This window comes from Podarcis raffonei, chromosome 13 (assembly GCF_027172205.1).
Source record: "Podarcis raffonei isolate rPodRaf1 chromosome 13, rPodRaf1.pri, whole genome shotgun sequence".
Taxonomy (NCBI): domain Eukaryota; kingdom Metazoa; phylum Chordata; class Lepidosauria; order Squamata; family Lacertidae; genus Podarcis; species Podarcis raffonei.
Window position 1 is genome coordinate 31,154,211 of NC_070614.1, and position 142,562 is coordinate 31,296,772.

A 142,562-nucleotide genomic window follows, 5' to 3' on the forward strand; every position below is an offset into this window, starting at 1 on the left:
TTTTTTCTCCAGATGCTCTTCTATATAAATAGCTGTAACAAACTGAAATAAACTGAGTTCTAGTAAGTTACCCAAAACAACTATGTGATGAAGTCTACCTCAGATTTTTTGAATTTCATATATAGGCATTTCAAAATATTTGATAGTTGAGTGAATAATGTATCCCAGTAAAGGTATATAGCAGCTAGCAGATATACCAAACAATAAATAGTGGTAACTATTGATCACAGAGTTCTAATATTTATTTATTTATTTATTTTATTTGTAAAAGCATTTATATACAGCTAAATCACAAAACATATCAAAGTGATTTACAACACGAGAAAGGTAAAAACAATAAGTATAATAAATGCATTTTTAATTAAAAGAAAATAGAGAGTCATGCAGTATTTGTAATCTAATCTGAAGTTTCCAGTAGTCTAAATTAGGTAGTGCAATAAATTCTCCCCCCTCTAAGTGAAGAAGTTACACATGACCCCCTAATTAATATAGACTATACCTGAAAAGTTGAAATCTTGTGGATTATCTAATAACAACAGACAATTGAAAGGAAACCCCCCCTTCATTTAATTTCACCTTCATGTTTTCTATTTAAAAACCATTATCCCAACTTTGGGTTATTCTTTGAGTAGACTGCATGCTTAATAAAAAGTGACTTGAGGGCAGCTTTCACCTGCTGATTTCTCAGACTGAAGATGAATGGACTCATCAGGGGTGTCAGCACTGTATTGATCAAAGATACCATCTTATTAATTGATGGGTTGCTGCCTGAGGGCCGTACATACATGAAGATGCAGCTGCCATAGCCAAGACTGACAATAATAAAGTGGGAGGAACAGGTGGAGAATGCCTTGTGGCGCCCAGAGGCAGACGGGATCTTGAGAATGGTTTTTATTATGTAAATGTAGGACACCACTGTGAAAATAAAGGATCCCACCACGGTGACTGAGGATGAGAAGAAACTCAGTAGCTCCACAAAACTAGTGTCAGCACAAGCCAGCTTCATCAAGGCCACACTGTCACAGAAAAAGTGATCAATATTATTGTTGTTACAGAAAGGTAGATTTATAACCAGGATGGTGGGAAAGATGGTAGCCAAAAAGGCAACAGTACAAGATCCGAGGACTAGCCATGGGCAGAGCTGAGTACTCATAATTGATGTGTAGCGCAATGGGTTGCAAATGGCCACATAGCGGTCATATGACATGACTGCTAATAGGACAAAGTCACTGCTTCCTAAGAAGAAGAAGAAATAGCACTGAGAAAGGCAAGCTGGGTACGAAATTGTTGTGAAGCCTAGCAGAAGACTAGCCAGCACCTTTGGCACCACAGTGGTTGTAATTAAAATCTCTAAGCAGGAAAGATTCCATAAGAAGAAGTACATGGGTGTGTGTAGGTGATGATCATGAATGATGATCATGATGATCATGAGGTTTCCAGATACGGTGAGCAGGTAGCATGCAAGGAGGATGACTCCCATGAGATGTTCCAGCCGATGCAGTTCTGGAAAGTTAAGGAAGATGAAGTCTGTAATAACAGTTTGATTCTCTGTCATGTTTTCAAGGATTCCTGAGAGAAAGAAGTAGAACTGGTGGGTGGGAGGGGGAATTATTTATTATAAGACCTCACAAAAGTAAAACGATACAAAAATACAAATAAAATAAAATACCACGGAGTGAAATACAATAACATATAATAACATAAAATGACAACTTGCAACTTATTTTTTTCGGGCACATAGATAATATAGCAAGGGATAAAAAAAAAGACAAAGAGAGGTAAGCCTGGTGACAGGACACACTCAAGGAAACACAACATAATTGTATGTTCATGTTTATGTTTGTTGTTAAAGAATCATATTTAAAATTAATATTCCTGGAAGGCAAAATGAATATGTATGTTTCTGTGTGCATGTGTGTGTGTGTGTGTTTCCTTTTTCTTCCAAGAGGGAAAAAAATGGAGCAGTAAAGCGAGGCAAATGGAGAAACAGAAGGTGAACTGAATAACAAAAAAGGGAAAAGCAGATGAACAGCTGAGAAGCATAAAGTTGCCTGCATGGAAAACAGTGTTGTATTGAACTACGAGGGTAGAGGTACAGCTCGGTGGTAGAGCAAATGTTTTGCATGCATTGGGTCCTAGATGCAATCCATGGAATCTTAAATAGATTTGAAAAGGGATCTGGCTGAAAAGCTGGAGAGACGTTATGTTCCAGTGTAAAGGTTGGTAGTGGGGTTAGTTTTTTTGTTTTTGTAAGAATATGCAAGTTACTGAATCAGTCACTGCGAGTTGATAAGATTTTGCTACCTGTAGTGGCACCCAAAGGCTCTCCTCCTGCGAGCCTTATTTTACCTTTGAGACCTATATCCCCACTGTAGAAGGACGTGTGGCCTCCACAGTCACTTATGGACACACTGTTAAGACTGTGTCCATGGAATACAATTTTACTTGGCTACGAGTGATTGCCAAAGAAGGAGGAGGAGGAGGAGGAGAAGACCTTTGAGATATTCATTGATGTCCTTAACTATCCATATCCTTTATTAATGCTGCCCTTATATTCATCCCTGCATTATGTTACTTTATCCTGCTGTATGGAGGCTGCATATGGGTCTTCCTGCGGGGGGATTAAAAAAAATTCTATTCAGATAAAAAAAACGAACACTAAACACCCAACCCACTTTGCTAAAAAATATTTTAAAAATAAATGTATTTGTAACTGACATAATATCACAGAAGATTTTAATTTTTATAAGGCATTTTGTGACTCACATAAATCATGCTCCATGCTTCACAGGTGTTCTTTTACCACTAAACCAAATCTTCAGCAAAAAAAATCAGCTGCATTTCCAGGCGATACATTCTAAAGATGTTTGGGGACACAGAGAGATCAGAGGAATATTCATTTGTGTTCCTGCCATTGCTGTTGTAGAATTGGATTTGATCTTTTTGGAACCTCACGCACTTCAGAGGTACTCCAGAATAAGCTGTTTTAATAGCTTATTCAGTCAATAGAAAACCACTTGTTCAGATGACCTCCCTGGTGCACATATGATAACTGACCTACAAAGGTTTAATATTCTTTCTAAGAGTAATTTCAGATGGTGCTAAATATTCTCTTGCTCTCACTCAGCTACTACGGCTCACCAAACGATCCTTTAACAACTATACCCTTCCAGCTGATTAAATAAAATTTGTTCATAAAATGATTCTCATGAGACTGTCAGAATCACCACAGGGACTAAATAAAATGTTATGCAATACACTAAGATCTGATGTGCAACATGTTCCATTAAATCCTATTAAAATTAATAGGATTAATAGGATTTTAACAGCATAGTCCTATGTATGTCTAGAGATAAGCCCATAGGAATGTGCATAGCAGGGATAGGGGGTATTTTTCAGTGTGAGGGCCACATTATCTTCTGAGCAACTTTCCAGAGGCTACATGCTGAATCAGTTGGTTCTGAATCAGCTGATTTCAGTTCAGGATTTGGGCTTTGGCTGATCCCAGTGCTCAACCCTACAATAAACAGGTCATCTGGAAGCAACCTTAGTCCTTTAAAATTCATTTAATTTTGACTTGGGTTTAACATTGCAATCTCACCACATTTTTTTTCTTGTCTTTTTCCTCTCTTGGAGTTTTTAAAATTAATATACTGTATTTAAAGTACTTCTCATATTTCCATGACTGCTAACACAATAAGATCCAACCAAGAATTTATTAATTGATTTATTGTGGCTAAAATATATTGTCTTCAACATTTCTACCCTTATTTTTTATTTTAAACAAAAATACAAGAGATGCTTTACAAATAATAGCATATCATCTTTTTGTTGGATGGTTCCATTATTACAGATTCTACAGAACATCTAAAAACAAATTTGAGAGAATATAGACATACAAATTTAGAACATTTTTAATAATAATTTTAAATATGTTTTGTTTGTCGTAAAGTCTAGGATGCTGTGATGAAGAAGAAACTTGGGTAAAATCCACGATCAGTCATAAAGCACATTGGGCAGCCTCAGGCCATTTACTTTTTCTCAACCTAAACTACACCACAAGGCTACCGGAGTGGGGGGATTAAAGTGAGAACCTTGTATCCTACAATTATCACCTTGAAGAAAATTAAGGGGTGTGGGTGGAATAAATGTAAATTTACAGCACTTTTCAATCTCCTTCTTTTCTTTTCTTTATGTACTTGTTAACCGAGTCCCTAAAAACTTCCTGGACTTTCTGGTTTCTAAATGTAAAGATAATGGGGTTGAGCAAGGGTGTCACTGCAGTTGTGACCAGAGAGGCAATTTTGTTGAAGCTCATAGAATTGGCTTGGGACGGCCTAACATAAATGAAGACAGAGGTGCCATAGCCAATTGTAACCACGGTGAAATGGGAGGCACAAGTTGAGAATGCCTTCTGCCTTCCTGTGGCAGAAGGAATCCTGAGAATGGTGTTTATAATATAAAAGTAAGAGATGAGTGTCAGTAAAAGAGAACCCAGAAGAATGGGAAGTGAGACAAGGAAGTCAATAAATTCCACAAGGCTGATGTCAGTACAGGCTAAATGGAGCAAAGGGGCACTGTCACAGAAAAAGTGATCGATCACATTAGGGCCACAGTAAGGCAAGCCTAACTTCATCACCGTGGGAACAAGTATGGAGAAGAATCCACTCATCCAGGAACCTACAACAAGATTGACACAAACCTTCCCACTCATGATTGTGCTGTAGCGAAGTGGGTAGCATATAGCTGCATATCGATCATAGGACATCATAGCCAGTAGAACATATTCAGAGGTGCCAAACAAGAAATAGAAATATGACTGACCCAGGCACCCATAGAAAGAGATGGATTTCTTTTCCAGTAGGAAGTTCTGCATCATTTTGGGCACCACTGTCAGAGTTGCAAAAATTTCAATGACAGACAAGTTACAGAGGAAGAAATACATAGGGGAATGTAGGCGGTAATCAATTATTATAAGAGTTATGATTATGGTGTTCCCAATCATTGTTGCCATCAGAATGATGAAGAATATAAGAAAGAGGAGGATCTCTATCTCCCAAGGATTTGGAAAACCAGTTAGGATGAATTCAGTTACATGTGTTGCATTCTTCCTTTCCATGTTTCATCATATTTATTTCTCCACCTAGATAAAGAGAAATCATCTTGTTACAAATAGTATCGGAACCACAGTGCTACATTTCAGATGTCTCCAGACTGCCACCATTTTGCAGGACAGCCAGCTTACTGATTTCCTGGACCTGATTTTTACTGGCTTTTTCCTGCTTTGCTGTATGAGGGAAAATAAATAGCTGAAGGATGGAGAACCTCTGGCTTTCCAGAAGTTTCACTCCAACATCCAATAGCCATGCCCATCATAACCAAAAGTCAGGGATAATGGGAACTGTAGTCCAACAACAATGGGGGGGGGGCAGTTGTTCCTCATCCCTACCTTATCTTATGCTTGGTTCCCAGAAGTATATTCCTCAGTTGCTTATAACATTTAGGAATGTCTTGAGTCACTCATAAGAGACATAATATCACAGAATGATCCTATTATTAAATGTATATTTTGACTTTTCTCCAAAGAGGTCAAGGTGATGAACATCCCCCCCCCCTTTATCTTCACAGTCACCTTTAGACATAGATTAGCCTGTAAAATGGTTACTTGCCTCAATGCCACCCAATATGCTTTGTGGCTGAACAGGAATTTAAATGCAGGTCTCCCTTGTCTAAGTCCAATACTAAACACCAAACTTCCAGATATTAGTTAGTGTATACATTCAGTTAATAGTCATAAATACCTTGTCAATACAAACATACACATTGCTTCATTGATCTACATTTAATTGCTGCTTAATTGATGACGAGTAGCTGGAAATGTCCTTTGGAAAACATTGCACTGGGGTGATGCTAGGGCATACAATTTTTTTTTTTCTGTGGCAAAATGTTTAAACATGAAAGCCACTCATTAGAGATGTGAATATTGGGTGGGGAGTTTATATGTGTGCTAGCTGGCCCCGATTGTACATTACTTGTATAAATGTACACGTGCACATTAAATCAAGATTAATTTGTAAACTAGTCATCAAATTTCTCTGTTTGTGCATTTGATCCTGGGTACTATTATTTCTCTATTTGTTGTGATATAGATAATGAAAGTGTCTGTACAACAAGTGCTTAATGCACACACAGTTCCAGTTTATAATGTTGCTCCAATACTAACTTACCTGCTGCATATGAAACAGTGTAACGTAATGTCCTAATGTATGTGTATATGCACTAGCAGCATTTGTACATATAAGGCTAGAGAGGGCAAATTTCATATATTTGTGCTATAAGTTTTTAATATCAGGGTTTGCTTGCTGTTAAGTGGGTATAAAATTACACACTAGGACACAGAACAGACTAGGATATACACTGCAGAGGTTCCCAAAATTTGAGAAAAGCATTAACTTCCTTTGGAAACCTTTTTACTTTTGCAGTGTGTTCTTCCAATCCAGATATCTCCCTAACCTCTAATAAACAGGCAGTAGTAACATGTGAGTTACATGAAGAAGGATGGGTAGCCACCATTTCGATCAACCAAACCTTTCCTTCTGATATCTATGTTAAGACATCAACCCCACACCTCAGGATGCTAGTGCCTCTTACATTTACTTAGTTAGGAGACAGGGAAGCCCAGTAATTTTGATGGGATTTACCTCCAACTACTTGTCTACATGATGGCAGTCTGCCAGAGATTGAATCTTAGAATATTTACATGGAAATCATTACATGAAAATGTGGTCTGCCATTGAGCTATATCACCTCATTTGCTGGTATGAACATCAGATAGAGAGATAGAGATAAATGATAGATTTTTGTAATTACTCACTTTCTTGTTGACTGAGTTGTCCATGCTTACATGTCCATCAAAGAAGAAAAATAAAATTGTTTGCAGTATGATGGCTACTGCCAGACCATTATGGACTAGTTCTTGTAAGGAAAAATCATACGTGTTAAGTTTTTCCTATAGGTTCTGTAATAACAGGTATATGAACAAGTTAAGCACACAATAAAAAGGACAATAAAATAAGTCTAGAATTTAGCATGTCTGCATTTCTTGTTAAAACATGGACAGTTAAGTGGCATAAATCCACGAGTTCTGTGTGGAAAGGAGCATTAAAGTTCATCTAGATTTAACATATTTTTTTATCCACTAGCAATCTAAAACCCCATGTGTCTAGCAATGAATCCTGCTAAGAGTAAAGTCTGTTCTGACCTCCATAAAGCACTAGAGCACCTTGCTAAAAAGACTGGTTCCAACACCAAGTGTTTTGAAAAACTAACCTATTTGACTTTAAAATTAGTTCCTGCAATGGCAAGGGAAATGGCAACCTCAGCCCTTCTTCCTGTCTCTCTATATGCATCAAAATATGTCTATTCAACCCCCACACAACCTGAATAAATAAACAAACTAATTAATTAAAAAAGTCTTTGGAGGCCCAGTTAGTATGGATATTACTCTTGGGGCGATGCTGGGGGGTACGATGCATACTTCAAAATATTCTAGACTAGAGTTATGAAGTGGGAAGCATAGCAAGGCCATCAATGCTGACCAAGGGTGACCAAGATAGGGAGCTAGTGGCAAGAATGTGGTCTCCTGAGTCTAAGGCATCACCAGCATTCAGAAGGTATCATTGCATGACCAGGTGCTGCAGCCCCCAGCCCCCAGGGATCATAAGAAAGGAATAAAGACTCTGACATTATGGAATTAAAAATTAGGCCACAGCTTTATTAAAATTCCGAATGTAGGAAGACCTTGGCTTAGGCCTTGGGCATGTATCCCTCCCAGCCCCCCAGCCAGGGAGAACTGGGGCTCGTCAGGGGAAATGGGATATGGGGGTGCTCTGTAAGATGTAAGTGTAGCCAAGTGTAGCCAAGCCAAGGCAGCCAAGCCCATATCCCCGCACGCAGGGTAGTTCACTGACGACCTTTCAGTGTATGGCCAGTGACACCCATTATATAACCCCTTTAAGAGTGGTCTCTGGAATCACTGCTGCAGGGGGGTGAATCACCACTTCACCCCCCCCCCATAAAGGGAAGAAAAGACTAAAGAATTCCACCCAAAGCCATAACGGCCAAAGTTGTGATGAATTGCTACGGTGAAGACAAAACCTGCCAATGCAAGAAAATTTCTTCCCGGACCTTCAACAGCAACCAGTCAAAGACTGTAGCAACGCGCGCTAAACAGGAAGAAAAAGTTAACTTGCAAACAAGAAAACATTAAACAAAGGGAGGGTAGGGAGGGTGAATCTCCTAAGCTGACTGCCTGGATACTGTCGGCTCCACCCCCTAATTATAAATGGGCTGGGTCCGCCTCCCAGCAAGAAACTTGATTACTGAGGCTGGGCATGAACCTCCAAATAATAACACTGAGAGGCAGGCTAGCCACCTCTCTACTAGATAGTTCCCTGGGAACTGTAGCACCGCGTGCGATCCTGTAAAGGGCTCCCACATTATAAAATGTGAATGTTCATTTCATCTGAGTTACACAGACCTCATGAAGGAGTTTTAGCTCTTTGCAAGCAGATTCTTTTGCATGCAAGGAAGCTCCTCTTGAAGGAGCAGCACCATTTAGAATTGGACAGCTGCTAAGTGATAGAATCAGATCCTGCAGAGTGTTGGTGGATTTCCTCCTGGCTTTTTTATATGGTTGTAAAAACAAAACAAAACAAACCTTTAACATAACCCAAATGGCTTTGGGGATGGATTTGGGGTGAGGTGGGTGGACTCCAGACTAGACCAAGGCAAATCAGCCCAATCTTGGAGGAGGAAGGGCATAGACAAGGGCTTCAGGGCAGATTGAAATTTTTGTGCACAGCTCTAGCATGCAGCACCCATTTGTTTGCAAAATTCCCTGTCCCAACACACAATCAGAAGTCTCTTTCTGCTTGCATGTAGTCCCTAGTTACTGTTAGGATTCTTGCCCCGTGTTGCAGTCATGGGATTGGTTTTTTATCATATGACAGTGTATGTTTTCATTCCACATAGTGGGAAGTGACAGAGACAGGATGTTTATATTACTGTGTTCCAGAATGTAGGACTATTGTCCTTTGTCTCTTTCTCTTTGCTGCCTGATGAGAAAGAGGAAGGAGCTAAGTCAGAATGCTCCGAGTGTATTATATGTAAATAAAGTAGTTTAGCAAATATTGCTGCACTACTGACTACAGAGGGCCTTCTCAATAGTGGTGCCCACCCTGTGGAACGCCCTCCCATCAGATGTCAAGGAAATAAACAGTTATCTGACTTTTAGAAGACATCTGAAGACAACCCTGTTTAGAGGCATTTTTAATGCTTGATATTCTGTTGGGAGCCAACCAGAGTGGCTGGGGAAACTCAGCCAGATGGGTGGGGTATAAAATAATAATAATAATAATAATAATAATAATAATAATAATAATAATAGTCTCCTTAATGCTTTACTGTGCTATATTTTTATAGAATAAAATCAGCAATGAAGAGATTAAACTGTTCAATATTATATTTAGAAATGTACTTTGTGTTGAAATTATTTTAGAATTATCCCACCCACTATAACTTTATGCAGGAAGCATTGTGTCAAAGTACCTTCCAAGTGGATTTATGTAGATTGAACAAAATACTAAATGCCTGCTTTGGCTAATCAGAAATGTCAACCAGAAAAATATATGTTGTTGATTAGTACAAGTTTACATGTGTAAGTATTAATGCCAAATGCCATCTATTGTAGATTAATACTGTTTAATTCCATAGATAAACATTTCTAACAACTTCTAAGAACTAATTAGCTGCAAAACTGTATTTCTTTCTTTGCCATCTTACCCAGGAGTGTCAATGCTTTCATTATTCCCAAGATATATTTTCTACCTAATTTCAAAATAATGAAAGGCAAAGAATTGTATCCCCCCCAAAACTTTTAAATAAATTCCAAGAAATGCTTAACCCACATTCCCTGACTCATTAGTTCCCTGTGGAAACACACAACTGAATTCTTATTTAAAATGTGGGTCGTATTAATTAGTCTCCTGATAATTAAGTTCTGCCGAAATTCTTACGTTCATGCCTACTGTAATATTTTCTATTAACACAAGAGGTGAATCATTTTTGTGAGGGTGGTGGTGGGAGCAGGGGTGGGGGGGGGGGGCAGTCCACCCTGGGTGTCACCACTGAAGGGGTGACAAAATGCTGGGTAGCACTCACCACAGGGCCTGCAGCGCGCCCGAGCCACACGTCTCTCCTGGAAGTGACGTGGTGGCTTGGCCACCCGCAAGCTCAACACTGCCCCAAAGGGTGCACCTGCTGCCTCCCCCTCAGCTGTAGGGCGGCTGAGTGGGAGGAGGCAGGCAGACTCCTCAGAGGCCCCGCAGAGCATTCTACCCCAGCTTGCCCCACCCCGCGGGCAGCTGGCCCTGCTCCCATGGGCGGTTGGCCCCAACCCTGGGCACAGGGCACCCAAACGGTTTGCTCCGCTGCTGGGTGGGAGATCTTGAGCCATGTCCTGAGGCTCCTTTAGGCTGTCATGCTCCACATGGCACAAGTAGTGGTCCCTCTCCTTGGGGTCTGTCTTGATGCCAAGCAAAGCGTAGTAGGTCCTTTCTGAGTTGGGTGTGACCACTCCACAGAAGGTGCCCTCCTGTCAGATCTTCCCATCCTCCACCCCGCTGGCATCAATCCCCTTGGTGTAGAAGCTGTGGGCTTGGCAAAGGAAGGTCTTCAAACCTTCATAGCCTTCCTGGTCACCTTCACCTCTGGCTGTCTTGCTATAGTCCATGAGTTTCTTAAATTACTCCATACATTCCTCCTCTAAGTAGCCTTTCCAGGTCAGCGTGGCATTGCGTTCACACTCCCACTCCCCCTTGGTCACCTGGGCTGGCACCTCGACTACTGTCCAGGTCAGGGTCTTCTTGTCCAGGCTGATGAAGTTCTTCACCTCATAGCCATACTTCATGAACCGTTCTCCAGGCCTATTTCCTCCCAGCTCACAGCCAAATTTGCATTGCCAGCTGTGAAGTCCCACACTCTGGTTAAAGTGATTCTGCAATGTTTGTTCACTTCTTTAAAGAAAACCAAAAAGTTTCTTTTTAGTCATGTGATGAAATGTTGTGGGCATCTTCTCCTCAAATTTATACGTGTCTTGGGTGCATATATACACAAATATTCTTCCATTCCCTTTTTCCCTGGGGATGTTGTCAGGGGTAGCAAGCAACATTCCCTAAGGAAAAGGTGAAACAGCATAAAGTTCGAAACAACAGAATCCAACCATCCTTATAATAGACTGGGGCAAGAAAACTATTTTATCTTCAGAAGGGCTGTGTTATTCTCTCTACTTTGTGTAGGGGTCAATTGTTTTGGGGTTTTATTATTAACAATTTGCATTTGCTTTCATTCTTTAAAATCTGCAGCCGGAAAACTTTGTTTTATTTTGATGTTGACCTTATATTTGATAAATGTGGAAGTGCAGTTACATTCAGAAACCACATGCAGTTTGCAGTAATAAAAAACAACAACTTTGCAGATGAGAGGCATTATTCTGGACACATTATCTGACGTTGACATACACCTAGAAATCTTACCAGTGATCTTTCCTATGCATACAGAAGAACACTTGAGCATTTGCAAGGTAAGATAATTGCGATACCTCGCTTTGCTCACTCTCACAATATACACATGTACCAACCATTTATCAACTGAATGCTTACAGACATTCTAAACTGGGATATTGTTTTCTAGAAAATGCAGATGATAATATAGATTTTATTTATTATTCATTTCACATATGTCTAAGTCACCTTTGCAGAATATAGGCTCCAATATAGCTCCAATATGCTTTAAACCATTGCATTGATATTTATTCATTGATGCATGAAACCATTCATTTGATGGTTTCATAGAATCAACTACTTTTTCATAGCTAATTTCACAATGCAGTTAAGATTGATTTTGTAGATGGGAGTAAAATGAAACTTGAGGAGTTCAACATTTTGAAACAAGAATTTTTGTATGATAGCAATAAATTTTGTAAATCACCTTGAGGTTTGTTTGTTTTTACATTCAAGTGATGTATAAATTCTATGAAATAAATAAATTGGATATAAACTAAATTGATTCTCAAGGAAACCTACCTGTTGCCAAACTGATACTTCTCTCTCTCTTTTTTTACTCTGATAATTTACTTATTACTAAAATATTGTGCAATAAAAGCTATTGCACTATAGTCTGGGATAGAAAACTTAATGTCATATGCAGAACAACTTTATCTATGATTACTTGTAGTATAACCTATTGTGACGCTTACTCATAAGGAAATTTACATTCACTTGCAACCCAGTATTTTAGACATATTTCAATCCTTTAATAGTATTTATATTGTAGCTTGTTAAAATCTTCTACATATATGATACGTTGCACACATACACACACAAACACTTTTGTTACCTGATCATCGGGTAATAAGGATGGCAAAATATGTTTCATCACTTCAGTCTTTACATTTACATGCTTCGCAGAAACAGAAAACATGATCCCATCCTTACAAAGCAAGATCAAGTAATATATACAATACAACTATCATTTGCTTTTCATTATGGTACTTGTTTATGTAATATAACTGTGTGGAATATGGGTCTTCTATTTATTCTTTGCAATGAAGTTTACAATGCTAGTACTGATGATCATCCCTTCCCCTCCTTCCTTCATTCAGGATGCCATAACATGGAAATAGAGAATGTGACAAATGTCAGTGAATTTCTTCTGCTTGGATTTATGTATGAACCAAATGTGGAGATTATCCTCTTCATAGTTTTCCTTCTCATTTACCTGGTGACAGTGCTGGGGAATGCACTCATCATTGTACTCATCTGCACTGATCATCGCCTTCACTCCCCTATGTATTTCTTCCTCAGCAACTTGTCCTTAATCGAGATACTCATGACAACGTGCGTCGTGCCTAAAATGTTAGCCAATCTCCTGGCTGAAAGAAAAACTATTTCATTTGGTGGTTGCTTTGCTCAGTCATACTTCTACTTCTTCATGGGTTCTACAGAGTTCATCCTTTTTGCTGCTATGTCCTTTGACCGCTACATGGCCATCTGCTACCCGCTTAGGTACCCCACTCTCATGACTGGGAAAGTTTGTGTCAATATGCTGATTGGCTCTTGGATCGGTGGGTTCTTGTCTGTGTTCTTGTCAACAGTGCTGAAAGTGAGGTTGCCTTATTGTGGACCTAATGTCATTAATCACTACTTCTGTGACAGTGCCCCTTTGCTACACCTCGCCTGTATTGACATCAGCTTTATCGAGTTCATAGATTTCATTGGGTCTTTGCTTCTACTGCTTGGCTCTCTCTCATTCACTGCTGTCTCTTACGTCTACATAATTAGTACCATCCTCAAAATCCCTTCTGCAAAGGGAAGGGAGAAGGCCTTTGCCACCTGTGCATCCCACTTCACTGTTGTCTCCATGGGCTATGGAATCTCCATCTTTGTTTATGTCAGGCCATCCCAGAGTGACACCATGAGCATGAACAAAGCATTAGCCATTTTCTCTGGCATCTTGACACCTTTATTGAACCCTTTCATCTTTAGTCTAAGGAATGAACAAATGAAAGAGGTGTTAAAAGATGTCCTAAAGAAGCTAACCTCCAGAATAAAATATAACTAATGTACTATATACACCTTCAGAATATACACCTTACATGAAAGTTCACATTTTCAATATAACAGCACAGATTGTATTGTCCATAGTGCATATTGACTGGGTTTTATGACTGTGGAGAATTGCCTTCTCCTACACTAATCTACAGAGAAACTTCTTCTCTAAAGATGTTCCCCACCATCTGAGGTTATGCGGGTTGTGAACAGAGAGTGAGAGTCTTTTCAGTTGTAGCACTACACCCTTATTCATGACCAAGCTCTTCAACCAGCTATGGTCCAGGGGAGACTGATATACTGCCAGGTCCTCCTGTTCCTGTTCCTCTGCTCCTTGCAGCTGGATCCTCCCCCTTCTTAAGTAGATCCTTCCCCCCAAGTGCCCCTTTGGTAATAGAGCAAAACAGGCAAACTGTTGTTTGTTAAAGGTGCTGGGAGTTGTAGTTCTGTGAGGAGTGACTTACAGCTCCCAGGATTCTTTGAGGGAAAGCAATTCACTTTAAATGTATGGTGTGAATATGAGGGGAAGGGGGAGACTTTGGTTTCACATGTTTTGCCCAACACTCCAAGAGCCTTCAAAATGTAACTTCTTCTAGAAGAACTGTGAGGGAAAAGAAACTGTGTTTTTCATCAGTGAATGGCTGTTTCTGCTTGCTTTTCCCCATACTCCAGCCATAAGAGTCTTTATAAGGGATCCATTTCCAGATTAAGTCTGAAGTTACTTTCTGGACTTTGTGGATCAGGAGTAAATGAAAGGTAGGAGGTTACTCGGCACTGATGCCATCAGTTTTGATGGTGCATTTGGATATGAAACTACTTGACTTGTTGAACTTTGCACTCTTAAATTTTCATGTGTGTTAAATGAACTGTTATTTTTATTTAATATTAATTATCATCATCATTATTATTTTGTGTCATGAGGTATTATTATGTTTTGTAAATGTGCTTCTTCCTCTACCCCAGCTACAACAAAACATATCTCTCCCATATTAGTCTATACAGCATATGTATTTTTCCATTGCCTCCTGAGACAGAAGGATGCCAGCAACAAAATCTGCTCCGATATTTAAATATTTTTGTGAACTGCTTCAAGCACAGATGTATTTGTAGAATATGTGGTTTATAAATAAATCAACTAGGACTATATTAATTACATGGAACTCTATGCTCTGGTTTCAGAGCTTCGTTCAGACACAGTAGGGATGTGTACCGAGGGGTGGTTGGATCAGTATATTTCTAGTCTGTATCACCATTGCATATATTAATACATTTCTGCATTAGAGTGTAATGATGCTTACATATATAAATAAATTCATGTCAAAATATTAAGTTTAGCACTTAACAAATGTATTTTTCTCACAAAATGTATCTTTCTAAAAATAGTTTAAAATGAACATTTGATAATACACTTACACATTTTACATGAGCTGAGAACACTGTCACAAAGTTGGGAGAAGTACAAAATCCACCTGATTCATTAATTTGGGAAGGGTGAATGGAGTCTTCTCATATTGAAATTCACAAAGTTCAAATTCTTCCAACATTCAGCATTGATCTTTGAGACTGTAAGACTGAATGTTGCCTCTGGGGTGGCCCTGCCTAATGTCAATACTAGAGGCATGGCCTTCTGTGGTTACTAACTCAACATGACCACACCTGCTGCAGTTTGGCACCTAGCATTTCCAGAAAAGATGCAGACCCAGGCCCCACCCTCCAGTTCCAACAACTCTCTACAGCAGGAATGGAGAACTCTCAGCCTGAGGACCTAATCTGGAAGACTGGGGCTTCCTATTTGTAAGGCCATTTCATTCAAGCCACACCCAGCTGTCCTGCATGTGAAGTCATATGTGACAACAGCTGAGGGGCAGCTATAGGTGGGACTTGGACAAAAAAGGCTTTGCAGGCACTGCTGATCAGTTGGTTGTAGGGCTGCCATATGTCCTGATTTTCCCAGACATTCCTGGATTTGAAAAGTGGAATTGAAATTGTCTGGGGGAATTTCCAAAATCAAAAAAGCTCAACAACTGACACCCAGCTGGCGAATGGTGCTTAGGAAGTACTGCACAGTAAGCTTTGCAAGCCTCCTTTGGAAATAAAATCATTCCCTGTTTTTAAAAGGAGCAGTTTTTCCCCTTTGCAAAGGAAGTAGTTTATATTCAAATTTCTTCCCTCAGCAAATATGTGGATTTTCAAATAATTATTTTTTTTTTAAAAAAAGACTTGAGGTACTACTGATTGATAGACTTAGTCATGAGTCTGTTTGAGTTTGCCTCATTGGGGGATATATTATCCTTGTGTCAACCCCATAAGCATGGCTGTGACCCTCACATCTAGAAATGATTTATTTATTTTTAAAGTCTGTGTGCCAACCCCTGCTCCAATCTCTGCCAAGTGGTAGCAAGATTCCAGGGAGTTCCATGTGCTCAAACAGGGTTGTATCTGGGAAATCAAGGCACAGTGGAGACTAATATCTTTAAGAAATATGGTTTATTGTAGAAATACTTACACCTGGGTTTGGAGAGAATTTACAACATTTACATTTCAGGTGGAGCCTTTCCTTCACTGTAGCCCAGCATTGGATTCCCAGGCATCTCCATGCCTCTCTCCCAACCTGCCTTCAGCCATCCCACCAAGATGGTTCTTGTCTTCCCAGCAGCTTGTGGGGTCCTCCCTCTTTTTCTCCAACCTCTATTTACTCACCCCACTTATCTAGACCTCTTTTATTTTTCCAGAAGGGCACATTTTTCCTGTGTGACATCATGCCTCCTGTAACCGTCCCTTCCCAACTCTTCTATTTAGCCAGAGCTAAGGCAGAAGGTCAATGGATGGTCATTGTCCAGTAATTATACCTTAATGGCACTTATTCCCATGTGATTTATTTATTTTTGTTTAGTCTGGCACCTTCCCTTTCATACTCCAGACATTAACTAAATTCTGCCACATACTAATTTCTAACATTCCCTAACTCTAGCAGTTATGGGATCCTTTGCTCCCCAAGTCTGCTTCTCCAGAACAATATAATATGGCCCTTGAGATTTTCTAACTGCTAATAAAGCCATCATATAGAAGATAAAAGTAAATATGTAAGTTTTTTTTTAAATTATCCTCTTCTGCATTCATGTAGCATGAACTGTATACAAGTTCATACTTATTCATACTTAATCATACTATTCAGCTTATCTCCTTAAGACCAAACACAATAGGAATTAAACACACTATGAGTTGGTTCCAGAAGAAGGTACTTATGGAATCAATGGGACAACTTATGTCTAATGTATTTCAATGAGACTACCTGTACTGTGCTTGGAGGTAGGTGGAACTGAAGGAATCTTCCTGGCTGGTTACCATTTTTTACAACTATTGAATCTCCAGAAGAGAGGGGAACTGTACTCTGGGAATGTAAATGTCAGACCCTCCAAGTGTCACTATTTTCCAGGGACATCCTTGATTTAGAAAAGCCGCTTCGGTTTCTGATGCAATCCCGGAATGTCCCACTTTTCCTTAGGATGTATCTATTTTCATTGGCGAAATGTTGCAGGGTATGGAGTTATTCAACTCCCAATCCATCTGAAGGTAATCCTTTATAGAGAAGTGTTTTTTAAATGTTTTATTATGTTTTTAAGTCTGATTCAGGAGGGCTCTTTCATTTTTTTATGCCCTTAAAAGACTTTGCTTGTTTGAGAACTCAGTTCTGGTTCATTTCCTACACCCTACTCCTATATTTCATCTCCATTCTTTATTATTAACATCACATCTCAATAGAAAATTTGCATGGCAGTAAGAGTGTCATTTATACACCTTCCAAGTACAGGTCACAATGCTTCCATTTGTCAGTGAATTTAAACACCAGCATTATTGTCAATGTAACATGGGTAATGAGCAATCGATGTACATATTAGGATTAAGGTAGGTTAAGGTATTATAAGGAGAGTGTTTCAATTAGCCTTTTCTCTCACCTGTCCCCTCCCCTAACTCCTGGAAATTACATTGAAATCCATGGGATTTCTTCTCAATAAAACTCTTAGAATTAAAAAAATAATAAAAAATGAGGTTACAAGTGAATGGAGCAAAAGTGGCATGGAGATAATGGAACGTATACTGGAAAGAAAGGAATATTAATATATTGGTATAAGCACATCTCTTCAAATGTGCTTTTTGTCTGTGTTGGAGAGGAACTTGTAGTTTTAAACAAATATGGTAAGCTTTGCTAGGCAAGAGAAACATGTAAACTGTAAGACGAGTGTGGTGGGCAAACATAAGCATCGACTGGCCAGCTTGATGCTGCTTTTACCAGTCATGTTGAATTGTGATAATTCTGCAGATTTTTGTAGATTTATTGGACTTCATTGGGTTAGTTATATGTTCATTTTTTATCATTTTATTTTACAGCTCCCAGCCTGTCTGCCCAGTCACCCACCTAACCTAGTCTGCATTGAGTATATGCAAAGAAAACTAGTTTAAGGATATAATCTGATATCTACCTCCATGGGAAGAAACCCCTGCTTCTGTTGACCTCTGCTAACTTCTCTTAATCAAGGAGGAAGGAAGAGAAGAAGGAATCCTATTTCTACACATATGGGGAAAAGTGAACATAATGAGATTTATTTCTATTGTTATGATTAGGATGCATGCAAGTAAGGAATAGAACAATATTTAAAATTATTATTAAGGCGTATAAGAAAAAACAATAAATAAGATTAGAAAAACTATTAAAATAAAATTTCTAAATAATAAATGAGTTGCCTTCCAGATATTGTTGGGCTACAGTGCCCACCAATCCTGACTATTTACTGGTGGGAAGTTTAATCCAACAATATCTGAAAGCCAACCTGTACTATCGTTGCTCAAAATAACTTGGTTTTTAAAAATGTAACTTTTTACATTTGTCTCTATTTCTTCCCAGCTCTGCTCTGCTTTTATATCTGCTAAATTTCTAGTACCTGTATGATCAAAGAACTGTTCCCCCCTATAATATATAGTAATTGTTGCATAGATCACAATTTTATAATTTTTTCATAAACAAGAAGTTACATCAGGAGGAAAACAACCTTACTGATCTTTTCCAGACATAGAATATGCAAAACATCATAAAACTGAAAACTAAAACTTGACTTGACAAATTGATGGAGATATGCCTAAAGAAGTTATGGAACAATATTGCATAAAGTTTATATTGCATTTAATGAATGATACTTTAGATGCAGGATTTAGGTTTAGGATATATTATGATACATCTATATTCTCACGTTCTAAAAGGTAGTTTTGTCTGCTCTTCTTCCAGGTTCCCCCCTCCCAATAGTTGGAATCAATGGGGCATTATGAGACCAACAAATGATACAGAAGGTTGGGAAATCATACTTTTGGGTTTTTCTAATCATCCAAAAATGGAACCTTTACTCTTTGCAATCTTCTTCTTTCTATATGCTGCAACCCTTCTTGGGAACATTAGTATAATTTGCTTGGCCACAGCAGATCCCCATCTGCATACTCCCATGTATTTTTTCCTTCAACACTTGGCATTTCTGAACCTTTGCTACACCACTGCTGTAGTCCCCAAAATGTTGGCCAACCTGATATCCACCAAGAAAACTATATCGTATCACTTGTGCATGCTGCAAACCCATATTTCCCTCCTTATGGGAGCCGCAGAATGTCTCCTTCTAGCAGTGATGGCATTTGACCGCTATGCAGCAGTGTGTCATCCCTTACGTTACACCACAATAATGAGCTACCGTGTTTGTGTGAAGACTGCAGCAGCATCTTGGACCATCAGCTTTCTAGTCTCTGTGGTTTCCCTCTCCATATTCTTGCCCCCTCTTTGTGGACCCTATGTTATTAATCATATTTTCTGTGAGCTCCCCGTTCTGCTGCACATGATCTGTACTGATACCTCTTTAGTGGAACTTCTGATGTTGATAGGGGGTTCAGGCACATTAATGCTGCCCTTTATCCTGGTTCTGGTGTCCTACGGCTACATCATTGCTGCTATCATCAGAATCCGTACTACTAGTGGTAGACACAAAGCTTTTTCCACATGCTCTTCCCATCTAACAGTAGTGACCATTTATTATGGCACAGGAATTTTCATGTACATGAGGCCAAAATCGTTTTACTCCCCTGAGAATGATAAACTGATTTCTGTATTTTATGCAGTAATCAATCCTATGCTAAATCCTATTATATATAGTTTCAGGAACAAGGAAGTCAAAGAGGCATTAATGAGAGCTTTGGGAAGGAATGTATTGACCAAGACATAATAGAAATGTATTGAAACAGTGTTCATCAATGGTACTGTATTTTAAAATATGCATTAAATTGCTTATAGTCCAAACAAGAATTTCATTATAAAGCATCTCGTGCTTTATAATGTACAGGGCCTGCAATAATGTAGAAACAATGAAGGATATGCTAAATTAATCAAGGCTAGTGGATTCCTAAATTCCTGGGCTCTGAGGTAGAGGATGGTTCAATCAACCCTAATATTAATTATCTGGTTCAATTATTATGGCTAAAATGTTACTTTAGACATCATTGGCTTTTGAAAATTGTATGCATGCATACAGGAGAAGACTTTTATGAGAAGACTTTTATGAGAAGTCTTTTAATAAGTTGAACTTTTATGCATATTTGTCTAAGTGACAATTTAGAGGTAATTGAGAGCATCAATAAAATGTGGACAGGAGTGATATAGTCCGCATTGCATAGCTGAACATTCAAAAACCTTTTGATACAGTCTTTGACCAAAGACTCCTGAGAATACTTAGCAGTCATGGGATAAAGAGAGGCTATCTTGAAAGGATGTATGAAGTGTGATTTTCCAAGGATCTGTACTGGGACGTATGCTTCTAAACTTGTTCATTAATAACCTGGAAGGAGGAATGAACAGTGAGGTGGTCATGTTTTCTGATGACATCAAATTATTCAGAATGATAAAAAAGCAAAGAAACACACACACACCCCACCTGTCTAATGCATGTTATATTCAGATCAATTGCCAACAAAACAGTGGGGAATATTAAGTTATTTCTTATTCCTTTCCCCCCAAACCCATGACTATATTTTGTGTTTTGCTCAGTCATACTTCTACTTCTTCATGGGTTCTACAGAGTTCATCCTTTTTGCTGCGATGTCCTTTGACTGCTACATGGCCATCTGCTACCCACTTAGGTACCCCACTCTCATGACTGGGAAAGTTTGTGTCAGTATGCTGATTGGCTCTTGGATCGGTGGGTTCTTGTCTGTGTTCTTGTCAACAGTGCTGAAAGTGAGGTTGCCTTACTGTGGAACTAATGTCATTAATCACTACTTCTGTGACAGTGCCCCTTTGCTACACCGCACCTGCATTGACATCAGCTTTATCGAGTTCATGGATTTCATTGGGTCTTTGCTTCTACTGCTTGGCACTCTACCTAGCTTAATGTAGAACCATGTGAGGGAAAAGAAACTGTGTTTTTCATCAGTGAATGGCTGTTTCTGCTTGCTTTTTCCCATACTCCAGCCATAAGAGTCTTTATAAGGGATCCATTTCCAGATTAAGTCTGAAGTTACTTTCTGGACTTTGAGGATCAGGCATAAATAAAAGGTAGGAGGTTACTCGGCACTGATGCCATCAGTTTTGATGGTGCATTTGGATGTGAAACTATTTGACTTGTTGAACTTTGCACTCTTAAATTTTCATGTATGTTAAATGAACTGTTATTTTTATTTAATATTAATTATCATCATCATTATTATTTTGTGTCATGAGGTATTATTATGTTTTGTAAATGTGCTTCTTCCTCTACCCCAGCTACAACGAAACATGTCTCTCCCATATTAGTCTCTACAGCATATGTATTTTTCCATTGTCTCCTGAGACAGAAGGATGCCAGCAACAAAATCTGCTCCGATATTTAAATATTTTTGTGAACTGCTTCAAGCACAGATGTATTTGTAGAATATGTGGTTTATAAATAAATCGACTATGACTATATTAATTACCTGGAACTCTATGCTCTAGTTTCAGAGCTTTGTTCAGACACAGTAGGGATGTGTAACGAGGGGTGGTTGGATCAGTATATTTCTAGTCTGTATCCCCATTGCATATATTAATTCAATTCTGCATTAAAGAGTGATGATGCATACATATATAAATAAATCCATGTCAAAATGTTAAGTTTAGCATTTAACAAATGTATTTTTCTCACAAAATGTATTTTTTCTAAATATAATTTAAAATGAACATTTGATAATGCATTTACACATTTTACATGAACTGAGAACACTGTCACAAAGTTGGGAGAAGTACAAAATCCACCTTATTCATTAATTTGGGAAGGGTGAATGGAGTCTTCTCATATTGAAATTCACAAAGTTCAAATTCTTCCAACATTCAGCATTGATCTTTGAGACTATAAAACTGAATGTTGCCTCTGGGGTGGCCCTGGCTAATGTCAGTAATAGGAGCATGGCCTTCTGTGACCACACCTGCTGCAGTGTCTACTAAGGCCTCTTGCACTGTGCTTCCCACATAACTGACACCCAGCTGACTATTGGTGCTTAGGAAGTACTGCACAAGAAGCTTTGCAAGCCTCCTTTGGAAAGAAAAGCATTCCCTGTTTTTAAAAGGTGCATTTTCTTCCCTTTGCATAAGAAGTATTTTCTATTCAAAGTTCTTCCCCCTGCAAATATGTGAATTTTCAAATAAATACTGCATTTTAAAAAAATAATGAGAGACTACTGATTGATAGACTTAGTCATGAGCCTGTTTGAGTTTGGCTCATTGGGAGATATCTGATCCTTGTGTCAACCCCATAAGCCTGCCTGTGACACTCACATCTAGATTGTGTGTGTGTGTGTGTGTTAAAGTTTGTGTGCCACCCCACCCCCAATCTCTGCTAAATGGTAGCAAGATTCTAGGGGGTTCCATGTGCTCACCCAGGGTTGTGTCTGGGAAATCAAGACATAGTAGAGACGAAGGTCTTTAAGAAATATAGTTTATTTTACAAATATTTACACATGGGCTTGGGGAGAATTTACAACATTACATCTCATGAGGAGGCTTTCCTTCACTGTAGCCCAGAATTAGATTCCCAGGCATCTCCATGCCTCTCTCCCAACCTGCCTTCAGCCAGTTCACCAAGACGGTTCGGTCTTCAAAACAGCTTGTCGAGTCCTCCCTCTTCTTTTCCAACCTCTATTTACTCACCCCACTTATCTAGACCTCTTTTATTTTTCCAAAAGGGCACATTTTACCCTGAGCTCAGGCAGAAGGTCAATGGCTGGGCATTGTCCAGTAATTACACCTTGATGGCCCTTCTTCCCAGGCGATTTTTTGGTTTAGTCTGTCACCTTCCCTTTCATACTCCAAACATAATCTAAATTCTGCCATGTAATAATTTCTAACATTTCCTAAATCAGAAACCTAAAACCCATGGGCCAGAAGCAGCCCATAGAGGTCGTTTGACCGGCCCACGAGCCACCCCTGAACCGAGCCGCCTGCTCTCGTGCTGCGCTAAACCAGTGCAGCGCGGTGCGGGAACTCACTTCCGTGGTGCCGGAAATTGCGTCTGCGCACATGCAGACACCAAAAAACACAGGCGCACACATGCTCGCGATCCAGCCCATGGAGGGATCTCCGCGGGACCGATTAGGCCCAGGCAAGATAAACCTTGTTGACCCCTGCTCCTAGCAGTTATGGGTGCCTTTGCCCACCCAACTCTGTTTCTCCAGATCTGTATTATAATATGGCCCTAAAGATCTCTTTAAATGTTGTCCATTTTAACCTTCCATTATCCTGTAAGTTTTTTGTTTTTTTTAAGGGAGTGGTAATTTCTGCTGAGTCCATTTCATAGTAAGACGTGCAAAGTTAATTGGAGCCTGGGGATTTTCTAACAACTAATAAAGCCATCCTATAGAAGATAGGAGTAAATATAGAAGTTTTTTTAATCATTCTCTTCTGCATTCATGTGGTATGAACGGTATACAAGTAGGTCATATTATTCAGTACTTTTCAGCTTATCTGCTTAAGACCAAACACAATAGGAATTAAACACACTATGGGTTGGATCCATAAGAAGATAGTTATGGAATCAGTGGGACAACTTAAGTCTAATTTATTTCAATGAGACTACCTGTACTGTGCTTGGATGAAGGTGGAGCTGAAGGGATCTTCTTGGCTGGTTCCCATTTTTTACAATTATTGCATCTCCAGAAGAGAGGGGTACTATACCCTGGGAATGTCAATGTCAGACCCTCCAAGTGTCCCTGTTTTCCAGGGACATCCCTGATTTAAAGAAGCTGCTCAGTTTTCTTATTTGATCCCGGAATGTCCCACTTTTCCTTAGGACTTCCATATTTTCATTGGAGAAATATTGGGAGGGGGGTATGGAGTTATTTGATTTCCAAGCCGTCTAAATGCAATTCTGTATAGAGAAGTGTGTTTTTTAAAAAAATGTTTAATGTTTTATTACATTTTTATATATGTTGAAAGCTGCCCAGAGTGGCTGGGGCAACCCACTAAGATGTGTGGGGTATAAATAGTAAAATTATCATTATGGAATGATAATTCCATTCTCCTATTTTCATTGGAGAAATGTTGGAGGGCATGCAATGTAGCGTCTCGTGCTGTTATCTTGGGTTTTTCCCCCAGGAACAAATAAACATATTGGATTGTCTGTAATTCTGTCCTTCAACTCACACAATGTTCTTTGATTCAGCAGAGGTTTTTGTGAAGATGGGCAGAGGGAAGGGAACTCTGCAAATCCATCCTTTCTCTGGCAACCTGCCATGATATTCTGTGGAGACTCTGAGCCCTTTGGAGTAGAGGTTGAATGGAACAGGGGCTGCAGAGGCAAAAGAGTGCCAGTGACAATTGCTTTCACCCTTACTATAAATTTCAGCTTGATCAGAGACTTAGGTGAACAAGACAAAACTAGGTACAATCCTTGATTTAAAAGAAAACAAAAAATGAAAGGAATGAAACATATTCTGATATTGCTATTAGTGTGAACTGAGAATGATAACTAGACTCTGCTTTCACAATTGAAGGCAGTGGCTCTCTGAATAACATTTACTGTACTGGTAAAATGGAGTAAATGCTCTTGTATTTAGATGCTGTCTCTGTGCCTGCTTCCTATTTTTATTTAGTTATTATTATTAAAATTACACTTCACCTTCCTTTCCAAAGTAGTCCAGATATCAGATAGACCAATGTGTGAATAGAATGCTGGACCAGATCCAGCAGGGCTCTTTCTGTTTTTATGCTCTTAAAAGACTTTACTTCTTTGAGAACTCAGTTCTGGTTTATTTCCTACACCCTACTCCTATATTTCATCTCCATTCTTTATTATTAATATCACATCTCAACAGAAAATCTGCATGGCAGTAAGAGTGTCATTTATGTACCTTCCAAGTATGGGTCACTAATGCTTCCATTTGTCAGTGAATTTAAACACCAGCATTATTGTCAATGTAACATCAAGGCCAAAGAGCAATGAATGTACATATTATGATTAAGATAGGTTAAGGAGAGGGTATCAATTAGACTTTTATCTCCCTCCCTCTCTCCCCCCGGAAATTAAATTGAAATCCATGGGATTTCTTCTCAATAAAACTCTTAGAATTCAAATAAAAATAATTGAGGTGCATGGAGCAAAAGTGTTATGGAGATAATGGAATGTATTCTAGAAAGAAAGGAATATTAATATATTTGTATAAGCACATCTCTTCAAATGTGCTTTTTGTCTGTGTTGGAGGGGAGCTTGTAGTATTAAACAAATATGGTAAGCTTCACTAGGCAAGAGAAATATGTAACCTTTAAGACGAGTGTGGTGGGCAAACATAAGTATAGACTGGCCAGCTTGATGCTGCTATTACCAGTCATGTTGAATTGTGATAATACTGCAGCTTTTTATAGTTTTATTGGACTTCATTGTGTTAGTTATATGTTCATGTTTTATCTTTTTATTTTACAGCTCCTAGCATGTCTGCCCACCTAACCTAGTCTGCATTGAGTATATACATAGAAAAGTAGTTTAACGATATAATCCTATATCTACCTCCATGGGAAGAAACCCCTGCTTCTGTTGACCTCGGTTAACTTCTGTTAATCAAGCAGGAAGGAAGGAAGGGAAGAAGGAATCCTATTTATACTCAGATGGGGAAAAGTGAACATAATGAGATTTATTTCTATTGTTATGATTAGGATGCATGCAAGTAAGGAATTGAACAATATTTAAAATTATTATTAAGGCATATAACAAAAAACAATAAATAATATTGGAAAAACTATTAAAATAAAATTTCTAAATCATAAATGAGTTGCCTTCCAGATATTGTTGGGCTACAATGCCCACCAATCCTGACTATTTGCTGGTGGGAAGTTTAATCCAACAATACCTGAAATCCATACAATACCTGTATGATCATTGCTCAAAATAACTTTTTTCATGTAACTTTTTTCATGTAACTTTTTACATTTGTCTCTATTTCTTCATAACTCTGCTCTGCTTTTATATCTATGAAATTTCTAGTGCCTGTATGATCAAAGAACTCTTTTTTCTTTCCTATATTGTTGCATAGTTCATAATTTTATAGTTATTGTTCCATAGATCACAAATTTATAATTTTATCATAAACAATAAGTTACATCAGGAGTAAAACAATCTTACTGATCTTTTCCAAACTTAGCATATGCAAAAGAGCATAAAACTGAAAACTAAAACTTGACTTGACAAACTGATGGAGCTATGCCTAGTGAAGTTATAGAACAACATTGCATTAATTGCATTTTGTGTTTGATGAATGATACTTTAGATGTAGGATTTAGGTTTAGGATATATGGTGATATATCTATATTCTCACGTTCTAAAAGGTAGTTTTGTGTGCTCTTCTCCCAGGTTCCCCCTTCCCAATAGTTGGAATCGATGGGGCATTATGAGACCAACAAATGAAACAGAAGTTTGGGAATTCATGCTTTTGGGTTTTTCTAATCATCCAGAAATGGAACCTTTACTCTTTGCAATCTTCTTCTTTCTATATGCTGCAACCCTTCTTGGGAACATTAGTATAATTTGCTTGGCCACAGCAGATCCCCATCTGCATACTCCCATGTATTTTTTCCTTCAACACTTGGCATTTCTGAACCTTTGCTACACCACTGCTGTGGTCCCCAAAATGTTGGCCAACCTGATATCCACCAAGAAAACTATATCATATCATCTGTGCATGCTGCAAACCTATATCTCCCTCTTTATGGGAGCAGCAGAATGTCTCCTTCTAGCAGTGATGGCATTTGACCGCTATGTAGCAGTGTGCCATCCCTTGCGTTACACCACAATAATGAGCTACCGTGTTTGTGTGAAGACTGCAGCAGCATCTTGGACCATCAGTTTTCTAGTCTCTGTGGTTCCACTCTACTTATCTTTGCCCCCTCTTTGTGGACCCTATGTTATTAATCATGTTTTCTGTGAGGCTCCCATTCTGCTGCACATGATCTGTACTGATACCACCTTAAATGAACTTCTGATGTTGATAGGGGGTGCAGGCACTTTAATGCTGCCCTTTATCCTGGTTCTGGTGTCCTACGGCTACATCATTGCTGCTATCATCAGAATCCGTACCACTAGTGGCAGACACAAAGCTTTTTCCACATGCTCTTCCCATCTAACAGTAGTGACCATCTATTATGGCACAGGAATGTTCATGTACATGAGGCCAAAATCATTTTACTCCCCTGAGAATGATAAAATGATTTCTATATTTTATGCAGTAATCAATCCTATGCTAAATCCCATTATATATAGTTTCAGGAACAAGGAAGTCAAAGAGGCATTAATGAGAGCTTTAGGAAGGAATGTATTGAACAAGACATAATAGCAATATGTATTGTTAACAATGGAAGAGTGTTCATCAGTGGTACTGTATTTTAAAATATGCATTAAATTGCTAATAAACCAAATAAGAATTTCATTATAAAGCATCTTGCGTACTGCCATAAAATGATCCAGGGCCAGCAATAAAGTAGATATAATGAAGGACATGCTAAATTAAGGAAGACTAATAGATTCTTAAATTCTTGGGCTCTGGGGTGGGGGATGGTGGCAGTCTTGTTTTTGGACCTGAAACCACTTATCCACAAAGCTTGTGATCTATCAGTGTTCAGCTTCAATTTATTGGCCCTCAGGAAGCCCATTAGGGCCTTCAGACACTGTTCTAGCACTTGCAAAGTCTCTTGAATCATATAATATGAAGAGATAGAATTGGGTGTCACCCACACATTAGGAATACTTCATACTAAGTATCCAGATGATGCCTGGGTTTCATATAGAATAGATAAAAGTAGCATGGGAAATAAAATTGAATGTTTGCTTGACACCACGGCATAAACACAAGAGTCCAAATAAAAGTCTTGCATGCCTATTCATTTGTAGCAGTCCAGCTGGTAGGAGTGGAACCCCTCCAAAAGTGTGTGTCCAACTTCCAACCCTTTGGACTACATCTAGCCAATACCTGGCTAGAACTGATGTGGGCTGGAGTCCAGCAGCCTTTGAAGGTTCACTAGTTCTACGCACTTGTAATACACAGATGTTTCAAAAGATATAACTTCTTATAGTAGGGAGCAGGTGTTACCAACATGGCTTTTCTTAATTACATAGACATACAGTTCTCACACCAGGAACTGCTCACGAACTCTATAATTAGTAAAATCACTATCATTTCCTCAACCCCCATTTCATGGAGAGAGAGTAACATCATCAACAAAAATTCAGATAAGAAACACTCCGTCCTGTGGTGTGTCATGAGAACTGGGTGTTGATCAATAAAAGAGATGGGGTAGTTAACCATAATTTGTTATATCTGCTTTGCTATTTAACAGAAGAATTTAGATTCTGTGGGTAAGTCTTAGAACAATTATAGTTGGGAGTCTTGTGAAGAATGCCAGTTTGCAGCTTTGGGATAGAGAGAGATGGGTTTTCAATCAGGTGGTTACTCATCCTGTTATTTTTGCTGCTGCTGCTCCCTTCTCTTGTGTCCAAGGATACCAAATGGAAGCCTAGTAATACTATTAGTGTCCAAGACAATTTGTATCAACCAGGAGAAGCCATAATTGGTGGGATATTCTCTTTGGTATATCCCCAGTATCCTGAGAGAAACTGGAATGAACCTCCTCGTAGAAGTCATGAAATATATACGTAAGTTCTTTGTAGCTTATTAGCAGGACGTGTATCTCAACAGAAGTGAATTCTGCTATCTTTAACTCAATGCCTTAAATGCTGGGGGAGGCGGGGCGAGATCCAGGCCAGAGTGGCTTCCAGAAGCCCCTGTTTAATGAATATTCATGATTTGTTCATCTTGAGAATCCATACATTCACATTTATTTGTTTGAGGCAAAGAGATGTTATCCTACACTTTTCAGTACATTTTCACATTCACTTCACTTATCACAAAAAGTCTGATCTTTTGGTGAAGTAGATCTGGATTGCAAAAGCTCCAAATTAACTCCAATTGCTCAGGTTTATTTTGCCAGGATGTTATTGAATCTCATCTGATATAGCGACAGTCTGGAAATGTCCTAAATTAGAAAATCTAACATGTCAGTTATTTCAATAGAGTTGGGTTAAGCAATGTTTAATTTTAATCAGTTAGATTTTGAAATTTTTCTTTAATGTCTCTTTCTGAGATCAGGAGGAAGGTGGGATTTATATTACTTCTGGAGTCTACCCATTCTGACCAATTTCAAACCACTGATGTTTGATGGGCAGTGGTACATCTTTTGAATTCACAGACATATGATATAAGTTAACCAATGCTGGTTGACTCATAATTTATGTCACAGATCTTCTTGTACTGTCAGAGGCCGCTTTTTTATTTCCTAGTTCATATTTCCCTGAGGCATTTCACCTCTCTTTCTCAATCCAGAAATGAATGTGCAGGAAACATATATTTGATAAAAGTAAGCTTGACTTTCTGTCAATCTCATTGTAGTTCAGTGCTGAGTAATTATCAGCATGCTCTCGGTTTGTTGTTTGCTGTTCATGAGATCAATAAGAACCCAAAGCTTTTGCCCAATATTACTCTGGGTTCCCATATGTATGACAACCTTTATGATGAAAAGATGACATATGATATCATGCTGGACCTATTATTCACACAACAAGAAAATGTGCAAAAGAATGGACCTAATAGGAAATATATGAATGAGGATGTGTTTGCTGTCATTGCTGGTCTCAATGCAAAAAATGCCTATGAGGTGGCAACAGTGTCAAGTGTCTTCAAGATTCCACAGGTATGTGTGTATTTTTCTTTGTGTGGCACCCATTTCTTCTTGGTTATCTACTGAGCTAATTGAATTCACCTCTGTAATCTCAGAACATGGAAATTTAATATAAAGAATTATTAAACATAGAATAAGAGTCTCATGCTCTACTGACTGAGCTATCACAACATGTAATTAAAATAAATTAAGGCTATACACTTTGTCTTGGTTTGGGAGGAGAAAGTTGAAATTACCCACCCACCCTCGATCCTGAAATGCAAACCCATGTCTTTATAAAAACAAGTCTTATTGAATTCAAGGGGGCTAACTCCCCAGTGAGTATGTGTGGGATTCCACACTTAATCCATTCATTTTGTTTAAAGCATTGAAACTTTTTAATATATTTTTTTGCAGAAATTTAAGTTTGCACCACTTCATGATTATGCTGGCTGGGAAGTATTATGCCAAAATTACTTGCTAACATTAGTTATGCAGTGGGAGGAAATTATGTATTTCATATATTGAAAGTTAATAGTATAATTAGATTCTAGGAGCTCCCAACAACAGCTCAGACATGTGCTATTTCTTTGCTCTCATCAGCACTGTTTTTTCTCCATCAGTTTAACTATGGTGCGTATGAGTCTACACTTAGAGGTACAACAAATTTCCCATTTTTGTATCGAATGTCACCAAGAGAAACTCTTCAACCGATTGGAATTACTCAGCTACTTTTGCATTTCAGATGGACATGGGTTGGGCTCATTGTTTCAAATGATGATGATGGAGAAAGCTTTGGTCAGATCCTGACATCTCTGCTTCTGCAGTATGGCATTTGTGTTGCCCACCAGTATAAAGTAGGAGAATCAAAATATGTGTGGCATGAAACTTATCGCAACTATATGTCAAAGTTATATACAGAACTTTTCTTAAGTGAGATAAATGTGGTAATAGTCAGTGGAGACTATAATTCGATGAGTGGATTACAAAACCTCATGGGACAAAATTGGGAGATCAATCCTGGGAAAGTTTGGATCATAACTGCTCGGTGGGATTTCAAACAGCATATTGGTTTATTTGTAACACCTCCAGAAACGTACAGTGGTGCTTTTTCTTTTTCAGTCCACAAAAAGCCTGTGCCAGGTTTCCATGAGTTTCTTGGGAGCTTTATGTCTGATAAGCCAGTGATTCGCTTTTTCATGGATTTCTGGTCAACTGCTTTCATTTGTTATTTTTATGAAGACAGCTTTTCACGTTGTTCACAAAGTAATATGTGCACAGGCAAAGAGAAACTGGAATATCTGTCTGAGTATACATTTGATATGGATATGACTGGTGAGACCTATGGTATCTACAATGCTGCCTATGCTGTAGCCCATGCTTTACATGCCATCTATGAGTCAAAACCAAGAAGAGACAGAATTGAACAGCTGAATATTCCATCATGGCAGGTAAATACATTGCCATAATAAAGTCTATGAGCTTGACATGATGTCTAATGAGGAAAACTATTTACTTAGAGAATCAAATACAAATAAACAAATATGTCAATGTTTTGTATGCTGGTGAGTTTATAAGAGAATTAGGGAAGTCTGCTATGCTGTATTCATGTGCACAGTAGACTTTGAAGAAAAAGAAGAAGAAGAGGAGGAGGAGTTTGGATTTGGTATCCTGCTTTATCACTACCCTATAAAGGTAAAGGGACCCCTGACCATTAGGTCCAGTCGTTACCGACTCTGGGGTTGCGGCACTCATCTCGCTTTATTGGCCGAGGAAGCCGGCCTACAGCTTCCGGGTCATGTGGCCAGCTTCTGGCGAATCAGAGGAGGAAACACCATTTACCTTCTCACCGGAGCGGTACCTATTTATCTACTTGCACTTTGACGTGCTTTCAAACTGCTAGGTTGGCAGGAGCAGGGACCAAGCAACGGGAGCTCACCCTGTCACGGGGATTCGAACCGCTGACCTTCTGATTGGCAAGTCCTAAGCTCTGTGGTTTAACCCATAGCGCCACCTGCATCCCTATCAGTATCCTAAGGAGTCTCAAAGCAGCTATCAATCTCCTTTCCCTTCCTCCCCCACAATAAACACTCTTTGAGGTGAGTGAGGCTGAGAGACTTCAGAGAAGTGTGACTAGCCCAAGGTCACCCAGCAGCTGCATGTGGAGGAGCAGGGAATCGAACCCGGTTCACCAGATTACGAGTCTACTGCTCTTAACCACTACACCACACTGGCTCTCTTAAGATGCCGTTTCCTGAAAAGGGAACAGAACTATTATGGCATAAAGGAATGAAGATTTATTCCTACTATGCATTGGATTTGGCTGATCCCTGAGCCAAATTGTGTCTATTTGGAGGCACTGGTTGAGTTGGTTTGTGACAGCCATAAACCACTGTAGATTAGGTTGGATGGGCCAGAAAGATCTAGGGCTGTCGGGGGGGGGTAGATTATCAAAAAGAAAGAAAGAAAGAGAGGGAGAGAGGGATGGAGGGATGGAGGGAATAAGTGGGAAAACCAGTGGAAAAGCCAAAACATACCTTACCACTGGCTGAATCTTCCCAAGAGAAGGTAGGAGCCCTGACTTTCCTTCCTGCCTGATACCACTTCCTTGAAGCAGCACCCTGCAGGATTGATGCCTTTGTGCAACAGCTGTTGAGCTAAGTCATAAATCCTGCAGGGTTCTGGTTGCTCTTTCAATATGTTCTATCTGTCTATGCAGATATAAGTCCTGTTGAGTTTAATGAGACTTGCTCCCAAGACAGAATTGCAAAATAAATAATGGACAATTTCAGAATTTGTTTCTTCTATTTTCTTCCAATTCAGCTGAATTCCATACTGAAAAACATCCATTTTAACAATGGTGCAGGGCATGAAGTATTGATTGAATATGGAGAAGTTTCGGCTGGCTATGATATCATCAACTGGATCATTTATCCCAATTTCTCTGTCATTAAACCCAAGTTTGCAAGCATTTCCCCAAACCATGAGTTCACCCTCACTGGGATAGACATTGTGTGGAACGACAGACTTAAACAGGTAGGATAATACTTAGCAGCTTATAGTCACAACTGAATAAAAATATGTTACTGTCCAGATGCTGCAGTACTGTTGCCCATGGATCTTAGAGGTAAGATTAATGTTCTTGGAAGTAGGGACAGAGCAGAAACCCACAGAACTTGGATTTCAAAGTGGACTCAGTTGATTCAATCTGGGTGGATCATGAACCAAAACAGATCATGAATCCTATAAATCTGCAGTCCCACAAGTCCCTTTATGAGCTAGTCCATGAGCTTCTTCACTTGCCTTGTACTTTTATTATGATTATGATTATGATTCTTTGTTTCTACCTGCTTGCTCATAGGAGCCATGAGTGAGCTGGGCTTCTTTCTTCTGTGTGCTTTAAATAGAGCAATGGGACTTGATGATGTCCTGTTGCTCTCAGAGTCAAGTGCAGTGTGAAAACATGACTGTGTACACAAACACTCTATTGTAGTTGAGACTGCAAGAAACCCCAAGATTTGCCCATCCTCCTGAAATTACTCTTCAATCATCATATAAATCCCTGAGCCATTGGTGGTTGTTTGTCCATCCCCACTGATATTTCCCCTGAAAATGTATTGTCAATGACTTTAAATAATTATTCAGCTGATTAGAGCAAGAAGTTCTGGGTTATCAGGTAGAATAGAAATATAGCTGTATTTGTATGAAAATTTGGATGTGACATAATATCCGTTTTCTAATCATTAGTTACCACCAAGTTCTAGGTGTGTTGAGAGCTGTCACCGTGGACAGCAAAGGATGGTTCAAGAAGGCAAACCAAGTTGTTGTTATGGCTGTAATCCATGCCCAGAAGACATGTTTTCTAATGAGACAGGTAGGTGATATACAGACTGAGAGGAGATACAATAGCCAACTTCAAATATCTAAAGGGCTGTAACATGGAAGCAGCAGCAAGGTTGTTTTCTCCTTTCCCCAGATGGTAGTACCCAAACCAATGTCTTCGAGTTACATGAAAAGAGATTCCAGCTAAACAATCTGTCTGACAGTGGAATGAACTCTCTTGGGAGGTGGTGGACTCTCGTTCCTTGGAGGTTTTTATGCAGAGATTGGTTGGTCATCTGTCATGGATGCTTGAGTTGAGATTCCTGCATTGCAGGGGGTTGGACTAGATGATCCTCATGGTTCTTTCTGTCTCTACAATACTATAAATTGAATTATATAATTACATGAGTTGAGTGCATTTAAATATGTACACAAAAGGGAAATATCTTCAAAGAAATTGACCGCACACATTTAGGTACACTTATGCCCACTAGTGACTAAAAGTTCTATCCTATCCATGGATATTCAGAGTTCTATCCTATCCATGGATATGTTTCAGGGACTTACCACTAGGCAAAGTTTGTATAATGTTGGTTGGGAGCATCTGCTTTCAGTTAGATGTGAAACAGGGAGTCATTATTATCTAGCATTAAATTGACATACCTTTAGCTTTATGCAAACTAATAGAGGCATAGCAATGACAACACTTACTGATACTTTCATGATCCCTTTCAGATGCAGTTCATTGTCTCAAATGCCCAGAAGATCAATATCCAAATAGGAACAAAAACAAATGTATTCAAAAGGTTCTGAGCTTCCTTGCCTATCACGAGCCCTTGGGCATTGTCTTGGTTGTCCTTGCTATCTTTTTTGCTGCATTAACAGTTTTGGTAATGCACATTTTCCTTAAAAACTGGACTACCCCTATTGTCAAAGCCAACAACCGGAACCTCACCTGTGTTCTGCTTGCCTCCATCTTGCTTTGCTACCTTTCTTCCCTTCTCTTCATTGGCAAGCCTGGGAAGCTGGGCTGCTTGCTCCGGCAAACAGCATTTGGCATCATTTTCTCTGTTGTAGTTTCTTGTGTGTTGGCAAAAACCATCATGGTGGTCCTGGCCTTCCTGGCCACAAAGCCAGGCAACAGCATGAGGAAATGGCTAGGGCAGAAAGTAGCCACCTCCATTGTTTTTTTCTGCTCACTCATTCAAGTGGGTATTTGCATTGTGTGGCTGTTAACTTCTCCTCCCTTCCCCAAAGCTGACATGCACTCACAGGCTGGACATATTATATTGGAATGTAATGAAGGTTCCATCACCATGTTCTACTGTGTCTTGGGCTACTTGGGCTTTCTGGCCATGATCAGCTTCACAGTAGCCTTCCTGGCCAGGAAACTGCCAGATACATTCAATGAAGCCAAGTTCATCACTTTCAGCATGCTGGTGTTTTGCAGTGTTTGGATCTCCTTCGTTCCGGGTTACCTGAGCACCAAGGGGAAATACATAGTGGCTGTGGAAGTTTTTGCCATCTTGGCCTCCAACACTGGCCTCTTCCTTTGCATATTTCTTCCAAAATGCTACATCATTGTTCTAAGATCTGATCTGAACACAAGAAAGGTCCTAATTGAAAAAAAGAGTTATTAATCCTAAGTGTAACCTCTTATTAGTTGACTTTCTGTTCATTGCAGGACTGATATCATATCACACAAAAAATCAGAGATTGGCTACTGTTTGAGACAAAAGTCAAATTTCAATGTTGTTGGAGTCAAACCTTATTTCCATTGGGCAGATTGCCATCATTTTCATTGGGATGATCATAATATATTTTCAAACATCTCCTTGGAATAGAGCAGAAAATGGCAACCACACTGGCTTGGTTTACAAAAATTTGCTTTCCCCCTTGAAGTGCAATAGAAGGGTATTGATTTGAAACTCTCATTCCAGCCAACCTATCAACCTCTTCTAATATTCAGGTCTGAACTTTCAGTTTCAAAAATTCAGTCCCCTACTGGTATATTTATCTGTTCACATTATAGTTAATGAAATCCATGTGATGTATTTGCAAATTTATATTGTACTTTGTGTGAGGTTGCCCATGGGCTTGTTCTGGAAGCTCCAGCTGGTGCTTAATGCAGCAGCTAGACTGCTGATTGGGACAGACACCTGGGGAAAACCACTTCTTAGTGCTCAAGCAGAGCAAACAGCATTTTGGAGTTTCTCCAGATTGAGGGTTGCTCCAGTTTAGAGCTAAATAATGGTTTTTTTGTGGAGCAAGGGGGAAACTACTCAGACCCATAATTCTAGGCACAGGTCGAGTGGAAGAGCCCTTAATCTTGATTCAATCCATAATAATTGTACATTTTGTACTTTAAAAAAAGAATATGAAATTCTTAATCTCTGGATAGCAGTTTTTTAATTGCTTCCCAGAGGTTCATTGCATGATTTTAGAAGATGGAATAATTAATACTTTGGATTTGTCAGTGATAATATAAGGAAACGTGCTATCTTTTCATTCTCTTTGCAGACTCAGAGTATCTTGAAATATGGGCCAATGTTGTCTTTCTATGGATGAAGTTGAATAGGAACAAGTAGGCATTGTGGTGTACATTTTTATCATCATGATTAGCATTAATTTGGCTTGAATCATTAAATAGTAGTATAACTTCTGAAATAATTAACACACTGAATATCAGTAATACACACACACACACACACACACACACACTTAAAGAAAACTTGATGAGAAATACAGAGAAGTTTCCAAATTATTGGGTATAGGGAGCATTTGGTTCCATTAATCTGATATTCTCCTTCTGTTAGAACTTCTGCAGGGACATATTTGGAATATCCAAAAATAAGACTCTCACTGTTTGTCCCTCCACTTTTTTCCTGCTGGGATTTGTAAAGGTAAGCATCATAAATCCTGCTATGGGAATATGATCTCTTTCTGTACCATCAGATGACTTTTAGAGATTTATGTGGAGTTATTAGGGGTAGGCTGATAATTGCTATGTTAGAAAAGAGGAGCCTGAGATTGGATACACAAGCTCTGCCCAAATGTAGTTTCATAGACCAATTTTGGTTTCCCTCACTTTCTCAGTTCTCCACGTTTCCGCATCAGTTTCTATTTAAAAAGATCTCATGAAATTTTATCACCACTTTAGTGTCCATTTCTCCTAATATAAACAATTTTATGTGAAACTTTGCACAATATGCTTCTTTTATAATGTATTTAATGCTATTTTCACTAATATATGCATTTTCATGCACTATTTACCTTAGTAAATACTTCTTTTTTTGCTAATGGTACTTGACTTATTAACTGCACTGTGAAATTCAAAAACATGTGAATTATCAAGGATGGCTGTGTTTCAGTTTTCATATAGTTTTGGAAATGTGAATTAGGTACATTTGCTTTGAACATGAACTGAATTATTCCCCCCACCACCACCACTGCCACTTTAACCATGAGGCTGGGGCAACATAGCTTTTGTATACATGTTTAGGTCTGGGTTGTAAAACATTTAGTACATAAATACTATTTCTTTGGCAAGTGGAGTTTTAGACTCCACTGGTCCTGGCTGTATTGCTCCATTCAATAACTCATCAGGAATTAAGCAGAATGTTGTAGGGAGAGGGAAGAGAAAATAATATTAATAGGGTGTTTCACAACTGAAGTAACATTCCTGATAATTTAATGAGGACCTCATAACAGCACTACATCCAGAATCTAAAATTACCACCTGGGTTTTCTCATACCCTTTAACTAACACATGTATCTCTTTGATGACCCAAATCATCAATTTGAAACATAAGAAAACTTTCTGTTCTTGAGTTAGAAATGCATTATAAATAAAACATGATTTTTTAAAAAAATGTTTCCTTAATTTTGTAATTTCCAAGAAATCCACCTGCTACAGATCCAATGTACAAGATCGTCCATCAACAGTTAAGAATTGGTTTCAAAAATATATCAGCTGACCCCCTCATAAGGACATGAGAAGGACATTGGTTCAAAAAATTTGGTTGTTTCATCAAATTTGGCATTGAGTTCCTGATTCGACATTCAATAATGACAACTTCATTTCTCTTCTGAGATACAAAGAAGCTGACTGAGAAAACACCCAGAAATCAAATGGGGAAGGGATGTTGAAGAGAGGGTAGGGGCTGATTCCTGGTGGGAGATTTTCCATTATACTCAATGGGAGCAAAACAGAGCTTCATATTTCATATAAGATTTTGTTCCAAATAACAAATCAAAGCAGAACACAGAATCAGAACAACTGTTTTGGATGCAGCACCAATCAGGCTGCTTCCAAATGCTATAAATATGGATTAAGAGTGAATCTTGTGGTTGCTGCACATGCCTAGTGAACAACTCTGTTTCTTTCTTTTCCTTTCTTTTCCTAATATATTGTTTCCTATAGAATAGAATGCATGAAAATATGGAGAAATATAATAAGACTATTGTGACTGAATTCATCCTTTTGGGATTTGAGACAATCCACTCTGTTGAGATTCTGATCTTCATTACCTTCCTGATTATATATGCATTGACCATTACCGGTAATGTTACATTAATTGCACTAGTCCTGGCCAATCACCAGCTTCAATTGCCTATGTATATTTTCTTGATTAACCTTTCATTCCTGGAACTCATAATCACATCAGCTGTCATGCCTAAAATGCTAATAAATTTTATCACGGGGAAGAAGACCATCTCCTTTGTAGGCTGCCTTACTCAGTCCTTCTTCTATTTCCTCATGGGCTCAACTGAATTCTTCATTCTGGCTGTAATGTCATTTGATCGCTACGTTGCAATATGCTACCCATTGCGCTATGCATCCATCATGAACAGAAATGCCTGTTTCCAGCTCCTTTTGGGATCATGGATTGGTGGCTTTCTGATTATTCTAGTTCCCAGCATTGTAACAGCTGGCCTTCCATTCTGTGGCCCAAATATAGTCAACCACTTCTTCTGTGACAGCGCCCCCTTGCTCAAGCTTGTCTGTGCTGACACATCATTGGCTGAAAAGGTTGATTTTGGGACATCTTGCATATTGCTTCTGGGTTCACTTCTTATAACAGTTGTGTCCTATATTTATATTATTGTTGCTGTATTGAAGATACCATCAACACAAGGTCGAAAGAAAGCTTTCTCAACCTGTGTTTCTCATATCACTGTGGTATCATTGTATTATGGGAGCTCAATAGTCATTTATGTCCGTCCGACCAAAGGGAACATTCTGGATTTCAACAAAATAGGCACAGTACTGAACACAATAGTGACACCCATGCTAAACCCTTTCATATATTGTCTCAGGAATGAGAAGGTGAAGGATTGCATGAAACTTTCATTCGGTAAAATCATAATGTTTCTTAAGAAATGAATGTTACAGGATATTCCATCAATTGGAGTTTTAGGATTCTTTTATTTAAATGGAAGAGAGTCAGTATAAGACAGCATGTAGTATGTTGGACATAGGTCATGAAGACCAGATTCAAATCTCCACCTAGACAGAGAACTAACTTGGGTTTCTTAATTTCTGTTACTCTTCTGAAGGTTGTTGCAAAGATGAAATGTAGTTAGCCATGTATGTGCGCATTCCCACTATGTGTGTAACCTGGAAGAAGTTTGAAAGTGGACATTTTTGTTCAAAAATGGAATAAATAAATAGGTGCTTTTATTCCTCTGCTTCAATGGAATTAAAGTGGCTAAATTTGACTGACTAATGTCTTTTGTGATTTAAAGGGGAGGATGGGGGGCATATTTTAATCTAAGTCTTTTTTATTTGCTAGAGTTATACACCAGATTTTCATTTTGGTGCTAACTATAAGTGTTTTAAATAAAACAGATGAGCAAACAAAATTGTATTTTGCACAGTTTTGTGGGTATAGTCTTATTTTCCCAACTCAGTATCCTTGTATATGTTGATGGACTCCAACTCTCTGTCCATTGGACATGCTGGCTACAGCTTACTGGAGTCGGTAACCAACAAGATCAGAAGGGTGCCAGGGGTAATGAAGGAAAGGTGTAATGATTTGTGGACTGAGCCAATAAATTAAATCGTGGCACTGATATTTTCTGTATAGGTGTGTAGCTGCCAAAGAAGTATCCCTAATTTTAGACGAGCATTATATTCTGTCAAAACTCATTGAGGTGCAACTGTGTGGATCTGCACATTCTCAGAGAAAGTTCCATTTTTCATATCAGCACACCTGAGAATTATCATAAAATACAATGGGAGAGGGAACCTTTAAAAATATATGCACTTGCTAATGAAATCCCTCGAGGTCCAAGGCAAAAATCCTGAAAGCAATAACTTGGGTATTTGGGGAAGCTCAGTGCTGCTCTCTAAAAAGGTAAGAGAATAAGAAAACCACAATGTGCTCATTGAGTGTTTCCCTACCCCCATAATGCCATTTGAAAACAGTTATTTGTTATCTCTCTATACACTGAAGGCAGCCTCTGCTAACTCCATTGTGTGAGGAAGCACTGTAGATTACTTTGATGGATGAACACTAGAACAGTGGAATAGAGAACGAGTGTATTGCATCATTGATCTAGGAAATGGGGACCTAGATAGGACGCTGGAAGCTCTCAGTTGTGTGCCTTGTTCACTTTCAAAGCTGCCTTTGAGAAGACTATTGTTATGAGGTTCTTTTTTTGGGGGTGGAGTGGATAGGCTGTATGCCTGAGTCTCTTCTAATTCCTGAATCCAACCAGGATCCCATTGCTGGAACAGCCAGACATGATGCCCCTAAGTATGGGTTGTTAAGGTAACAAAGGAAGTGGCTCTCACCAGGAGGCATCCTTCCTCAACTATCTAGTAGTTACAAAGACAAAAACCAGAGTTAAGGTGCGAGAGAGCTAGAAGCTAGAAGCAGGAGGCTGCAGGCTAGGCAGCTCAGGGACAGAGCCATGCCTGATTTCTGCTGGAATCCAAGGCTGTGGCTATGGGAGAAGCAATATCATACTGGAGTGTTAATGCTACATCATAGGCTCAGGTTGCATATATATGTAAAAAACAACCATATATCATAAAGACACCACAGTCTCCACTGTCCCTCATTCCAAGGAAGCCAAAACCTAGGTAAGCACCTAGAACCCCTGAATCTTGCACCACTCAGAGATTGGTGGTGCATACAACAATATAGCAGAATTCAAAATCTCTGCAAACAAATGTTTATCAGTTCATCTCTCTTCTCCTGCATTGGAAACTTAGAGAGTTTTCAGCTTGGCCTTGTTTACGAAATGCTGCTTCACTATACAGTTGAATGAAAATTGTATTCCAAAATGTAACTCTCAGCTAATGATTTCTATCCATAAGATTTTTGTCTTCAAAAGTTTGCTTTCTCTTCCTGCTTCTCACACATTTGTCAAGAAAATGCACAATGGAAACTGAAGTAAAAAGGTTTTATACTGGTATGGTCTCTAAAGCTGCTAAAGAAATATGGTGAGCCGAAGCAAACAATCTGAAGTCATAGCAAGAGAGATAATTTGTTGGAACCATGATAGAGGTGGATTTTAAACTCACCCACTGTGAAACCGCTTCTAAATCTTATGTGAAGTAGCTGAAACAGGTAAGACAACAGAACATCTCCTTTTTGCTAATTAGAAAATCATCTGAACCTCACTTTGTCAATTGGAAATTGTAATCTATGGCAAGGATGAGGAACCTGTGCTTTCCAGAACAGCTGTTGTTGGTCTGTAGCTGTACCATCCCTGACAAATAGTGAGGCAAGCTGAAGTTGATGAGAACTGGACTCCATCAATATCTGGGGGGTCACAGGACCTCTAATCCTGAGCTTGAGATACAAGCTAGGGATGATTCTGTATTTCTCATGTTTTGAATCCCAGAGAAAACTGAATCAACTCTCACAGTTTGCATTAAGATGAGCAAACCAAATTTTGTCGTGCACTGTTCTCTGTGTATGCCCACATTAGGCCAACTTGGTGTTCTCTGGATGTTGATAGACTCTTAACTCTCTAACCATCGGACATGCTGGGCTGATGGAAGTGGGAATCCAACATTGGAAGAACACCAGGTTGTGAAAGTCTGGAGTAAGGATTTGTGGACTGGACCACTAAATTAAGTGATGGCATAAGAACAGAGCTAGTATTAGGTTTCTCAGGTTTCTTCCAAATATGTATCTCTGTAGTTTCCATCATCAAGTGTGTCAATGCAGGATCTTCTCCTTTCCTGGAACATAGTACTGCTTCTCTAAATGTCCTGTGGCCCCTGGTCCTTCAAGTAGCCTAAGTTATAGTATCAAACAACTTGCCTAATATAGTCTATCAATATTGAGGAACTACTTACACACACAAAGGTGGATTCTGGAAAGGGCTAGAACTACATTTAGTTAGAATGAGATAGCTATCTTATGTGGCATATGCTGAGGGGCAGGGAGTGGTAGTGAGTGGTTGAAGTAAATAATTTCAAACCTGCCCTGTGCTTTCTAAACTAGTGTACTGTCCTGAGGTGTGGTGATGACCACAGCCCCATAACCGGATATGAAATTAGATTCAATGTTTGGCTTGTGATACTGGAATGTTGATCATCTTGTCCTTCACCACAGGCAAAAAAAAAATTATTGGGCTGGCCTAGATTTTAGGCAATTACTGGTGCTCTTGAAAATGGCATTCTTCAACATTTTAAGAGCCCAGATCCAACTTTATTTCATGTATTTGGGGATCTACATCTTTTTTGTTATATATTAATATGGTTGTAGTGCTGCTGCTGCTGCAACCTACCTTAGGTCCAGCTGTAGCCCAGTATAGTGGAACCTTGGTTCCCAAACAGCTTAGTTGCCGAACAAATCGGCTCCTGAACACCACAAACCCGGAAGTAAGTGTTCCAGTTTGTGAATGTTTTTCAGAAGCTGAATACCCGACACGGCTTTTGCTTGAGCGCAGGAAGCTCCAGCAGCCAAGTGGAACCCATGCCTTGGTTTCTGAATGGTTTCAGGAGACGAACAGACTCCTGGAACGGATTAAGCTCGAGAACCAAGGTACCACTGTAGTGGGTCCAGGCCCACTTCATAGATGCCAGTGCTTTAAATAATACTGGAAGGCCTTTTTTTTCACCGCTGTAACTAACACTGAATTTCCCATTCACAATGAATATTTGATAGAAATAAATCATGGACATAAAGAAACTTTCTTTTTCCAAATATTTTTGTTATTATTGAAAAAGTGAATGCTCTCACTATGATAACTTCCTTTGCAGCTATATTGTAAGGACACCAAATGGCTCTGAAGAAGTATAATACAACAGTGACAGAATTCATTCTCTTGGGTTTCTCTCAGAGTGCAAAGATTCAGTCCATTCTCTTCTTTATCTTTCTCACCATGTACATCATAACCTGGCTTGGGAACCTCACCATTATAATTACAGTGATTTACACACCCCATCTCCACACACCTATGTACTTTTTTTTATGCAACCTGGCTGTGATAGACATCAGTGATTGCACAGTAACTGCACTCAAAATGCTGTGGGACCTCATCTCTCATACAAATTCCATCTCCTACAACTGGTGCATCACCCAAATGTTCTTCTTCCATTGCACTGGAGGTGCTGTGGTATTCTTCCTAGTTGTTATGGCTGTTGACAGGTACATAGCTATCTATAAACCACTGCGATATTTACTTATTATGAACCAAGGAGCTTGCATAGGCTTGGTTATTGGAACATGGTTGGGTGGCTTTGTTCACTCTATTATCCAGGTAGCACTGGTACTTCAGTTACCATTCTGTGGGCCCAACATTTTGGACAACTTTTACTGTGATGTTCCGCAAGTAATCAAACTGGCTTGCACAGACACATACATTACAGAGATACTGATGGTTTGTAACAGTGGACTGCTACTCACACTGATCTTTTTTCTCTTACTTGTATCATATACTATGATTTTGGTGAAGATTAGAATGCATGTCACAGAAGGGAAGCACAAAGCCCTTTCTACATGTTCTGCACAGGTCATAGTAATGAGCTTACATTTTGTTCCAGCAATGTTCATTTATGACCGCCCTTTCCGGGTATCTCCAGTGGACAAAATAACCTCGGTCTTGTACACTGCAATCACTCCAGTGCTAAATCCAATAATCTTTACTCTGAGGAACACAGAAATGAAAAACAGCATTAGAAAATTGGTTGGGAATAATATGTTATTCAAAACAACTGGATCAAAATGACATCTTTCTCATAGAGACTGCTGTTCTCAGAACCCTAACCCACAAAAGTCAAATAACCCATTGTGGCCCCAAAAGATACACTTTTTTTGAACATAGGCCCAAAAAGTGCTTTTTGGGGGGAGGGGGATATTGCAGTGCCCAAAATAGTCTCGGTTTTACAGGGACTGTTGAAGATGTTATAGTATTATAGTTATATGGTGTTATAGTGTTATAGTGATCCAGTTTGAAAATTCACTGAGAATGGGTAATCTTAGATTTGCCACTCAATTTTACCTGAAGTAAACATGCATTATAGCTATATATTTTCCTCCTCAGAGGAAATATCTGAATAATTTCAAGACAAGTTGTTTTTGGCAAGAACCCACACTTTGTCACAGTGGGTGACTTTTTGACAGAGGTGCAGAAAGGAAGGTAGCCTTTGGGGATAGACTATCTACATGTGAGATTAAAATTACATTTTATTCTTGTACACATTTCAACAGCATGTTATATACATTCTTTGCCCTCCCTCAAATCTGTGTCTAAGTCCAATTTTGGACATTGGTATCTGCATATTATTATTTTTTGCTTTGTTTTTAGTATATTCTTTATAACAACATATACAGCTTTGTAATTAAAAAAATGGTTTGAAGTAACACTGTGTCACAACTTTTAATTTTTGGCATGGGAGAAGTATGGGCCATAATCCATAGCCAAATAAAGGAACCCTGATAAGGGGTCTTGGGTGGAGTCATGTACAGTCTCAGATTCAACTCAGGGTGGCTGAGAATGGTTGCCTCACACCAACGTCATGGGTTGGGCCCCGTCAAGCATAGCCTTTGCCCACTCCCTTCCTCTTTGAGTTCTGAGTCGACAGGCTAGGGTGTGTGAGAGGCATCAGGCAGCAGCAGATGCCAGGATCCCTGCCTGTATGCCATGCCAACACATAATATAATAACAACCGATAAAGTTGTTGCCTTGTTTTACCTCACTCTTGGCCTCTCTTTGTCCCATTCACTAGCAATCATGAAACAGTGACACGTGTATGAAATGACTTAATGACTTAATGTGGTGAGTTCATGCATTCCTAAGTTGCCACTGAGTTTTACCTAAAGCAATTTTTTTGAATCAAGTGTAGGATCTCGTGTTAGCATGGAACAGGGATCTGAAGAATTTTGAACAAAGACAAAATGGCTTTCAACAAAGCTATGTACTTTCTGTGTACTGCACACACACGTACCCTTTCCCTCTAAAAAGTGTAAACATGGTTCTCCTCCTTGCACCTATTCTCACAAGAATATTTAAAGCAAATTATTTCCTTGAAATAATCCTGTGAAGTATAGTTTGATAAGGGTTTTGAAAATGTAGCTCTGTGAGGAGTAAACTACAGTTCACAAGATTATTTCATGGAAATAATGGGCTTTAAATATATACTGTTCACACTGCCCCTGTAAGATGGTTTAGGCTGATATTGATTGACCCAAGTTCCTCTAGTTATCCACATATATGAGTATGGATTTGAATATGCATCTTCCAGGTCATAGTCCAAACATTCTGATTGGTTCTCTAACTGTTAAACTTCTTTTCCATACTGGCTTCGCTGTATTTTTAAAAATTATTTATTTAGGTAAATTATATGCCACTTTGTATTTCTATTAAAATCTCTACGTGGTTCAAAATACCCTAAAATATCACAAATGAAAGTCAAATAATAAAAATCCCCACTAAAATATCCACATTTTAGAGCAGAGCAGGTAACAAATTGAAAATATACCTTCTTAAACAGAAACAACTAATAAACGTGGACCAAGGTACCATAAGTACATAGCACAGAAATACTGTAGCTATGTATTACTTTTTTTCCCCTTCCAGTAGCACCTTAAAGACCAACTAAGTTAGTTCTTGGTATGAGCTTTCGTGTGCATGCACACTTCTTCAGATACACTAGTAATTTACTTGTAAGTTAAATTGTATGTGTATGTCTTGCTCACAAAAAAGAAGGAAAAGGAAAGAAACAATATCTGTTGCAATGTCTGTGCCAATATTTAGCTGATTGTAGCTTTGAAAATCTTTAATGATCCCCTTTGTGGTTTTGTTCCCAATTCACAGTGCAGATACCATTATTCTTCGAAGTCTGATAAAGCTTGAGTGCAGTGGCTGGAGTCTTCCATTGTTTATTTGATTAATAAGAATCCAGCTGGATTCACAGACAAGCCTTTTGGGGAATTATTTTGCATTATTATTACCTTGGCTGTACTAAGTAGCTTTAGGCACATAGTTCAATCAATAGTTTTGTTGTTGAGGTTGATGGTGATGGTTTTTTGTTTTAGGTATCACAGGATGTCCGGAGGTGTTAGTGATTTCTGTATAGGGAGAAGCCTACTTAACTTCACTCCCTCTGACATACTGAAAGTTTCATTTATTAAAGCTGGGACTATGAAATTATAGAGAATCAAGAACAGAACACTTTTTTGTAACTTCTGATCCTAGCGTACTTCTTGAAGAATCATGAGGTGCTTGGCTGAAAAGTAACATGAGGTTTTTTTGGGAAGTTCCCACTTCCAAAGAACTAGTCCACATTTCCTGGCTTTTACTACTACATAAGTTGTCTAATGACATTTAAAGGTATGTTGAAGATAAAGATGATTTATAGGACATATATTGAGGAATTCAATTCCATTGAATTACATTCTCAGTTTGCAGCAAGCTTCCTTTTCAAGGAGGGAAGGTCATAGCCAACACCACCAAGATGCACAAAATCCATTTTCTCATTTGTTATTCAGAGACAATGAGCCCCAGTTCCCTATTCAGGATATTGTAGAGCTATTCTCCACCTGGTCACCAAAGACAATAACTTTAAAGATCTCAGAGTAATATGTTGTGCATTCTAGCAACTGGGACCCATCTGCTTCTGGAAAGAAGAACAAAATAAATAGGACTTGGATCTTTTTCAGTTTCTGGATGCCTGGTCCTGATTATCTTAAAAGTTGGTGGTGAATGGTTTGACTGGCTATATGCACTGAATTGTGTGCTTTGAAGAGGTGTCCGCCAAATGAAAGAATCTGTGCTTCTAGAAAGAAAATGGAAGTATTCCTGTATCAGCTTGGTCTTTTCTAATTGTAATCAGAAAATGCTCTGCTAATGGGAATGTTGTGGTATCAAGAGCATATTGAAATTATGGTTGGTTCTGAAATATAGTTGTAGAAAATTAAATATTCTGGTCTAAAACTGTGCCCCTGAGGGGAAAAAAATTCAACAATATTTTTGTTTATTATTTGAAGATTAAACTTGCTATATAGAAATATAGGTTAGTGTATTCATATGAATACACTTTGCAGCATATTATCATTTTAGCATATTAGGCAGCATATTAAAAATATTTGATGGAGATGAGGAAGACCAACATAGGGAATGTAGTTTAAACTCATGTTTCCATTATCTTTACAATTCCCCAAAATGTAAACAATATAATAGCTACATAATGGAATATGTGTCGGCCAACTAACCATATGTTCTATCAGACACAGAACTGATACGACGTACAGCTCCCTTACATATATAAACATTGTTACAGATATTATAACAACAACAACAACATGCAAGAAAAACCCATGAGTACAGAATCCTGTTTATAAGAGTGTTCAAAAAAAATATAGTAACAAGAGTGCCAAGAGTTGTCATCCTATTAGGAGTAGAAGCAACAGTCATAGTAGCTCTACTCATGGCAGAGTTAGCAATATTTTCAGTACTAAAGGAATGGTAAAATATTATGATATTATAGTTAGTGTTTCGGTCTTTAGAATATAACATGATCTGTGCCTCTAACCTTCAAGCCACAATAGGAAACTATTGGTCACCTGATGACATGATCTAACAGAAGCCCAATTTTGAAACAGAACAGTGATCATAAATACTACCAATATAAAGGTATGGTTGAATTCACATGGACTTAAATTTTGTCCACCTAAGTTACCCAGTGTATTATATGACCTATATTATCATTAGAATCAGGAAGAGCTTCTAATATGTAACATTTTCTGGCAGGTGTACTTGATAAGTTGCTTTGGACAATATTTGGCGGCATGATTTTTATTGCCCCTTAGCGATCATTGCAAAAAAAACCCCCTTCTTTTTTACATCATTCAACAGGATGCTCACATGGAAAACAACAGCACAGCAGTGACAGAATTTATCCTCCTGGGGCTTTCTCAGAATCCAAGAGTACAGTCTGTTCTCTTCTTCCTTTTCCTCACTGTCTACAGCACAACATGGATTGGAAACCTCACCATTATAATCAGCGTTATCAGAACACCCAACCTTCACACACCCATGTATTTTCTATTAGCCAACTTGGCTGTCATAGACATCAGTGAGTCATCAGTCACATCACTGAAAATGTTGTGGGACCTATTCTTCCATACAAATACCATTTCTTACAATTGGTGCATTGCACAGATCTTCTTCATCCATTTAACTGGGGGTGCTGTGGTCTTCTTACTTGTGGCGATGGCAGTTGACCGGTACATAGCCATCTACAAGCCACTGCGATATTTAGTTATAATGAACAGAGAAGTTTGCATAGGTTTGGTAGCTGGGTCATGGTTGGGTGGCTTTGCTCACTCCATTGTCCAGATTGGAATTCTCATTCAGCTGCCTTTCTGCCAATCCAACATCCTGGATAATTTCTTCTGTGACATTCCACAGCTCATCAAACTGGCATGTGCTGATACGTATATCCCAGAGTTGCTGATGGTTTGCAACAGTGGATTGCTCCTCACGTTGATCTTCTTCATCTTGCTTGTGTCATACACTGTCATCTTGGTGAAGATTAGAGCACATGTCACAGAAGGGAAGAACAAAGCTCTTTCCACCTGTGCAGCACAAATCATGGTCATGAGCTTAAACTTTGTTCCTGGAATGTTTGTTTATGACCGGCCTTTCAAGGTATTTCCAGGAGACAAGGTTGCCTCAGTCCTCTACAGCCTTTTAACACCAATGCTGAACTCAATGATATTTACTCTGCGTAATACTGAGATGAAAAACACAATTAGAAAGCTCACAAGAAATTTTCTGCTTTCTGAAAGGACAAAACCATCACTGTGTGTTCATGAAAGAGAGACATAGAACTTAAGCATCTTTTGTTGATGTTTTTCTAAAAGTATATACTACATTTTTAAAATTTATTTCGCTTTCTATTCCAATGCATGTGAAGATGATTTCAATCCCCCCCAGGAGTGTGCTCTCTCTCTCTCTCTCTCCCTCTCCCTCTCTCTCTCTCTCTCTCTCTCTCTCTCTCCCTCTTTCCCTTCCCTTAAAGGCCTGTTCTACTGCGTATTCCACCTATGGGCAGTAAGCCATATTGGCAGCCTGTCCAGGCTGCTACAGCCTGTGTGATGCTCCTGCATCACTCACATGTTTTATGCTTGGGGCTGGGGCAGACATCCCTGTTTAAGAGCTGGGCATCCACACCTCTCCCTCTTCTCTTTGCAGCAGCACCTGCCTGTCTGAGCTATCAATGTGACTTGCTGGTTGCTTTGGGGCCAAGTAGGAATTGTTTTGCTGATCCACCTTGTTTGTGGGTTTTGTTGTTTTTCACCTACTCCATACTGAATAATTGGGTGGTGGGCATTAGATGATCTGGTGTGCTATTCATTTAGGGTTCCCATTGCAAAATCTTGGCTTTTAAAGGAAAATCATCCAAAAACCCACTCCCTATATGGGCTGCCATATGCCTGAGGCCTCCCAGATGTTTCAGCTGCTTTACCAAAATTCTGCCCCGACAATATTTTCAATGTTTGAATCCCAGCTATGTACAGGAAATTCTGAACATATGGCAGCCCTATATTGATTAGACTAACCAGGTCTTTAATTTAGTCACTTTGGGAAGTTCAGGTGTGGGAAGGGGAGTAGTTGTGTTTTAGCCTGGGGACAAGGCTGGATTACCTATTAAGCAAAATTAGCACCAAGGAGGTGGGGGGGGCACAAAAATTATGTAAGATTAGTTCTGAGGATCTGATCAAAAACTTTGCAGTTCTAAAAAGCAGAAGACTATACAAAACCAAATATCATTTTCCGTCATATGGTAGGTTTTGTTTCATTTCAAAAAATAAAATTTTATTTCGTGGTTTATTATTGTTTATATTTTGAATTAGATATATATGGAGGCACCAACATCTTTTAAGTGCTTAGGGCCTCTAAAGGTCTTAATGTGGCACTACCAGGGGACCCTCTTATATATGGAGTTCCAACTTGAGTAAAAAATTGTGGGGGCTCAGGCAAGCCCTGCCATGCATAATCGATCACATGATACAGTACACACACACTATTTGAATGGGAATGCCCATTAACTTTGTGGGGGCACAGCCCCCTCAAATATTTTATTGTGAGGGGTGAAGCCCCCATGGCCCTTAGCAGTTGGCTCCTATGACACACAGACACAAAAAATATCATAAGAGAAGGGGGGAAAGGAATGGGGGATCATTCAATACATCAATGTATCATCTAACATAACATTTATGGGGGGGACCAACACACTCGCCATATAAGTAGTAAATAATAATAAACAACATTAACTTCTTCACCTTCTTGGTGTGGCCTAGGAATGGGATGAAGGCTGGATAGTGAAGCCTCCAGTTCTTGCATCAGGGGTTTTGCTGCCCTAAGCTAAAGTTTCTTTCAGGTTCTGGTTTGGTCCTGAACCAATAGTGTTTCCTCTGCAGCGGTTTTTATGGTATAAATAAATAAAGTGACCCTAGTTTGACCTATATGTATTTCTTTATTAATGTGTTATTTACTATTTCTGTGATATAGCGTGTTCTCCTTCACGGAGAGCACGTGTTGCGGTGGGGGCCGCCAGGACACTCCAAAGTTGGGGGTGGGCTAATTGACCGTTGGCCACTGATGCGATTGGGGCTTCCCTTGTTGTTGGGAAGAAGTTAATGTTGCCATTTGTTGATTGACAGCCAGAAATGCTAAAACTCCTTGCACGAGGCTAGGGCTTCCTCTTTTCGCCCGTGCATCGGATTGCCCCTCCCCCCCTCCCTAGAATTAGGGGTGTTCGCTTTGACCTTGCTATGCCTGTCATGGGGTCGTCTGCTTTGGGGCAGGGGCCCGATAGGAATTTTGTCCATCTGACTGATTGGCTGGTGCCATTTGGTTTTTGCCTACTGCGTAGCAAATCGTCACAACTTGTAAGGTTCACGGTTAGGCAATGGTTTATGGTTTGGTTGGTTGAGGGGCATGGATTGGCTGTGCCTGCCCCTCTAATGCTGCTGCTGCAAGGGATTCTGTTAAAGAAATTGGGGGCTAACTATTGCTTGTCCACTCTGTCAAGGGGGCTCGGGCCATAGCAATGAGCTCCTAGTTGCATTTGGGGAGGGCTGAGGGCAGGTTCCCTGCTCCGATGCTACCCCCAAGTGTATTCCCCTATTCTGACTTTCGCATCGTGCGGAATGTCAGTCTGTCCCCCATGGTGGGGGCAGATAGTCGCAACCAATGCCTAAGCAACCACTCACAAATTTGTATTTTAATAAAGTTGTGGCCAAAATTATGCCAAAAATCTTAAACAAACATTCTGTGTGATGTGTGAGTTATTGGGGTGGCCCTGGGGACCTCAACACGCAACTACAAAGCAGGAAGAAAAGTTAATGTGCTTAATAATTGTTGGCATTTATTGGATTAGCTTGGAAAACGTCTTCTGGACTTTTTGCATGAATGACTAAATAAACTTAAAATATCATCTTTCTGAAAAATTGCACTAACCATGTGATGTTTTTATGTCAGATTTAGTGGATCTGAATCATTATTGTATATTGTACATGCATGATGATAACACTGATTTCCAAAAGGATGACACTGTCACAATTACTGGGAAACCCAGCCAGAAGGGCGGGGTGTCAATAACAAATTATTATTAAATTATTATGTGTTCATCAGAGAGGCCAATTGAGAGCTCTGCAAGCTCCACTATAGTGTTACTAATATAGTTTTTCCAATCATTATTATTGTTTGTAGAGTTCCAAACCACTATATGTCTGAATCAAAGACACTCTTGTTGCTTCTTGAAATTATTTTGCACAGCTTCCTACTTTGACTTGATCAAATCGGTTTGCACATCTTATTAACATTATATTTTTTTTAAAAAAATCACATTTATTTTGTTTTATTTATTGTTAGGGTTCCAAGTCCCTGGATGTGTGGGTGAAGAACAATTCCGCTGGCATCAGGAGTATTAATTTATTTTCATTTACACTTATTCATTTAGATTTTATAAACCAAATCTTGTGGACTGTGCCCCTGACTCAGCTTATCTCATGGCATTAGCTGAGCCTCTGTTGAATAAATCACATATTGGACCTTAATGATCTCCCCTGTGTTTTGATTCCCCAGTTTCGCCTAGTACAGCCTTCTTCACATAATGCTGAAACTCATAAGCAATTTCATAGCATCTCTATTATTTGCAGACATATGAATAGGGGTGACTCCATGTCCAACACCAGAGCCCCTTTGCATACAAATCCTTTGTCATCTCATATTATTACTAGGAGACAATAACCATTGATTCTCCATTCAGGAGACTGTAGGGTTATTCTCCATACTTTAGGTGCAGGTTTCTGGAGTCACCATTTCATTATAGCTCTTTTCTTACTCTTACTCTTGTCTCTGTGTTTATTTCTGGTTTTAAAAGCAGAATCACTGAAGGTTAATTTGTTCAATATAGAAGATAAGAAGGCATTCTTGGAGTAATAAGCTATAGACTCTAGCAAATGGAACAAAATACTTTTGGAAGAAAGAAAAATGGGGCTGGATCCTTTTTTCAATATTCTGCCTTCATGATTTCTAATGCTCAACTTATCATGGATTACTGATGATTTAAAAAGATAATGATGAGTTAATGATATATGTTGGTGATGGTTTAATAGACTTTTTTTTGCACTGAACTTCATTATTCGTCTGAACAGATGCTCACCAAGGAGAAATAACTGTGCTTCTCTAAGATGACAGTTTTCAACTTGTTTTGTAATTAGAAATGGAAAGTTCCCAGCTAATTGGACTGTTGTGGTATAAAATGTGGAAATTTATTTATTTATTCTATTTCATAACATTTAGATACTGCTTGATTGTAGGGAAAAAACCCTGAAAGTTGTTTCCAAAAGGATAGCACACTAAAATTATCACTAACATATTTACATCATGATTTAAAACATACAGAAAGTTAAAACCACCATATAATAGACTAAAACAAATTGGAATTCATACAAATTTGCTACAATAAACTGCTGTAAGATTATATCAATATGGCACATGACCATTGCAAAAATAAGTAAAGCAATCCTTATCCCTTTACTGGGGAATAAGACCCATTTACTTCAATATGATTTACTTCTCCATAGACAAGGTTGGGATTTGAACTGTGGAAAATGTTTACATTTTTTAGTGATGCTGGACAGATGAAGTGATACTTGATAAAGTCCAATTGTCTATCTACAACCCAAATTTATGATTTGATTGTTGTGGGGGACCTGTAATGGGTATGTCAAGAGTTGTTTGAGGAAGTAATATGATGACATGACTTTTAGTGGTCCTTAGTGAGCCTCAGTAGGATGCTCACATGGAGAAGAACAGCACAGCAGTAACAGAATTTGTCCTCCTGGGCTTCTCGCAGAATCCCAGAATACAGTCCCTTCTCTTCCTCCTTTTCCTCACTGTCTACAGCACAACTTGGTTGGGAAATCTCACCATTATAGTCACTGTGATCACCACCCCCAGCCTGCATACGCCCATGTACTTTTTGCTAGCCAACTTGGCTGTCATAGACATCAGTGAATCGACAGTCACATCACTGAAAATATTATGGGACCTCTTCTCCCATACTCATACCATCTCCTACAATTGGTGTATTGCACAGATCTTCTTCTTCCATTTAACTGGGGGTGCTGTGGTCTTCTTACTTGTGGCGATGGCAGTCGACCGGTACATAGCCATCTACAAGCCACTGCGATATTTAGTTATAATGAACAGAGAAGTTTGCATAGGTTTGGTAGCTGGGTCATGGTTGGGTGGCTTTGCTCACTCCATTGTCCAGATTGGAATTCTCATTCAGCTGCCTTTCTGCCAATCCAACATCCTGGATAATTTCTTCTGTGACATTCCACAGCTCATCAAACTGGCATGTGCTGATACGTATATCCAAGAGTTGCTGATGGTTTGCAACAGTGGACTGCTCCTCACGTTGATCTTCTTCATCTTGCTTGTGTCATACACTGTCATCTTGGTGAAGATTAGAGCACACGTCACAGAAGGGAAGCACAAAGCTCTTTCCACCTGTGCAGCGCAAATCATGGTCATGAGCTTAAACTTTGTTCCAGGAATGTTTGTTTATGATCGGCCTTTCAAGGTATTTCCAGGAGACAAGGTTGCCTCAGTCCTCTACAGCCTTTTAACACCAATGCTGAACTCAATGATATTTACTCTGCGTAACACAGAGATGAAAAACAATGTTGGGAAAATAATGAGAAAACTTTTGCTTTTCAAAAGGACTTAACCATCACTTTGTGTTTATCACAGACACCCATAGAGGATGCAAGCTCTGGAACATTTTAAATGAAATATTTTCCAATCATTATTATAATTTGTAGGCTTTGGAGCTGTGATTCATCTGAATATAAAAGACCAATTTTGCTTCTTTGGATTATTATAAAGTAATAATGCAGCTGGCATAATATAATAGTTACTGTCAGTGCTGGGTTTTTTAAGAAAAAAGGTGGTAGAACTCACCATGAACACCTCCCTTGTTTTCTTATAATGGCAATGATGCCCACCTGAGAGACATCAGAACTAAGAGATGCTATAACTGGCCCACCCTCAAGGATGGGAATAGCATTGTCAAGCATATAGAAGGACAGGTCTTGCTGAAGTAGAGGCAGCATGGCTTCTGCAAGCATAAGACTTGTCTTAACAAACCTTTAAGCTTATTTGAGAATGTCAAGAAGCGTACACAGAGGCAATCCAGAAAACATTGTGTACTTATTTAAAATACAATAATACTTAAAGTTTCAAAACGTACTTCACCAAATGTTCCTGAGTAAACTTAGCAGGATAGAAAAAGAAGAGAGATCTTCTTTGTAAAATATGTGTTTAATGTGCATAAAAGTTGTGTGGAGGTTTGCATTTGCAGATGCCTCGCAGAGAACTGTACCAAGTGCAAAAGGTGCTGGTGCAGTTAGAGCTGCAAAAAAGAAGATGGAGTCTTTGGAATCAGCTACATTAGTAAAAAGAAAGGGGAAAAAGTGTTTTAAATGTGTTATAGCACTGTGACACCAGATGGCACTGTGGAGTTCCATCTTTGGGCAATGTGATTTCCCATTAGGAGGTTTACAGTGCATTTTCCTGAAACATTATTTTTTTTTTTATGTGTCTAGATTCAGCCTTTGTTTCAATGTTTTGTTAATTGATGACTTTGTTTCAATGTTATGTTAATTAGTGACTCATCCTTGCGTGTCAGGGCCTTTCCTACAAGCTACCAGCATGTAGAAGAAACAACTTTCTTATTGAGTTATATCAGGGAATTCTGCTCACATATCTCACATACTGTTGTAGATCTGGAAGCAAAGATTAGGGATAAATAGTCTGTTCTCCCAAATGAAGGGAGGTAGCAACTGGAATCCCCCAATGATTGGTATTAAACATGTGCTTTTGAACTTGTACATAAATGATCTAGTGTTAGCAGTGAGCGGTGGCTGTTGATACCAAATTGTTCAGAGTGATTAAAACAAAATAAATTGTAAAGAGTTTCAAAGGATCTCTACAATGGACATTAAAATGGGTAATGGGCAGTAGAATGGCAGATTCCTGGGTGGCTTTAAAACAGGCTTAGAAAATTTTCTGTTCTATGACTATGCTCTGTCTCTGCAGCTGTTAGAAACTATTGTTGTGGTGAGCACTGCTTCACTCAGTTCCTGGAAAAAACAACAGAAAACCTTAACAAAAATACATGTACGGGAAATTCCAGACATCTCTTAAAATTCAAAATTCCCCCCAGGATGCCATTTTAGGTCTCCGATTTCCTGGCATGTCTGGAATTTTCCGGGCGTATGGCAAGCCTAATGCATCAGAGATTTCTTAACCCATACAAGCACATCTCTGCACACACCCAACATCCAGGTAAACAATGAGCATTATAATAGTTCAGGGATACGTGAGCTAGGCCAATGCACTTCTGGAGTGTCCATGTGGCCTGAGGGTGTGGATGCTGTTGTGGCCTGGGTAGTCTTGAGCAGGGGTGGCCCATCCCATTTCACCTCCTGGGAATAGGCTGCTGCTTCCCACCCCTCACCTTGCCCCCACTTCTGCTGCATGCCACTCAGCAAGAGGAGTGGCAGTCTGCAAGACGTTGACGCTTATCTTCTCCTACCAAGGGGCAGGGAAGATGAGCAGCAATGCCCTCCCATTTTGCTGAACTTGGCAGGAGGGGAGGTGTTCTGGTGGTGGTGGAAGTGATAAGGTGGGTGTTGCATCTTGTGCTTCAGCCACCTGTGGTGGGTGCTTCACTCCGCCTCACAGATTTGGTGTTGAGAACCAGACAGAGAGGCTTACATAGCTGCATTTGGCTCAGAGATTCCCCACTATTAGCTTTCCTTCCTTCCTTCCTTCCTTCCTTCCTTCCTTCCTTCCTTCCTTCCTTAGTTTTTATCCCACCTTTTCTTCCAATGAGCTCAAGGTAGTATACAGTGGTACCTCGGGTTACATACGCTTCAGGTTACATACGCTTCAGGTTACAGACTCTGCTAACCCAGAAATATTACCTCAGGTTAAGAACTTTGCTTCAGGATGAGAACAGAAATTGTGTGGCTGTGGCACGGCGGCAGCGGGAGTCCCCATTAACTAAAGTGGTGCTTCAGGTTAAGAACAGTTCCAGGTTAAGAACAGACCTCCAGAACGAATTAAGTTCTTAACCTGAGGTTCCACTGTACATGATTCTTTCCCTTCCCCAAAAAACCTTCCCCAAACCCTGTGAGGTAGGTTAGGCAGAGAGACACCCAGTAAGCTTCATGGCTAAGTGGGAATTGGAACCTTGGTCTCCCATGCCTTCGTACAACACTGTAAATCACTACCCCAAACTGGCTCCTGGCAATAAATGAACATACTATTTATCAGCTCCTGTCTGGAGATTTCAATACATAGGCAATGTTCAGCAGACAACATGCTTTTCATTTGGTTTTCATAATAATTATTTTTATTACATTGAATCAATATTTTGCCAGCATTTTCAGTTATAGTGGTAATATGTAGCAACATGAAAATGATACTAATAAAGAAATAATAATAATAATCCTTGTGTTTGCAATTCCTCTTTGCCTCTTGTGGTTGAAATAATTGATATATAATACCTTCAAGGACCACAGTGATTCAGTTAAACTGCTAATTGAATATCAGTTACACCTTTAGGGTAGAATGAAATTATTTGCTGTGGGGAAAATGAAGAGAAGAGCAGTGATGAGAATAAATGCCATTTTTGAATCTTATTAATACAGTATAATATTATTAATTGAATCTTATTAATAGCTATGTTGGGCAACATTTTAAACATTGGGAAATAACTGCATGATGGGGTACTGCATACAAGATTAAGCACTGGACTGATCTGTAAATCCCTTATACAAAAAATATTCATTATTTACTCCATGTTATAAAATTCTGCATATAAGTGCTTTGGAATTGACTCAGGAAAGTTTTGCCATAATTTGACCCTTAGGGATATATACCTATTGTATGATGAACAACCTTTCCCATATATTCTGTAGGAAACAGAAATGAACTGATTAAATCTCTACCAGCAAGGAAAGAACCTGAGTATGACATAGGTAAGTGGATTCCTAATTTCTCTAATACTTAAATTGAAACTTTTGAAAATTTAAGGAGTATGAAGTATTATTTTTCTCTCAGACCCATGCCCAATCTGCTTCAAATGTTAAAACTATTCCATGGCCCACAGAACCGAAGAACACAAAATTGACAAATTACTTATTGCTGTGAAATTGGAAATATGTGTTTTGTTTTCCATCTCTGCAGCTATCTAAACGAGGCAAGACAGAGAACACGGAGGTCGATGGGACCATCCACATTGTTGTCGTTGGTGTTGATGTCTTTGATAAGCTGAGTTAATTTTTATTTTTACAAACACATCAATGAGTATAAGAGAAAGAAAGGGATAAGGATGGGAGATACGGGTTTCCATGAGACACTGTGGGAACGGGTTACAGAGGAAAGACCTGAGAGAGGTACACATGATTCTCTTTTCTTTCCTACTTCCCTTGTTATCTGTACTCATGTGCCATCCACTTTCTTTTTTCCTTTGTGTTGGCCTAAAATTTATTCTACTGGGGAAGGAGAGGGAATTTCCTTCTAAAACAATACAATACAATACAATTATATAAAACTATATATACTTTGGGCTGTATCTAAAGTTGCATACAAGGAGCTGCACTTGCAGAACTGGACTTCCCATTCCTCTCTTATCACCTTGCGGTCTCAAAATCTGCTCTGATAGAGCCTTCAGTGCTCTGCAGCAGATGCTGGGGGGGGAGCACTACAGAGGAAAAGAGGGGTGCAAGTTGAAGTCTGTAATGTTAGCAGAACAGCAGCATTATAAAAAATGTTTCAACAATACAATTTCAAATGGAAGATGCTATAACTTTGGATAAATTAAATGATAATCAGAACTGAGTCAAATTTGAGCACTTTTGTGTGCTTTTGATTTCAAAATGGAATATTTAGGAAATTGAAAACATTTTTTCATTTGGAAATTAATGGGATATAAACATTTTAAAATGTATTTAAAGTGTTTAAGATAAGAACAAAGACCAGGTTCAAGACACTGCATAATGGGGATCAATTTTTATATTGAATTATGCCAACCGCACAACTGCCATGATCTATAGTAACAAACTATAAAAAAGGTTCAAATTAGCAGCCATCTTTACACCGCTCTTTTCACTTTGTCTCTGGGTTTAAACAAGCATAGCTGATGTTTCTCATGCATATTTCTATGCATTATCCCACAGGAATCACCACCCAGCATCTTTTGTGCTTAAATAACTTATGGTGTCCCTACCATTGTATCATGTAGAGATTTCAACATAGAAGAAGAATTGTTCATCTTGCTGCTCTCCATTTATTCAAGTTGTACAGCATAATGAGGAACCAGACATGACTGTGAATGAATTTATTCTTCTAGGATTCATTGGGACTAAGAGGGTTGAACCTCTACTCTTCATTTTATTCTTCATCACCTACACTGTTGCTATGGTAGGCAACTTTATTTTTATTACCTTGGTGTTTTGTGAGAACAGCCTTCACAGCCCAATGTACATGTTCATTGCTAACCTGTCTTTTTTAGAGATTATATTCACCACCACAGTTATCCCTAAAATGCTATTCAATTTTATGAGTCAAAGAAAATCTATCGCCTTCCATAGTTGCATCCTGCAGGCTTACATATATTTCTCAACAGGTTCCACAGAGTTCTTCCTTTTGGCTATCATGTCATTCGACCGCTATCTGGCCATTTGCAACCCTCTGAGATATGCAGCCATCATGAGCACACATGTATGTTTTCAACTTATAGCTGCCTCCTGGATGTGGGGCTTCTTTGCAGTCCTACCACCTACAATCCTGGTAGGCCAGCTGCCATTTTGTGGACCCAATTCCATCAACCATTTTTTTTGTGATGTTGACCCAGTTCTCAAGCTGGCCTGCTTTGATGTAAAGAAGATTGAGATTATTAATTTTGTCAATTCAGCCTTGCTCCTCCTAGGCTCATTACTGGTGACAAGTGTATCCTATATATTCATTATTGCAACAGTGCTGAGGATCCCCTCAGCAAAAGGACGACAGAAAGCATTCTCTACATGTGCCTCTCACCTAATTGTGGTGACACTGTTCTATGGGAGTTCTATTTTCATTTATGTTCAGCCACAAAAAAATCACTCATTGGACCTCAACAAGGTAGCTAGCATACTGAACACAGTGATAACTCCATTAATGAATCCCTTCATTTATAGCCTAAGAAACGAAAAAGTCAAGGAGGCCCTGGACCATTTAGTCAGAAGAAAGATTTTTCCCCTTAATTAACCTCAGAGTTCTGAAAAAGGAAGAAGGGTCCCAACACTGTGTAGTATTAAATGACAATGTAAGTAAATGAAGATTATGTAGGGGTTTACATGCATGCATTGGAATGGGAAAGAAATATGGTTCAGCTGAAAGTTCTGGAAATATTCTGTAGGTCATTCTTTTTGGAGATACTGAACCTTAATTACAGCTTTCAAACTAACTATTGAAATTCTGTGGTGTTTAAAACTTAAAATCCTCTTTCATGGATAACTCTCACAGTATATTCTTTGAACAGCCAGAAGGTGGTGACAAGAGATCATGCTCTTTTGGTCGTCGTATCTCATTATTATTATTTTTTTAAAAATGCTTTCCCCAGAAAACCCCACTTCTCATAATTTCAGTGCCAGGTAAATGCAGTTCTCTTTTCCAGGGCATTTAGGCAAAAACTTAAAATAATATAATATAATATAATATAATATAATATAATATAATATAATATAATATAATATAATATAATATAATATATATAAATCTATTTTTTATTTTTTTGTAATTTCTTCACTAAATAAGTTTAAAGCAATATGCAAGGATGCTTAAATAATAATCAATATACATAAAAATAACATTTACAGTTTTGAATCTTTCTGATAAAACCTCAGCACTTTCCTCACTAGTCTCCTTATAGCATTTTTCATCTCTGTATTTCTTAATGTGTAAATGATTGGATTCAGCACTGGGCTGATAACTGTGTAGAGAATGGAGACCACCTTATCTGCTGTAAATGTCTTGAAGGGCTGGTCATAAATATAGATACATGGGATGAAGTGTAAACTCACTACTGTGATCTGGGCTGCACATGTTGAAAGAGCTTTGTGCTTCCCTTCTGAGACGTGATTTCTTATCTTGAACAAGATGATGATGTATGAAATCAGCAAAGCAATGAAGGTTCCTGTCACACCAAGTCCATTGTTGGAGACCAGAAGTAGTTCAACAGTATAGATGTCTGTGCAGGCCAATTTGACCACCTGTGGAACATCACAGTAGAAATTATCCAGTATGTTGGGACCACAGAATGGTAACTGCAGGATCAGTGCTACCTGGACCATGGAGTGAATGGAGCCACCTAGCCATGCACACAAAATGATCTGAAAGCAGGTTTTCTTGTTCATGATGATCATGTATTGCAATGGCTTGTGAATAGCTAGATATCGATCAACTGCCATCATTGCAAGAGAGAAAACGACTGTACCCCCAATGAAGTGAAAAAAGAAAATCTGTGTCAAACATCCATGGAAGGAGATGGTTTTATTCTGGGAAAAGAGCACTTGCAGCAATTTAGGTGCAGTTACTGTAGATTCACTAACATCCAGAAAAGCCAAGTTGGCCAGTAAAAAATATAAGGGCATGTGGAGATGGTGGTCTGATATTACAGTGATTATAATGGTGACATTTCCTAACCAAGTAGCTATATAAACTATCAGGAACAGAAAAAATAAAAACTGTTCAAATTTTGAATTTTGTGACATTCCTACAAATACAAATTCTGTAACTCTGCTTGTGAAGTTATCCACTGCCATTCTGTAGACTTGTGACAAATATCTGGAGGGAGGAAATAATATTTTTTTCATTTCATTTTCTTCACATTTTCATTTGGTTATCACTTTATTTCTTCGCAATGTTTAAAGTGTATGGGTGATTCTATTTTTGGTCACTTTACCTTGTGAAAAATTTCAGGAACTTAAATTTGGTCTTAAAAAATCTCATCTGTGTCCTGCTTTTGGACTTCCTGTAGGCATCTGCTTGTCTGCTGTGACTGGAAAGCAGAATACTGGGCTTGACTGGCCATGAGCCTGATTCAGCAGTGCCTTCTTATGCCCTCCTGTGATCTTATGTTTATCCATCTAGTTTAATATTGTCTACTCTGAATTCCAGAAACTCTGCAGAAAGAATTTACCACCATCATGCTAAAAAAAATTAAAAATCTACCTGGGATATTTTAACTAGAGATTACAAAGAATAAATCTGTGGTTTCTTTGGCATGTATTACATGTGCTCCACCACAAGCACCATTGATCTGCCACTCTTCCCTAAGCATTCTCCATGTGACAGAGCACCATCATGTTATGAGTTTCCCCAGCAATGCTCCACATCAGTGGTGGCTAATGTGCTTGACTGCATGTGTGGTAATGAAACTCACAACATTGTATCACAGTTTGTAGAGGTTTCAACACAGGCATGAGAATTCACCATTGGCAAATGGCTGTGGCATGTGTTAGGTGATGATCCAATCAACCGGAACTAAGATGAATTCTGCACAGACCATAGTGGTCGTTCCCCCAGTTAATGGGAAAGACATTGCAAAATGTCTTTAAAATAATTGTGACATTTAATTGAAACAAGTGCACAACTTTTTAAAGGGAGTGTGTTTTACTGACTCAGCTTGCCTTCATGTTTTATATTCAGACCTTGCATCAGTGGCACCCTGTGCGACATCAAAATCCAGCACGCGCACCCGCCTCTTGCCTTCCATTGGGCATAATAGTGGTGGTATCTGATGTGACACCCCAGATGCTCCGTACCTGATGTGGCTGAACCAGTCACGCTTCCTTAGAACTGCCTCTGCTTGCACCCTAAAAATTAAACTCCTGACCTGAAAATTAATTCTCGTACATAAGAAGGCTAACATTACCTGCTGTCCAGCAACATGCATGTCAGTAATAAGAACACTGAGGGAGTACAGTTGTGCTCAATAGTTTCCAACCATATGCAGATTACATCTATCAAATGGTAATTTCTATACCTTTGCTTCCATTTTAATCACACTTTGCTTTCCATGCTGTTCTTCTAATCTGCACATCTATGTATCTCTCTTCACTTCCCCACCTCCTTGCTCTTCATTATTAGGAATAGCCTGAGATATAACAAAAATCACTATTATAATATTGTTTTTACTATTCTGCTGGGAGCCACCAGAGTGACTGGCAAAACGAAGCCAGATGGGTGGGGAATAAATTAACAACCACCACGACCGTGTTTCTTGAGTTATCTGTGCCTGTTGTAGAAGAGACAGATGGATTCCATTTAAGGGGCTGCAAAGCAGCTCTCCCACTTTGCTTTTCTGTGTTGACACTGGAATCAGTGGGATTGTGTCCATTAATATGTGACTATTTAGAACAACAACAAAGGTTTCAACAAAGAAGCAATTAGAAGTGGTCTAATGCCTTTTAGCGAAGGATGTGTACATTCTTTGGAAGGCAATTATGCAGCAGACAAGCCTAGTTTCCCCCAAAACAAAACAAAAATATATTCAACACATATTAAAATTTACTGTTTATCCTATATGTTATGTCCCCCATGTATTATTTAGCAGTACAATGCATCTGTACATAGATGTTCCAGTTGGTATGTTGACCTGCCCTCATTGTTTGTCCAATCATTTTTAATGAATTATTGAATCTAAAAGTCATTGCCCAATCTCACAGGACTTTCTGTGGCATTCACACTAAATGTGTTTAAGTAGACACAATTCAGATAGATAGATAGATAGATAGATAGATAGATGATAGATAGAGAATCTAGTCTGAAGGAAGCAAATTAAAGTCCCATAATGTCAATGGTAGAACCTGAAATCTGCTTCACTTTAGTTGTCATACCATTGTGTGAGAAGCAAGTCTGAAACTCTTGAATTGATACATGTTTAAAATAAAATAAAATAAATAAAATAAAAAATGCACCATAAATACCTCATGTGTCCAAGATCTGAGATTCTATTTCACCAAGACCTTCGAATAGCTTATGTACTTACAGCTTTGATGTGATCACTGGTATTGTAATAAGCAGGAGAGAAAATTAGCCTACTACTGTGAGAAAATGCAGTCAACTCTGGCTTCCCCATGTGGTCTCTGAAGCTATTGCCTAAATTTAATTTAGCAAGAGACCATAACATCTCTTGGGTCTTCAACTGCTACTGCTTTAGCTCTTCCTAGAAAGGTTTCAGAGGTATCATTATGTAAGGAAAGTTACATCAGTGGACCAATTACATGATTGCTTCTCCAAATTTGACTCTTGCAAAAGTGATTTGAAGAAAAAAGAAGAAGAAAGTTAATGTTTCAGCTCCCTAGAGGCCATCAGAAATCCACCTGCTTCATTACGCACTAGCTGCAGCTTCTAGACTATCAATGGTCTTCACTATCAGAGACTATATGCCTCTGGCTGGGAATCATAGACCAGGGAGTGCTCTGTGCTCAGTTTCTGCTTGTGAGCTTCCCATGGGCATCTGCTTGGCCACTAGGAGAACAGAATGCTAGATTAGATAGGACTTTGGCCTTATCCAGTGCATGCTTCATATACTCTTAAGTTTAAAGGCAGTTTCATGTGTAATGCAGAGGCTGTAATCTAGCCTAGGGTTTATCAGAGCACAGAACATTGAAGTCAGTTTATGTTCATCCAGAAAGCACTCCAAAAAACACATGCCATTTGTGCATCGAAGGACAGTAATTGATCCAAATATACCTGTAAGGAGCACAACTGCAACTTCAGGGGGAGGGTGACCCCATACGGAAAAGGATGTACCCTACCAAAACAAACTGAGGTTCAAATTCTTGGCCTTCATTAACTCAATTGTTGCTGTTTTTGCCTATGGGACATTTTCCCTTTAAAAAAAGGGACGCGGGTGGCGCTGTGGGTTAAACCACAGAGCCTAGGGCTTGCCGATCAGAAGGTTGGCGGTTCGAATCCCCATGACGGGGTGAGCTTCCGTTGTTCGGTCCCTGCTCCTGCCCACCTAGCAGTTCGAAAGCACATCAAAGTGCAAGTAGATACAGTGGTACCTCGGGTTACATACCCTTCAGGTTACAGACGCTTCAGGTTACAGACTTCGCTAACCCAGAAATAGTGCTTCAGGTTAAGAACTTTGCTTCAGGATGCGAACAGAAATCGTGCTCTGGATGCATACCTGCTGAATGATGAGCAATTTTTTCCCATATATTCTGAAGGAAACAGAGTTGTACTGGTTCAGTCTCTATCATTAAGAAAAGAAGAGTGGGGCATGACACAGGCTGGTGGCTGCTTAATTATTATAATACTTAAACTGCAACTTTTAAAAAATTAAAAGGGTATTAAGTATTATCCTCCTCCAACTGCTTCAAATATTAAAATGATTCCATCCCCACAAAACTAACAGTATGAAGTTATAAAAGAAACTTGAAAACAGCAATATGACCCTGAATGAACAAATTAAATATTGCTGTCAAACTGGAAATATGACTGTGAGGGGTGTGTCTCCAGTATGAATCTCTATAGCTTTCTGAATGAGGCAAGACAGATAAAAATAATGTATCTCAATGAGACCATCCATGGTAACGTGATTTAATTCTTACTTTAACAAACAAATCAAGGAAGATAAGAGGGAGCAAAGGATAAGGATGGGAAATTTAGGGTTCCATGAGACACTATGGGTGCAAATTATATTTGCAAAGAGAGAGGGTGGCAGAATGGTTCTCTTTTCTCTTCTACTTCTCTTGCTCTTTCTACTAATGTGCCATCCACTTTCTGGTGCACATTTTATTTTTATGTTTTGCTTAAAAGGTATTGCAGCAATACTACTACTGCCAAAAGAAGTAAAAAAAAATATCTCAGACTAGGGAGGGGCACCTGTTCCATAACAATATCAATCAATCAATCAACCAATCTTTATTACGGTCCAGAGACCCAACAATATATATAAAAATATAGGGTTATGAGTAATGCTTCATGTAGGGAGTTCCATTTGAACAACTGAACTTTCATTCCTGTCTTTTCTGTGTTTCTTTAAATCTGCTCCAAATGGTCTTACTCCTCTCTGGAGCAGATATTGAGGATGCAGGAAAGACTATGGAGGAGAGGAGGGGAAGGTTCTGTGACATTAGTGGAAGTCTGAAGTGTTGCCAAAGCAGCAGCATCAGATATGGTTCATTATGTATTAAAGCATTTCAACAGGAACAATTTCAAACAGTTAAATTAAGCATTAAGCTAAAAGTAAGAATTAAGTTGAAGGTAAGAACTTGTGTGTACCACTTGTTTCAAACTTATTTAGGAGGTTGCTTATGCTTCCCCCTTTTGAAATTTGTAGGAGATAAACATTTTTATTGTCTAAAAGGTTTTTTAGGAGATAAACATTTTTATTGTCTAAAAGGTTTTTAAAATGTTTTTAAATGAAACTTTTCTTTATTTCCTCATTTCTTTAGCTTAGTATGAGAAAGGGCTTAGTTTTCTATCTATGAAAAATAGTATATCAGTATGTCATTTTTTTCAGTTTCACATGGTCCATTTCTTCCCTTGATTTAAACAAAAACAGCTGATGTTTCTCATGCATAGCTCCATGCATTATCTCACAGGAACTGCCATGGGAGATTTTTTTGTCCTTCCCCGGCTCATGGTTTCTATGCCTTTCTTACATAATCCAGCATTATCACAGCAGAAGAAGAATTGGTATGACCAATACTTGTACCTCCACTATCCCAAGTGACTCTTTCAGCTGCACATTACAACGAGGAACCAGACAAGGAATGTGACTGAATCCATCCTATTAGGATTCACTGGAACTAAAAGGGTTGAACTTGTACTCTTCACTTTATTCTTCATCAGCTATGTTTTTGCTTTGGTAGGCAACTTTATCATTATTGCCTTGGTGTGGTGTGAGAGTATATTCTTTGAACAGCCAGTATCTTTCAACTCCAGATCAGTAAGTTGCTACAAAAACTATCCACTCATGACTCTTTGAGTTTGTTTGGAAACAGTAGCCTACAAATATGGTAGTTATTAACAATTTCTATAATGGGGAATCTAAAAAAGCCCCTGAAAACTACAATATGTTATTATTGGAAGGAGAAAATTAACCATCGCTAGAAGCTGTTTTCCTAGGCTAATGAAAATAATGTAACTGTGTTTAATGTTTCAAATTGTACTTTAAATATGATTTATAGATCTCCAACAGTATTTTTTTTCTACAAACACATTTAGCTCTCTAGAGGCAGCTGTGAATTCCTTGAAAGTATTCCTGATAATTTTTAATTTTAGAGTTGAAGAATTAAGGAACAATTCCTTTTTTTTTGTGATAACACAGTTTTCTGTCTTGGATAGACTGTCATTTTTCTAACATAAGTGGGATCTGAGGCAAAATATTTTGGTGTGGAATGTTCCTGTTTAGGCTTCCAGCCAACCACCCAACCATACCCTATTCCAGGGTACTCCATTACACACCTACTAGTTTTCTGGTTCCCAACCCCACCACAAACTTGGGTCAATGGAATTTCTTCCCAATGCAAATAGAGCCATAGACTCATATCTGATCAAGACTACAGCATGAAGCAAATGGTTAAAGGTCAACACCCAAACATAAGGGTCTGATCCAGTTGTGGTTTGTTTGTGTTTTTGTTTTTTAAAAATATTTTTATTAATTTTCCCAACTATTCCAATCAAACCAAATTACTTTAATTTAATACAATTTCTTAAAATCAGGTTTCCCACTTCCGATGCAATCGTATGTCCAAATATGTTATTAGAACTGTTTCGCTACTTCCTTTCTTATTTAGTCTCCAGTTGACATCCTTCACTTGTTGTCAAGCCATTCTTTCAGCTGTCCACGTTTTCACCTTACAAACAGCAACCTTGGTTAAATCTTACGTATATATTTATAATCCATTTCAAATGTGTAATCTTTCATCTTCATTTTTGTTCTAGACCTGGTGTGTTGAAAGAGTTCAGTTCTTTCTCTTGTTGTTTGCAGTGTTGGTCTGAGTGGGACAAGGTCACATTTAATTCCATCTCACTGTTATCAAACTAACATGTGAACCACAGCCATAAATAAATTGCTGAGTGAACTATCCAGACTTCACCATTAAATTCCCCTCTGCAATTCTCTCTCAGCACACAACACACAGCAAAAAAATGATAATGATGATGATGATGATAATGATAATGATAATGATAATGAATTCATGCTGTTGCTAATTGCAAGTACCATGTTATATTTAGTTTGGTTCACAATCAGAGATGGAAAACAGATTCTTCAGTCTTCAGCAGTGTGCAAACGTATGTGTGACTGACAAAATGAAATGGGTTTATCCTGCCTGACAAACACCTGCAATAAAACAATAAAGAGGGTGGTGTGTCTACTGCAATAGAAACAAGATAATATCACCAAGGCAACTATCTGTAAACAAACAATAAACACCCATAAAACGGCAAAAGTAGTTTCTTTCCAAAATAGATTTTATCTTAAATAATTGTGAATGCAGTAAATAAAGAGTCCACTTGTGATATATCAGTAGTTCTGTGCTCGTTTTTTGCTCTTTCCAAAATAGGTTTTATTTCAAAAAGTAATAACCAGGACACCCCAAAAGCTGTTGAGCCTGGATTTATTACAGCTGGATTGTGGTTGGCCTTGCATATGTGATTATGCTATCCACATGTCACCCTGTTCTGTGTGGATTCCCCATCAAGGGGTTCCCAGACAATAGAATTGTGGATGAGCCCTGAAATTACAACACAAAACTCCTGTGATTTTCTGATTTCAGAGTTTCAAATGATTTTTTTTATGGAAGCAAATAACATGGAAATGAGTGCTAAACTTATTCTGCTAAACAGTGCTAAACAGATTCTGCTAGTTTTTCAGAAGTGGCTTTTACATCATGTGAAAGATCACATAAAACATGGAAATTATCAGGTAATAAAACATCAGGAAAATGCAGTGAAATACTGTCAGAAGTTTAAGTATGGCATCCCAAGTGCTTAACGCCTCACTGTCACCATCCCACAATCAAGTGTACACAGCATCAACACAAGGCTTAACAAGACCCCGGTGTCCCACCAAAGATTATTTGTGCACTTTTATTTGCTTAAGTCTTAATGGGTCAAAAAAATGTATAGAAAAAGGGTGGGTTTTTGACAATTTGAGCTGTTGGCAGAAAACAAGGAGATATTTGAAGGGGGCCAAAGAGAGGGAAACTTTGAAAATAATTTGATGGTGGGGGCAAGAAATTGCACCTGTCATGGTAAATATCTCAAGTGGTTGAAGGTCATTTTCAAACTCCAACCTTTATAAAAAATGTCTTCCAAACATGTGCAGCCATGCAGGACTTTTCACAAAGAGGCTGAGAGCCTGGCAACACTTCATAGAATCCAGAGAATGTCACCATGGGGTTTCTGTAGAAAGTGATGCTAAACAATAAGCACAAAGACCCCTCCACACCACTGCAAGTGCAAATAGGGCTTTTCTAAAGGTCAAAGAAGAGGGACGCAGGTGGCACTGTAGGTTAAACCTCAGAGCCTAGGACATGCCGATCAGAAGGTCGGTGGTTCGAATCCCCACGATGGGGTGAGTTCCCGTTGATCGGTCCCAGCTCTTGTCAACCTAGCAGTTCGAAAGCACATCAAAGTGCTAGTAGATAAATAGGTACCACTCCGGCGGGAAGGTAAACAGCGTTTCCGTGCGCTGCTCTGGTTTGCCAGAAGTGGCTTAGTCATTCTGGCCACATGACTCGGAAGCTGTACGCCAGCTCCCTTGGCCAATAAAGCGAGATCAGCGCCGCAACCCCAGAGTCGGTCACGACTGGACCTAATGGTCAGGAGTAAAGGTCAAAGAGCTGTACCTTTACTATAGCCCCATTAGATCATGCTATCCTTTGAGGCTTACAGCTGAGTAGCCTTTTGAAGAAGGCCTACATGACCCCGTGGCACCCTGCCTCTTTCATGGGGACAAATGTATGCACCACTTGGTTGTAAAAAGCAGTTTATGAAGAAAATAAAACAACATCAACAGTAAAAGGAGTTAAAAACAACTATTGAAAACAGTTTAAAACATAAAATCAGCAATAAACTAAAAACAGAATAAAATATCAACACTAACACTGCTATGGTGATAGGGGGCAGATTAGTACTTTAGATGAGTACCCATGCATTAATTCTTATACAGAACACAGTGAGTCTTTCTTGTTTTATTGCTCTCAACCCTGAAGCTGCACCTTCAGGCATTGCGAATTTCATTTTTGTTATTAGAACTACTCATTCAACTAATTTTAACTTCCTGAAATGGCCTACATTATGTTTTAATGTATTATATACTCTGATGTTAGCTGCCCTGAGCCTGGTCCTGGCCAGGGAGGGCAGGATATAAATAAATTATTATTATTATTATTATTATTATTATTATTATTATTATTATTATTATTATTATTATCGCTGCTGCTACTACTGGAATCATAGAATCATAGAATCATAGAGTTGGAAGAGACCACAAGGGCCATCGAGTCCAACCCCCTGCCAAGCAGGAAACACCATGAGAGCACTCCTGACATATGGTTGTCAAGCCTCTGCTTAAAGACCTCCAAAGAAGGAGACTCCACCACACTCACTACTCACTACTACTACATAAATCCAACTCGTTATGTCCTTAACCGTAAATATAGTTTACGGCCTGCCTGTACACTGGCAGCCCATTTGTTCTCATGCCAAATTTGAGGTGTTTAGCTATTAAAAGCCTTATGTGGCCCAGGACCCCAAGGACTGACTTTCCCAATGTAAAACTACTCGGCCTGTGACATCATCATGAGAAACGCTTCTCTTTGTGCCACCGTTGAGGGAGTTCCAAAAGGTGGTGACAAGAGAACAGGCCCTTTTTGTAGTCGTATCTCTTAAAAAAAAAAATGCTTTCCCCAGAAAACCCCACTTCTCATAATTTCAGTGCCAGGTAAATGCAGTTCTCTTTTCCTGGGCATTTAGGCAGAAACTAATAATATAATATAATATTTTAATATTTTAAATTTTTTGGTAATTTTATCACTAAATAAGTTTAAAGCAATATACAAGGACGTTTAAATAAGAACCAATATACATAAAAATAACATTTACAGTTTTGAATCTTTCTGATAAAACCTCAGCACTTTCCTCACTAATCTCCTTATAGCATTTTTCATCTCTGTATTTCTTAATGTGTAAATGATTGGATTCAGCACTGGGCTGATAACTGTGTAGAGAATGGAGACCACCTTATCTGCTGTAAATTTCTTGAAGGGCTGGTCATAAATATAGATACATGGGATGAAGTGTAAACTCACTACGGTGATCTGGGCTGCACATGTTGAAAGAGCTTTGTGCTTCCCTTCTGAGACATGATTTCTTATCTTGAACAAGATGATGCTGTATGACATGAGCAAAGCAATGAAGGTTCCTGTCACAACAAGTCCATTGTTGGAGATCATAAGTAGTTCAACAGTATAGATGTCTGTGCAGGCCAATTTGACCACCTGTGGAACATCACAGTAGAAATTATCCAGTATGTTGGGACCACAGAATGGTAACTGCAGGATCAGTGCTACCTGGACCATGGAGTGAATGGAGCCACCTAGCCATGCACACAAAATGATCCAAAAGCAGGTTTTCTTGTTCATGATGATCATGTATTGCAATGGCTTGTGAATAGCTAGATATCGATCAACTGCCATCATTGCAAGAGAGAAAACGACTGTACCCCCAATGAAGTGAAAAAAGAAAATCTGTGTCAAACATCCATTGAAGGAGATGGTTTTATTCTGGGAAAAGAGCACTTGCAGCAATTTAGGTGCAGTTACTGTAGATTCGCTAACATCCAGAAAAGCCAAGTTGGCCAGTAAAAAATATAAGGGCATGTGGAGATGGTGGTCTGATATTACAGTGATTATAATGGTGACATTTCCTAACCAAGTAGCTATATAAACTATCAGGAACAGAAAAAATAAAAACTGTTCAAATTTTGAATTTTGTGACATTCCTACAAATACAAATTCTGTAACTCTGCTTGTGAAGTTATCCACTGCCATTCTGTAGACTTGTGACAAATATCTGGAGGGAGGAAATAATATTTTTTTCATTTCATTTTCTTCACATTTTCATTTGGTTATCACTTTATTTCTTTGCAATGTTCAAAGTGTATGGGTGATTCTATTTTTGGTCACTTTACCTTGTGAAAAATTTCAGGAACTTAAATTTGGTCCTAAAAAATCTTATCTGTGTCCTGCTTTTGGACTTCCTGTAGGCATCTGCTTGTCTGCTGTGACTGGAAAGCAGAATACTGGGCTTGACTGGCCATGAGCCTGATTCAGCAGTGCCTTCTTATGCCCTCCTGTGATCTTATGTTTATCCATCTAGTTTAATATTGTCTACTCTGAATTCCAGAAACTCTGCAGAAAGAATTTACCACCATCATGCTAAAAAAAATTAAAAATCTACCTGGGATATTTTAACTAGAGATTACAAAGAATAAATCTGTGGTTTCTTTGGCATGTATTACATGTGCTCCACCACAAGCACCATTGATCTGCCACTCTTCCCTAAGCATTCTCCATGTGACAGAGCACCATCATGTTATGAGTTTCCCCAGCAATGCTCCACATCAGTGGTGGCTGATGTGCTTGACTGCATGTGTGGTAGTGAAACTCACAACATTGTATCACAGTTTGTAGAGGTTTCAACACAGGCATGAGAATTCACCATTGGTAAATGGCTGTGCCATGTGTTAGGTGATGATCCAATCAACCGGAACTAAGATGAATTCTGCACAGACCATAGTGGTCGTTCCCCCAGTTAATGGGAAAGACATTGCAAAATGTCTTTAAAATAATTGTGACATTTAATTGAAACAAGTGCACAACTTTTTAAAGGGAGTGTGTTTTACTGACTCAGCTTGCCTCCATGTTTTATATTCAGACCTTGCATCAGTGGCACCCTGTGCAACATCAAAATCCAGCACGCGCACCCGCCTCTTGCCTTCCATTGGGCATAATAGTGGTGGTATCTGATGTGACACCCCAGATGCTCCGTACCTGATGTGGCTGTAGTGGTGGTATCTGATGTGACACCCCAGATGCTCCGTACCTGATGTGGCTGAACCAGTCACGCTTCCTATAGACATCTGTTTGGCTGCTGTGACTGGAAAGCAGAATACTGGGCTTGACTGGCCATGAGCCTGATTCAGCAGTGCCTTCTTATGCCCTCCTGTGATCTTCTGTTTATCCATCCAGTTAAATATTGTCTACTCTGAATGCCAAAAACTCTGCAGAAAGAATTTACCACCATCATGCTAAAAAATAATTTTAAAAATCTACCTGGATATTTTAACTAGAGATTCCAAAGAATAAATCTGCACCCGCTTCTTGCCTTCCATTGGGCATTATAGTGGTGGTATCTGATGTGGCACCCCAGAGGCTCCATACCTGATGTGGCTGAACCAGTCACGCTTCCTTAGAACTGCCTCTGCTTGCACCCTAAAAATCAAACTCCTTACCTGAAAAATGTATTCTCATAGATAAGAATACATTAATTGCTGTCCAGCAACATGCATGTCATAAATAAAAACACTGAGGGGGTACAGTTCAGCTCAATAGTTTCCAACCATATGCAGATTACATCTATCAAATGGTAATTTCTATACCTTTGCTACCATTTTAATCACACTTTGCTTTCCATGCTATTCTTCTAATCTGCACATCTATGCATCTCTCTTCACTTCCCCACCTCCTTGCTCTTCATTATTATGAATAGGCTGAGATATAACAAAAATCCCTATTATAATATTGTTTTTACTGTTCTGCTGGGAGCCACCCAGAGTGACTGGCAAAACCAAGCCAGATGGGTGGGGAATAAATTAACCATCACCACGGTGTTTCTTGAGTTATCTGTGCCTGTTGTAGAAGAGACAGATGGATTCCATTTAAGGGGCTGCAAAGCAGCTCTCCCACTTTGCTTTTCTGTGTTGACACTGGAATCAGTGTGATTGTATCCATTAATATGTAACTATTTAGAACAACAACAAAGGATTCAACAAATAAGCAATTAGAAGTGGTCCAATGCCTTTTAGAGAAGGATATGTACCTTCTTTGGAAGGCAATTATGCAGCAGACAAGCCTAGTTTTCCCCAAAACAAAACAAAAATATATTCAACACATATGAAAATTTGCTGTTCATCCTATATGTTATGTCTCTCAATGTATTATTTAGCAGTACAATGCATCTGTACATAGATGTTTCAATTGAAGAAGAAGAAGAAGAGTTTGGATTTGATATCCCGCTTTATCACTACCCAAAGGAGTCTCAAAGTGGCTAACATTCTCCTTTCCCTTCCTCCCCCACAACAAACACTCTGTGAGGTGAGTGAGGCTGAGAAACTTCAAGAAGTGTGTCTAGCCCAAGGTCACCCAGCAGCTGCATGTGGAGGAGCGGGGAATCGAACCCGGTTCACCAGATTATGAGTCTATCGCTCTTAACTACTACACCACACTGGCTCTCACATAACAGAAATTGGTATGTTGACCTGCACTACAGAAATTGGTATGTTGACCTGCCCTCATTGTTTGTCCAATCATTTTTAATAAATTATTGAATCTAAAAGCCATTGCCCAATCTCACAGGACTTTCTGTGGCATTCCCACTGAATGTGTTTAAGTAGACACAATTAAGATGATAGCTAGCTAGCTAGCTAGATGAGAGAGAGAGAGAGAGAGAGAGAGAGAGAGAGAGAGAGAGAGAATCCAGTCTGAAGGAAGCAAATTAAAGTCCCATAACGTCAATGGGAAAACTTGAAATCTGCCATTAAAATAAAATGTTTCACTTTAGTTGTCATAACATTGTGTGAGAAGCAAGCCTGAAACTCTTGAATTGATGCATGTTAAATAAAATTTAAAAAATGAAATAAGTTCACCAAAAATACCTGATGTGTCCAAGATCTGAGATTCTATTTCACCAAGACCTTCGAATAGCTTATGTACTTACAGCTTTGATGTGATCACTGGTATTGTAATAAGCAGGAGAGAAAATTAGCCTACTACTGTGAGAAAATGCAGTCAACTCTGGCTTCCCCATGTGGTCTCTGAAGCTATTGCCTAAATTTAATTTAGCAAGAGACCATAACATCTCTTGGGTCTTCAACTGCTACTGCTTTAGCTCTTCCTAGAAAGGTTTCAGAGGTATCATTACGTAAGGAAAGCTGCATCAGTGGACCAGTTGCATGATTGCTTCTCCAAATTTGATTCTCATTTCATTCTTTTCCTGCTGAAAGTGTATCAGGGTATGCATTGTGTTTATGCTAGTTGGTCACATACAGTGTTAGGTAGCTTGCAACAAGGGTGTGTGGTGATCTTTGAGGAGTTTGATGCTCCTTCTCTGTTTAGAAATCTGCCAGCTCTTGCAAAAGTGATTTGAAGAAAAAAGAAGAAGAATGTAAATGTTTTGGCTGCCTATTTTTTTCCCCAAAAGATTTTTATTAAAGTTTCAAAAATTATATAAAAACAAAACAAAACAAAAATACAAACAGACAAGAGTAAAAACAAGTATACTTTCAATCCCTTATTTTCTTATAAGTTACTTCCCCGACTTCCTCATACCTCCCCTTTCTGTATTCCAATTTCTAATTTATTAATTCAGCAAATCCTTTCCCTTAATTTTCATTTAATTTTTGACCTTTCTTTTCTTTTTGCTTATCCATTACAGCTGGAAACCACATAAATTCTAAACCAGCGTCATTCTAACATTCATTAATTTTGCAATGTTTCTTAAGATAGTCCTTAAATTTCTTCCAATCTTCTTCCGCTGTCTCTCTCCCCTGGTCTCGGATTCTGCCAGTCATTTCTGCCAGTCCCATATAGTCTATCACCTTCATCTGCCATTCTTCCAGGGTGGGTAGGTCTTGTGTCTTCCAATACTTCGCGATAAGTATTCTTGCTGCTGTTGTAGCGTACATAAAGAATGTTCTATCCTTCTTTGGCACCAATTGGCTGACAATACCCAAGAGAAAGGCCTCTGGTTTCTTCAGAAAGGTATATTTAAATACCTTTTTCAGTTCATTATATATCATTTCCCAGAACGCCTTAATCTTTGGGCACGTCCACCAAAGGTGAAAGAATGTACCTTCATTTTCTTTACATTTCCAACATTTATTATCAGGCAAGTGGTAAATTTTTGCAAGCTTGACTGGGGTCATGTACCACCTATAAATCATTTTCATAATATTCTCTCTTAGGGCATTACATGCCGTAAATTTCATACCGGTGGTCCACAACTTTTCCCAGTCAGCAAACATAATGTTATGACCAATATCTTGTGCCCACTTAATCATGGCTGACTTCACCGTTTCATCCTGCGTACTCCATTTCAACAGCAAGTTGTACATTTTTGACAAATTTTTAGTATTGGATTCTAACAGTTCTGTTTCCAATTTTGATTTTTCCACCTGGAAGCCAATTTTCCTGTCCAACTTGTAAACCTCCATTATTTGATAATAATGAAGCCAGTCTCGCACTTTATCTTTTAATTTCTCAAAGCTCTGCAATTTCAGTTTGTCCCCTTCTTGTTCCAAAATTTCCCAATATTTCGGCCATTTGGACTCCATATTGAGCCTTTTCACAGCCTTTGCCTCCATTGGCGACAACCACCTAGGGGTTTTATTTTCCAGCAAATCTTTATATCTAATCCAGACATTATATAATGCTTTCCTGACAATATGATTTTTAAAGGCTTTGTGAGCTTTAACCTTGTCATACCACAAATATGCATGCCATCCAAAAATATTGTTAAAACCTTCTAAGTCCAAAATGTCTGTGTTCTAATGTTTTGGCTGCCTAGAGGCCATCAGAAATCCACCTGCTTTATTGCGCACTAGCTGCAGCTTCTAGACTATCAATGGTCTTCACTATCAGAGACTATATGCCTCTGGCTGGGAATCATAGACCAGGGAGTGCTCTGTGCTCAGTTTCTGCTTGTGAGCTTTCCATGGGCATCTGCTTGGCCACTAGGAGAACAGAATGCTAGATTAGATAGGACTTTGGCCTTATCCAGCGCATGCTTCATATACTCTTAAATTTAAAGGTAGTTTCGTGTATAATGCAGCTGCTGTAATCTAGCCTAGGATTTGCGTGTCGAGGTCCCCAGGGCCACCCCAATAACTCACACATCACACAGAATTTTTTGTTGAAGGTTTTTGGCATAATTTTGGCCACAACTTTATTAAAATACAAAAATGTGAGTGGTTGCTTAGGCATTGGTTGTGACTATCTGCCCCCACCATGTGGGACAGGCTGACATTCCGCACGATGCGAAAGTCAGAAAAGGGGAATACACTTGGGGGTAGCGATGGAGCAGGGAACCTGCCCTCAGCCCTCCCCAAATGCAACCAGGAGCTCATTGCTATGGCCCGAGCCCCCTTGACAGAGTGGACAAGCAATAGTTAGCCCCCAATTCCTTTAACAGAATCCCTTGCAGCAGCAGCATGAGAGGGGCAGGCACAGCCAATCCATGCCCCTCAACCAACCAAACCATAAACCAATGCCTAACCACAACCTTACAAGTTGTAATGATTTGCTACGCAGTAAGCAAAAACCAAATGGTCCCAGCCAATCAGCCAGATGGACAAAATTCCTACTGGGCCCCTGCCCCAAGAGCAGTCGACCCCATGACAGGCATAGCAAGGTCAAAGCGAACACCCCTAATTCTAGGGGGGGGGACGGGCAATCCGATGCACGGGCGAAAAGAGGAAGCCCTAGCTTCGTGCAAGGAGTTTTAGCATTTCTGGCTGTCAATCAACAAATGGCAACATTAACTTCTTCCCAACAACAAGGGAAGCCCCAATCGCATCAGTGGCCAATGATCAATTAGCCCGCCCCCAACTTTGGAGTGTCCTGGCGGCCCCCGCCGCAACACGTGCTCTCCATGAAGGAGAACACGCTTTATCAGAGCACAGAACATTGAATCTATGTCCATCCAGAAAGCACTCCACAAAACACATGCCATTTGTGCATCTAAGGACAGTAATTGATCCAGGTGTACCTGTAAGAAGCACAACTGCAACTTCAGGGGGAGGGTGACCCCATACAGAAAAGGATGTACCCTACCAAAACAAACTGAGAAACCCCCTCCAAACAGTGTCTCTTTCTTTGCACTGAGCTTCAAATTATTGGCCTTCATTAATTTTTACTGTTTTTTGCCTTTCCCTCATTTTGCTTTTTGTTTTTGTTTTGCCTTTCCCTAAGTTTAAAAAAAAGGCTTAATATTGTTAGGAGTTTCTGAAGTTCTGTATAACTTGGAGGAAATGGAGTGGGCTGGATCAGCATAGAATAAAAGCCCCCATAAGGGGCCTGAGCCATGTACTAAACTCAGGTTAGAGCCTCTGCCACTCTGGAATTTCTTCTCCTAGCTGCCCAGTGACACCCTGGTAGCTTGGTTTGCACCCTCCCAGTGGTCAGCACTGGGCAATCCCATAGAGGGGTGTTGGGTGCTTCCCTGACCCCAATGGAGTGTCATTGCACCTGTAGGGGCTCAGAAGAAAAAACTACACTATTCCACCACTACATTGTGGGCTGTGTAATCTCTCTTCAGGGAATCAGATTATTTGTCAGAGCTTCCAGGTTGCCCGCAAGATTGAGGGGGCCTAGCACACACCACATGTATGTGACATCACACACGTTGTGCATCACACACGTGTGGTGTCACACAAGCAGCATGCAGGACATTGCAACATCTGGAGGAGGTTGAGTGTTCTGGAAACTCTGATGCAATGTGCAAACCCTGTGATGTCATGCATGTGCACTGTGTCTGATCCCCTCAACATTGAGATGCCCTTTCCAATAAAGGTTGAGGGAGCTGGAGACACATTGTCCCCCTAGAGTTGGCACATCTGTTGGTTGTAATGAAATACCTGGAGCTTTTCTCAAAGTTCCTCACATGTTTCACCTGAGGAGAGACATCCAAATTCCACAAAAGGGGTCATATTGGAGGTTACCCAGCAAAAGGGCATAACCCAATACTACCCCACATGACAATAGGCTTGTGGACAGGTTGTCTCTATACCGCATTGTGTTTAAGATTGTGCCCTTGTTGATTTATATGGCTCAACAATTGTCTACACATGAGGACGGGCTCTACACTCAATAAGCATTACATGAGAATAACAGAACAAGTGCACAACTCAAATTCTTATGTTAAATGTAATGTGAGATCAGCCTGATTTTAAGCGATGGGAGGAACATTATACTTTATGTTAGGACATTGAATCTGAGGTCAGAGAACTCTTAAAGTTCTCCATATATGTGCTTTGGAATTGACTCAGGAAAGTGTTGCCATAGTTTGATCCTTTGGGATGCATACCTGCTGAATGATGAACAATTTTTTTCCCATATATTCTGTAGGAAACAGAGTTGTACTAGTTCAGCCTCTATCATTAAGAAAAGAAGAGTGGGGCATGACACAGGTTGGTGGCTGCTTAATTCTTATAATATTTAAACTGGAATTTTTAAAAACCAAAAGGGTATTAAGTACAGTGGTACCTCGGGTTAAGAACTTAATTCGTTCCGGAGGTCCGTTCTTAACCTGAAACTGTTCTTAACCTGAAGCATCACTTCAGCTAATGGGGCCTCCTGCTGCTCCTGCACTGCCGCTGCACAATTTCTGTTCCCATCCTGAAGCAAAGTTCTTAATCCAAGGTAATATTTCTGGGTTAGCAGAGTCTGTAACCTGAAGCGTATGTAACCTGAAGCATATGTAACCCAAGGTACCACTGTATTATCCTCCTCCAACTGCTTCAAATATTAAAATGATTCCATGACCGACAAAACTAACAGTATGAAGTTATAAAATAAACTTGAAAAGAAGCAATATGACCCTGAATGAAAAAATTACTTATTGCTGTCAAACTGGAAATACGACTGTGAGGGGTGTGTCTCCAGTATGAATCTCTATAGTTTTCTGAATGAGGCAAGACAGATAAAAATAATGTATCTCAATGAGACCATCCATGGTAACGTGATTTAATTCTTATTTTAACAAACAAATCAAGGAAGAGGGAGCAAAGGATAAGGATGGGAAATTTAGGGTTCCATGAGACACTATGGGTGCAAATTATATTTGCAAAGAAAGAGGGTTGCAGAACGGTTCTCTTTTCTCTCCTACTTCTCTTGCTCTTTCTACTGATGGGCCATCCACTTTCTGGTGCACATTTTATTTTTCTGTTTTGCTTAAAAGGTATTGTAGCAATACTACTACAGTGGTATCCCGGGTTAAGAACTTAATTCATTCTGGAGGTCTGTTCTTAACCTGAAACTGTTCTTAACCTGAAGCACCACTTTAGCTAATGGGGCATCCTGCTGCTGCCGCACTGCTGCCGTGTGATTTCTGTTCTCATCCTGAAGTAAATTTCTTAACCCGAGGTACTATTGCTGGGTTAGTGGAGTCTGTAACCTGAAGTGTCTTTAACCCAAGGTACCACTGTACTGCCAAAAGAAGTAAAAAAAAAAAAAAACTCAAGCTGCGGAGGGGAGCCTGTTCCATAACAATATATATAAATATAGGGTTTTGAATAATGCTTCATGTAGGGAGTTCAATTTGAACAACTGAACTTTCATTCCTGTCTTCTCTATGTATTCTTTAAATCTGCTCCAATGGGTCTTCCTCCTCTCTGGAGCAGATATTGAGGATGCAGGAGACACTACGGAGGAGAGGAGGGGAAGGTTCTGTGGAATTAGTGGAAGTCTGAAGTGCTGCCAAAGCAGCAGCATCAGGTATGGTTCATTATTTATTAAAATATTTCAACAGTAACAGTTTCATACAGTTAAATTAAATATTAAGCTTGAAGGTAAGAACTTGTGTGTACTAGTTTCAAACTTATTTAGGAGGTTGCTTATGCTTCCCCCTTTTGAAATTTGTAGGAGATAAACATTTTTATTGTCTAAAATGTTTTTAAATGAAACTTTTCTTTATTACCTCATTTGTTTAGTTTAGTACAAGAAAGGGCTTGGTTTTCAATCTATGAAAAATAGTATATCAATCCTAATATCTTGTATTTTTTTTTCAGTTTCACATGGTCCATTTCTTCCCTTGATTTAAACAAAAACAGCTGATGTTTCTCATGCATAGCTCCATGTATTAACTCACAGAAACAGGCATGTGGGAAGTTTTGTCCTTCTCTGGCTCATGGTTTCTATACCTTTCTTACATAATCCAGAATTATCACAGCAGAAGAAGAATTGGTATGACCAATACCTGTACCTTCACTATCCCAAGTGACTCTTTCAGCTGTGCATTACAATGAGGAACCAGACAAGGAATGTGACCGAATTCATCCTATTAGGATTCATTGGAACTAAAAGGGTTGAACTTGTACTCTTCACTTTATTCTTCATCAGCTATGTTTTTGCTTTGGTAGGCAACTTTATCATTATTGCCTTGGTGTGGTCTGAGAGGACTCTTCACAGCCCAATGTACATGTTTATTGCTAACCTGTCATTTTTAGAGACTCTGTACACCACCGCAGTTATCCCCAAAATGTTAGTCAACTTCATGAGTCAGAGAAAATCTATCGCCTTCCATAGTTGTATTTTGCAGGTCTACATCTATTTCTCAGCAGGTTCCAGTGAGTTCTTCCTTCTGGCTGTCATGTCATTCGACCGCTATCTTGCCATTTGCAACCCACTGAGATATACAGCCATCATGACCTTGAGACTTTGCCTCCTCCTTATTGCTGCCTCCTGGATGTGGGGCTTCTTTGCAGTCCTACCACCTACAGTCCTGGTAAGCCAGCTGCCATTTTGTGGACCCAATTCTATCAACCATTTCTTTTGTGATGTTGACCCAATTCTCAAGCTGGCTTGCTCTGATGTAAGGAAAATTGAAATGATTAATTTTGTCAATTCAGCTTTGCTCCTCCTAGGCTCATTACTGTTGACGAGTGTGTCCTATATATCCATTATTGGAACAGTGCTTAGGATCCCCTCAGCAAAAGGACGACAGAAAGCATTCTCTACATGTGCCTCTCACCTAATTGTGGTGACACTGTTCTATGGGAGTTCTATTTTCATTTATGTTCAGCCACAAAAAAACCACTCATTGGACCTCAACAAGGTAGCCAGCATACTGAACACAGTGATAACTCCATTACTGAATCCTTTCATTTATAGTCTGAGAAACAAGAAAGTGAAAGAGGCCCTGCGACATTTCACCAGAAGAAAGATTTTCCCTTTAATTAATTGCTGAGTCCTGGAAACAGGGGAAAGTTTCCCTACACTATGTAGTGTTAATTAACAATGAAAGTAAATGGGGACTATTGGTAAAAAAAATAAATCTTTATTACAGCTTTAAAACTTTTAGTAGTGGGTGGGGTTGAGTTTGTAGTTTTTACTGAGAAGACCAGATTGAACATTCTCACCCAGGGTCACACATTCTCACAATTTTGTGGTTTCCTGAGCTCCTTTGGAAAGCAGCAGAAAACCAATATCATTGTTATTAATAATATATATTACGACAAACCTGAAAATTTTTCTGTGAGTGTTAGATGTGGAAAATAAATCCTCAAAGAAACTGTTTCACTTGGCTAATTACAATTATATAGTTGCATTTCTGAGTTTTGTTTAATGTTTTGACTGGTACTTTATATTTGAATTTATAGATCTCCAGCAGCAATATATTCCACAAATATTTTCTGGGGGATTTTTTGGTCATGCTGAAGCCAGTTGTGAAATACTTGAAGTTATTTATGATGATTTCTAATTGTAAACGTTGAAGAATTAAGCCACAATTTTCTTTTGCATAGTCAACTAGTACTCTGTTGTAGAGAGACAGTCATTTGTCTCTATTAAATGGAATCTGCAGCAAAATATTTTGGTGTGGAATGTTTCTGTTTAAGGTGCCAGCCAGCCAGTCAGACATATCCCATTCCAGGGTACTCCATTACATCCCTTCTAGTTTTGTGGTTTCCAGCCTCAACTCCCACCCCAGGATTGACCCAACAATTGAGCATTCAGTCTGGTGTGGATGTGCCATGCTTCACAAGAAGCTTTCTTTTAGGAAAGCCATTGGCAAAGCCTCACTCAGAATCTGAAAGATTGCCCTTTCCCCTACACAGCTGTTGATCCTGGGGTGGGTGAGTGAGGAAATCCAATTTCAGATTGTCATCTGTATCCTGCAGGATTACAGCTGTTATGCAGTGAGCAATCCTTTGCTGGGTGTGTGAGTGCTCCTCAAGTGTCCTTCCTCTCCTTGATCCACCTATTGAGGGGAGGGGGCAGTTTGGGGAGTGAAGCTCCATAACCAGCTTTTCTAAAGGAAATTTGCTTGTGAAACACTCTGCGGGACTTCAGCTGGTACATAGCCCTGTACAAGCTTTCAGGCTTGCAAATGGATTCCAAACTTGGAAACATGGTTTCTTCTTCTTCTTCTTCTTCTTCTTCTTCTTCTTCTTCTTCTTCTACTACTACTACTACTACTTCCTTGAAGCAAATAACATGGAAAGAAGCACTGCAGTTCTCTTAGATTTCTAAGAAGTGGCTCTTATGTCATGTGAAAGCTTGAATATAATGCACAAATTAGCAGGGAAACATCCAGAAAATGAAATAAACTGCTATGTGAACACTGCCCAGGTGTACAGCAAAGAAGCAAAGGGTAAAACTTCCACACTCAACATAACAGTCTGAGCCAGATCAGAGAGCACAAACAAAAAAAAACAACACTCATGCAATTGCTAAGTGTGTGTCCAATGTTGTTTCTAGTTTGGCCAGAAAGGATAAACCACTAAAACATGTGAAGTACAGTGTACATTTTTGATAGGAATCGTTGATAACCCTTGATATTGGAAGTGGAGTCTTATCACTGCACATTATCACATTAAAAGTGATTATTCAATAAGTACACAGTTCATCCCATAAACAGGATAATTACTACATAAACTGATAGAATGTCCCCTAAAATGGCTGCAAGAAACAGCACTATGTCCATGTCAGCACCCAAATGCCTGAGAGAACAAAAATGACTGCTTGGTGCTGATCAGATATCAGTGGTAGGCAAGGTTGCCCGGTACTAGGCAAGGTTGCCCGGTAAGAACATTCTGCACATGGGTATGGATAACTGATATGGATTAGACTGATCTGTCCATCCCTGGTACAAAGTCAAGGCATGAGGAACGTATAATACAATAGCCCTGAGATATACTGCATCTATTGCAGTATAACAAAACAGTTAACTTCTCAAATAAGTGGTGTGGTAGAATGCACTCTAAAATTTAGAATTGTGTGCTCTGTGCACAGTTGCTTGCCAAGATGTCTGTTAGTAACTTTTCCCATCACAGTTCCTCGCCTTGCATTTATTGGCCTGGAAAAAATAACGTAAGAGTTTTTAAACTTGTTAAAGTTCTTAAATGCTTTTTCAGAGGCATTTAGAAACACTAGAATATTGTCACTTCTACGTACACTATCCCCAGTAAGGGGTGTAGCGTATTAAATTCTACTGAGAGTAGACCTATTGGAATTAATGGACATACGTCAGTCATGTCCATTGATTTTAACAGGTCATTAATTTTAATATTCTATGCATAACATTAGATCTGGAAGCTGCAGTTAGCGCAGAATGCTGCACCACGATTTCTGACAGAAGTGGGGACCATGTGCTCAGAGATCTGCACTGGCTGACAATTTGCTATTGGTCCAAGTTCAAGCTGTTACTATCAGTATATAAAGCCATTTATTACGTGGGACCAGTTTGCTTGTGAGATTGCCTTACCCCACATGTGCCCACTGAACCACTTTGATTGGCAAAATCAGCACTACTACAAGTGCCAGAAAAACCTTGATCATTTAGTGTAGCAGTGCCTACACTATGGAACTCCCTGCCTATTGAGATCAAGCAGCTGCTTTCACTGTACTATTTTTTGTGCCAGCTAAAAACATTTTAGTTCAGACAAGTCTACCCAGATGATTAGGAAACTGAGGCGATTTTAAACTATTTTAGTATTTTAACCTTTGCATGTTTCAAAGAATGGCTCTAGTTTTTTTTCATGATCCTATTGTTTTATCTCTTTGCTAACTGCTTTGAATAAGTCTGGGAAAGTGTCCTTAAACTGCCATATTCAACCACAAAGTGTAGTTTATGTCATCTACCGCAAGAAATCTCATTAGCTGTAATGAAATACTTTTTTTTGCTTTCCTCAAAATTCCTCAAATGTTTCACCTGATGAGAGACATTCAGATTCACACAAATGTGAATCTAGAAGACATTTTGTAGATAACTCCACAAAGGTTCAACACCCAACACAAATCCAATGAAACATGCCAGATGACAATAGGCTTGTTCACATATTACATTGAACCAAGGCACAAGTTGTCTCCCTAGGGAGTTTTTGTAAATATGTATATAGACTCAACACTCATTAAACATTACATGTGAATAATTGTACAGGTGTACAGCTCACCTGTTATATACACAAATTCTAAACTCATTGAATTCTGTGTGTGAATACACCTATTGTAGCAGTGGAAGATTCAGTGATCAGAGAAACAAAATATTTCATTATTCATTCTGTATTTTAAATGTCTGCAAATAAGTGCTTTGGAACTGGTTCAGGGATATATTGGTAGGCCTGATATAATTTATTCCTTGGGGATACATACTTACCCTTTGATGAATAACTGTTTCCACATATCCTGTAGTAAACAACACTGTGTTCATTTGGTCTCTATCATGAAGAAAAGGATAAAGGACTATAATGTTCTAGGCTGCTGCCTTCTTCATTCACCTAATATTTACACTGAAACTTTTAAAACAGTATTAACTGCTCTCTGACACACCTATGTTCAGCCAGTTCTCTCCTGTGGGGGTGGTAAGAATCCAAGATAATGAAAACCTGAAAGAAGCTTGAAAAAAACATTAATATTGCTGAGGATGGACCCATTGCTTAATTTTGGCAATTTGGAAATATATGTTTGTTTTCAGTTTTATCCCTGCAGCTCTCTGAAAGAGGCAAGGCAGAAAAAATTGTAGCTTAATAGACTATGCTTCATGAATTACCTTTTATTTTGACAAACATATCAATGAAAATAAGAAGGGGAAACCGATAATGAAGATTGGGGTTTCATTGGCACCCTATGGGTGCAAGTTACATCTGTAGAGAAAAGAGATAAAGGCTTATTGCTGAAGACCTGAGAGAGGTGGGAATGGTTCTATTTTCTCTTCTGCTTCTCTTGCCATCACTGTTTATGTTCCATCCACTTTTTTCCTCTGCTTCCTCATTCTCTTTGTTCTGTTCTAAAATTCATTCCAGCAGTGTCACTACTGGTAGAAGAAGTGAAACATACTGAGATAATAATATGTGTATTTATTTTATTAAAATATTCCAACGGTAAGAGTTTAAAACAGAAGCTGGGGGCATGTTGGATGAATTAAATAATAAGAGCCAGGTTATCAATTAGTGCTTTTCAGTACCATTGATTTTAAACTGGAACATTTAGGAAATTACTCACATGTCTTGCATTTGAAATTAATGGGTGATAAACATGTTTAACACTCTCTAAAGTGTTTTATTTTATTTATTTATGTTTAAAAATGAAATATTGGCCTTATTGCACATTTCTATTGCATAATTTGATAGAGGGCAAATGTTTTGCATTCATGAAACATAGAATTCCAGTTTTGGTTCTTTCAATACTTCTCTCTTCCCTTCTTTCCCTTAGTTTAAGCAAGCATAATTGATTTCTCCATGCATGGTCTGACTGGGAATGCCATATGGACTCTTCCATGCTTCTCAAACTCAGTTTTCATGCCTGTCTTATCTAAAATTTCAGAGTGGAAAAAGAATTTGTCTACCCAGCTGCTACCCATCTCTCCATTTCTTCAAGTGACTGTTTCAGCAGCACATCACAATGAGGAACCAGACAAGGATTGTAACTGAATTCATCCTCTTAGGTTTCTCTGATACTAAGGTGGATGAACCAGTACTCTTCACTTTATTCTTCATCACCTACACTGTTGCTATGGTAGGCAACTTTATCATTATTACCTTGGTGTGCTGTGAGAACAGCCTTCATAGCCCAATGTACATGTTCATTGCCAACTTGTCTATTTTGGAGGCTCTCTACACCACCACAGTTATCCCCAAAATGCTAGTCAACTTCATGAGTCAGAGAAAATCCATCTCCATCCATAGTTGTATCTTGCAAACCTACATTTTCTTCTCAGCAGGTTCCAGTGAGTTCTTCCTTTTGGCTGTCATGTCATTTGACCGCTATCTTGCCATTTGCAACCCACTGAGATATGCAGCCATCATGACCATGCGCCTTTGCCTCCAGCTTATTGCTGCCTCCTGGATGTGGGGCTTCTTTGCAGTCCTACCACCTACAATCCTGATAGGCCAGCTGCCATTTTGTGGACCCAATGTCATTAAACATTTTTTTTGTGATGTTGACCCCTTACTCAAGCTGGCCTGCTTTGATGTAAAGAAGATTGAGATTATTAATTTTGTAAGTGCAGCTTTGCTGCTTCTGGGCTCATTACTGGTGACAAGTTTGTCCTATATCTTCATCATTGGAACAGTGCTTAGGATCCCTGCAGCCAAAGGACGACAGAAAGCATTCTCTACGTGTACTTCTCATCTATTTGTGGTGACACTCTACTATGGGAGTTGCATTTTCATGTATGTTCAGCCACAAAAAAATCACTCTTTAGACCTGAACAAGGTAGTCAGCATACTGAACATAGTGGTAACTCCATTGCTGAACCCTTTCATTTATAGTCTGAGAAACAAGAAAGTCAAGGAGGCCCTGAAACATCTTGCCAGGAGAAAGACTTCCCCCTTAATTAAGCTCAGATTTCTGAAACAGGAAAATGGACCTATGCACTGTGTAGTATTAAATAATGGAAGTTGATAAAGGTGGGGAGGTTGGTGGGAAGGTGTACACACATCTACAAGGGTGGAAAAATGGTTCAGCTGAATTTTCTAGATGTGTAGATCATTTTCCTGGGAAACATCTAATCTTTGTTACTGTTCGAAATCTCTAACAAATGTGGTGTGGTGGAGCTTCTGGCTTTCAGTGAGGTGATATTCATTAAAAAATTTACTCAGTGATGAATCTCACAGGACAGTCTTTGAACAGATACTGTCTTACAGTCTCAGCTACCTCAGAGAGTTGGTTTGAAAACAGTAACACTATAATCCACTTTTTTTACTTTCTGAGTTCCTGTGAAAAGGGGCATATAGCTGTTATTAATAATTTTGATAATGATGAGGCTGAGAATGACCTGAAAACTCTATTGTGTGAGTCTCAGATGAAGAAAATGTAACCTCAATATAAAATGTTTTACTTGGTTAATGACAATTATGCAATTGCATTTCTGAGAGACATCAATTTTACGATTTAAATTTGTTCGTTAACTATAATTTTCCAACAAACATTTTTATCACACTGTATCCAGCTGTGAATTTCATGAAGCTAATTGTGATAAACTTTAATTGTTATGTTTGAAAACTTAAGCAACAATTCAGTTTTTGGTGGTTACACAATGCTCTGTTGTAGAGAGATTACCATCAGTCACAAATAAATGGGATTCACATACACAGTGTGTTTGTGTGTGTGTGTGTGTGTGTGTGTGTGTGTGTGTGTGTGTGTAATGCTTCTATTATGGTTCCAGCAAGTCATGTCCTTGCCCTATTCCAGGATATCCATTCAATCCCTTCCAGTGTTCTGGTTTTCCACTCTTCCTGCAACAGTCAGGCAGCATTTGGTACCAATTTCTCTCCCTCCCTGTCTCTTTTACAAAACTCACACTCTCACAAACTACAAACCCAGGGATGCAGATATCTCCCTACTGTGCCTGTTTGGTACTATTTGGGCTATGTAAGTTTTTACACAACTGGAGAATGCCACGTATCATTATGATATGGCTGTTTCATCGCACCTTTTTATGAAATTGAACTGGGGTCATATAGAGAGGGCATGCTGACATCCTGATGCAGGGAATGGTGATGTTGTGGATCGAGGGCCCGACCCCCGCTATGTGAAATAAACACACAAGGACACGTGATATAAGGTTAATGGGCAAGAAAAGGCCACAACTTTATTGATTACAGCAGTGAAAAGGTATTGGCTTAGGCATTGGATGACTATAGGAGGTGGGTTTATTCAACAGTAGGTGGAGCCTGTTGATGCTAATCCAACTATAGGCTCACCCCTGATGTCACCGAGGGTCGTGCCATGGCCTCCCGCCAAGCAGGCATCAGACGGAATACACGACCGCCAGATTCCTTTAACGGAATAACCCACGGTAGATAGCAAATGCGATGGCCACACCTAGCCCTTGACACACATGAATCCAATGCCTAACCTACCCACCAATACCACAAAAGTTGTGACAATTGCTACGAGGTAGGCGAAAAAACCAAAAAGCCTAATGCCAAATGGAAAAATTCCTACCAGGCCCCCCAGACAACCGGGGCGACCAACCTAAGGTCCATAGCAAGGCCAAAAAACCTAGACCCTGAGCTAAATGGGAGTGGAGGGTGGGTGACTCGCTGCGGGACGACGACGACTGAGGAGGAGGCGGAGCTGGAGCCGCAGCATTAAGCTGCTAAACACGCCCCCCGGAGACACCTGAGGAGGCGGAGCTGGAGCCGCAGCATTAAGCTGCTAAACACGCCCCCCGGAGACACCTGGTTGGCTGCCTCCGGTGGGCGTGGGCGCCAGTCAGGTGAGGAGGGGCGGGGGCTAAGGCCCCCGGCCAGGGGCGGAGCTCGGGCTCCCGCCCACAACCACTCCCCTCTCTTCCAGGGAGGAGAGTCTTTCTAGTATTTTGTGCAGTATGCACATGTATCAATAGAAGTAAATATACAGGCAAGTAAATGAGAAGAATTAATTTCCAAAATTCTGACTTCACAACCTGAATCAGCATTAATTATTACTTTCAAGTTTCTGATCCTTTTGAAACACTCACAATATTTCACGTATTCCCTCCTGATGAGCTTTAGAAACTACCTGAGAGTCTCCAGTTCTACTGAGAATAAGTTTGGTAGTCTCTTTCCCAATGTCTTTTGCACTCTTGGGACCACAGATACAATGTGTGATGCCATCTGTAGGCTGCAATGCATTTATTAACTGGCGCTGTTGGGGGAGAAGTGAGCTTCTGAGGATTTCTGTAGGGCAAATTGAACACATGGCATATCATCGGGGTTAACCTGAATGTTCCCTCAACCTGTTCAGTACCTATTCATATTTTGCAACCTCATGTCATCCAACTGAAAGGTAAAAATTAAGCAGTTCATAATTCTTGCCTTCCTTGTTCCTGCCTGCACTTAACCAATGAGTGCCTTTTGCTCTCACAATCAAAATAGTTCATGTATTTTTCTTGACATTTCTTTCCATTTCTATTAAAATAGAGGGGTGGGGGTGGGGGATGGGGCACTGAATTTTATTTCCATGCGAGGACAGGATGAATGTTGCCATTTGATTCACACAGTTCCTAGTCCCCTGCCTCCTACTCCAAATATGTGATCAGAATTGATAGCAGTTATCTGTGTCTGGGGAAGGAAAAGTAGGACCTTCTAATCTAATGTGTCCATCCCCAATCATTACTACCACGGCATGATAAACTGCTCTTCACTGAGCACTATGTGTGTGCCATGAGATTCAAAGAATTTAACTTCTATTGTAGTTCTAATGATTTGAGAGATGGATATATTGGATAAGCTTGGTATGGGGAGAGCGGGCAGCACTATGCTGTTCTCTGGTATTAAGAGATGATGAAACTTATCTCTCTCCCCCCTTAAAACTTTAAATCCATTCAGTTATTGTTAATGGGGAGGAAATAGGGGGTGGGGGGCAACACCCATGTCAAAATTATGACATTTTCTTCCCCCCAGATCAAAAGTAGCCTTTTTAAGGGGGGTATATGAGTAACAAAAAGAGAATTCTGCCTTACTAACTTTGGTTATGCTGCCTGTTTTTTTGTAGGACAAAATGTATTAAGGACAAAATGTCCAATGAAAGCACCATTACAGAATTCCTCCTCTTGGGTTTCTCTGAAGTTCGGGAGATACAGCTTGTATATTTTGTGATCTTTCTACTGATCTATATGGCAGCATTGTTAGGGAACATCCTCATCCTTGTGGCTGTGGTCACAGATCCCCATCTTCACAATCCCATGTACTTCTTCCTGGCAAATTTGTCTGTTATGGACCTTGGGTACATCTCAGTCACAATACTAAAAGCCATGGCTAACTGTCTCATGAACACCAGGTTGATATCTTATTCGGAGTGCATCGCTCAAGTCTTCTTTCTCTTTTTCTTCATGGCATCAGACTTTTTCCTCCTCACAGTCATGGCGTATGACCGGTATGTTGCCATTTGTGACCCATTGCATTATGAAACAGTAGTGAATAAGGAAGCCTGCATCCAAATGGTGACTAGTACATGGATCAGTGGTCTCCTTTATGCAACATTACACACTGGAGCCACCTTTGCTGTTCCTTTCTGTTCCAACACCATCAATCAGTTCTTCTGTGAGATACCTCAACTACTTAAGCTCTCCTGTTCTGACTTGTACCTTGTTGAAGCTGTGGCTCTGGGCTTGAGTGCATGTCTAGGACTCGGCTGCTTCAGTTTCATAGTTGTGTCCTATGTGGAGATCTTCAAAACAGTGTTCAGAATTCCTTCGGCACAGAGTAGAGACAAAGCCTTCTCTACTTGCATTCCTCATCTCAGCGTTGTCTCCTTATTTCTTTTCACTGGCATCTTCGCCAACCTAAAACCAACTTCCAACTCACTGGCGGGTCTGGACAGTTCAGTTGCCATGGCTTACTGTGTCCTTCCCCCACTGATGAATCCAATAATTTATAGCATGAGAAACAAGGAGATCAAAGCAGTGTTGGGGAAAATCTATGGCAGATCCTGGAAAAAGCATACCAAAGGAAAATGTGGCTGTATAGGTCTGTGGCATAATATGCAAACAGGAACATCTACTCCCTGAGTCAGATATGGAAGTTTCTGACTGGCACATAGTACACAAGATGATTTGAAGCAGGGGCGCCACATCTAGGGACCGGAAGGGGCTTTGGCCCCCTCAATATTGGTGGGCAGGGGGCTGAGCCCTGCAATATTGAGGGGGCAACCATCCTCCACCACCACCGGTTGCCCTCCAAGTGCCCCTGCCCTCACCCGGGAGCCAGGCGGGGACTGAGATGAACAAAGGGCATAGATCACCCTCCATACATCCTGCCTCCTCCCAGCGCCATCATGTGACGCATCAATATGGGGGGACAAGTCAGCTCCCATGATTTAAAGTGTACCTACCCATGTTCTTATGTCTTCATCTATGACCCTGTTCTGTTCTGTGTCCCATTGCTTTCTTTTTTTTTAATAAAGTGGGCAGACACATACAATTGTGTAATGTTGACTAAACTAGACTAGATCATGGTGTTACTGGTAGGTTCTTTTGGCTTCATCTCTGCTTGTCTTTAGATGTAAGGCTAAGATAATGACATTTCAGCATGCATATGAAATGGATCCCACAGGGATGATCTGGGCTTTTTTAATGCTTTTTCCTGGTTATTGCTGCTGAGGCTGCGTGTGGCATATGAAAAGAGATAAAGAGATACAGTTTCTATTGACTTGTTCCTAGAACAGATTTTTTAAACCTTTATTTCATTATATTTACTATAACTTCAGTTGTCCTGAAGGTTATGACTGTGGATAGAAAGTCAGAATTATTCTTATTTTATTTTTAAAAATCCTATAGTGCAAATAAAAGCCTTTGGCAACTAATTTTTGATAACTATTTTGATTCATTCATCAGAGTCATTGTTACTTGAATTCATTGACCATTACTTTGTTGGGTTAGTAACAACAAGTTTTGCTTTAAATATGTGAGTGGGTTGCACTTCCAATTCCAGCAATGAAAGTCAACGTACAGTTTTCCATGCCAGACATTAATGCTTCGAACATAAAAGAGACTCCTTAGTGGTTGGTGAATGAAATAAAAGCTGATGTGAAATGCTCTTCCAAAATCTCCTGTGCTGTTTGTGGTTGATTATTGGTAACAAAATAACCTGTGATGAGAGGGAGAGAAGGGGCTGCAATTATCCAACACACTTCTCAGAAATCTATCATATGTGAAATTTCTGCTCATTTAACGATGAATAAAATTGCTGTGTTGGTAGTTCACATCAAAAGATCATGGAAGCAATTGGCAAAGGAGTGAGGACTGGAAAAAGTAGGGACAAGCCCATTGATAACTTCAACAACATGATTCAATATTTAAGACCGATCCACCAATCCTTCTTGCAATGAGGTTTCCAAATGCAAGAAGTGCTCACAAAATGTATTTATGTACAAAGTGGACGTTTAATGGGGAAATTAATTGTAAAGAATTGAAAATGTAAAGAATTGAAAAATGTGTATTTTACAGGAGGAGTGTGTTCAGAAAGTGTAAAAAATGGGTGCAATTTCAATGCAGAGATTGTTAATCATTTCAAAATGAACAGGGCTTGTGTTTCCTTTGGAATGAGGTACAGTAGAGGCTATTCCAGGAAATAAAATCCTTGCTTAGATTTTAACACTTGCCAGATCCAGCGATTAGAAGGGGATCTAGGAATAAAAATGAAACTCATAACAGTATTGTTTCTCAAACCAGCTTCATTCCAGCTAGAGTCCTTCAGCCTTTCCTAATTCATCTCCACCATAGGTGTGAACACCTAACACACCCACATCCTATTTCAAAGCATAACATTTTGCTTTGGATCCATCCCAAGTTTCTTTAAACAGAACTATTGTTCCAGTTCATAATCATAGACCTGTTTCAGATGGTTTGCTCCCAATATTTACTTTTTGTCATTATATCCCAGCTTTCCTCCAAGGAACTGAAGGTCACCTTCCCAAGTCTAACCTCCAGACAGCTCGGTAAGGTAGCTTAGCCTGAGGAAATTGGTGAAAGGTCATCCAGTTATCTTAATGGCTGAACAGAGATTTGAACCTGAGTTCCCTAGTCCTAGTCCAACACTCTAAGCACAACACTATACTGGCTCAGAATAGTCAGAATAATTTACTTATGTTAATCAGATTCAGTTCTGAATTTGAGATGCAGCTTGACATCTTGGTCAATAAAAAAGATATAACAACCAAGCAGATTTTGAAATCAGTTTCCCATTCTGTCTCCATTCATCAGCAAGTCACTCTTAAGCATCCCTTATATAAGACTGAAGTTAAGGGTCAGTGGTTTAAAGATAGAGGGGAAATAATGGTAGGAAATATAGACAATTGCATCACTTGTTTTGTAAATTAGGATTTGCAAGTCCTCATGGTGATGTTCTCCAAGGAGTGATTCTCTGAAACACTACAGAAAGCAGGGAGGCTCCATTGAATCCTCTTTGTCACAAACTATAAATCATCTGCTAAAGACCACACTTCAGCATTTTGGAACTTTCTTCTTCCAGACAAAGACAGAGGTGAGTAGAATCCTATTAGTTCATCCTCAGTGCAGACCAGGGCTTGGAAGGTGCTTATATTTAAGTTACGAAAAGATCTCAAAATGTTTAATACAGCAGTAAAGTTAATGCAAACATAATTTTTCTCTGATAAAAAGTGATTACATCCATAGTTAAGAGAACATAATAATGTGTTGTTTCAAAATTCTGGTGATTGGGCTTAAAAGCTTCATGATTTTTCATTAATGCTAGGAAGTGTGTGGTTTGCATTTTTAAAAAGAAAGTTAAAGCATTGAGTTAGCAAAAATACCAAAACATCAAGTGGTTTGCTCTCAATATTTACTTATTGTCATTATATCCCCTCCTTTCCTCCAAGGAGCTGGAGGTCATCCTTCCCAAGTTTAACCTCTTGACAGTTCTGTAAGGTAGCTTAGCCTGAGAATATTGGCGCAAGGTCACCCAGTTATCTTAAGGGCTGAACAGAGATTTGAACCTGGGTTCTCAGTGGCGTAGCGTGGGGGGTGCAGGGGGGGACCGGTCGCACCGGGCGCAACATCTGGGGGTTAGGGTTAGGGGGCGCAAATCCACGGGTTAGGGGGCACAAATTACTTGCCTTGCCCCGGGTGCTGACAACCCACGCTACGCCACTGTGGGTTCCCTAGTCCTAGTCCAACACTCTAAACTCTACACTTTATCAGCTACGAATAGTCAGAATAATTTACTTATGTTAATCAGATTCAGTACTTAATTTGAGCTGCGGCATGACATTTTGGTCAATAAAAAAGATATAACCACCATGTAGGTTTTGAAATCAGTTTCCCATTCAGTCTGCATTCAGTCAGCACTTCACTCTTAAGCATCCCTTACATAAGACTGAGGTTAAGGGTCAGTAGTTTAAAGATAGAGGGGAAATATTTCTAGGAAATATAGAAAATTGCATCACTTGTTTTGTAAATCAGGATTTGCAAATCCTCATGGTGATGTTCTCCAAGGAGTGATTCTTTGAAACACTACAGAAAGCAGGGAGGCTCAATTGATTCCTCTTTGTCACAAACTATAAATCATCTACTAAAGAACACACTTCAACATTTTGACACTTTCTTCTTCCAGACAAAGACAGAGGTGAGTAGACTAGGGCTTGGAAGGTATTCATATTTCAGTTATGAAAAGACTGTAAAAGGTTTGATACAGCAGTAGGATTAATGAAGAAAACATTATTCTACGAAAAAATAGGTAGTATTTATAGGTAAGAGAAGATAATAAAGTGGTGTTTCAAAATTCTGGCGTTTGGGATGATTATCTCATATTAAGAAAGGAGGCAAACCCTACATACAATTGCCTGCATGTTTCAAAATTCTGGTGATTGGGCTTAAAAGCCTCATGATTTTTCATTAATGCTAGGAGGTGCATTATGGTTAGCAAAAATACCGAAACATCAAGTGTAAATTTCCTTTATGCAACCACACTCCAAGGAGGATTTTTAAATTTATTTACATCTAGTGCTCATATTTCAGTTCTGAAAAGACCACAAAACGTTTAATACAGTAGTAGGATTAATGAAGAAATGATTATTCTGTGAAAAGATAGGTAGTATTTATAGGTAAGAGAAGGTAATACAGGGGTGTTACCAAATTCTGGTGATTGGTTTTAAACTCTGAACGCTCATCAAAGCCAAATGATATTTCATTAATGCTAGGTGGTGTGTGACTTGCTTTTTAAAAATAAAGTAGAAGCATTATGGTTCACAAAAAAACAAACATAAACACCATCATTAAGATCCTTTATGCAAACAAACAAATGAGAATCTGCTTATTTACATCTAATAGCAAGGTTGCTCTGAAAAGCTGTAGTGTGTATTTGATTCTACTTTCTCAATCTTGATTCAACATGAAACCAAGTTGGGTCTTTGCTGAGATGCTCCCCATGCTCCTTTTCAACTCTAAAATTCTATTAGTACCGGGGAGAATGAATGGTGTCAGTTGAATATCTACTGCTGGCATGACCCATTACCTCATATTAATAACCCCACATACAATTGCCTGCATGTTTCCTCATCCAACAGACTTTCATTAACTCCTTTCTAATTTTAGGTGTTACAAACACCTCTGCTGGTGCTGCTAAAACACAATAACAGAGCTGCTCTTCAAGAAATTGTTTTAAGAAATACTAAAGAATTAAGATGGCCAACCAATCTACAGTGACAGAATTTCTTCTGGTGGGGTTTTCCAGTAATCGAGAAGAACAATTGTTTTACTTTGTGATATTTCTCTCCATTTATTTAACAGCCTTAGTGGGGAATTTCCTAATCACCATTGCTGTTGCCCTGAACCACAAACTCCACACTCCAATGTACTTCTTTCTGGTCAACCTATCATTATCAGACATTTGCTACATCTCAGCCACTATCCCCAAATCCATAGCTGCTTCTTTGTCAGATGACAAAAGGATTTCTTTTGCTGGCTGTGTTGCACAGGTTTTCTTAGTTTTCACTTTTGCAGGTTCTGAGCTTGCCTTGCTCACTATCATGGCTTATGATCGCTATGCTGCAATCTGCCATCCTCTACAGTATGAGCTAATCATGAACTGGGATGCCTGTATCCAAATGGCAGCTGCTTCCTGGATAAGCAGCGCAATCCATTCATCATTACATACCATTATCACTTTCAGGCTACATTTCTGTAGGTCCAATATTATTGGGCAGTATTTCTGTGATGTCCCTCAGTTGCTTAAGATTTCTTGTACTGACACAAAGGTTAACCAAATTTTGATCATTGCCATTGGGTTTATTGTAGATTCATTTTGTGGAGGGTTCATCTTTCTTTCCTATGGCTACATATTCTCTGCTGTGCTGAGAATCCCTTCTGTTCAAGGCAGATATAAAGCTTTCTCTACCTGCATCCCCCACCTGACTGTCTTTTCTTTATTTATGAGCACAGCTGTGTTTTCATACATGAGACCTAAAGCACTTTCTTCTACAACAATGGATTTGCTCTCTGCTTTATTGTATAATGTTTTGCCACCACTAATGAATCCCGTTATTTATAGCTTTAGGAACAAAGACATCCAAGAGGCCGTGTGGAAAATACCGAAAAGAATTAGAAGTCTCCTGGCATGATTGCTTGCATTTTGTCTCATACACATCACAATTCCTGTGCATTGCATAACAATGCAAATGCCATTGAAAATAGCATAGTAATGTATTATACTGCGTAATAGTGCTTTGCAAATAGATGTGTATTGGGCAAATTCACACATGATGTTTCACGCATGAGTGCTCAAGTTGTGTCTCGCACATATCACATTTTTTGTGCAAATTTCTAGTGCTCACTTTTGAGTGATGCCCTACTCTTCCAGCCCATCTCCTGTTGTTCAGAATGTACTTAGGTAAAGAGTGAATAAAAATGCATTTATTATTAAAAATAGGAATAGTGCTTCGTAAAAAGATGTGTATTGGGCCTATTGCAAAGAATAGAGCTTGGGAAAGACTTGGGAAAGTATATTTTAAATTTAGTGCATGTTATATGAAAATGGATGCTCACATGGTCCTAAAGTGGGCGGTGTTTGCAGCACAGGGCACGACTTCCTCGTCCTCCTGAAGCCACGCTGTTCTGCCAACCGTTGCTTGGCTCTCCTGGCTGCCACAGTACTTAGTGGGTTCCCACCAAACCCGATTCACATTCTGCCTATCTGCAGCAGCCTGCTCCAGAAGCATAAAAGGGGCCCAGAGCTGACACTGGCAGCACAGTTGGCCCAGAGCATCAGGAGCACCGGATCTAGATCCCTTCATGATCTTTATCCCACCTGTGGAGGCATCAGTCCTTTGGAGCACCAGTTAGGAACACCGGTTTTCGGCCCACTGCCACTGCCTCCTTAGCCAGTGTCAACCATCTAGAGGCCTCATTGAAGGATCCCCCTTGTGGTGCCTTGCCAGAGCGATGTAGCCTTTTTGAGTATTTTACCTGCGATCTTCGCTTGGCCACGGCTGTTGCCACCTTCTTCCTCCATGTGCCGCTTCTGTGGGAAGAAGCGCATCCAGTATCCTTCCCTTTCTGTGTCACTATCCCATTCTCACGCCAACGCAATTTTGAGGGGGTCATTGGCCCATGTGTCTGAGGCAAGTATGAGCCGCCCTTCTTCCCAGAGAGCAAAGTGTGGCAGCCTTAAAGCTCCCACAGCTCTTTACTTTAGTCACGTTGTTGCAGCTCTTCATCTGAGAAAACCCTGTGTGTCATATACTCTCAATTCTATGCCCATGATGCTAGGTTTGCAGGTTCATTTCCTGCAAGGGGGCAGCAACACTTCCCTACACTGTAAGTGTATCAACCAGAAAGTTAGCTCATGAAGACTGTGGATGGTTCAGTGGTTAGAGCAGTGTGCTGATAATGCCAAGTTTGCAGGTTCATCTCCTGCTTGGGGCAACAACATAATCCCACATTGCAGGGGGTTGGACAAGATGAACTTCATGTTTGCGAAATACCTTTTATATCTGGAACAAATTATGTAGCCACATAGGCACGGCAAGGAATTGCTCGGTTCCGTGTGTATGTATGTGTGTATTTATGTATGTATGCATGCATGTGTGTATTGGCATGTATATTTATGTTTGTTTGTGTGTGTGTGTGTAGATATGTATATGTATATGCACATATTCCACGATGAGTTGATTATGGTATTTAAAAAGTCAATCAATCTCTGACTTTTGTCTTCTGGGTTTCTGAGGGTTTACTTGTTGTTATTCTGTCTCTCACAGCTACAATAAATCTACCATTAAAATTATGGACTGATCATTTCTTTGTCAGAGGGCAAATGGACAAATTTAGCAGGGGATCAAATACTTTTTTCATATATATATATATATATATATATATATATATATATATCTGTGTGTGTGTGTGTGTGTGTGTATGATGTGTGGTAATCTGATGATTTGATAGAAATAAAATTAATCTGATCTGGTCATTTTTTTCTGCAATCGAAATAATGTTTGCTCAAAATAAGCTCGATTGAATTCATTTTGGCTTATTGCTCTATAAATGGGATCTTCCTAACTGAGGGTCTGCCTTGCATGCGGGCCCAAGGTGTGTCCCCTCTACTATCCTTGAGGAGGTGGGAGATTGAGCCCAGCCCACACAATGGCCCCACAATCACACCATGGCCTATTGGCCAATCAGAGATTGGTGGTGTGATCGTGGGGGCATATAAAAGGTGGTGGCACATTTCTGGGGATTCACCTGGCTTCTCTGTCTCGCTTTCACATGGACCACTTCAGATTTTTGGCACTGGACGCACAGCAGTTGCCGGAGCCTTTTCTGGTGTACCTATGGAGCCTTGGAAGTGCATAGTTATGCAGGGAGTAATCTCTTCCTTGGCCCCCTCCACATTTAAATCTTACAAGAAAACCTGGGCTGATTTTATAATGTTCTGTGCGCAGAATTTATCTATTGCTGTGGATCAACCCTCTTCTACAGATCAGGTTTCGCAATACATAGCACACTTAGATTAGCTTTGGCATGCAGCTAAGACTCTTAAAATCCAGTCTGCTGCCATTTCTTTTTTTAGCAAATCCCTGTTTGCCCATGATCTGTGTGCAGCTTTTGTGCTCCGGAAGGCTCTGGAGGGCTGGCGTAGACTTCAACCATCTTCTGGTGTTGTCCGCAGGCCTGTCACCTTTGACCTATTATGTAAAATTCACAAAAAACTAAGATCTGTTTGCTGGTCCCGGTATGAGGCACGGTTGTTCTCTTCCAATTATTCTATCGCAATAGAATGGGTGAGGTTGTTTTTGAGGATGTCTGTGGGGGAGTTCCTATGGGTCTGCACTTAGAGGACATATCTTTGGGAGAGGCGGAATTGGTGGTCCGGGATAGTCGGTCCAAAATGGACCAAAGGGGTAAGGGGGCCCTGCTTAAGTTGCCTGCAACGGCGCATGGAGGTTCGTGACGTGTAAAAAACACCAGGAGATATTTACAGATTAGGCCTCCTGGAATCCTACAGATTCGCCCCTTCTTGATACATGAGGATAGAAACCCTTTAGCAAGGCATCAATTCACTAGGGTTACATGGAAGCCTATTGCGGCCTGTGGCTTGCCAGCATTGGAATTTGCTGCCCATTCTTTCAGGATTGGCGCCGCTATTACGGCAGTTCATTGGGGCCTTTCAGTGGACAGGATTGGGCTGGTGGAAGTCCAATGCCTATAAGGGATACATCCAGAAAAGCAAGTAGCATGTTGTCCACCTCCTAACATGTTTTGTCTTTTCCTTTTTTTCAGTGTTGCCAGAGCTGCACGTGTGGATCGTGGGTCACAGCATCGTGCACTGGGCCAGTGTGCGAGCAGTGGAGACTGGGTTTGGGTGCCAGCTCGGCTTACCTGCTCAAGTCAAGGTTTGCTGTGTGTCCAGACGTGGGATGCGCTGGAAAGAAGTTTTACCACTGGTGAAGGCTCGGGTGACCACTTGGGGCCCACCTTCTGCATTGGTTGTGCAGCTGGGCGAAAATGACTTGCCACTGCTGAAGGGCATGGACTTGAGGACTTGCATTAAGAAGGACTTGGAGGAGCTGGCAGCAGTGCTACCAGATACCACAATATTTTGGTCGCAGTTCCTGGTGCGTCAGGTTTGGCACAATAGTTCATGCCCAGCTGCCACCAAAACAGCCAGGAAGCATGTTGACCCTGAGGTGTCAAACAAGGTGTTGGCGCTGGGTGCCAGAGTGATTCGCCACCCTGGTATTACCTTCAGTGATAGAGCCCTGTTTCGGGCTGATAGTATGCACCTTTCTGATGGTGGAAATGATGTGTGGATGGACCAGATTGTTAGAGGTTTGAAGGATTGGTTACAGGATCTGAGGGTATTGGTGCCTCGTGTGGGGCTCGTGTGGTGGTTAGGCATTGGCTTATTGTGATGCGGCGGAAGGGAGGTGTGGCCATCATCATCTACTGGAATACAAGGGTATTCCAGTAAAGGAATCTGTGGGTCTAGATCTCATCCACAGTTCGCTTGAGGGGTTAGGGCCATGCCAGGACCCAGCAGGAACCCCAGGGTGAGCATCAGTTGGTTGCCATTGACGGAGCTCCTTCCAGATTTCCTGCAAGGTGGGCAGGAGTCAGATATAGTTATTGCCAATGACTAAGCCAATACCTCTCACATTGCTGTAATCAATAAAGTTTTGCCCTAAAGTTTTGCCCATTAAACTTAATCTAAAATTCTGTTTCAGTGTATATTTATTTATCCTCAGGGATGCTCTGGGGTCTTGATGCGCAATTGGGATTAAATGGAAGCCTGAAGATAACTTCCTTTTGAGTTCCTAGCAGAACTGGCCATTACTGGATTATCCTTTGTAAGCAGCAATGTGAGTGAGCAGAGCTCAGGTGTATGCCAGCACCCCATTACGCTGTCTGCTGCTGACTGATGTCTAAGTTTGAGCAGACCATGTACCTGTCAATCACCTGATCTTTTAATTTAAATTATTATCACTTTGTCTGTGAGAGTTTCCAGTAGGGAACAGACAGACACAACTAAAGAAAGCCTTTCAGGTGCAGGCTTCTTAACTCCTGCTAAGCAACAGTGATGCAATTGAGTGGAGGTCAATTGAGAGCCACTGCACTACTATAATGTCTATTATTGCCATTGGGTGCACCCAGTTCCCCAACCTTCATATGTAAGCTCTAATGCACATGATGGAAGAGCACCCTTCATATGAAGGGCAACCTAAGTTCCTTCAGCTGAACACTTATGGAAGCTCAAAATAGAAGTTCATGATCAGAAAGTAGAAGTAGAAGTTCATGATCAGAAAGAATTTGCCAGTGTTGCAAACAGATGAGGTGGGGGGAGAGGACAATAAAAATAGTTGTGATGTTACGTATATGAAATTTAGGTATGCACGACAAGAAAAAAAATGAAAAAGTATCCTTGCATACTATAAGTCAATTAATTTTTGGAGCCTTTTTCATGTTCTTTGTACAATATTGTGCGTCAAGGGGCATCCTTCAGCAAATATAAATTAATTCAAGTGGCACCAACATGGGGAGAGCACAAACTTCCCTGGAGCAAAGATTCTCAAGAGATTTTGCAATGACATCTTTGTTTGCATATCTGAGAACAAGTAAATCTGGGGAATGCAGTTTGCTGATATTATACTGGTGTGTGTGTTTTGGATTTTTGTTGTCCATGAAACATTGCCACTTCTTTTCATTTACACATTGTGTACATTTCACTGGCAGAAATTAATGAATGAGAAAACATTAGCATACAAGGACTGGGTAGAAATACTCTGATGCGATATCACTATTCTCCTGATCGTCTTGCTTTTCAGATATATTGAGGAGCAACTGGGGCAGAACTGGGCTGGCTAGGTTGAGTTTTTCACCTGCTCAGCTCCCTTTGTGTCCTTCACTTTCTGGATTGATCCAGCAGGCTCTTATATTCTTGTGCATATTAAAAGAACTAGTAGGGAAATGGACAACATTTGTTTTGCACAGCACCATGGGACTGGTATGTTCTCCCAAGAGAGACCCAGAAATAGCACAGAAAAGGAGGGTGACATCACCTTCTCCACCTCCTCCTGACAAGCCATGTACCTTCAAATAAATATCACCGTCAAGCACATTGGCACTCTAATCTGAGAGAAACAGTGGTGAGTATAATCCTTATTGATCTCTTTAAAGAGAATGAAGGGACTCAAGGATGCTTGAGCTTTCAATTCTGAAAAGATTGCAAAATGACTGATGTAGTAGTTGGTGTAAAGTGGACTTCTTATTTTTTTAAAAAAGTATCATTTCTTTTATATATAGGAGAAGGCAACAGAAAACTTGGAAAAACTGTGCAGAGATATATTTCACGCTGGAATATGGACAACTGACAAGAAATATGATAATGGAGTAAGTTCAAGTGCTACCATAACTCTCTCTTGTTCACAGCAACAATGGTGGTAAGCAGATACTCCAGAATTCTTCAGTAACTATGGCATTTCCGACAATGGGAAGCTTTTAATGATTCAGGGCACAGTCTTTATCTTGTCAGCTCATTAGATTGGCTGGTTAAACAAATTACCTACTGCATATGACAGAAATTACTTGAGAGATGGATGCTTCTGGGTTATCTTTTCCAAAAAAAAATTAAATGAAATAAATTATAATATATGGTAATACGATCACTAGAATAGAAATTACTTATCCAAATGGAATTTGTCTTGCCTTTTTTGAATAGGATAGAAATTAATATGATTCTGCCTGCACATTGAGAAGTATAGCCATTTTTTGAGTGTTTCCATGGGCCATGTTACTAGAAATAAATAAAATAATGTTTAGGATTTTTTTCAATTCTCCTTGCAGGTTGTTGAAATCTTTGCTGTTTCAGTATTCTAGCAATCAGTCTTCATTCCTGAAACTTAATTCATTCAGGTTGATTCTTCACTGCTCTTAGGTAATATGTGAATTGCTATGCTGTTGTTCAATTGAAAAAAAATGGAGAGCACCTTTCAAAACACATACACTTGGTCAATAGTTTGTTGTCATATATTTTTGATGGAAAACCTCCAAATATTTGAGAACTGACAATTTTTTATTCCAATATACTTGAAGAAAGCTTCCATTTCCATGTTTTACATTACTAAAGTATTTAGCAAGAAATAGAAAAGCCTCACTGAGAATACACATAATACAATCTTTCAAAATATCCACAGTGATTTCATTTTTTTGTTTTATATGAAATTTCAGATAAACTTTCTAGAATGGTGGTTCCTTTACCCCATCTAGTTAATTCAGTGTGATCTCTCCCCCCCCCAAAAAAATGTTACATGTTTCATAAAAATGGTTTATGTACATTTGATGGCAAAATGGAAGACTTCTGTAAAAACTGCACCATTTACATCATATGGCACATGGCTTAGAAAGTATATGTATGTACCCAGTCTCTGTTGCCTTTCCCCCAGTCTTTGAGGGTGGATAAATCATATTAGCTGAAGATATGTGAGTGCAGATACTATCCCCATGAGGCTTCATGTCATATCAGAATGAAAGAACACATCAGCAGTTAATAGTGTGCATACATGGTTCTTGATGTGGATAAATGTGTTGTTGTGAACTAGCACAATATCTAAGATGATAATTCAAAAAATTAGAATGGCCAAAAATTGGTAAGCTCCACTAACGCACAACTATTTAACTTCTATCTGCAGAATGACAGAAATGAGAGAAATGGCTAACCAATCTACTCCAACAGAGTTCCATCTCATGGGGTTTTCTGAAACTCGTGATATGCAGATTTTGCATTCTGCAATATTTCTCTTCATTTACTTAACAGCCTTAGTAGGAAATTCTCTCATCATCACAGCTGTGGCCCTAGACCGCCACCTTCACAGCCCGATGTACTTCTTTTTGATCAACCTGTCATTGCTTGATGTTTGCTCCATTTCCAATACTGTACCCAAATCCATCACCATTTCATTGACAAACAACAACATGATTTCTTTTGCCGGATGTGTCACACAGGTCTTCTTAGTGGTCACATTTGTTGGTGGGGAGCTTGCCTTGCTCACTGTTATGGCTTATGACCGTTATGTAGCAATCTGTCGTCCACTGCAATATACCTTAATCATGAATTGGGATGCCTGCATGCAAATGGTAGCTGCTTCCTGGATAAGCAACCTGATTCATGCAGTATTGGAAACCAGTTTTACTTTCGTGCTAAATTTCTGTGGGACCAATATCATTGGACAATATTTTTGTGACATTCCTCAATTGCAAAAGATTTCTTGCAGTGATACAAATGTGAATCAAGTTCTGATTTTTGTCCTTGGGTTTTTTATTGACTCTTTTTGTTTTGCATTTATCTTTGCTTCCTATGGCTACATCTTCTCTGCTGTGCTGAGGATCCCATCAGTCCAAGGCAGATATAAAGCTTTCTCTACCTGCACTCCTCACCTGACTGTCTTTTCTTTATTCATCACCACAGGTGTGTTTTCATACATGAGGCCAAAAGCACTTTCTTCCCCCACAGTGGACTTGGTTTCTGCTGTGTTATATACAGTTTTGCCACCAGTTCTTAATCCCATTATTTATAGCCTTAGGAACAAGGACATCCAACTAGCAGTCTGGCAAATACCCAGAAAACTGAAACATCTCATTGCATGATTCATCACTTCCAGATTTTTGGAAAAATGGGAACACTTAATGTATATCTGAGGTTGAATTTAGGAAATTAACTGTATTTCTTCACCTTTGAAATAGAGGATTTCATAATATTAACTATTTATCATATTAAAAGGCTCCTTGCCATTTTCACAAATTTAGGGACAGAAAATATGTCGATCTTATTATTTCTTCAGTTATGGGCCATTATTGTTGCTGCTGCAGTGTTGCAGAGAACTATCTTGATTGTATCTTATGTAGACATTTTCGAAAGAATTATGTTTTTGTGTTGTTACTCACAAATCTGACTCTCTTAAAATTGAAGCCCTGGTATTTGCTTTAAGATATGCTTGTCTAGTTTCTCGTTAAACGTAGTGAATGTATGACAGAGGGTGCTGTAGATTAACAATACAAATAATAAATAGTTATTGGGTGAAAACTGTTACCCCTACAAAGCTGCAATATCCAGATTTCCTGGGGAGGGGGTTGAATGTTAAAGCACTTTGGGAATGCCAAGGTGGGAATGGAGGGAACAGAAGGATCTGTGATTCTCCATCTGGTATATATGCATGTGGGGGCATGGGGAATGGATTCTTGGACATGGCTTAGGGTAAATAAAAACAAAAACCCATAAGCATGTTGGTGGAATGAATTGAAATAGATGTGATACACAATTTACATTACAAATTCTTTTTTATTCGTTTTTATTGATTTTAACATTTTTATCTTGATCACAGTAACATAATCTCAAATATAAAGACAAACCCAAATACCCCCCTCCCCCCATGACTTCACTCAACTTCCTCTTCTGGTTTGTTGCATAATAATTTCCCTGCTTTTTTTGGTTATATCTTAATACCGTGGTACCTCGGCTTACGGACTTAATCCATTCTGGAAGTCCATTCTTAAACCCAAGCGTACTTAAACCAAGGCTTGCTTTCCCATAGAAAGTAATGGGAAATGGATTAATCCATTCCATACGATGAAAAACAACCCCTAAAACAGCAATTCAACAATAATTTTACTGTCTAACGAGACCATTGATCCATAAAAAGAAAGCAATGGACCAGGCTGCAATCTACTACCCAGTATAAAAGCCCTTACCCTGACCATGCCATCCTGTGCCCTGTGAGGGAATGCTTTGGCAGTTCCTCCTGGGGACAAGGTGCAGCAGCGGCGGTGGCAGAGGGCCCCTGCGCCGGCATCAGCAGCGTCACCCAGAAGCACAGAAGCAGGTCCTTGATGCTGCAGTTATGAGTGTGACAGAGTAAACCCATATTGCTCGAGTGGTAGTAAGTGCTGGGCTGCAAGTGTGAAAACGCATCTGGTTTCTGGGGACCTCTCAGGGGGTGGGGGAGTGTTTAATCAAATCCTGCTAGTGAGTTCATTTCTTTACAGTTTTTCTGTGAATACATCACAAATGGTTCCCACTCCTTTTTAAAGTATCTATTGTCTTTGTCTCTTAATCTCTCAATTTGGCCATTTCAGCGTAGTCCATGAGTTTATCTTTAGTTGGTATCTTGTCACTGTTCCACTTTTGACTAGGAGTATCCTAGCCACTGTTGTAGCATACATGAAGATTAAATTCTTCTCTTTCGGCAGATCTCGACCTATAATGCCTTGCAAAAAAAATTCTGGACTTTTGACAAAGGTTACAAATTCTAATGCAAATGTAACACCCCCGCATACCAGAGAATGGAATACAATTCAGTTTTGCATCCCTTATCAGTTCTTCTTTCACATCCAACTGCTTTCTTTGCAACAATGTACAAGCAAAATAAATACAAAAGGACAAAACAAATCCCCAGTGTATTTCATTGTACAGTGGTACCTCTGGTTAAGAACTTAATTTGTTCAGGAGGTCTGTTCTTAACCTGAAACTGTTCTTAACCTGAGGTACCACTTTAGCTAATGGGGCCTCCTGCTGCTGCCTGATTTCTGTTCTCATCCTGAGGGAAAGTTCTTAACCTGAGATACTACTTCCGGCTTAGTGGAGTCTGTAACCTGAAGTGTCTGTAACCCAAGGTGTCTGTAACCCGAGGTACCACTGTATCTCACTGAGCATCCTTTACCTAAAATAAATTCAAATGACAACCCTTTTGTTTGTAATTTTATATCCAAACTTGACTTTTCACTTGAAACATTCTGAATATTTTGGTTGTAGAAATGAATAAGTGAAAGGACCTTGACTAATTAATAGTCCAGAAATGATAGCATCAATAGTATTTTCATCATCCACAGGTGCATAGCTGGCCTCATCCCCCGCTCCCCCATGGGGTTTAAATGGAAAACTTCTTATGAGAAAGCCTCTCCTCTTCCCGGAGGGGAGCAGTTGTGAGCAGGAATCGCTTCCCATGCTCGCAGGGAGGGGCGTGGCCCCTGCATCACTGGAGTCCTGGGCCCACGTCATGCACCCCAGCCATCCAATCTTACTGGCTGGGGGCGTGGTTTAGCAGTTTTAAAATGGCCACGGGCCCACAAGGTCTTCCTTGTTGTTCTGGCTTCCTCAGATCACCCTCCCTCCCTCTAGATTTCGCTTCAGCACCTGACCTTGCTATGGACCTAGGTTGGTTGCCTTGGTTGTCCAAGGGGACTGGTAGGAATTTTTTTCCACTTGGCAGATTGGCACCAGCCACCTGGTTTTTTGCTTACCTCATAGCAAATCGTCACAATTTTGTAAGGTTTGGTGGTTAGGGATTGGAAATGCATTGTGTGTTAGAGGGGAGGTTGTTGCCATCACCTACCCCTCCCTTTGAAGGATATTCTGTTAAAGGAATATGGTGGTTGTGGTTCTTGTACCACACCCAGGTGGTGGCTAGGGCCACGGCACGACCCTCCGGTGACTCTAGGGGAAAGCTTCCAGTTGATTTCCATCAACAAGCTCTCTCTACTGGTTGTTAACCCTTGTGTGACTTCCTGCAAAGCGGGCAGGAGTCAAGTATAGTCTGTTCGGATCCAATGCCTAAGCCAATACCACTCACATTCTGTAACCAATAAAGTTGTGGCCTTTTTTTGCCCATTAACCTAAAATACTTGTCTCCGTGAGTCTTATTTCATCACAAAGCGGGGAGTGGGGCCTCGACTCACAAATCATGCTTTTTTGGATAGAGCAATTGGGACAGAACTGGGCAGGCTATGTTAAGGCCTTTTCTTCCAGGACTTTGCCCATGATGGCATATCATTGAAGCAATGAAGAGCATGACTGCCACTTTTCCCAGCATTGCTCTAGTAATAGGATTACTATCCCTCAGTATCAAACAGTGCTGATAATTTGCACCCTTGTGTTCTTTGATCATTTGATCTGAGCAAGATTGATTATTCCTCCTTGTAAGCTGGCTTGTTTGCGAATCAACCTTCCACAGTGTAAATATACAAAGTATGACTTATTTTAGGCAGTAGTGAAGAAGCTATGGATGCCCTCCCAGATGGAAAATGAATTGGAGTGTCTGGATTCAAATGGCAATTGTGTCCTGGATATGCAACCTTATCCATAAAGCATTGCAATCCAGTTTCAGTTTCATGCTAAATTTCTGTGGGACCAAACTCATAGGGCAATATTTTGTGACCTTCCTCAGTTACAAAATATTTTTTGCAGTCGTACATAAGTTAATCAAGTTCAACACTCTAACCGCCACAATATATACAATACTTTATTATTATAAAGACAATTGCATCACTTGTTCTGTAAATCAGGACTTACAAATCATTATGGTGAGGTTCTCCAAGGAGTGATTCTCTGAAACACTACAGAAATTTAATGATGTTCTCCATGGACCTACTGTCTGAAACACTACAGACAGCAGGGAGGCTCATTTATTCTTCCTTGTCATAGAATCTATATCTGCTACTAAAGACCACACTCCAGCATTTTGGCCCTTCTTCTTCAAGACAAAAATAGCGGTGAGTGGAATCCCATTTGTTCAACCTCAGAGGAGACTAGGCCTTGAAAGGTGCTCATATTTCAGTTCTGAAAAGACCTCAAAATGTTTAATACAGCATTAAGATTAATGCAGACATGATTATTTTATGATAAAAAATAGATTACATTTATTGGTAAGAGAAGATAATAATGTGATGTTTCAAAATTCTGGTGATTGGACTTAAACCCTGAGCTCTCATCAAAGCCACATGATATTTCATTAATGCTATGTGGTATGTGGTTTGCATTTTTTAAAAAATAAAGTAAAAGCATTACTGTTAGCAAAAAAAAATTCCAAAACATCACAGTTACGTTCCTTTATGTAACCACACTCCAAGGAGGTGTTTTTTCCATTTACAACTAATAACAAGGTTGCCCTTATAACCTATAGTTAGGATTTGATTCTGCTTTCTCATTCTTGATTCAACATGCAATCAAGATGGGTCTCAACTGAGAGGCTCTCCATTCTCCCTTCCAACTCTAAAATGCTACGAGCACTGGGTGAATTATTGGTGTCAGCTGAATGTCTACTACTGGCATCACTCATTACCTCATATTGAGATAGGAGGCAAACCCACAGACAATTGCCTGCATATTCCCCTCAACCAACAGACTTTCATTAAATCCTTTCTAATTTTAGGTGCCACAACTGCTCTGCTGGTGTTGCTAAAACACAATAACAGAGCTACTCTTCTAGAACTTTTTTTAAAGAAATACTTCCAATAATTAAGATGACCAACCAGTCTACAGTGACAGAATTTCTTCTGATGGGCTTCTCCAGTGACCGAGAAGAACAATTTTTTTACTTTGTGATATTTCTCTCCATTTATTTAATCGTCTTAGTGGGGAATTTCCTCATCACCATTGCTGTTGCCCTGAACCACAAACTACACACTCCGATGTACTTCTTTCTGGTCAATCTATCATTAACAGATATTTGCTACATCTCAACCACAATCCCCAAATCCATAGCTGCTTCTTTGTCAGATGACAAAAGGATTTCTTTTGCTGGCTGTGTTGCACAGGTTTTCTTAGTTTTGACCTTTACAGGTTCTGAGCTTGCCTTGCTCACTATCATGGCTTATGATCGCTATGTTGCAATCTGCCATCCTTTACAGTATGAGCTAATCATGAACAGGGATGCCTGCATCCAAATGGCAGCTGCTTCCTGGATAAGCAGCCCAATCCATTCATCATTACATACCATTATCACTTTCAGGCTAGATTTCTGTGGGTCCAATATTATTGGGCAGCATTTCTGTGATGTCCCTCAGTTGCTTAAGATTTCTTGTACTGACACTAAAGTTAACCAAATTTTGATTCTTGCCATTGGAATTACTGGAGGTTCATTTTGTGGAGGGTTCATCTTTGCTTCCTATGGCTACATATTCTCTGCTGTGCTGAGAATCCCTTCTGTTCAAGGCAGATATAAAGTTTTCTCTACCTGCATCCCCCACCTGACTGTCTTTTCTTTATTTATGAGCACAGCTGTGTTTTCATACATGAGACCTAAAGCACTTTCTTCAACAATGATGGATTTGCTCTCTGCTGTATTGTATAATGTTTTGCCACCCTTACTGAATCCTATTATTTATAGCTTTAGGAACAAAGACATCCAAGAGGCCGTATTGAAAATACCAAAAGGAATTAGAAGTCTCCTAGCATGATTGAATGCATTGTGTCTCATACACATCACAATTCCTGAGCATTGTATAAGAATGCAAATGTCTGTGAAAATAGCATAAAAATGCATTATACTACATAATAATGCTTTGCAAATAGGTGTGTTTAGGGCAAATCTGCAGATAAAATGTGTATATTAGGAAAGTTTCACACATGATGTCTGATGAGTTTTCATTAGGACACAGACAGACAGACACACACACAGAGAGAGAGGGGGGGGAGGGAGAGAGTTGTGGAAATGTGAGGAACTGGATCTAATACTGAGAAACTGAAAGAAAATGAAATTGATGCATTCACCCTTGCTACTCCTAGCATGCTCTATTGGGTTTCTTTTTAAGTGGGGGTGTTAGGTGGGAGGAAGAGTAGAATAAGTCTTTGCAGAAGTGATGAGGTCTCTGAACCACATTTGGATCCAATACTCTGTCCTCAGTTTCTCCCATAACTGTGGCCTCTCCTACTTCACTGTTTTAGAGGTGTGTTATTCTAGCACTATACTAACTAGGTCATGCATGTAGGGGTGCATGACACATTTTATTGGTATTTCTTTTTTAAAAGAGCTATGTCATGTCAGTTCAATGAGTATGAATTGTTATTTTGATTCTATATCACATTTATTCTGATTTCATCCTGATTTGCCAGAGCAGGGCTTATTCACTTCCCCATCAATCAATCAATCAATCATTTATCCCACAATTTTCAGTGTGTTTCTCCATTACTTCCCTAACCACAAAAAGGTTGTTTTTGTTAATGGCTGCTTACCATTAAAGATCATGTATTAATATTAATATGCAAAGATTAATTATATTGGGGAATTGTGATTTAGCTGAATATGTATATTATGCAAAATTCCATGCAACATATGTATTAAAAATTTGCACTGGGAATCTGACTTCACGTGTGTGTTTGTGTGTGCTTGTGCAAACCGACATAGAAATATGGAAAACTGAATTTAAGATTGGGAAAATGAGAAACTGAGAGAAAATGAAATTGACGTTTTTACCCATTCCAACTCCCAAACTATTCAGTTGGGTTTTTTGGAGTGGGGAGTGGTAGAGGGCAGGACAGGATAAACAAAATCTTTGCACAAGTGCTCTGCTTTACAAAAAACAATTAGATTCAGTCCACACTCCTCAATTTCTCACATAAAATCTGCCCCTTCCTCCCTCACTGTTTTGCAAACATGCTATTTGCACTTTGAGGACCCCAGGTCACCCCCATAAATAAATTGACACAGATACATATTTTAGTTTAAAGGTTGATGGGCAAAATTTAGGCCACATCTTTATTGATTACACAATGTGAGCGGTATTGGCTTAGGCATTGGCAAGACTATAACTGACTCCTGCCCTCCCAGCAGGAAGTCTGAAAGGGTAAACACCAAACGAGGGAGCCACATTGATGCAAATCAACTGAAGCTCCTGTGGTCCTGGCATGGCCCTAGCCCCTCAAGTGGACTTTGGATGGGATCCAGGACCCCCTTCCTCCTTCACTGTTTTGCAAACATGCTATTTTACTATCAAGTTAAATGAATTATGTATACACCTCTAAGTAGTCATTTTTTAGTTATTTTTTAAAAAATAAAATGCTGTGTCCATCTTAGAAGACTTCTAATTTAAACCTCTTTTTAATAATAATAATAATAATAATAATAATTATTATTATTATTATTATTATTTTTGTATCTATGTGTTTTGTATTTATTTATATGTACATATAGAGTTGGGGCACCTGAGCAACAAAGTGCTCTAATTTGCTTGGCTTGAATCAATTTTAGTGCGGCTTCAGGTCTGGTCATGGCACTGAAACTGCCTTGATGTCAGGGACTGGGCTGAGGAGGAATGGTGGAGCCCACTTTCCCATCTCCCTGAATCTTCCAAAAGAAGGCAGTATAGATTTACAACTGTGATTTGCAGAAGGCCATGGCTCAGAGATAGAAGCGGAGCAAAGCTGGGAAATAATGGGAGAAGAGCATGGGGAAGAAACAGAACCAGAGCAGCTGGCTGACACATTACCACTAGAAACATTCCAGACTCCCTTCTCCCATAACGCAGACAGCAGTGAAAGTAGGAGAGCAAAGAGTTAAGAGGCAAGTGGCCTTAAGCAGGCACCATAAGGGGGGTGATTGAGAAGGGAAGGGCATGGAGATTACCGTATTTTTCGCACTATAGGATGCACTTTTCCCCCTCCAAAAATGAAGGGGAAATGTGTATGCGTCCTATGGTGCGAATGCAGGCTTTCGCTGAAGCCTGGAGAGCCCCACCGCCAGCCCCGCAAACTCGGGAGACAGCGGGAGAGGCGCAGCGAGCTGTGTTTTCATACATGAGACCTAAAGCACTTTCTTCTACAACAATGGATTTGTTCTCTGCTGCATTGTATAATGTTTTGCCACCATTACTGAATCCCATTATTTATAGCTTTAGGAATAAAGATATCCAAGAGGCCATGCTGAAAATACCAAAAAGAATTAGAAGTCTCCTAGCATTATTGCTCAAGTTGTGTGTCACACATATCACAATTTTTTGTGCAAATTTCTAGTGCCCACTTTTGAGTGATGCCCTCCTCTTCCAGCCCATCTCCTGTTGTTCAGAATGTACTCAGGTAAAGAGTGAATAAAAATGCATTTATTATTAAAAATAGCAATAGTGCTTCGTAAAAAGAAGTGTATTGGGCCTATGGCAAAGCATAGAGATGACTGTTTGGGAGAAACTTTGGAAAGTATATTTTAAATTTAGTGCATGTTATATGAAAATGGCTGCTCACTTGGTCCTGCGGTGGGTGGAATTTGCAGCACAGTGCACGATTTCCTCATCCTCCTGAAGCCATGCTGTTCTGCCAACCATTACTCAGCTCTTCTGGCCGCCACAGTACTGAATGGGTTCACCAAACCCAATTCACATTCCAGGCTATCCACAGCAGCCTGCTCCAGAAGCATAAAAGGGGCCCAGAGCTGACGCTGGCAGCACAGTCAGCCCAGAGCATCAGGAGCAATGCATCAAGATCCCTTCACAATCTTTATCCCACCTTTTGAGCGCCAGCTAGGAGCACCTGTTTTTTGCCCACTGCCACTGCCTTCCTAGCCAGCTTCAACCATCTGGAGGCCTCATTGAAGGACCCTCCCTTGCAGTGTCTTGCTAGAGCGATGCAGCATTTTTGAGTATTTGAGAGCAAAGTGTGGCAGCATTAAAGAGCCCACAGCTCTTTGCTTTAGCCACGTTGTTGCAGCTCTTCATCCCCAAAAGCCCCATGTGTTATATACTCTCGATTCTATGCTCATAATGCCAAGCTTGCAGGTTCACAATTCCGAGCAAAGCCAATAGGCCTTTTCTGGGCTTCACCAGGGGACACTATAACCCTGCTGCGTTTCTCCCCCAGAGCGGTGCGTGGCATCACAGCAGGCCTCAACATGACTTCAAACATTACTCTTATTCAAATGAATATTCCTCCCGCTCAGCCTCTAGGGACAGAACTATTGTCTGCCTTCAAAAGCATCAAGAGTGGGTTGAGGCATGCACAGTGAGATCACATTCTCCCTACTGCTGTTCACAGATGTCTCGGCCCAATTGTAGGTCTCCTTCCACCTCTAACCTATCTGACAATTCTTTGAGCCCTGAACCACATAGGTCTCGGTGCAAGAGAACAAGACCCCACAGAACCAAGAGAAGAGGATGCAAGTCCAGATGGGGCTCATCGGATTCATCGGATTCCTCACGTAGGTCTGACTACTTGGACATGGACTATGAGGACCAGATTAAGGGGTACTGGGTCACAACAGCTAAATTGCCTGGTCTCCCAAAATGGGTCTGGAAAAGTAGAAATAAGAGGCACAGGCATGACAATGGTATCATATCCCCTTTTGGTGACGAGGGCTTAGACTCCAGGGAAGCACATTAGAGAGAGTAATTTTAAATGTATGGATCAGCCCTGTGGGATTCGCTTGCAAAAAAAAATACGTGAGCGTATTCTTAATGGGGAGTTTATAGACATGTTTTCCTTGCTGTGGTATAAAATCAGAACCTGCCAAGTGATGACTGCATGGGAGAGACTTTGGAAAGTATATCTGAAATTTAGTGCATGTTATATGAAAATAATGTATAAGTGGTACTTAGAACCATAATAAGTTAGCAAAAATGTATTAAAATGTTCCAAATATGTGCTGGAAATGCCAACAGGAGGAATGGTCATCTTATCACATGTAGTGGTCCTGAGAAAAAGCTATTTTTGGGAAATTATATATAATGAGTTGAAAATGATGTTTAGACTGATAATTCCTTTAAAAAAACACAAACCCGCCCCTGAAGACTTCCTGCTAGGAATAACAGGAATGGAAGTCCCCCACCCCCACCCCAAAATTGACCAATTTATTTTTATATGCAACAGCAGCTACAACTTTATATGCACAGAAGTGGAAAGAAGAAGGATTACCAAGGAAGGAGAATTGGCTTACGAAATAAATAGACTTTGCTGAAATTGCAAAAATTAACCACCAAACTAAGAAAACATAAGGAGGAAGTGCATAAGGAGGAATGGAGGCCAATCATGGATCTTTCAAAGTATCACCCATACATGAAGTTGGGGACAGGATTGGATTATTGAAAGATCTAATGATCGTGAAGTTCAGAGAATAAAAACATATGTACTGTAAAAGTCAGTTTGTGATTCGAGGACCCGATCCCCGCTTGGGGAATAAAGACACGTGGACACAGTATGTAAGGTTAATGGGTAAGGAAAAGGCCACAACTTTATTGATTGCAGCATGTGAGAAGGTATTGGCTTAGGCATTGGACCACGGAACATTAGACTCCACCCACTCGGAGAGGGGTGAGCCCAAAGGGGGTTTATTCACCAGAAGGTGGAGCCTGTTGATGCTAATACAACTATAGGCTCTCTCCTGATGTCACCGAGGGTCGTGCCATGGCCCCACGCCACACGGGCATTGAAGAAAATGTGTGTGCAATGGCAGGGATGGCTGGCGCGGCCGCATTTGAACGGCAAGCCCCGCCCCCGCCAAGCTTCCTTTTGGGTGCCCAACCGGGGAGGGGCATGGCACGCCAGCCCTGGAGTTGAAGCAGGGGGTGGAGCGCCCCCTGCATGACACAGGAATCGTCTCCCGCTCAAAACCCCTCCCCTATGGTAGGAGGAGAGGCTTTTTAAAAAAGCAGGAAAGGAGGAGTGGGAAGTCAAGAAGGATTTTTTGTTGGGGAAAATACATTTATCAATGCCAATAAATGTTATCGAATATTTTTGGGTATACACACACACACACACACACACACACATATATATATATATACACACGCACACACACACATATATATATACATACATATACATACTGTCAGGGAACTGCCATCGGAGCCTAGAGTGGAGGTAAGGCTCCCTAACGATGCAGGAGAAGGGACCAGCAGGGAGAGAGAGCAAACTTCCTTTGAGGAAGGAAATAGGAGGGACACCAGGAAGCAAGGGGAGACTGCGGAGGGAGGGCTCCAAGACTCTTCCACAGAGAGCAGCGGGGAGAGCCCAGGACCTCCGTTGGGCACGCCCACTCTGCGCAGGAGACTTCCGCGCAGAGAGGCTAGGCGGAGACTTGGGGTGAAAGAATTTTTATGCTGGAAGAAGTTCAGAAAACGCCCACTGACGGATTCTGCCAGCGACTGACACAGCCATGGAGAAAGGGCTGTCCAGCCAGGGAAAGGTTTATCCAGGCAACGCTGTCTAGAGCTGCAGCACCCTTTACGCACAAGCAACCCCAATTCCCTTTACACATACATACATATATATATATATATATATATATATATATATATATATATATATATATGAATGATGTGTGATAATCTGATATTTGATACAAATAAAATTAATCTGATCTGATCACTTTTTTCTGCAATCCAAACAATGTTTGCTCAAAATAAGCTCAACTGAATTCATTTTGTCTTATTGCTAGATAATTGGGATTAAATGGAAGCCTGAAGATAACTTCTTTTTGAGTTCCTAGCACAACTGGTCGTTACTGGATTATTCTTCGTAAGCAGCAGTGTGAGTGAGCAAAGCTCAGGGGTATGCCAGCACCCCATTATGCTGTCTACTACTGGCTGATGTCTAAGTTTGAGCAGGCCATGTACCTGCTAGGATTCTTTTCCTGTGTTGCAGTCATGGGATTGTTTTTATCACACGATGGTGTATGTTTTCATTCCACATAGTGGGAAGTGACAGAGACAGGATGTTTTTATTACTGTGTTTCCGTGATGTAGGACATTTGTCCTCTGTTCTTGTTCTTTGCTGTCTGATGCTGAAGAGGAAGGAGCTGAGTTACGATGCTCCAAGTGTGTATATGTAAATAAACGTAGATTAGCCAAATTGCTGTGCTACTGAGTCTGAACACTGACTGCCTATACTCTGCTGACCCTGAAGTATGCTAATGTTTCAGTATCAGTCGCTGTGATGTTCGGGCTGGAGAAAGATTTTGAATCTCCTGAATGACCGACCAGGAGGGAGAGAACATGCCAGTCAGGCATGTGTCTCTACCAGACTCCTACTTGTATGTAGGACCTTCTGACAGTACCTGTCAATCACCTGATCTTTTAATTTAAATTATTATCACTTTGGCTGTGAGAGTTTTCAGAAGGGAAGAGACAGAGACAACTAAAGAAAGCCGTTCAGGTGCAGGCTTCTTAACTCCTGCTAAGCAGCAGTGATGCAATTGAGTGGAGGTCAATTGAGAGCCACTGCACTACCATAATGTCTATTACTGCCATTGGGTGCACCCAGTTCCCCAACCTTCAAATGGAAGCTCTAATGCACATGATGGAAGAGCACACTTTATATGAAAGGCAACCTAAGCTCCTTCAGCTGAACACTGATGGAAGCTCAAAGTAGTTCATGATCAGAAAGAATTTGCCAGTTTTGCAAACAGATGAGGTGGGGGGAGAGGACAATAAAAATAGTGGTGATGTTATACAAAATTTAGGTGTGCACTATAAGAAAAAAAAGAAAAAGTATCCTTGCATACTATTTTTTGAGCCTTTTTCACCTTTCTTTTAGTTCCTGCTGTTTTCTTTGCTACAGTTTAAAATCCATGAAAAAACAGAAGGGCCAAATAAATTCTAGGAGTAAAATATTGTGCCTCACCAGACATCCTTCAGCAAACATGAATTAATTCAAATGGCACCAACATGGGAAAGCATAAATTTCCCTGGAGCAAAGATTCCCAAGAGATTTTGCAATGGCATCTTTGTTTGCATATCTGAGAACAATGAATTTCCTGAACTGAGGAATGAAACATGCTGATATTTATATTGGTTTGCGTGTTTTGGATTTCTGTTGTCCATGAAACATTGCCACTTCTTTTCATTTATACATTATGTACATTTCAGTGGCAGAAATTAATGAATGAGAAAACATTAGCATACAAGGACTGGGTAGAAATACTCTGATGCGATATCACTCTTCTCCTGATTGTCTTTCTTTTTACATATATTGAGGAGTATCTGGGGCAGAACTGGGCTGGCTAGGTTGAGTCTTTCTCCTCCTCAGCTCCCTTTGTGTCCATCGCTTTCTGGATTGATCCAGCAGGCTCTTATATTCTTATGAATATTAAAAGAACTAGTAGGGAAATGGACAACATTTGTTTTGCACAGCATCATGGGACTGGTATGTTCTCCCAAGAGAGACCCTGAAATAGCACAGGAAAGGAGGATGACATCACCTCCTCCTGGCAACCCATGTACCTTCAAATAAATATCCCCATCAAGCACATTGGCACTCTAATCTTCTGAGAGAAACAGCGGTGAGTACAATCCTTATTGTTCATCTTAAAGAAACAGAAGGGATTCAAGGATGCTCAAGCTTTCAATTCTGAAGAGATTGCAAAATGACTCATCCAGTAGTTGGTTTAATGCTGAGATTATCATACTATCATAAAATGGACTTCTTGTGTTTTTGTTTTTTTAAAAAATCATTTCTTTTATCTATAGGAGAAGGCAACAGAAACCTTGGGGAAACTGCACAGAGAAATATTTCACCTGGAATATGGACAACTCACATTTGTTTCCCAAAGAATGTGATAGTGGATTGAGTTAAGTGCTTCCATGATTCTCTTGTTCATAGCAACAATGATGGTAGGCAGATATTCTGGCATTCTATGGCTTTTCTGACAATAGGAAGCTTTTAATAATTCAGTGTGCAGTCTTCATCTTCTCAGCTCATTAGATTTGCATTTGAGACAAATTAATTGGGAGATGCTCTCATCTGGGTTATCTTTTCCATTTTTTTAAAAAAATGAAATGAATTATAATATATGGTAATACAATCACTAGAAAAGAAGTTACTCATTCAAATTGAATTAAAGGAAGTCCATCCCTTCTCTTATTGTATTATTTTAATAGGGTAGAACTTGATATGATTCTGACTGCACACTGAGTATAGTCATCTTTTGGTGTTTCCATGGGCCATGTTTCTAGAAATAAAATAACGTTTTGGGGTTTTTTTCAATTCTCCTTGCAGGTTGTTGAAATCTTTGCTGTTTCAGTATTCCGGCAATCAGTCTTCATTCCTGGAACTTAATTCATTCAGGCTGATTCTTCAATGCTCTTAGGTAATATGTGAATTGCTATGCTGTTGTTCAATTGGGGGGGGGGATGGAGAGCACCTTTTAAAACACATACACTCGCATGATAGCTTTTTGTTATTTATTTCTGATGGAAAACCTCCAAATATTTGAGATCTGACAATTTTTTATTCCAATATACTTGAAGAAAGCTTCCATTTCCATGTTTTACATTACTAAAGTATTTAGCAAGAAATAGAAAAGCCTCACTGAGAATACACATAATACAATCTTTCAAAATATCCACAGTAATTTCATTTTTTTGTTTTATATGAAATTTCATATCAGCTTTCTAGAATGGTGGTTCCTTTACCCCATCTAGTTAATTCAGTATGATCTCCCCCCCCCCCAATGTTACATGTTTCATAAAATGGTATATGTACATTTGATGGCAAAATGGAAGATTTCTGTAAAAACTGCACCATTTACATCATGTGGCACATGGCTTAGAAAGTATATGTGCCCAGTCTTTGAGGGTGGATAAATCATATTAGCTGAAAATATGTGAGTGTACATACTATCCCCATTAGGCTTCATGTCATATCAGGATGAAAGAATACATCAACAATTGATAGTGTGCATACATAGCAGTAACTATGTGATCTTTTTTTAAAAAAAGAAAGTCCAAAAATTTATAAGCGCCACTAACTTAAAATTATTTAACTTCTATTTGCAGAATGATGGAAATGAGAGAAATGGCTAACCACTCTACTCCAACAGAGTTCTTTCTCATGGGGTTTTCTGAAACCCGTGATTTGCAGAGTTTGCATTCTGCAATGTTTCTCTTCATATACTTAACAGCTTTAGTGGGAAATTCTCTCATCATCACAGCTGTGGCCCTAGACCGCCACCTTCACAGCCCGATGTACTTCTTTTTGATCAACTTGTCATTGTTTGATGTGTGCTCCATCTCCACCACTGTGCCCAAATCCATCGCCATTTCATTGACAAACAACAACATGATTTCTTTTGCTGGATGTGTCACACAGGTCTTCTTAGTGGTCACATTTGTTGGTGGGGAGCTTGCCTTGCTCACTGTTATGGCATATGACCGTTATGTAGCAATCTGTCGTCCACTGCAATATACCTTAATCATGAATCAGGATGCCTGTATCCAATTGGCAGCTGCTTGCTGGATAGGCAGCCTGATCCATGCAGTACTGGAAACAAGTTTTACTTTCATACTAAATTTCTGTGGAACCAATATGATTGGGCAATATTTTTGTGACATTCCTCAATTGCAAAAGATTTCTTGCAGTGATACAAAAGTGAATCAAATTCTTATTCTTGTCCTTGGTTTTTTTCTGGACTCTTTCTTTTTTACCTTCATCTTTACTTCCTATGGCTACATATTTTCTGCTGTGCTGAGGATCCCATCTGTCCAAGGCAGATATAAAGCTTTTTCTACCTGTACTCCTCACCTGACTGTCTTTTCTTTATTCATCATCACAGCTGTGTTTTCATACATGAGACCAAAAGCACTTTCTTCCCCCACAGTGGACTTGGTTTCTGCTGTATTATATACAGTTTTACCACCGGTTCTGAATCCCATTATTTATAGCCTCAGGAACAAGGACATCCAACTGGCGGTCTGGAAAATACCCAGAAAATTAAAACAGCTTGTAGCATGATTAATCAGTTCCAAATTCTTTTTTTAAAAAATGTTAAACATGGAAACACTAAATGGGAATCTGAGGTCTGCCACGTAAACTTAGATATACCCCTTTATATTTTGAAATAGGACCTTCCTCAATATTAACTATTCATCTTTTGTCATTTCCATAGATTTCGTGAGACATTTTATATGTGTAAGTTCTATTAATTATTTATTTATGGGCCACTATTACAACTTTGAGAGAATTCTAGAGCAATAACTTGCTGTTCTTTAGGTGAAGTTTAGACACTTAACAGGGGTTCTGTATTTAAACAAAAAGACAAGAGTTTTTAGGAGTCTATCCTCCCAGGAAAGCTACAAATACCATAGTTACCTGGGGAGAGGGATTGATTTTTAAACAATTCATGTATTGCTGAGGTGGGATAAGATGCAACAGAAGCACCCCTGGTTTGCACTCCCCCCCCCCAACCACCCACATACATGCACCATAAATTAACACTCGAACAAGGTTTTTTGGAAAATGAAGAAAAATAGGTGTGATACAGAATATTTGATTTAGCAAAACAAAATGAAAAACTACACAGCAAAAGACAATTTGGTTTTTAATCCCATATCAGATCTTCTTTCAGCTCCAGCAGCTTTATTGGTCACCATTTACAATCAATGGAAAAATAAATTCCTCAAGTAGGACACTGGACTTCACTGGGCATCCTGTACCATAAATGAATAAAATTCAAAGGGAAAATCTATGGCTTATGGTTTAATAACTAAACCCACACAACATAACAGAAACTTCCGCAGAGCAATGATTCCCAGAAGATTTTACAAGGGGCTTTTTTTTTCCAGGAGAAGAAACAAATCTCTGAACTAAAGGTGTATTCTGATGTATTATAGTGATATTTTCGTGATATGTGTGTGTTTTAGATTCTTCTTGACCATTGATAATGTGACGCCATCTTTCTCCCTTCATACAGTGTGCACCTTTGAATTGTATAAATAAATAAATGACTGAGATAACCACTAGCTTATTAAAGTTCCCAAATCATATTAACCATTTACCCATAACTGCTTTACCTTGAGTCTTTCTTAAGAGTGTGATGGCAAATCCCCCATTTCCCTCCTTTCACATACATTGAGGAGGAACTGGGGCAGAAGTGAGCTGGCTAGGATGAAGGCCATTCATCCTCTTCCTCCTCCCATCCCATCCATCTTCCTCTGTGTGCTTTGCTTTCTGGTGACAGAATTGCATCCATACCTCACCAAGGCAATGGACAGCATGATGGATACTTTTCTCAGTATGGTTACAGAACAAAGCAAAATTGATCCACACAATTAAGATGGCGCTCCCGCGAAAACAAGATGGCGCTCCCGCCAAAAGACCCGGCACCCCTACAAGAAGAAGATGCAAAATGACAGTCGGGTCACTTTGTGGGGGGGGGGCAGGTTTCCAGCCCAGAGCAATTCCCCACAGACCGTAAGCAGAATAAAAGGCAACTGTTCAAAGAGGGGACTCTCTGCACTAAAAATGAAATCAACTTGAATTTCTAAGCCCCAACGCTGCAGCCGCAGCCAGAGAATGAGCGAAGCCATCTGGCTGAACAGAGGCAGAGGCAAGCTCAGAGCTCAAGGGGCCAAAGCCCCATGAGGCAGAAAGCCTCCCAAGGAGAAAAGGGAAAGGCAAAGCAAGGAGGGGAAATTAAATCAAGGGAATAATGAGTAAAGGAGAAACTGGGGGAAAAGGGGGAATAAAAAGAAACAGATTCAACAAGCAGATCATCAAAGTAGATTGTGCTCTCTCTCGGCTCGCAGCGGACACGTTGCTGGTGTTCCGATGCACGCACCAAAAGAGGAAGTTCTGGGTCATGTGCATAGGTATATATAGGTCCCTTGATCCCATTAGCCTGTATCCCATTGGCCTGATTGAACCCTGCATCAAGGGACCTACCACTTGGGTGTTGTGCTGTCCAAACATACCCACCCACAACACAGGGTTAGGTTGCCAGGTCCCACTGCAACACATACCCTCTTTAAGGGAGGACCCGATTTACATTCCATTGTCCTCCAGCCGAAACAGTTCTTGCCAGGAATCACACAGCAATCTGGCACAGTCCAGAACACACTCTGAGGACAGTTCAACACAGTCTGCACACAGTCCAGGGACACAGTCTGGGCCCATAACCATTTTGAGCATTAAATGCCCATTTGCAAATAGAGAACTCAGTCCTTTACAGCAGAATGCAGCAGAAGCAACTGTGGTAGGAATAGTAACATCAAAGGTTTTATTTATAAAGCAAATAACAAAACAACAAGATGACTCTCACATCCATCTTCCTCAGCAGAGGAGCACAGCAGAGATAATCAACATTCCACGGTACAAATATACAAAATATGGCATATTTTAGGTAGTAGTGAAGAAGCTATGGGTGCCCTCCCAGATGGAAAATTAATCGGAGTGTCTGGCTCAAATGTTAATTGCTTCCTGGATATGCAATCCAGTTTTAGTTTCATGCTAAATTTTTGTGGGATCGAAGTCATAGGACAATATTTTTGTGACCTTCCTCAGTTAAAAAAGATTTTTTGCAGTGATACATAGGTTAATCAAGTTCAACACTCTAACCGCCACAATATATACAATACTTTATTATAATAAAGACAATTGCACTCCTTGTTGAGTAAATCAGGACCTGCAAATCATTATGGTGAGGTTCTCCAAGGAGTGATTCTCTGAAGCACTACAGAAATTTAAATATCTTCTCCATGGACCTACTGTCTGAAACACTACAGACAGCAGAGAAGCTATTCCTCCTTCTCATAAAATATATATCTTCTACTAAAGACTACACTCCAACATCTAGGCATTTCCTTCTTCCAGAGAATGATGAGGTAAGTAGCATCCGATTTGTTCAACCTCAGAGGAGACTAGGCCTTGAAAGGTGCTCATATTTCAGTTCTGAAAAGACCTCAAAATGTTTAATACAGCAGTAAGGTTAATGCAGACATGATTATTCTATGATAAAAATAGATTACATTTATAGGTAAGAGAAGATAATAATGTGGTGTTTTAAAATTCTGGAGATTGGGTTTAAACCCTCAGCTCTTATCAAAGCAACATAATATTTCATTGGTTGTTCTTATAAGCTACAGTTAGCGGTTGATTCTACTTTCTCATTATTGATTCAGCATGTAACCAAGATGGGTCTTTCTTGAGATGCTCTCTATGTTCCCTTGCAACTCTAAAATTCTATGAGTACTGGGGAGAATCAATAGTATCAGTTGAATGTTTACTGCTGGCATCACCCATTACATCATATTGACATAGGAGGGAAACCCCACATACAATTGCCTGCATATTCCCTCTACCAACAGACTTTCTTTAACTCTGTTCTAATCTTAGGTGCCAAAACACTTCTGCTGGTGTTGCTGAAACAAAATAACAGTACTCTTCGAGAACTTTTTAAAAGAAATATTTCAAAGAATTAAGATGGCCAACCAGTCTACAGTGACAGAATTTCTTCTGATGGGGTTTTCCAGTGACCCAGAAGAACAATTTTTTTACTTTGTGATATTTCTCTCCATTTATTTAATAGCCTTAGTGGGGAATTTTCTCATCATCGTTGCTGTTGCCCTAAACCACAAGCTACACACCCCTATGTACTTCTTTTTGGTCAACCTATCATTATCAGACATTTGCTACATCTCTACCACAATCCCCAAATCCATAGCTGCTTCTTTGTTGGGTTACAAAAAGATTTCTTTTGCTGGCTGTGTCGCACAGGTTTTCTTAGTTTTCACTTTTGGAGGTTCTGAGCTTGCCATGCTCACTATCATGGCTTATGATCGCTATGCTGCAATCTGCCATCCTCTACAGTATGAGCTAATCATGAACTGGGATGCCTGCATCCAAATGGCAGCTGCTTCCTGGATAAGTAACCTAATTCATTCATCATTACATACCATTATCACTTTCAGGCTAGATTTCTGTGGGTCCAATATTATTGGGCAGTATTTCTGTGATATCCCTCAGTTGCTAAAGATTTCTTGTACTGACACAAAGGTTAATCAAATTTTGATTTTTGCCATAGGGATTACAGTAGCTTCATTTTGTGGAGGGTTCATCTTTGTTTCCTATGGCTACATCTTCTCTGCAGTGTTGAGAATCCCTTCTGTTCAAGGTAGATATAAAGTTTTCTCTACCTGCATCCCCCACCTGACTGTCTTTTCTTTATTTATTAGCACAGATTTGTTTTCATATATGAGTCCTAAAGCACTTTCTTCTACAACGATGGATTTGCTCTCTGCTGTATTGTATACGGTTTTGCCACCACTACTGAATCCCATTATTTATAGCTTTAGGAACAAAGACATCCAAGAGGCTGTACTGAAAATACCGAAAAGAATTAGAAGTCTCCTAGCATGATTGCTCAAGTTGTGTCTCATACACATCACATTTCCTGTGCTTTGTATAAGAATGCAAATGTCCGTAAAAAATTGCATAAAAATGCATTATATTGCATAACAGTGCATTGCAAATAGATGGGTATTGGGCAAATTTGCATATAAAATGTGCATATTAGAATCGTTTCACACAGAACAACTTTCATTAGGACTTTAAGGACTTTAGGAGTTTTCATTAGGACTTTAAAAAACGAAGAAGCATGCCAATATGTAAATGTGAGGAACTGGATCTAATGCTGATTCTCCCAACCTGCTAAATTGGGTTTCTTTTTGAGTGGAGGTGTTAGAAGGGAGGAAGGGTAGAATAAGTCTTTGCACAAGTAATGAGGTCTCTAAACCACATTTGCATCTGATACTCTGTCCTCAGTTTCTTGCATAACTGTGGCCCCTCCTCCTTCACTGTTTTAGAGGTGTGTTATTCTAGCACCATACTGACTAGGTCATGCATGTACAGGTGCAGGATGCATTTTACTGGTATTTCTTTTTTAAAAGAGCTATGTCAGCTCAATTCAGTGAGACTCAGAATACTCAATGTGTTGATTATTAGTAGTATTAATTGTTGTTTTGAGTCTGTATAACACACAAACACAGAGACAAGTTTTCTTTGGTTGCTTTATGTTGGCTTGAGGTTTAGGTGCAAGTTGTGATGGTCTTTTACCTAGGATTCTTGGTACAGGATTCCTGTGTAGGTTCATTTTGTGGAGGGTTCATCTTTGTTTCCTATGGCTACATCTTCTCTGCTGTGCTGAGAATTCCTTCTGTTCAAGGCAGATATAAAGTTTTCTATACCTGTATCCCCCACCTGACTGTCTTTATTTATGAGCACAGCTGTGTTTTAATACATGAGACCTAAAACGCTTTCTTCTACAACAATGGATTTGCTCTCTGCTGTATTGTAAAATGTTTTGCCAACACTACTGAATCCCGTTATTTAATAGCTTTAGGAAAAAAATGTTAGATGTCAGAACACACAAATTTAGCAATAGTCACTTATTGTGTAGGTTGAAGGATTGCTGTTCTTCATTGCTTCCACACACAACAAATGGATTATATTTTATCATATTTAAAGCTACAGCTAGCTATATTGCTCATTTCCAAGGAATATCTTTTAAAATTCAATTGTTTCCTGTTTGAAAGTCACTGCTTTTAATTATAATTCCTGTAAATTCTACTGGGAATATGCTATAGTGTGGACTAAATATTCATCTAATAAAGCTAGATAGATACATGATAGATAGGTGGATGGATAGATAGATTAGAATGAAGCTCTTGCTCAGATCATGTACTTCCCCTGGCTTCTGCAATAAAGTTTCCAAATGCAATAATGCTCACAAAACTAACATTTTGGGTGGAAATTCATGGCAAAGAATTGAAAAATGTGTATTTTACAGGAGCAAGGTGTATAGAAAGTGTACAAAATGGATGAAATTTAGATGCAAATATTTTGTTCATTGTTTTTTAAAAAAAGGTCAGCACAAAAAGAGGATGGACTTGACTGAACGGTGCATTTAGTTTTAAAAATGAAAACTGAAATGACTGCACCCTCACTCATTTAAAGGTAAAAGTAATAATACTCAACCAAAAGTACATATTTTTCACAAGTTTTATATTTGCTTTCATTTTTCACCTCCATTTTTATGCACTCTATCTAGAATTTGGCAAGTATGATGCCCTGAGGGAGAACACCTGAAAAGGCCATTTGTATGGAAAACACTTAGGTTGCAGGCAGCAGAAAACATGATAGCTCTCCACAAATACCAAACAAAGAGCTAATACATTTTAGAAAATCACCTAAGCTGTTTTTGAAAAGTGGAAAAGTAGATATTTCCTAATGGCTGCCCTAGTCCTTTTTATGACATGCCACTAACTTTTTCAGACACAAAATTTTGCATACTGAAGTAATGACCGCTCCCCGCATAAAACGGGGGGCGACCTTTGCATGGACGCGCGCAGCCCCTGGATCTGGAGCGGCTCCATTCAGCATAGGCTTGGCTTTGCCTTCCCTCAGGTGGGATACCTGGAGGTCTCCGCCTACCCCAGTCAGTTGTCCAATCCCACCTGGGGGAAGTGTTGCCAATGAGATCAGGCCAGGTGGGGGAGGGATTACCTGCCCACACAATAGAGGGAGGATCTTACCTGGGAATCCTCACTTGGCTCCAGAGCTTCTCCCACCCTACCCACCCTCAGTTAATGCCTTATTTTGCAGGTTAACTTTTCTTCACAGGTTTTGCAGGTTAACTTTTCTTACAGGTATGCGGGCGCTGCTACGTTAAGGTCGCTGTCAAAGGGCCGGAAAGGAATTTCCCTGAATTGGCAGGTTTCGCCTTTCCCGTAGCAAAACATCACAATGCCTTGGGTGGAATCCTTTTGTCCATCTTCCTCTTGCAGCAGCGATACCAGGGTTCCCCGTTAAAGGGGTTTCTGAAGGGAGGCTTTGACCATACGCCGAAAGGTCGTCATTGCTCTCCCCTGTGGCGGTGGTGTAACGGGGGTGGCTATCTCTGCTTGAACATATGTTCTCCAGAGCCGGTCCATCCCCCACACAAACACTGGATAACCCTGATGCTCCCTAGGTCCCCGGCTGGGGACTGGGGAGGGAGAACGCCCAATGCCTGAGCCAAGGTCTACCCACATTTGAAATTTAATAAAGTTGTGGCCAATTTAATCCCATAGGACGTTGTCTTGAGTCGTTATTCCACATGACGGGGGGGCGCTCGGGACCTGGGGACTGCGCCTGTCCACGCAAAGAGTGGCAACAAGAGATGAAATTCTAGGCTCTATTATCAAAGAAAATGTTAATAATAAAACGTTGTAAGGTAAATGGTATAGCTGCCAACCATCTGATTTTCACCAGGTTTTGCTCTATTTTGCTTCTGAAAAGGAATTCAAGATGCAAACTAAAATTGAATTCTATTCCACAGAAAACAAATCTTTAACAGTGTTTATACTCCTATTGACTGTACAATCACTGTGTTTCCAGTGTTAGTTTTTAATTCAGGTACTTACAATGTTATCCAAAATGCATATGTATTCTGTACCTCTGAAATAAAATATGGGTGTTCAACGTATTGCTGCATGCCACTCAAATTTCTGAGTGGTGCGAGATTCCAAGGGTTCCAGTTGGCTACCCAGGGTTTTTGTTTCCTTTGGAATGAGGTACAGTAGAGACTGTGGTGTCTTTAGGATATATGGTTTATTTACACATATATACAACCTGAGCCTACATTGTAGGTTTCACAGCATGAACTCCTCAAGACACTCTTGCTTCTCTCATAGCTGCAGCTTAGAATATAAACAGCAACTGTCTGTGCTTCCAGCTTCCCAGCCTGCTGCTTCCAGTTTTTAGCTCACATCACTCCACCCTCAACTCTTGCCATTGTATTTCTAACTACCAGAAAGTTGAGGAAGGGGCCCTACCCATTTGTTGACTGGCAGAGAGCCACTCCCTTTTTGTTACCTTACTCCTAGCATGATTGCTCATGTTGTGTCTCACATACATCACAATTTTTGTGTGCAAATTTCTAGTGCCCACTCATCTCCTGCTGTTCAGAATGTGTTCTGTTAAACATTTAATAAAAATGCATCTAACATTAAAATTAGTAATAGTGCTTCGTGAAACGATGTTTATTGGGTCTATGGCAACTGTAGACTGGATAGCTCAGTGGCTGGAGGAGGGTGCTGATAATGCCAAGTTTGCAGGTTCTATTCCCACAGTGGGCAGCAGCATATCCCTACATTGTAAGGGGTTCAACCAGAAGATGAGCTCATGTAGACTGGCTAGCTCAGTGGTTAGAAAAGTGTGCTGATAATGCCAAGTTTGCAGGTTCATCTCCTGCTTGGGGCAACAACATAATCCCACACTGCAGGGGCTTGGACTAGATGAACTTCATGTGGCTGGGATAGTTCAGTGGTTAGAGTGTGATGCTAATAATACCAAGGTGTGGGCTTCCTGATCCCCATATGGGACAACTCCATACTTCTGAGTTACATGCCTTCTTACGCACACTGTGTTTGTTCCCATGGTCTGTAATCAATGATGGCCTAATGAATTATTATGCCTAACGCCCATTATGAGTTGCTATGAATGATAGCATGTTTGGCCAATTGATGAATGAAGCTTTAGACCATGTTTATGGTTAAGAACTTAATTTATTCTGGAGGTCTGTTCTTAACCTGAAACTGTTCTTAACCTGAGGTACCACTTTAGCTAATGGGGCCTCCTGCTGCCACTGCACTGCAGCTGCCGGATTTCTGTTCTCATCCTGAGGTAAAGTTCTTAACCCACGGTACTACTTCCAGGTTAGCGGAGTGTGTAACCTGAGGTGTCTGTAACCCGAGGTGTCGGTAACCCGGGGTACCACAGTATCTCACTGGTCATCCTTTACCTACAATAAATTAAATTCAAATGACAACACTTTTGTTTGTAATTTTATATCCAAACTCGAAATTATTTATATATGCAACAACAGCAACTAGAACTTTATATGCAGAGAAGTGGAAAGAAGAAGGATTACCAAGGAAGGAGGATTGGTTTATGAAACTGATAGACTATGATGAAATGGTGAAATTAACTGCCAGACTAAGATGACAGAATGATGAAGTGTTTAAGGACGAATGGAGACCAATCATGGATTATTTGTCTATGCTGGTAAATGTTTTTGGATATTTTTGGACACACACACACACACACACACACACACACACGTATGTAAGCTCTAATGCACATGATGGAAGAGCACACTTCATATGAAGGGGTACTTAAGGTCCTTCAGCTGAACACGTATGGAAGCTCAAAATAGAAGTTCATGATCAGAAAGAATTTGCCTGTGATGCAAACAAATGAGGTGGGAGTGCAATTAAAAAAGTTGTGATGTTACACCAAATTTGTATATGTAGGTATGCACTACAATCCCTAGATACTAGATGTCAATTTTTGGAGCCTTTTTCATCTTTCTTTTATCTCCTGCTGTTTTCTTTCCTATAGTTCAGAATCCATGGAAAAACAAAAGGGCTAAAAAAATTCTTGGTGTAAAATCTTGTGCCTCATTGCGCATCCTTCAGCAAACATGAATTAATTCAAATTGCACCAACATGGGAAAAGCACAAACTTCTCTAGAGCAAGGATTCTCAAGAGGTTTTGCAATGGTGTCTTTGTTATCATATCTGAAAACAACTAAATCCGTGAACTGGGGAATGTAACATGCTGATATTATATCAATGTGCATGCTTTAGATTTCTGTTGTCCATGAAACATTGCCACTTCTTTTACTTTACACATTGTGTACATTTCAGTGGTAGAAATGAATGAATGAGATAACCTTAGCATACAAAGATTGGGTGAAAATACTCTGATGTGATATCACTCTTCTCCTGATCGTCTTCCTTTTCACATATATTGAGGAGTATCTGGGGCAGAACTGGACTGGCTAGGTTGAATCTTTCTCCGCCTCAGCTCCCTTTGTGTCCTTCACTTTCTGGACTAATCCAACAGCTGCTTATGTATGTTAAAGGAACTAGTAGGGAAATGGACAACATTTGTTTTGCACAGCATCATGGGACTGGTATGTTCTCCCAAGAGAGATCCTGAAATAGCACAGAAAAGGAGGATGACATCACCTCCTCCTGGCAACCCATGTACCTTCAAATAAATATCACCGTCAAGCACATTGGCACTCTAATCTTCTGAGAGAAACAGCGGTGAGTATAATCTTTATTGATCATCTTAAAGAAAGAGAAGGGATTCAAGAGAAGGGATTAAAGAAAGAGAAGGGATTCAAGTAGAGCCATTTTTTGGTGTTTCCATGGGCCATGTTTCTAGAAATACAGTGGTACCTCCGGTTACGAACGTGATCCATTCTGGAGGCCCAGCCATATCCCAAAGATTTTGTACCCGGAGGACTGCTTTTGTGCACACATTGGCCGCTGCAGAGTACTTCTGCACACGCGTGAGCGGCAAACGTACTCATAGGTTTGCCGCGTTCACAGCCCAAAGATTATGTTGCCTGAAGGTCTGACAATTTTTTAATTGCCATATACTTGAAGAAAGCTTCCATTTCCATGTTTTACATTACTAAAGTATTTAGTAAGAAATAGACAAGCCTCACTGAGAATACACATAATACAATCTTTTCCAAATTTCAACTCTGATTTCTTTTTTTGTTTTGTTTTATATGAAATTTCAAATCAACTTTCTAGAATGGTGGTTCCTTTACCCCATCTAGTTAATTCAGTGTGATATCTCTCTCTCTCTCTCTCTCTCTCTCTTTTCCAAATGTTACATATTTCATAAAATGATTTATGTACATTTGATGGCACACTGGAAGATTTCTGTAAAAACTGCACTGTTTGCATCATATGACATATGGCTTATAAAGTATATGTATGTACCCAGTCTCTGTTGCCTTTCCCCCATTCTTTGAGGGTGGATAAATCATAATAGCTGAAAACATGTGAGTGCACATACTATCCCCATTAGGCTTCATGTCATATCAGGATGAAAGAATACATCAACAATTGATAGTGTGCATACTTGGTTGTTGATGTGGCTAGATATGTAGTTGTGAACTAGAACAATATCTAAAATGATATTAAAAAAAACACAGAATGTCCAAAAATTTGTAAGCTCCACTAACTCACAACTATTTAACTTCTATCTGCAGAATGACGGAAATGAGAGAAATGGCTAACCAATCTACTCCAACAGAGTTCCTTCTGATGGGTTTTTCCGAAACCCGTGATATGCAGATTTTGCATTCTGCAATATTTCTCTTCATTTACTTAACAGCCTTATTAGGAAATTCTCTCATCATCACAGCTGTGGCCCTAGACCACCACCTTCACAGCCCGATGTACTTCTTTTTAACCAACCTGTCATTGTTTGATGTTTGCTCCATCTCCACTACTGTGCCGAAATCCATCGCCATTTCATTGACAAACAACAACATGATTTCTTTTGCGGGATGTGTCACACAGGTCTTCTTAGTGGTCACATTTGTTGGTGGGGAGCTTGCCTTGCTCACTGTTATGGCTTATGACCGTTATGTAGCAATCTGCCGTCCACTACAATATACCTTAATCATGAATCGGGATGCCTGTATCCAATTGGCAGCTGCTTGCTGGATAGGCAGCCTGATCCATGCTGTACTGGAAACCAGTTTTACTTTCATACTAAATTTCTGTGGAACCAATATGATTGAGCAATATTTTTGTGACATTCCTCAATTGCAAAAGATTTCTTGTAGTGATACAAAAGTGAATCAAATTCTTATTTTTGTCTTTGGGTTTATTCCGGACTCTTTCTTTTTTACCTTCATCTTTACTTCCTATGGCTACATATTTTCTGCTGTGCTGAGGATCCCATCTGCCCAAGGCAGATATAAAGCTTTTTCTACCTGTACTCCTCACCTGACTGTCTTTTCTTTATTCATCACCACAGGTGTGTTTTCATACATGAGGCCAAAAGCACTTTCTTCCCCCACTGTGGACTTGGTTGCGGCTGTATTATATACAGTTTTGCCACCAGTTCTTAATCCCATAATTTATAGTCTCAGGAACAAGGACATCCAACTGGCGGTGTGGAAAATACCCAGAAAACTGAAACATCTCATTGCATGATTCATCATTTCCAGATATTTGAAAAACATGGAGAAACTAAATGTTCATATTAGGTATATTCTCTTCTGCTTAAAATAGGACCCGTCTCATTTTTATTTATTTATCACACTCCTAGGCTTTTTGTCATATTAATGGATTAAGTGATAATGACTACATGAATGTTGTAATTTCTTTTGTTGTATTTCAGAATTCCTTTTCTGAAAGGTTTTTGGAGAAATGTTTTGGATGTATGTTGGATGCAAGTGATACATCTTGTTATTCTATGCATCTGTGGTTAAAAACAGTCATGTTCATTACCATTTCCAAAAATCTGAAGGACCATCTAACTTGGCTTCTGCTTCAGGGCGTTTGTGATTTATATTAGCAAACAATCACATGGATGTCACATTCCCACTAAATATGAGTTTATTTGACAACATTAATGATTATTTCATATGTTTGGTAGAAATATGAATCTCGTATCCCCTGGCATTTGTACAATGGGATTCCACAGGATACTGGTCTTTCCTCAGTGCTATTTAATGCAAGCTGTTTGGTGTGGTCGTTAGGAGTTTTGAAACAAGGTGCCACCCATTCACTGATTATACACAGCTCTACTTCTCTATAACATCTGACTCAGAAGGGACAGTGAAAGCGTTGGATCAGTGTCTGGATGCTGTAATAAACATTCAGAAAGCAGTGTGACTAATACCTTCAAAATTAAAAAGCTTCATTGCCTAATTGAACACATCAACATTTTCGTAAACATTATGTTGGGAAGGACTTAATAAGTGACTGAGTTTGATATTTTTTTGGGAAACCTTATACTAAGCAAGCCCAGTCTCAGCTATTCTGGTGTAAACCACATTAGATGCAAAGTCCATTCAGAATCTGTGCTACTGCTGCTTAAGACAGGCAGAGCAAAACTTGTTTTTGTCTCACATGATCCTTTTTTCCCTACTAAACTTATGTCAAATTTCCAGGTAACATGATCCAGATGACCATGGCTAGGCTCCATCCTAAGTCCTACATCTGTTGTCCAGCTATGGTCCCAGAACACCCCCTTTTGAGGCTTTATGTTGGTTTATGATTCACCATGCTCAGCTCAGATTACCTGGTCCCAGCTCAGCCAGAATGGTAGGGATAAACCAGTATTCTTCTGGCACAGCAGGTGATGGGTAGTCATGCTGGCATGGTTTAGTTGCACAAGGAACCTCTTGTCTCAATTGCAGGTTCTAACCCTAGTCATCCAAGTGGATCTTGCTGTAAGATTGCTCATTAAACTGGCTACAATCTAGAATTTCTGGTGGGAAGATCAGTCACACAATACTTAGGTAGCCTGTAGAATTCACTGGATGTGGTGATGGCCACCAATTTAGAAGGTCTTAAAATGGAAATGGAAATTAGAATTAATGCTGGAGAATGGGATTATCAATGACTGTCATGCTCAAGACTCATCAATGGCTATCATTATGCTACATTTAGGTTTAAAGACACTATTCTGCTGAATTGTTTGTGTTAAATGTTTCAAATGTATTCATTGGCAATAGAGCCCAGGTTCCTTCAATAAAGAGGTTGAATTATGGCATATTTATGATAAATAGTATGTTTACCTTGATTCTTGTGTCTTATTTTGCTTTAACAGTCAGGAATATTATTTCTGTATTGAATTCAAGGAAACTCAAGGAAATATTATATTATATTATATTATATTATATTATATTATATTATATTATATTAAATGCAATAAAATATGTAAACATAAACACAAGCAAACAAGTCTTTTGATAAAGAGCTCCAGGCAATCCTGTTTCTTTGAAAAACCTATCATCCAGAATTCACAATAGAATATAATAACATACAATATAAGCTATGATGATGAACTCTATTTTATAAAGCTTCAAAAGTGATCTTGACACATTGATAAATAGATGCCAATTTATTAAGGGATCACAATCAGAATAGATATAGAGGAGTAATATACGGTACTTTTTAATAACCAGATTGGTGGGGAGTCTCAATGGGATAGGGCTATTGATTGATGACTTGCTTTTGAATTCATCAGCTGTATTTAGTAGGGCTGTGTAACTGTTAAATTATTCTACAAGGTCACTGGCAACATATTGGAGGATGCCAGAGTGTATTATAATTCTAAGAATAGTCATTTGATAGTAGAGAGCAGAATATTGCTGGAAGAATACTGAAGCTATTTGGACTAGTTTATTTTTTCTAGCCAATTCATTTATTGTAAAGAACAATGAAAGGAGCAGAGCCTGAAAAATGAGAGTTTGTGTGTATTTAATTGAAAGCTGCTTTAGAAGCCAGTATTAAATAAATTGATTCATTTTAGAACAGGGTTCCTCAACTCTGTTGTGCAGACCACTAGTTGTCTGTGAGCTTCATTGAAGTACTCCAAAGTGTTTCTGAGAAGAATGCTTGTCATCTGAATTCTATGGCACTGAAAATGCAATATAATAGAATGGAAGATAAGAAATAAAAGGAATAAAAATACAATTAAAAACATACAGCATTTACCACAGCACATTACAATTGCTATAAGAGCATTGGGGGGGGGGAGTTGTCTACCAAGACCTACACACATTTTCAAGTGTTTTATGGAGAATAAACTTTGAGAACAACTGTTTATAATAGGAAGTACCCCTTGAAATCAGATTAGTCCAGAATACTTATTGCTTAATCAGTGGAGGAGTGGAGCAGAATCAAAATAGTTTTGGAAAAAGAGAAGAAAGGATGGTGGCAAGCCAGAAAAAGACCATACTTCCTTCCCTGGCCAAGATGGAGCCCCATGGGGAGGACACTCAATGGGCAGAGTTTTCCACTGCCTTCCAGCCAGTACCTGGCAATGAAACCAAACAACAAGCCCTTTGGGAAGGAGGTGTGAGGGCTCTGACAGGGCCCTAGAATCCACCCTCCTTCTTCCCAAAGCCTAGTAAGTGCTTGCTAGGCTTTGAGAAGGAGTCCTCACATCTCCTTCCCATTTGAGGACTCTCCATGACCAAGTGAGAAGCTGTCATGGCTGAAGAGTTTTGCTGATCCTGGAATTTTTGTTGCACTTGGAGGCCACTGTTCAGGTTATTTGTTCAAGTTAGGTAGGAATTGTAAGTTAGCAGAAGCTTCCCTCCGCATATGGCCAGCCAACACTAGTTATTTGCAAAAACTGTTTGAATCTGCCTCCAGGAGGAAGCATCCCTTGCCTCTATGATCTACACTCCACTGACTAGAAGGACATTTCACAGTAAGTCCAACTTTGTTTTCTCACAGCTGAGTTACGTAAGCTAAATAATTCTTAAAAATGAGAGTGAAATGGTTAAAGCTCCTAAGCATGATGTGAATGGCTTTTTAAAAAAGAAAATATTACATCTTCTGCCTCTTTTGTGGAATTAGAGAAAGGATTGTAAGTTAAGACATTGTAAATCTCCAAGGTACAACTCCATGATGCAAGCTATGGATCACCTTGGTGATTCACAACTTTATGACCTCTATTGGGAGCAGGTATGAAACATTCTGCTGTTCAAAGCACATGCTTCTGCAAATAAAATTTAGTCTCAGGCATACATGCACTGCCATCTTCAAAGAGGATCAACTTCAGATTGAGGTGAGCATTTTAATAAATTATGTCCAGAATGAAACAAATGTCTGATCAAAATTTAATGATGCTAAGAGTAGAGCCATTTAAAAAGAAATCGTTTTTGTTAGCCATGACTGTCACATTGATTGCAATAGATCTGCACTAAGCATGTCTAAGTCTGGTTACAACACTGCAAGTTCAAATTTTCACTTCTAACAATGGTATAACATGTCTGAAACTTTCGTATTAATCTGATAATATTTCATCACTATCACGATAATGCATTTCTCAAGTTATGACCACTTTGCTTTTTCTGATAGGGAAAAAATGTAAAATTTGTTTGCACACTCCTGTTGAAGAATGACAACAGCACTGAATTGTATTTGTAACTTTCAGGAAAGGAAAATCACAAATACACACACACACACACACACACACACACACACACACACAAGCTTTACATTTAACGTACACAAGTCTGATTTAGGATTTATTTTTTGCATAAGAAGCATTAAATAAATTTGCTTATAAGCATGTACCCACATTAGGCATAAATTGAGATTTTCATTGTAACATTAAAAACAATATATGTTGTGAGTGAGAACCTCTGGTCCTCTCATCACTCCAGTCAGGATGGTCGATGATCAGGGCTGATGGCACTTGCAGTTCAAAAAATTATAAATGGTCATAGCTTCTCCACCCCTTATATAGAGCACAACCCTTTGCAGGTTAACTCCTACACAAGCCTCTCTGTCTTCAATTCTGCTTACTTCCAGGTAAATCTGCATAAGATTAGACCTTGGGCTGCAAACAAATGCATGTTTACTTGGGAGTAACTCCCACTGAAGTCAAAGGGATTGGGTTATATCTAAGCACAGGTGTTGGCAAAGTTTTTGTGGCTTGGGTCGGTTCACGGTCCCACAGATGCCGTGGTGGGTCGGAGTGCAATTGTGAGAGTGCACGCACGCATGCATGTGCAAACGCTATTTCCGGTGCTCCTTCCGGCATGGAGGAGGTGTGTGCAGTTTCCTATGTGGGAGCTAAACTGCCAAAGCCCAGCTATGCCAGGAACATTCTGATGTGGCCAGAAATCTTTTTGACCTGAACCCCTTTCATTTTAATGGATGTTGCTTAAATGGACGTTCTCTTAAATGAAATGCAAATCTTTTGTCCTTCTTGGCCAGCAGTATCAATTGTCCTAGTTGCTGCCCATTGGTGGCCAGGAAGAGAATAGTCCAGCTATCACTCATCATGATACTGATCAAGTCCCTTAAGGCAACTCACTGAGCATAAAGAGCTGTTTTGAAGGATTTGATACTTAGCCAGGTTTCTTGAGGAGTCTGATTATTTCAAAGTGAAACAGCAATACAATATCGGACTCCCAAATTCCTATCCTTTGCTAAAGATGGAAAGACCCTGACCACCTTCAGAATCAACCCTATGTTCATTCATGAATCCACCCAGCTTTCAACTATCAATGTCTTTTACAACAAGCCTGGCATAATAAATTGTATCTAATTGCCTCATGTAAGTCAGCTATGAATAAGCCATGGGAAATGAGTTTTACAAAAGTTTGTGGCTTGCACCCTAAACAATCATACCTCTTTCCCTAACAAAAGAAGCATATAACATTTACAGTTAGAATGTAGCTACAGTTAGCAGTTAAGATGCTTACTGCAGTCAATAGACAACTAAAATTCCCAAGCTTTCTGAAATTACTCCATTTTATTTCTGAAGCTTTTAATTCCATTTGGTTTCATGTTTTCAACATTATTTTATGATACCTATTATGTTTCCTAGTCTATTTTTACATCACTCTGACTTTTTTTAAAAATTGTACAGCAGTTTATGCAGTATAAAGTAAACATAAAATAAATAAATCTGGTATATCCTTAAGCACCAGATTATTTATTTATTAATTTGACCAGTAGGGGACAAAATAAGAATTTCCCATAAACAATGAAAACATACCAATGTTGGAGCATGTTTCACTTCTAGACGAAGAGAATTCCAGTTGTTTGCTCATGGCAGTAAGCCTCTTAATTTTTAGCTTCAAAGTTGTTGCAGTTAAAACACCTTCACACAAAAAAGGGTTCATCCACACTTACCTTTGCTCTACATTTGTAGGCACAAGCCTGGGTTTTCCAGCTCCAACTCTTTCCCCGCGAAAACCCACTCTTTGACACTGAATCAGAGCAAACAACATTCCATGGAAATCCATAATTGCTGTTTGTTTAGATACAGTATGAGAGGGCAAGTTTTCCTGGGGAAAGCAGTGGGGCAAAAAAAGGGGGGGCACACAGACTCAGACACATAGAACTGTGCCAAGAAAATGTGTGGTGAAAGGAAAGAGTGGATGAACCAAAATATAGCTTTAAATAACAAGAACTTTGAAGCTTTCAACATCTGTGCCTTGATTTCTTTATGAAAAGAACTGGGCCCATTCAACAGCAATGGGTTGAGATTGCTATTTAGTGACGGAGCACAAACTGGTATTTTCAGCAAAGCATGAGAAAGATTCTCGTCTAAATCCCTGGAGCACTGGTGCTAATCATTGGAGATGAGCTAGACAGAACCATGGTCTGAACTGTTATCAGATTTTTATTTTTTAACCCAATGCTTTCATAGGTTAAAAAGCTTTCATTTGTATCCATTTTAATCCAATTGTAACATTCAAAGCTACTGAGTCTTCCCCTTCCTTCTTCTCGACCACAACATGTGAGTACTGATAAACCATTCCAGACGTTATTAACACTTAGTGGCTTCATTGTTAGCATAGTAGCTGATATTTTGCTGCAGAGTGCAAAATTTGTGGTCTTCCACATAATCTCATATAATGGGGATGAGCACTGGAGTGGATGAGAGCTGCTGTCAACAATATCCAGAGTGGAGTAGGTTGCACACACTTCTATGGTCTTTTGCTGTATGATATCATCATCATCATCAAACCTTTGCGTGGACAGGCGGAGTCCCCAGATCCCCCGCGGTCCCCCCGTCATGCGGAATAACGACTCGAGACAACGTGCTATGGGATTAAATTGGGCACAACTTTATTGAATTTCAAATGTGGGTAGACCTTGGCTCAGGCATTGGGCGTTCTCCCTCCCCAGTCCCCAGCCGGGGATCTAGGGAGCATCAGGGTTATCCAGTGTGTGTGGGGGGGATGGGCCGGCTCTGGAGAACATATGTTCAAGCAGAGACAGCCGCCCCCGTTACGCCGCCGCCGCAGGGGAGAGCAATGACAACCTTTCGGCGCACGGCCAAAGCCTCCCTTCAGAAACCCCTTTAATGGGGAACCCTGGTATCGCCGCCGCAAAGAGGAAGATGGACTAAAGGATTCCGCCCAAGGCCTGATACTGCCAAAGTTGTGACGTTTTGCTACGGGAAAGGCGAAACCTGCCAATGCAGGGAAATTCCTTTCCGGCCCTTTAACAGCGACCTTACGTAGCAGCGCCCGCATACCTGTGAAGAAAAGTTAACCTGCGAAACCTGTGAAGAAAAGTTAACCTTCAAAATAAGACATTAACTGAGGGTGGGTAGGGTGGGAGAAGCTCTGGAGCCAAGTGAGGATTCCCAGGTAAGATCCTCCCTCTATTGTGTGGGCAGGTAATCCCTGCCCTACCTGGACTGCTCTCCTTGGCAACGCTTCCCCCAGGTGGGATTGGGCAAATGACTGAGGTAGGCGGAGACCTCCAGGTACCCCACCTGAGGGAAGGCAAGGCCAAGCCTAAGCTATTGGAGCCGCTCGAGATCCAGGGGCTGCACGCGTCCACGCAAAGGGCGCCCCCCGTTTTAAGCGGGGAGCGGTCATTATTGCATTAGCATACAGCCATAGCAGGATAAGACAGAAATGCTAGAGAGAAGCAACCTAACAAAATTCAAACACTATTACTGGCATTGTGACATTTAAATTACCCTAAAACAACAATGTAAAAATTTAGTTGCCAGCACCGGGAATCTAAAATGCAGATGTATATAAACATATAATGGCCCCAAAATAGGCTCGGCACATTAGGTTAAAAAGGAAATACAAAGAATTAAAACAGGTCCAGGTCTGGGACACACTACCCAGTCGGTGTAGCCCTGAGTTTCAAAGCCTGCACTATAAAGATTGCCACCCCACGTGAAGTTTGGGGATTTGCGTCCACAAGAAGCGATTTCAAACAGTCTTCCTTAGATGTGATGGTGGGCGGGATCAAGAGGAGGAGCTTAGTTCTTATTAGCTCATAAATAGGGCAGTAGAAAAAGAAGTGTATGAAGTCCTCTACTTCATTCATTGTGCATGGACATAGACGCTGAGTAATGGGGGTCTTAAAGTAAATCCCCTGCAAGAAGGCTGTGGGTATAGAATGGAAACGGGCCATGGTAAACGCTCTTCTCAAATTGGGCTCTCTCTTAAAGTTTGTAGGGTTTTTTTCTTTTTCTTTTTTCTTTTTTTGGTAGCTCAAATAATAACTTACATTCCATAATATTATGTCACCTGTTTTACTCAAAATTGTTAAATTATGTTTGATATTTCTAAGGGCAATAAAAATGACAATTGAACTTCAATATGCACACTATGATTCTATAATCATGAACAAATGCTTCCCCTTTGCAGAATCTCCATCTTAAACAAGTTTACTGTTCACTCCGCAGAATATCAGAAAGAAATTAAATGAACAACCAAACTACTGCAACAGAGTTCCTTCTTATGGCATTTTCTGATGATCGTGATGTGCAGGTTTTGCATTCTGTGGGGTTCCTCTTCATTTACTTAACAGCTTTAGTGGGGAATTTTCTCATCGTGACTACTGTGGCCTTAGACCACCACCTACACAGCCCCATGTATTTCTTTTTGACAAGCTTGTCATTTTTAGATGTTTGCTATATCTCTACTACTGTACCCAAATCCATAGCCATTTCACTGACAAACAACAAACTGATTTCTTTCGCTGGATGTGTCACACAGGTCTTCTTAGTGATCACATTTGCTGGAACTGAGATTGCCTTGCTCACAGTCATGGCTTACGACCGCTACATAGCAATCTGCTACCCACTTCAATATAGTCTAATCATGAACTGGGAGGCCTGCATCCAAATGGCAGCTGCTTCCTGGCTGAGCAGCATGGTTAATGCAATATTGGAAACCACGGTCACGTTTAGATTAAGCTTCTGCCACTCCAATGTTATTGGGCAGTTTTTCTGTGATTTGCCTCAGTTACAAAGGATTTCTTGCAGCGATACTAAAGTTAGTGAGGTTTTGCCATTTGTCATTGGGCTCATTGTGGCCTCCTTTTGTATTGTGTTCATCTTTGTTTCTTATGGCTTCATCTTCTCAGTTGTGCTGAGGATTCCATCAGCTCAAGGCAGGTATAAAGCTTTCTCTACCTGCACTCCCCACCTGACAGTCTTTTCTTTATTTATGATCACAGCTGTGTTTTCAACCTTGAGACCTAAATCACTTTCCTCCCCTGCTGTGGACTTGGTTTCTGCTGTATTGTATACAGTGTTGCCACCGGTTCTGAATCCCATCATTTACAGCTTCAGAAACAAGGACATACAGAACGCAGTGTGGCTAATACCTAAAAAAATTAAAAGTCTCATTGCATAACTGAACACAGGCACATTTTTGTAAACAATACATCTGGAAAGGCCAAATGAAAAACTGAGTTTGTACTTTAAGGGGAACATCCTAAGCAAAAGAAACTGAAATAAAGCAAACCCAACATATGCTAAGTCAGCATAAAATACGTCAGATCCAAAT

At 39.7% G+C, this 142,562-nt stretch overlaps 23 protein-coding genes across 23 annotated transcripts; 19 read left to right on the forward strand and 4 right to left on the reverse strand.

Moving 5' to 3' along the window:
* Positions 1–601: 601 nt before the first annotated feature.
* Positions 602–1,491, reverse strand: LOC128398687 (olfactory receptor 6M1-like). The gene has a single exon (XM_053359938.1). It carries the CDS (start codon positions 1,478–1,480, stop codon positions 602–604), a length of 879 nt encoding a protein of 292 aa, XP_053215913.1. The 5' UTR covers positions 1,481–1,491.
* Positions 1,492–3,954: 2,463 nt separating this feature from the next.
* On the reverse strand, positions 3,955–5,137 carry LOC128399886 (olfactory receptor 6M1-like). The gene has a single exon (XM_053361720.1). The coding sequence runs from the start codon at positions 5,117–5,119 to the stop codon at positions 4,169–4,171; it is 951 nt and encodes a 316-aa protein (XP_053217695.1). The 5' UTR covers positions 5,120–5,137; the 3' UTR covers positions 3,955–4,168.
* A 7,595-nt stretch (positions 5,138–12,732) lies between these two features.
* On the forward strand, positions 12,733–13,680 carry LOC128398688 (olfactory receptor 6M1-like). The gene has a single exon (XM_053359939.1). The coding sequence runs from the start codon at positions 12,733–12,735 to the stop codon at positions 13,678–13,680; it is 948 nt and encodes a 315-aa protein (XP_053215914.1).
* Positions 13,681–18,985: 5,305 nt separating this feature from the next.
* Positions 18,986–19,924, forward strand: LOC128398689 (olfactory receptor 5A2-like). Its single transcript, XM_053359940.1, has one exon. The coding sequence runs from the start codon at positions 18,986–18,988 to the stop codon at positions 19,922–19,924; it is 939 nt and encodes a 312-aa protein (XP_053215915.1).
* Positions 19,925–26,549: 6,625 nt separating this feature from the next.
* On the forward strand, positions 26,550–27,590 carry LOC128399992 (olfactory receptor 2G3-like). The gene has a single exon (XM_053361908.1). The coding sequence runs from the start codon at positions 26,583–26,585 to the stop codon at positions 27,519–27,521; it is 939 nt and encodes a 312-aa protein (XP_053217883.1). The 5' UTR covers positions 26,550–26,582; the 3' UTR covers positions 27,522–27,590.
* Positions 27,591–34,476: 6,886 nt separating this feature from the next.
* LOC128399381 (vomeronasal type-2 receptor 26-like) lies at positions 34,477–35,563 on the forward strand. The gene has a single exon (XM_053360766.1). It carries the CDS (start codon positions 34,617–34,619, stop codon positions 35,361–35,363), a length of 747 nt encoding a protein of 248 aa, XP_053216741.1. The 5' UTR covers positions 34,477–34,616; the 3' UTR covers positions 35,364–35,563.
* Positions 35,564–37,760: 2,197 nt separating this feature from the next.
* LOC128399874 (olfactory receptor 6M1-like) lies at positions 37,761–39,224 on the forward strand. Its single transcript, XM_053361691.1, has one exon. It carries the CDS (start codon positions 38,153–38,155, stop codon positions 39,107–39,109), a length of 957 nt encoding a protein of 318 aa, XP_053217666.1. The 5' UTR covers positions 37,761–38,152; the 3' UTR covers positions 39,110–39,224.
* Positions 39,225–42,969: 3,745 nt separating this feature from the next.
* On the forward strand, positions 42,970–43,917 carry LOC128398690 (olfactory receptor 4D1-like). Its single transcript, XM_053359941.1, has one exon. The coding sequence runs from the start codon at positions 42,970–42,972 to the stop codon at positions 43,915–43,917; it is 948 nt and encodes a 315-aa protein (XP_053215916.1).
* A 4,137-nt stretch (positions 43,918–48,054) lies between these two features.
* LOC128398691 (olfactory receptor 4D1-like) lies at positions 48,055–49,020 on the forward strand. Its single transcript, XM_053359942.1, has one exon. The coding sequence runs from the start codon at positions 48,055–48,057 to the stop codon at positions 49,018–49,020; it is 966 nt and encodes a 321-aa protein (XP_053215917.1).
* A 4,486-nt stretch (positions 49,021–53,506) lies between these two features.
* Positions 53,507–54,439, forward strand: LOC128398692 (olfactory receptor 4D1-like). Its single transcript, XM_053359943.1, has one exon. The coding sequence runs from the start codon at positions 53,507–53,509 to the stop codon at positions 54,437–54,439; it is 933 nt and encodes a 310-aa protein (XP_053215918.1).
* A 4,650-nt stretch (positions 54,440–59,089) lies between these two features.
* Positions 59,090–60,027, forward strand: LOC128399575 (olfactory receptor 6M1-like). Its single transcript, XM_053361174.1, is given in 2 exon segments — positions 59,090–59,104; positions 59,107–60,027. Coding segments are annotated over 2 exon segments (936 nt in total).
* Positions 60,028–60,632: 605 nt separating this feature from the next.
* LOC128398693 (olfactory receptor 4D9-like) lies at positions 60,633–61,583 on the reverse strand. The gene has a single exon (XM_053359945.1). The coding sequence runs from the start codon at positions 61,581–61,583 to the stop codon at positions 60,633–60,635; it is 951 nt and encodes a 316-aa protein (XP_053215920.1).
* A 9,306-nt stretch (positions 61,584–70,889) lies between these two features.
* Positions 70,890–71,840, reverse strand: LOC128398694 (olfactory receptor 4D9-like). Its single transcript, XM_053359946.1, has one exon. The coding sequence runs from the start codon at positions 71,838–71,840 to the stop codon at positions 70,890–70,892; it is 951 nt and encodes a 316-aa protein (XP_053215921.1).
* Positions 71,841–81,087: 9,247 nt separating this feature from the next.
* Positions 81,088–82,876, forward strand: LOC128399873 (olfactory receptor 6M1-like). The gene is made up of 3 exons (XM_053361689.1): positions 81,088–81,972; positions 82,164–82,166; positions 82,829–82,876. The coding sequence occupies exons 1-3, from the start codon at positions 81,088–81,090 to the stop codon at positions 82,874–82,876; spliced, it is 936 nt and encodes a 311-aa protein (XP_053217664.1).
* A 3,808-nt stretch (positions 82,877–86,684) lies between these two features.
* LOC128398695 (olfactory receptor 49-like) lies at positions 86,685–87,686 on the forward strand. Its single transcript, XM_053359947.1, has one exon. The coding sequence runs from the start codon at positions 86,685–86,687 to the stop codon at positions 87,684–87,686; it is 1,002 nt and encodes a 333-aa protein (XP_053215922.1).
* Positions 87,687–90,786: 3,100 nt separating this feature from the next.
* Positions 90,787–91,779, forward strand: LOC128398696 (olfactory receptor 14I1-like). Its single transcript, XM_053359948.1, has one exon. It carries the CDS (start codon positions 90,787–90,789, stop codon positions 91,777–91,779), a length of 993 nt encoding a protein of 330 aa, XP_053215923.1.
* Positions 91,780–96,325: 4,546 nt separating this feature from the next.
* On the forward strand, positions 96,326–97,346 carry LOC128400454 (olfactory receptor 14A16-like). The gene has a single exon (XM_053362642.1). It carries the CDS (start codon positions 96,411–96,413, stop codon positions 97,344–97,346), a length of 936 nt encoding a protein of 311 aa, XP_053218617.1. The 5' UTR covers positions 96,326–96,410.
* A 6,699-nt stretch (positions 97,347–104,045) lies between these two features.
* LOC128400056 (olfactory receptor 14A16-like) lies at positions 104,046–106,494 on the forward strand. The gene has a single exon (XM_053362032.1). It carries the CDS (start codon positions 104,407–104,409, stop codon positions 105,358–105,360), a length of 954 nt encoding a protein of 317 aa, XP_053218007.1. The 5' UTR covers positions 104,046–104,406; the 3' UTR covers positions 105,361–106,494.
* Positions 106,495–109,435: 2,941 nt separating this feature from the next.
* On the forward strand, positions 109,436–111,021 carry LOC128400057 (olfactory receptor 14A16-like). The gene has a single exon (XM_053362033.1). The coding sequence runs from the start codon at positions 110,008–110,010 to the stop codon at positions 110,941–110,943; it is 936 nt and encodes a 311-aa protein (XP_053218008.1). The 5' UTR covers positions 109,436–110,007; the 3' UTR covers positions 110,944–111,021.
* Positions 111,022–119,464: 8,443 nt separating this feature from the next.
* Positions 119,465–122,641, forward strand: LOC128400054 (olfactory receptor 14A16-like). Its single transcript, XM_053362030.1, has 2 exons — positions 119,465–119,552; positions 120,241–122,641. The coding sequence occupies exon 2, from the start codon at positions 120,242–120,244 to the stop codon at positions 121,193–121,195; it is 954 nt and encodes a 317-aa protein (XP_053218005.1). The 5' UTR covers positions 119,465–119,552; position 120,241; the 3' UTR covers positions 121,196–122,641.
* On the forward strand, positions 119,467–133,248 carry LOC128400055 (olfactory receptor 14A16-like). The gene is made up of 2 exons (XM_053362031.1): positions 119,467–119,552; positions 132,294–133,248. Exon 2 carries the CDS (start codon positions 132,295–132,297, stop codon positions 133,246–133,248), a length of 954 nt encoding a protein of 317 aa, XP_053218006.1. The 5' UTR covers positions 119,467–119,552; position 132,294.
* Positions 124,330–125,828, forward strand: LOC128400058 (olfactory receptor 14A16-like). The gene has a single exon (XM_053362034.1). It carries the CDS (start codon positions 124,661–124,663, stop codon positions 125,594–125,596), a length of 936 nt encoding a protein of 311 aa, XP_053218009.1. The 5' UTR covers positions 124,330–124,660; the 3' UTR covers positions 125,597–125,828.
* Positions 133,249–141,461: 8,213 nt separating the features above from the next.
* LOC128400114 (olfactory receptor 14A16-like) lies at positions 141,462–142,409 on the forward strand. Its single transcript, XM_053362131.1, has one exon. It carries the CDS (start codon positions 141,474–141,476, stop codon positions 142,407–142,409), a length of 936 nt encoding a protein of 311 aa, XP_053218106.1. The 5' UTR covers positions 141,462–141,473.
* Positions 142,410–142,562: the final 153 nt, after the last annotated feature.

Excerpts from the sequence above, each read along its gene's own strand:
- LOC128399381 (XM_053360766.1), top strand. The coding sequence starts at position 34,617 with ATGCACATTTTCCTTAAAAACTGGACTACCCCTATTGTCAAAGCCAAC.
- LOC128398694 (XM_053359946.1), bottom strand. The coding sequence starts at position 71,840 with ATGGCAGTGGATAACTTCACAAGCAGAGTTACAGAATTTGTATTTGTA.
- LOC128399873 (XM_053361689.1), top strand. The coding sequence starts at position 81,088 with ATGAGGAACCAGACAAGGAATGTGACCGAATTCATCCTATTAGGATTC.
- LOC128398693 (XM_053359945.1), bottom strand. The coding sequence starts at position 61,583 with ATGGCAGTGGATAACTTCACAAGCAGAGTTACAGAATTTGTATTTGTA.
- LOC128398691 (XM_053359942.1), top strand. The coding sequence starts at position 48,055 with ATGGAAAACAACAGCACAGCAGTGACAGAATTTATCCTCCTGGGGCTT.
- LOC128399886 (XM_053361720.1), bottom strand. The coding sequence starts at position 5,119 with ATGGAAAGGAAGAATGCAACACATGTAACTGAATTCATCCTAACTGGT.
- LOC128400055 (XM_053362031.1), top strand. The coding sequence starts at position 132,295 with ATGACGGAAATGAGAGAAATGGCTAACCAATCTACTCCAACAGAGTTC.
- LOC128400454 (XM_053362642.1), top strand. The coding sequence starts at position 96,411 with ATGGCCAACCAATCTACAGTGACAGAATTTCTTCTGGTGGGGTTTTCC.
- LOC128398692 (XM_053359943.1), top strand. The coding sequence starts at position 53,507 with ATGGAGAAGAACAGCACAGCAGTAACAGAATTTGTCCTCCTGGGCTTC.
- LOC128398696 (XM_053359948.1), top strand. The coding sequence starts at position 90,787 with ATGTCCAATGAAAGCACCATTACAGAATTCCTCCTCTTGGGTTTCTCT.
- LOC128400056 (XM_053362032.1), top strand. The coding sequence starts at position 104,407 with ATGACAGAAATGAGAGAAATGGCTAACCAATCTACTCCAACAGAGTTC.
- LOC128398687 (XM_053359938.1), bottom strand. The coding sequence starts at position 1,480 with ATGGGAGTCATCCTCCTTGCATGCTACCTGCTCACCGTATCTGGAAAC.
- LOC128398689 (XM_053359940.1), top strand. The coding sequence starts at position 18,986 with ATGAGACCAACAAATGATACAGAAGGTTGGGAAATCATACTTTTGGGT.
- LOC128399874 (XM_053361691.1), top strand. The coding sequence starts at position 38,153 with ATGCATGAAAATATGGAGAAATATAATAAGACTATTGTGACTGAATTC.
- LOC128400058 (XM_053362034.1), top strand. The coding sequence starts at position 124,661 with ATGGCCAACCAGTCTACAGTGACAGAATTTCTTCTGATGGGGTTTTCC.
- LOC128399992 (XM_053361908.1), top strand. The coding sequence starts at position 26,583 with ATGAGACCAACAAATGAAACAGAAGTTTGGGAATTCATGCTTTTGGGT.
- LOC128400114 (XM_053362131.1), top strand. The coding sequence starts at position 141,474 with ATGAACAACCAAACTACTGCAACAGAGTTCCTTCTTATGGCATTTTCT.
- LOC128400057 (XM_053362033.1), top strand. The coding sequence starts at position 110,008 with ATGACCAACCAGTCTACAGTGACAGAATTTCTTCTGATGGGCTTCTCC.
- LOC128398695 (XM_053359947.1), top strand. The coding sequence starts at position 86,685 with ATGAGGAACCAGACAAGGATTGTAACTGAATTCATCCTCTTAGGTTTC.
- LOC128398688 (XM_053359939.1), top strand. The coding sequence starts at position 12,733 with ATGGAAATAGAGAATGTGACAAATGTCAGTGAATTTCTTCTGCTTGGA.
- LOC128400054 (XM_053362030.1), top strand. The coding sequence starts at position 120,242 with ATGATGGAAATGAGAGAAATGGCTAACCACTCTACTCCAACAGAGTTC.
- LOC128398690 (XM_053359941.1), top strand. The coding sequence starts at position 42,970 with ATGGCTCTGAAGAAGTATAATACAACAGTGACAGAATTCATTCTCTTG.